At 44.7% G+C, this 122,659-nt stretch overlaps 1 protein-coding gene across 2 annotated transcripts; it reads right to left on the bottom strand.

The window, feature by feature from the left end:
* Positions 1–59,834: 59,834 nt before the first annotated feature.
* Positions 59,835–122,183, bottom strand: PGM1 (phosphoglucomutase 1). Of its 2 annotated transcripts, none has more exons than XM_069480093.1 (11): positions 121,705–122,183; positions 89,050–89,212; positions 88,551–88,697; positions 86,957–87,082; positions 83,922–84,112; positions 82,466–82,620; positions 79,728–79,843; positions 71,121–71,256; positions 67,481–67,664; positions 64,622–64,756; positions 59,835–60,475 (listed from the first exon to the last, which is right to left on the bottom strand). In XM_069480093.1, the coding sequence occupies exons 1-11, from the start codon at positions 121,948–121,950 to the stop codon at positions 60,386–60,388; spliced, it is 1,689 nt and encodes a 562-aa protein (XP_069336194.1). In that variant the 5' UTR covers positions 121,951–122,183; the 3' UTR covers positions 59,835–60,385. The 2 variants fall into 2 exon arrangements, with proteins under 2 accessions (XP_069336194.1, XP_069336193.1); XM_069480092.1 differs by lacking the exon at positions 121,705–122,183 and adding an exon at positions 94,777–95,326.
* Positions 122,184–122,659: the final 476 nt, after the last annotated feature.

Genomic DNA, 122,659 nt, shown 5'->3' with positions numbered 1-122,659 from the left:
GCCAAACTGAACCTCTCCCCATGCCCCTAACACACATCCCATGGTGACATTTTTGTGTCACATAGCCCATACTTGAAGACCATCCTCAGATACCTTTCAAACTGGGTGGAAATTCATCCAGCTATTTTCACATGTTGTAGGGCCAAAAACACAGAGAGAAACAATCCTGTTTCTATAGCTGCCGGTGGTGACGGATAATGAGCCCATAGACGTGTGAGAATATCAGGCCGGCTCAAAGGCATGGCTGGTGGCAGACAGTACCTGGCACACTGCAAGCCTTCGGCAAATGCTATTATCATAAAAGACCCATAGCACAAAAGTGTACAAACCCCGCCATTATCGCTATCAAAAACAAGTGAGGAGGCTGGGCGAGGTGGCTCACGCCTGTAATCCTAGCACTCTAGGAGGCCGATGTGCAAGGATCGCTTGAGGTCAGGAGTTCGAGATCAGCCTGAGCAAGAGCGAGACGCCATCTCTACTAAAAATAGAAATAAATTAGCTGGACAACTAAAAATATATATAGAAAAAATTAGCCGGGCATGGTGGCGCATGCCTGTAGTCCCAGCTACTCAGGAGGCTGAGGCAGTAGGATTGCTTGAGGCCAGGAGTCTGAGGTTGCTGTGAGCGAGGCTGACGCCACGGCACTCTAGTCCAGGCAATAGAGTGAGACTCTGTCTCCCATAAAACACACACACACACACACACACACACACACGAGTGAGGAAACAAATGTCAAGCAAAAAGACTGTTGAAAAATACACCAAAATGTCAATAATAGTTACATTTGGGCACAGGTATTCTTTTCCTTTCTTCTTTTCAATATTTTCTCATTTTTCCTCTAATGAACAAGTATGTTGATCATGAAAACAGCACAGGGTATTATTAAATTTTGAAAGATATATTTAAGAAGCTCTACTTTGTCTACTCTCAGCCTTTACAATTCCAGTCCTTTTCAGACCTCTGAAATGTTATGAGACAAAGGACTTGAGGAAGATTTTGTGAAAAGTGACAGGGAGCCATCTCTGGCAATAAAGCTGATCCCCTTTCTTTCCTTCTTTTTCTTTTCTTTCTTTCTTCCTTTTCTTTCTTTCTTTTTTCTGGGGGAGGGGCCTAGTGGGGCTAAATCAATGATTTGCAGCTGTGAGAAGTACCACATTTATGTCTTTAATTATTTTTTCCTACCAAAAATTCCTATTGCCAAAGCTGCCCATACAAAATAAAAACATATTGACATTTAGCAGTTTGTTATTGTTTTTTTAAGCAAAACAAAAATAAATTTATCCTAAAAGCAACCAGACTGTGTGGTTCTATTTTTTTTTTTAAAGTTCCCTTTTTACACCAGCAGATTTAGTTAGCCAGAAACTGCTAGAATTTTCTTTGTAGAATCCAAGTAACATAAAGGCATTGACCTCAGTTAAACTCCTGACCACCCCAACTAGTGAATAAAGTAAACAGAAATCTCACAACTAAAGTTTGATTTTTATGCCCCAGCTGTGAGACAGGATGTGAATATTTTAAAACAAACAAACCAACAACAAAATGCAACCACTGCCACCAACTCCCGTGCACCAGGGTGTGGCCCCAGTTCCTCAGAGCAGCACGAGTCCTTCCTTCCCAAAGTGCTCCTGCAGCAAATCCCTGCTGAAACGTGACTCCCAGCTGCGTGACTGGTCGAGCTGAGCTGGAGCTCCCCGGCATTCAGGTGTGTGTGCGGAGGGACTTAGCACGGGTTGGTGTGGCTGTTGACGATGGGGACTGAGGAGAACATTACTGTGTGGCAGGCACAATCCGGATATTTTGCAGTGAAAGGAGGAGGGACGGGAGTTAAAATGATGGAGCACCCACCCATGGTCAGATCCTCTTGCCTATTTTATCTCATTTCACCTGTGCAACAGCCGTGTGAGGTAAGCAGTAGTGTTCCCATTTTACAGATAAGGACACTGAGGCCTCAAGAAGCAAAGTGACTTAAAAGAGAGTCACCTAATAAGTTAGTGGCAGAGCCAGAAATAAAATCCAGATCCCCATGGCAATTGCCCAATAAGGATGAAATGGGAATTCTCCAGTGTGGAGGATGCATTCCAGGAATCTCCTATATTAGGAATTCTCAGACCTGTTCTTTACCCAGAAGTTCAAGTGCCTCAACCTGACCCTGTGATGAAGAAGGTTTCTGAGTAGTTTAAGAAAAGGTGGAGTTATTTTTTAAATGACACTTCTGCTGACCAGTGCGCCTTATGTCAGCCTGTCACCATAGCAACCATACCTTCCTGTGGAGTTGGTGACCAGGTCTCAGGAGATGAAGAGGGTGATTCTATCTTGTCTCTGAATCTCGTCACCTGATAGCACAGGAGCCAGCTCTTCTGGCCTAATCCTCAAATGGCCACAGCTCCCTCGGCAGGCTTTATTTTAGCCTGGAGGGTTATGGGGTTAGAAGATAAAGGGTAAATATTTTAGGACCAACTCCTCATAAAAGAACAGGGAGGGCTGGGAGAGGGTTTCCCCCAATCTAATCTGTTCCTGGGTGGACGACAGTCAATCTTTAGGACTGTGCCAGTTCACAGGAAAAGGACTAACTGGTTTAGGCAAACTTCATCAAGTTCTCAATGCAGTGTTATAATCAGGAAAAAAAAATGCTTTTGGTAAAAGTATATGTCATGAGGAGATTTTTTTCATAATTAATGGTACACTGTAAGGCACTCGAATGATGTGTCTATCCTAAAGCCTCTTGTCAAAACCTTGCCTCTCTAGAATCTTGGCACGATTTTAGACCAGGCACTAATTAATTTAGGGGGGCCTGTGTTCACTTGGAATAGAGAGAGATTTCATTCTTTTTGAAGAAAAAGGAAAGAGGATACATTTTACATCTAAAAATAGATGTAAAATGTATCCTCCCTCAACAGACCTTGGTTCCCACAGCTGAACTGCTGATTCTATAGGCAGGTCTCTGCTTCATATGAAAATGACCCCTTAAATTTGGTTTTAATTTCCTTTTGGTCATAATTACCTGTGATTATAATAATCTTATTACCACAATACAAAACTCCAGAGGATAGAGAAAATATAAAAATCACCACTAATCCTATCACCAACCAATAACAACATTTTAGAGGTTTTTTTTTTCTTTCCAGTTTTTTCCCTCGGTATGAGCTTCATTCATCCATTTGACAAATATTTATTGAGCAACTACTACATCTAAGATGCTGTGCTCTTTTCCCTTGTTGTGGTCACTGTGGTAGACACAGTCTTCTCCCTCATTTTCACTGACTATTATAGACAGCTTATATTTCTAGCACTAGAAAAGACAAAGACAACAAGAAAACATTCAAAATTAAACTCCATCCTCGAAGCCTGAAGCGATGCCCCAAGAGCCCCTTGGAATATCCTCTCGGTGGGAAATAACGCAGGGCCTGAGGCCTGGTTGCTTCGTGTTCATTTGTGCCCCCATAGAGTGGGATGTTTTAGCTGCTTGCAGAACAGTGCTGGTCACTCATCTCTGGGCAGGCCCCCGGCCCCAGTCACACACGGCCCTCGCAGGGAAGGGGAAGCGTCCTCATCCGATAGGAGCAGGCCTCTCCTCTCCACACGACTCGCACCTTTTCTCACCTCTGCTGCCCTGAGGCCTGGGCAGCCTGGAGGCCTCATATGCTTTGTCACAGGAAAGAGCACAAAATCTCTAGATAGTCTGTTCTGCCCTTGAAGCCCTCGGAAGGCACAAGATGGCAGCCCCCAGCCTGGAGCGTCACCTGTGACAGTCAGCCTGGAGCGCCACTCCCTCGAGTGCCCGGCCCCCTGCCCGGCCCACACTGGGATGTAAATGCAAATGTTTCTGGGAATCTGACGACCAGGCTGGGCTTCCCTGTGTCTGCACCCCACCGGCGGGAGCACCAACACTCTCCTCTCCTCCTGCCTGCCACCAGGCCTCACTGCTCCCCCCAGCTCAGGGGCCCGAGCTGCTCCCCTCACAGGCTCATCGCTGCCCCCACCTAAGCCACCTGGGGGACTTGACCTGATAGAAAACGGAGACACGCTGGGCCCAGGGGACCCTTCGAGGAGTTTTCTGACTGCAAGGACCCCGAGGAAGACTGCAGCAATCGCCTCCTTCACCATTTCTTATTCCTCACAATTGCTTGTTCTTGGAGTGAGTAGCACAAGTGAGGACTGAAAAGATAATCCCAGTAATAATAATAACAGTCCAATTCCTTGATGACAACAGTGAGCCAGGAACAGCACTAGGTCCCTTTTTCTTATCATTTAATCGTTGGAACAAATTGGTTGTCACCTCATTTTATATGAGAAAGTTCAGGCTTAGAGAGGTTATGAGACATGTGCAAGGTCGTATGGCTACTGAGACGAGGAGGTGACACTTGTGCCCAGGAAGTCTCTCTCCAGAGCAGGGTTCCCAGCCACCATCCTGTACCACCTCCTGTGCCGCTTACTTGGTACCTGCTGCATGCTGGGCCCTTTGTACGGGTTTCTCTAATCCCAAACCACCCTGTGACAGAGGCAGTATTTCACAGGAGTAAGTAACCTTCTGGAGTCAAATGGACTTAACCTAAAATCTTTTCAGTTCGATTAAGACAACCACTTCTGGTTTGGTACCCCCATCTGCGCCTTAAGGAGCCATATTGCAAAGAACATGGATTTTAGGGTGGGAGAGGCCTGTATTAAAACCCCAGCTCTTCCACATAGCAGCTTTGTGACCTCAAGTCTCAGTTTCTTCATATACAAAATGGAGGTAAATAAAGTCTACCTCCATCATAGAGTCTTGGGGAATGGTGTTAGTTAAGTGAGATAATGTAAGTAAAGCACAACACCTGGATCAGTATCCCCAAAGTGGCAATAATTCTTAGTAATAAATAATAAGTGTGAGAACCATGACACACACTCCAGGCTTCCTGGCTGCAAATGCCAGAACCTTTTCCACTCTGCCAGGAACACTGCACTTCTGGGGCCATGACAAATGTCCCAATGATATAATCAGGGCTCCTACTTCAGTGACAAAAAAAAATCTCATGTTTTTTTGAAACACTTTTTGCTTTCATAGGGCGTGCCTGCAGTGCTGGGAACTGTGGACCTTTTCTAACTTTTCATAAAGGAGAAATTTCTTTGTAGCCTCCTTGTCACAACTTTGCTGCAAAAGTTCAATAAGTTGGGCTCATAAGGGGTTAGAAGCAAATTTAGTGATATTTCATCCAATACCTCTCTTTCGACAAGGGAAACAACGTGCTATTACGGTTTTGCTCCCTGTCAATCTGTTACTTTGAATACTTTCAATCGTACTGCCTAGTCAAAAAGTGAGGATGATAATATACCTATTCAACTTACCTAAATGATATACTTCCTATGTTAAAGAACAAATTATTCAATAATACTTGTTAAAGCACAGTGAGAGTTTATTCAGGATCACTGTGATAGGTATACGGAGTGCTGTAATGGGATTTTGCAGGGGGAGAGAAATCGGGCTCAACCCCGAATACAGCATGGGCAAGGGGGAATTCACAGCCATGCAGCCCGCTGGGGGTCAGTGACGAAAAATTACTAACAGGTGACACCAGGAGTGAGGGTGATTCTGGCTAAACTGACCTAACAGGAGTGTTGCTGAAGACAGACCAGGGGGATCAGATGTCCCCTGGGGGATGGTCCAGGATGAGGAACCTGATCTGGAGGTTGGGGGGCTCTTGCTAAAATGACTGAGCAGGGTTCTTGCTAAAACTGGATTGTATAAGTAAGTGCACAGATGGGCCTAAGAAAAGGTTCAGCAGCATGACTAAAGTTGCTCAAGCAAAGAATTTTTGTCACCTAGTACTCTCCTCTTTCTGTTCGTCAATTTCCACAAACAAAAATAAAAGACCATTTCTTCTGTGGTGGTACCACAGGAGGAAAGCAAACTGGTTGATCCAGAACATAAATCCCAGGGATATTTGTATTAAGAAAAGAAGTATAGCTAGGCATGGTGGCTCACGCCGGTAATCCCAGCACTTTGGGAGGCGAGGTGGGAGGACCACTTGAGGCCGGGAGTTTGAGGCTAGTCTGGGCAATATAGCAAGACTCCCATCTCTACAAAAAAAAAAAAAATTTTTTTTTTAATTAGTTTGGCATGGTGGCACATGCCTATAGTCCCAACTATTCAGGAGGCTGAGGCGGGAGGAACATTTGTGCCCAGGAGCTCGAGGTTTCAGTGAGCTATGATCATGCCACTGCACTCCAGCCTGGGCAACAGAGCAAGACCCTGTCTCTGGGGAAAAAAACAATGTAAAATTTTCAAAAGTTTTGGCATGGTAGCAGCATTTTGAATCATGGATGGTGGCAATGGCAAAAACAACTTTTTCCCCATTCCATCTGACCCTGCTTATGAATAAGGTTGGTTTTACAAGCTCCTAATTGTAATACAAAGAGTATGGAGCCTGGAATCAGTAAACCTGCCTCTGAAATTCAGTCCTGTCAACCACCAGCTCTTTGACTCTGGAGTTCATTGAATGTTCTGAGCCTTAGTCTTCCTATCTGTAAAAAGGGGGGAAATAACACCCCACTGTTAATGCTGTTGTGAGGACCAAATAAAATAATGGACATGAAGGCACGTTGAAAACCCTGGATAGCTACAGAGACGCAAGATGCTATTGTGGATCATAGTAATTAAAATCTAAGTTGTCATTGTTAGCCGTAATACTAACAGTAACCTCAAGTCACATTTACTTCCTGGCAAAAAGCACTTTCCAGAATGACATCCAGCCTTGGTCTGTGGTTATAGAGTTTACTGGTAAATACTTGTGCATGGGTGGCAAGGAACGTCCCCAGATGCATCTAAACCGACAGTCACACCAGAGAGTCATCATTTCAGGGTCTGATTCCTTCTCTCTGAAAAACAGGAAAAGGGTTTTAAGAAATGGCACACACTTGGCGTGTTTGAAGGGTGCCAAGGAAGCCAGTGTGGTGAGCAGAGTGAGCCAGGGAAGAGGTGGGAGGAAGTAAGATGAGAGATGCAGGGAAAGCAAAGGGCCGGCCAGGTCATTGACAAGAACTTGGTTTTTCCTCCAAGAGGGAAGGGAAGCCACCAGGGGCTTTGAGCAAAGACTGAGATGATCTCACTCAAGTTTTGAGCAGATCATTTTGGGGCAAGAGTGGAATCAGGGAAGCCATGGTCCTGACACGGGACGTGGTGGCTTGGACCAGGGCGTTAGCAGTGCAGACGGTGAGACGTGACTGAGCTCTGGATACGCACGGGGTGTAGGACAGAGTGGTGTCAGGATCATTCAAGACTGTGGCCTGAGCCACTGGAGAGGAGATAGTGGAGCGGGTCTCAGGGAGACCAGGAGTTCTGCTTGCAGCTTTGTTTTGCTATTAAAATATCTGAAAGAATTATGCTTTTGAGCTATATTAGTATGTTTTTCTGTGATTTTTTTCAAGGCATATATAATACCTATTATACTTTTCAAAGCAGTTTCTCCTCTATTATCTCCTTTGGTCCTTAAAGCAACTTTAAGGTTGCTGCTACTAACCCGGCTGTGTCAGAGTTTGAGCAGAGAAGCAGGTTCACTACGCCTGCTATAGAAGAAGGGATGTATCATAGGAATTAGACCTTATGCAATTGTGTTGGCTGCTGCAGAAGTTTCTGTGTCGAGTGTTGTGACTAAAGTTGATAAAGGTCAGCCAGGCTGGACGTCAGGAAGGAAGCCTGGACATACAGTGACAGAGAACAAGGACAAATTGGAATCCATGTGGAAACTATGGAACCCGGGAAGATAAACTGGAACCCGTGCCTGTCTCCCACCTTCTCCACTCCCAGTGCCGTGGAGAACCTGCAGGAGAAGCTGCGCCCTTTGCATGCAACCGTACACACCTGGCCCAGGACTCGAAAAAGCCGAAGGATCTAGTAGGAGCTGAAGGAGCTGTGGCCTGGGGTCAGCCCCATACCAGGCTGAGTGAGCACATCGGCGACAGTGTGTGCCTGCTACCACTGTGCCTGCCGCCGCGGCTTCACATCCACTTTCCAAATGTGTCACAGATTTGTCTTGTGGCCAACTCCAAAATCAGATGCACAAGGGAAGGGAATTCTGAGAAACATGACTCCCGCTTAGCTGAGTTGACATGGTTTATGAAGCCAACGTACCCACTTTACAGATGAAGAAAATGAAGATCCCGAGAAGTGAAGTGACTCACCCGATGCCTTGCTGACACTGTAGCAGACTTCTTGTTAGAACTCAGTTTTGCTGACTCCTAGCCTAGTGGCTTTAGTTAACATTTTTGAAAGATAGCTATGTGCCTGCCAGACACTGAGCCATCTCATCCACAAAAACACCATGAAGTAGGTATTATTATACCCAGTGTACAGATGAAGAAATTGAGCTCAAAAAGATGAAATCAGTGAAGCCACATAACTCAGCTATGGAAAGGTAAAACTGACGTTCAAATGCAGGTCGGTCAGACCCCAAGCCCCACACTCCTAACTTCCAGGTGTGGGCTCTCTCTCCACTACCCCCTGTCCCACAGTCTCCCAGAGTGGGGTGTCAGAAGATGGTTCACATTAAGAGAGGCCCTGGCGCCCCTGTTTCCCTCCTGTTAGTCTGTGGTGCTGGCCTGGGGCCAGTTCCCTCCCCTGCGGGGACAGTGTAAACGCGGTGGAAAATGCTTCGGTGAGCGCGATTAGACCTTCTGCTGAAGGGAGCGTGTATTCCAAACGCCACAGGGCAGAATGCAGCAGAGCACAGGCCCAGACCTGGAAGGAGCCCACCAGCTCTGGGCCGCGGGAAAGAAAAGGATAAAAGTCAAGCAAGTGCCTCCCTTGATGCTGGGAATTTCTCCTGCTTGCCAAGAGACCAGAATACGGGGCTGGAGCAGCGTGACTGAGTGGGGCTTAAGGGGACCTGTGGCTTTCAGAATGAAACCTAAGAGCTGTGACTTCAGTTATCAAACAACTCGACATTCATCTAATTCTCTTAATAGTAATCATAGTTGTAATAATAGCTATTATTGCTTATTACAGTTGATTGCTTATTACTGGTTGCCAGGCACTAAACATTTCACATTAGTTAATTCAGTTAATCCTCACAACAAGCATATACAGCGGGAAGTATTATTGTCCTTATTTTACATACAGGGAAATGAAGGCACAGAAAGGTTAGGTAACATGCCCACGGTCACCTCAGGCTCCAGAGTCTAACCTCTCCCCCCTTATCTTAATCTGCCTCTCAGCAACCCTGGGAGGGAAGGAGGGAGGTGGGAAGGGTAGCGGGATTATGGTGCCTCTTTTGCAGATGAGGAAACTGAGGCTCGGAATGGCTGAGTAAGTCCCCTAACACCTCCCTGCCAAGCCCAGATTGAAAGGCTCAGCTACTGAACTGCAAAGCTCATGCTCCTTCCACTCGGCCACTCTGCCCTGTTAAACTAGCGCACATCCAGGACTTGAAACCAAGTCTTCTGTAATAAATAATATCTAGCTCCAGCCCAAGCACAGTTGCCTAAGGTTTGCTAGAAAGACTTACTGCTTTGAATACCCAAGTGGGCAATTTGACTACCGGGGTCAGCCCAGAGGCCAAAGCCACCTGCTTGCTGAACAGAACGGTCCTCTCACATTCTCAGTCAGGAAAGGACCAGCATTGGCCTTCCCTCCTTGGAAATGTTGCCTTACACCCTGGAACCTGAAGGACAAACACAGCCTGATTCTCGGAGATTAGGCAACCCCAGCTCTAGTCTATGGCCATAACCGTGGCCGCCTCCGTGTTCAGCCCCTCAGAGGCAATGGTATCATCACCAGTGCACCCAGCGTCGGTTCATTAGGCGTCCCCTCCACGTGCACACTCGAGGAAGGGTTCATACATAAGGGAGCTTGCACACAGTTCCTGCCTTCGGTGACTTTATTGAGTAGCTGGGAAGACTTCAGTTCCCCTCCCTCACCTCCCCCCACCCCCATATCCCTAAATAATGCCAAGAAACAGCCACAGGAACCAGTGGAAGGTAGTAGGAAAATGACTGATAAAAGTTTCTTTCACCCTTCACTCAGTTAATAACTATACATCGAGTTTCTCTTATTTGTCAGGAACTGTGCTACGCACTTTGATGTGAATCACATTTAATCTTCCTTACACCCCTGTATCTACCTTGTACGGTAGATATTAATATCCTTATTTTACAGATAAGGAAACTGAGGCACACAAGGGAAAATGACTTGTTCGAGATCATCCTACAAGACACTGTGAATAATTCTAGAACTCAGATCTTCTGACTTCTAGTTCAGTGTTCTTTTAATCACATGATGCTAGAAAGGGAATTATAAGATTCTTTATTAAAATACATGAGCGGGCCACGTACCATGGCTCACACCTGTAATCCTAGCACTCTAGGATGCTGAGGCGGGAGGATTGCTTCAGCTCAGGAGTTCGAGACCAGCCTGAGCAAGAGCGAGACTGTCTCTACAAAAAATAGGAAGAAATTAGCCAGGTGTGGTGGCACATGCCCTAGTCCCAGCTACTCAGGAGGCTGAGGCAGAAGGATCGCTTGAGCCCAAGAGTTGGAGGTTGCAGTGAGCTATGATGATGCCACTGCACTCTAGTCCAGGTGACAAAGGGAGATCCTGTCTCAAAACAAACAAACAACAACAACAACAACAAAAATGAGCAATACAAAGATATAAAAAGGAAGAAGACAGGCAGATCAGTGGAGAAGTGAAAGTTTTTTACCTGCCACTGGAAGGCAGCTGTGACAAAGACAGCTGGCTGTCCAAAAAAGGTTCATGTGCCCCTTCCACAGTGGAGAGATGTTGCTGGGAAGGGACGGGCAGGCCAGGGTCTCCCTTTCCCCTTGCATCTCGGTGTGGCTGTGTGACTTGTTGTCACCAATGGAATGTGAACAGAAGGGGTGCCTGTCACCTCCGGGCCAGAGTGTTCCAGAAGTGCTGTGCCTTCTCTCCTCTCACATTCCCTGCCACTGGTAGAAAGCAGACGGTCCTTCCAACAGCGGATCCCTGCACCCCTGCTTGGAGAAGAGCAGCTTTGCAAATAGACACACACGTTTGGATTTGATGTGAGCAAGAAATGAACGTCTACTCTGTTGAACCATTATACATTTGGGGGGGTTGTTACAGCATCTAGAGTTACCTTAACTAAATATAGTAGATGAGGCCAAAGTGCCAAAATCTGGGTTGCTGTGGCCCATAATTCCTTCCACCTCACAGTCAGTCCGTCAGCCAGAAAGGTGCAGAACCTCTCGGTTACCCAGCCTACAGGAAAAGCCCTTGGTCAGAGGTGAGGCCCTCACTAGGCTGGGGACACCGCAGGGGCTGAGACCTGTCTCGGTGCTTTCTGCATCCCGCTCCTAGCGCAGCGCCTGGCTTGCAGTGGACTCTCAGTACCTGCTTGCATGGGCTACCCCAGTTAGCTCTCCACCACCCAAACACATGAGCAACTGCAAGACTGAAACTCGGTGGGAAATGCCCTGAGACCGCAAACACAGGGAAGGTTTCTAAAATGTCTAGGAAGGAATCGGAACTAAGCCTTGGGCCTTTCCCAGCCAGGGAGACCAGACTACCACGGTGGCAGATGGCAATAGGGAAGTATTTTGGACATAAGTGATATTACACTTATAATACATTTAATAACAAAACAAAAGAAGAAATCTCTTAATAAAACACCCTTGTGAAGGCCCCACCAGGGAAGGTTTGCTATGTGATGGACTGAAGCGTTGTGATCCCTGTCCTAATCCATGACCATCCCTTATATTCCCAAGGGATTTTTCCGGTTAGGAAGTTTTATGGAGAGGGCCTTGAAATACCCTGAGGGAGAGTTTATGGTAAATATTTTAACAGGGTACGGTAGCCAAAATATGATACTTGATGTAGAAAGAAACCCAGATGGTGACTGAGATGTCAGGAAATGCAATTTTGTATTTTGTCTGGGGAAAAGTTTTTCCCTGAATTCCAGAACCTATAGTGATCTGGCCTCACAGATAGTGTGATGTGAAGCCTCCACACAAAAGGATCTTTCCAGCCACTAGGGAGGGCCACCTGGACCACTGCATGTGGGACCACTCAGCGACTGGACTAGCTCCCTCTAAGTCCCAGCTGAATTCAGTGCTTTGGCTAAGAAAGAAATCCATTCATTTGAAATGCATTGGCTGATAAACACTCCTAAAATGATGAAAGGCTGTACTAGAAGACAAGAGCTCTGCAGATATCGTTCCCCTCTGGGCCCACTGTGCACTGTCCCTCCTGACTCCAGACCCAACATGCCTCCCACCACATCGCTGCTGCCTAGGGAAAAGGGAACGACATTTCTCCTTAAATTATGCACAGTGCCTCTACATCAGGATTTCCCTTTGCTGAACGGGTAGAGCTAAAATACCCATAATTTAAAGAATCAGGAGATGCCATATGTACATGATCTCTCGAAGACCCGTTGGCCCCTTGCTTTGGAGCCTAGTTAATTCAGCTGCCGCCATCACCACCAAAGGCAATAACAGAGATTTCTGTTATGTTGCCTCTGTCCTTATGAGCACAGTCCTAACTGTTCTGTAACCTTCTTTTACGATGAGGTGCCTGAAATACAACACTCTCAGCAGTTTAGAGTATGAAACTGATTTTAACACATTATGATACATTTGGGGATTCCAGCCCCATGGAAACAGGTCAGATGCAGGTACTGAGCTTTGCTGTAGAATTCAGCTAGCAGAGTTGGACACATAAAACTGCCTTTACATTCCAACCTGTTATACCTCTAAGCCCAGCTTGACTATTTCCCCAAGCCCCAGTGCTTGGGAGTGCCAAGCTCATTCTGGCTGGAAACCAAATACTGTAGCCTTAGTTCAGACCAAAACTGTCTGCTCCAGAACCCCTTGACATGCCTGTGTCACCTGCTTCCCTTCCTGGGTCCCTGCAAATTCCTCTGTCTCTAGGCTGGCCATGCTTGCTCTTCATCCAGTCCCCCTCTCAAGAGCTTTTTTTCTCTTTTTTCTATCTTTTCCCTGTAGTATAATTATTTTTTAATTTGTATACTCCTTGGGCATTTAAAACTGCCTATTTATGACAAAAAGCATCATCCGCAATCCTACCACTTGTTCCCATCCTTGTTCATTTACAGACACAAGCACTATAGTTGTATAATCACATCACGGATATAATTTTGTTGGTTGTTATATTCCTTTATGTCTGGGATGGCAAATGGGTCTCATCTCTTGTCCTGACTCTGGTCAATCTATCTGAGATCCTGAGTTGAGAAAGAACCTAACTCAGCAGGTAAGTATGCTGAAAGCAATTAGTGATTTCTGCACAGGTTATCATCATAGGGGGAAGGTAGCGAGGGAGAATACAGACGCACCTGCTTTACTGTTAATATATTGTTAATGCTTGCAGTAGATTGTCTGAAAACACGGCCTCCAAAAATTCCTCCCAGCTCTGGACAGGCATGCAGGTCCAGTCTGTTTCCCCTCCCCTTGAGTCTGGGCTGTCTTTTTGATTGGCTTTGACCAATAGAATGCAGTAAAATGATACGGTGACTTCCAGTCCTTAAGAGACCTTGCAACCTTTGTTCCCTCCTTTGAGATCCCGCTACCATGTAAAGAAGTTCAAGATAGACTAGATGAGAGACCTGTAGAATAGGAGAGAAAAAGAGGCCCAGTCAGCCCCAGAAGTTCCAGCCACCCCACTGAGGTACCAGATGTGGGAATGAGGCCACCTTGGGTATTCAGCCCACGCCAGACTCCTCGCTGAATGCATCCACGCAAGTGACCTAGTCAATAACACATGCGCCAGAAGAACTGTTCCACAAAGCCCATCCAATCTGCAGAATCATAAGACATAATAAAATACAGTTTTAAGCCATAACTTGAGGGTATTCTGTTATACAGCAATAGATGACACATATAACACTTTTGTCTTAATAGCTGATTTTCCTAATTTCCACTTTGGACCATCAAGTCACCTATTATATATATCTTCCTTGACCCTTCTCCAAGCAAATGGAAACTGCAGTCTCTCTTTTTTGTCCCCTCTGACTCCCTACTTCTCATTGTACGTATTTATGTATACGTCTATCTCCCCTACTGGATGGTGGACTGCTGGAGGCCACTGCCTGGGTTTTATTCATGTATGTATCACCAACTCTATAAGAAGTGTCTGGCTTAGTGGTAAGAGCTCCATAAACATTTGATGAATGAATGAATGACTAAATGAGTGAACTGACCGTGGCACTGCGTCTTCCCTCTGCCTGCAATACTGCCTCCCCTCCCCCACCCATGTACTGGCATGTCTCTCTCACTTCATCAAGTCCCTTATCAGCAAAGACTTCCTCTACCGCCATATCCAAAATAGCAACTTCCTCTATCCCTCTCTATCCTTTTACTCCCTTTTATTTTCCTTTATAGCACATGTAACCATCTGAGAGTTTATTTACCTATTTGTTGTTTGTCTCTTCCTTATTGATTACAGCGATCCCCAACCTTTTTGGCACCAGGAACCATTTTCATGGAAGACAATTTTTCCATGGACTGGGGGTTGGGGTGGGGAGATAGTTTCAGGATGATTCAAGTGCATTACATTTCTTGTGTACTTTATTTCTATTATTATTACATTGTAATATATAATGAAATAATTATACAACTCACCATAGGTTGGGGACCCCTGCATAGAACATAAGTTCATGATGTCAGGGACTTTTTTTATTCACTTCTGTGTCCCAGTACCTAGAGCAATGCTTGCCACCTATAAGGTGCTCAACAAATATTCACTGGATGAATAAATAAGGCAATATATGTTTCATAACAAGAGGAACAAATTCTGGTAATTTTCTCACTTTTAATGTGAGCAGTCTTACATTTCGACCCTTATGGTAGGCATGATTAGAATGCACCAATGTCCAGCTCTTCCTCCCTTCCTGGGCACACTGAAAACTATTCCTCCCGGCAATCTTGCGGCCAGGTGTGCCACGTGACTAGGTCTGGCCAAGGGGCTGCAAGGGGAAGTGCTAGGTGGCACTCCTGGGCTGAAGCACAGCCGAGAGGACGTGGCTCTCCACGAGCTCTCCCCTTGCCTTGCGTTCAGATGATGGAGACACCAAATCAAAAGAGTCTGGGGTTGCTGAGCCCCTGTATGGAGAACAGCTGTCCTGGAGAGTCGCCCATAACCACAGGGGACTTTGCATGAGTCAGAAATAAACTTTTGTTAAGTTAAGCCACGGAGGTTTTAGAGTGGGCTGTTACTGAAACACAGCCTAGTCCAACCTGATTTAAAAAAAAAGGCTATTTGGGTTAAATTCTTTACATTTGAGAAACACAAGAGGCAAAGTCAGAGGAGAGAGAGAAAGAACACTAATTTACAATTTCAAAGTACAAAAGTGTCCACCCTGAGCTCAGCATGGTGCCAGGGCCAGAGCCAGGCCCTGAGGAAATACAATAGGATTTTGCATGGTTATATTATAGTTATACTATGTACATCGTATTCAGGGCATTCCTTAGATCACTCTCTGTTTCCTTTCTATCTCTGTGGGAAAATGAGGCAGAGCTGGGAGATACATGTACAGGGGGATGTGGACATTCCCTCCTATCCAGCCAGGGCACCAAACCTCTTGAGCCTCAGTTTCCTCATCCTTAGAACTGGATGATCCTGTCACCTTTCCAGATTTGGAGTGCCTTACATACAACAGACAATAAATGGTGAGTTTTCTGGTATGCTGCCTCTCTCACTGAATGTTATATCACACATACATTTCCAAGAATTGGCCTGGTGCATACAATTGTCATTTGCAATAGCTATAGAGTACTCCATTCTGATAATGTGTCCTAATTTGCTCTGCCATTTCCCCAAGATTGGGAATTTGGATGGTTTCCAGTTTTCCTTTCTTATGAATCGAACTGCTGTGAACATCTTTAGACAGATGAATTTTTTCCTCCTGAAGTTATTTCCTTCGAGAAAATTCCCAGAAGTGGAATTACTGGGTCAAAGAGTAGGAACAGCTTTGTAGCCCTTGTTATTTATTGCCAGATGAATTCTCATTTTCTAAGAAGGCTGTCAGCTGGAGAGCCCGGCATATGGGGTGGATACTGTGGCAGTTTCCGTATGCCACTGCTGTCTCAGCCGCAAGCCCTACTAGAAACCGGCCTCTCTTTCCCACAATGGGCATTAAGTGGTAGAAAATAAGAACTAAATAGAGAAGAAAGATAAAGACCTAGAATGTGTAGGGATACAGAGCTGGGAGAGTGAAGATTGATAAAGCTGTCTGCATTTAGGGATTAGGCTCTGGTATGACTAAGCACTTTGGTCTAGGAGTAAATGATGCTGGGAGAAAAACCTTGAAATAAGTTAATATTTATTGCTTTTATTCTACATGCATTTATGAGCACTTACCTAACATGTGCCAAGCACTAACCTTTTTATGGTGTCTGAGTCTGTCGCCCATCCCTCTTTGTAGGGTAAGGAAGACCAGGGGACTAAAGGCTGGCCCTGCCTAGGGTCTTCTCTTTGGCTAAGGTCCAAGTTACTGGAAGAGAGAGATCTTGCTTAAAACACTGAGAAAGCAAAATTGGGGGTATGAGTAGAGCCCCAAACTAGAGGCAGATAATAAAACTGTGGTGTGGAACACAAATCAAGGACTGCCCTGAGATGAGCAGATGAGAACGTCAGGACAAGAGTGATGGAAGTGCTGTGGGATAAGGGGGAGACCTGGAAGGAGGTGGTAAACCAAGGCAATTTCCTAAAAGCTTTTTACTTTGCTGTTCAAATCTCCCATGTCCTTGCCAATATTGTTTCCTGCTTGTTCTATCCATAACCAAGAAAGCTGTATTAAAATACTGAAGGATTTGCTGATGATTCTTTGTAGATTGAACCATTTCTGTTTATATATTTTGAAACTGTGCTGTTTGACATATGTCAGGTTTTGATTATTAGGTTCTAACAAATTGAACCTCTTAGCATTATGCAGTGAATCTCTTTTTCTTTATTAATGCTTTCCCCCCCCAAAGTCTGTTTTGTTTTGTATTGCTTTAACTAACCTGCTTTCTTTTAGTTACTATTTCCATGGCATATTTTTTCTCACCTTTGACATTCAAACTTTCTGTGTTCCTGTGTTTTATGCTCTTATAGGAAGCACATAGCTAGCTTCTGTTTTTACAGAGTCTGAAAATTTTTGTGTTTTGACAGAACAGCTTCATCCATTTTCACTTATTTTAATTACTGACTCGTTTGGATTTATTTCTGCTCTCTTATTTCTACTTATCCTTCCTATTCATACTGCCTTTCCTGTTTTACACCCATCCTTCCTATATTCTTTGGATTGACAGCAATTTTTCTCATTTTCGTCCCAATTCTCCCCCTACATGTTTGGAATTAATTAATTAAATGCTCTATGTCAATTCTTTTAAACAAAGTTTAAATAGTAATCTTTTCCTCAAAAACTACCATGTCCTTAGAATGCCTTAAATCTGATCACACTCTTCCAAACATATGTGCTATTTGTCCATATTTAGTTCTAAATCCCTTGCTCCCAACAGACATTATCATCATTTTAGAAATTAAATGTTTTCTTAGTTTTCTCTAAAAATTGACCAAAATACTTACTCACCATATCCCCTTGCATACTCCATCCATTTTACCTGAAGCATATTCTTTAAAATTTTCTTTATTAAGTGTCTGCCATTAGTAAACTTTCTGGGTTTTTATTTTTCTGAAAATGTTTATATTTTGCCCTTATTCCTGACTGCTGGTTTTCCTGGGCATGGGATTCTAGGTTATTTTATTTTTGGTACATTAAAAATATCATTTCAGCATTTTCTGGCTTCAATATTTTCTCTAGAAAAGTCAGCCATCAGACAAATTGCTGATCTTTGAGGAAAGTTCTGTCTTTTCTTTGTGACTTACCCTCTCTCTTTCTCCCTATCTCCAAATATCTTTTTTTTTTTTTTTTTTTTTTTTTTTGGAGACAGTCTCGCTCTATTGCCCAGGCTAGAGTGCCATGGCATCAGCCCAGCTTACAGCAACCTCAAACTCCCAGGCTCAGGCAATCCTTCTGCCTCAGCCTCCCAAGTAGCTGGGACTACAGGCATGCGCCACCATGCCCAGCTAATTTTTTCTATATGTTTTTAGCTATCCATATAATTTCTTTCTATTTTTAGTAGAGATGGGGGGGGTCTCACTCTTGCTCAGGCTGGTCTCGAACTCCTGACCTTGAGCAATCCTCTCGCCTCGGCCTCCCAGAGTGCTAGGATTACAGGCGTGAGCCACTGTGCCCAGCCTCCCTATCTCCAAATATCTTTTTTGATTTTCTGAAGTTTTGCCATTATTTGTCTAGGTATCTATAAATTTTTTTTGTCTATCCAGCTTGTTGTTTTGGAGCTGGGGATTGGTTTGGCTGCACGCCTGACCTCTGGAAAACAGACTGCGCACAAGATGAGCATGCAGAAAGCTCACTGAGGAGGCTCGTGGAACCAGGATCAGTGGAGGAAGTAAAGGAATAGGATTGGGCACAGGGTGAAGCTGGGCTATGATACAGTCACAAAAAAAAGCCCTCAAGCCCTCATCCCATCCTGCTGGGAGTTCTGGCTTAAGAATTATCCTGAACTGGGGCAACGGGGCTGAGCCTTTATAACCCCACAGCGACGACTCATCAGGCTGAGGGCTGCCCTTGAGAAAGCTGTGTGGCACCAGGCAAGGCAACACTCCTCAGCCGAGGGCAATCCGGGCGTGCTCTGAGCTGTACGCTGTCAATTGGCAACACTCTTAGTAGCTGGGGGAATGAGCGCTTCGGTCCTGGGGGCTGGGGCACCACAGCGTCCACTGCAGTTCAGCCCTCATGCCGCTCAGATCCGTGTGTTTGGTATTTGTCCTAAAAGCAGATCTTTGGGGATTCTAGTCGACCTCTTTTTCTAGAGACATTTTAAATAGGAAAGTTAATGGTATAAGCTGCTATGTTGCCTGCTACACCTGGTCTCAAGCACAAAACAGACACTCAGCATCTCCTTCCTCTACTATCCAGTCCCCTCGGTCTCAGCTACCATCTGTGCAGGTGTAGACAGCTTACCTGATGGGGTGACGGCGACTCTCATCTCTGAGGGACCTGAACGCCTGGTCACCCTGCCCTTCTCAGGCAATGACTGCTGCACTTATCTATTTACCATCAAAACTGGGCAAAGAAGTACCAAGAAACACTCAAGTGGATCATCCCGGTGCCAGACATACCCTTCCCTGCCCCCACTGTGTGACACCAGCTCTACCTCTTCCTGATGGCCAGGATCAGTCGCCCCTGCCAGGAGCTTGAAGTGACTGGAGAGCAAGATGTAGCTTAAAAATCGAGAGCTAACAGCTCTAAATGTGCAGAGACCAGAGTTGTAGAGATGAAGCACAAATGCCCCAGCTGAGCCATTGAGAATGGTGGGTAAGGGGGCTACTTCCACGTAAACCCCTTGGTTCCCAGACCTGCATATTTAACCTACGGGGGGCACTGTGCCATCTCCATAGCTTTCTGCAGATTGGACTTTTCTGACTTGCCACTTATTATGATAATTGCACCTACATCACTTCTGACAGTTAAATGCTGCAACCTAGCCTCTGTTTGGGTGATCTTTTCATCGCTAGTGTGATTAGGAGCCCAAATCTAGCGTCAGCTCTGGTCTGCAGAGAACAGGCATCTCAGAGCTTCTCAATGATGATGGTCATCCGCTTGTCCGTGTGTGCTTATTGCTTTTGCAAATTGACCATCTTGGGAGCCTAACTGTGGAACATGGTCTTCTGGTGGACTTACTAGACTTACGCAGTTTGTGGATTCTAGTATGCACACTTCTGTGAGCCATTTGATCTCTCCTTTCAATATCTTCCATACCAATTATGCTATTTCAACTTCCCTTACTGTGAGTTATGGCCCTCTCCAAGGCCTTCTAAGGGTCATCCTGGGAGAGTGTTAGCACTGCCCCCCAGGGTCCTAGGCAGGGAGAGTGCTGCCATATCTATAAACTCTCTCACACAGTTTTATAATCTGCGCCCACCAATCCAGGACTCTGAGAATCCAGTTCCACACATACCCTCCCAGCTTCTATACCTGTTGGCTGTCTGGATCTTACAGCTCCTCTGAGATCGTTCCTTTCTTCCCTTTACAGGCCCAGCACTTTCCCAGCTAGGAGGTGTTGTGATTTAATCCTACTTTTCTGTCTGGTGGCCAAGAGGGAGGTAAAGAGGGGATGGCATATGTTATCGTGCAAGGAAGGCAAAGACCTCTGCCTTGTCTACAAGCAAGGGGGAGGCACCAGCCTTTAGCAGGAAGTGGTGGCTACTTCTGCTGGCCCAGAGGCTTCAGGGGGACCAGGATGCTTAATATTTTCAAGTGCCTCAACCCAGATGTCCTCCTGCCATAACAGAGTTTCTTTCCTTCCCAGTCAGGACTCAACCTTGGTGGAATCGCCCTGCCTGGGTCCAGGAGCTCTGCTACTCTTATAATTAAATCCTGGGCCTCACCCACAGCCCTTTTTTATTCCAGGCTTCAGGAGATGAGAATCTCCTTATATGCTGCTGATCATACCCTCAGCCTTTCGTTATCTTTCTCAAAAGCATCAATCCCCCTCAGCTACACCCATCCAATTTCATTCTCTTTATTACCCAAACACCTGACCCATCACTGTACTCCTGCACCTGTGTGCCTTTCCAGTTTACCATGGTGGAAATTTTAACAACTGACTGCTACCTTGTGCCAGGAGCCATCTGTGTTCCAGCTATCACCAGTGATGGCTTTCTTATTGCCAGCTCAAAATGCAGCTCAGAAATTTCCTGTTAACCTCTACATTCTTGGATATTCTAAGAATCAACTGCGGCAGGTCAGATTTCCTGGGAGGCAGACTCTGAAACGGACATTCGCATATAGGAAACGTATTGGGGAGCGCTCCTGGAATAGATCCCTTGACAGACAGGAAGGAACAGAATTGGGCAGAGGGAGAAGTTGGTATGTGGAAGCAAAGTCTCAGCTAATCCCAGATGGAGCTCTGGAGCTTGGATGGACCTGCAGAGCGACCCTGCCTGGGGGCCGGGGGCTCTGGCTCCAATGTGAGGAAATGGAGCCACAGCCTAAGTGGTATGGACAAGATTTCTTTAAATAAAGAGACTTTTTAGCCTAAAGGGATGGAACTAAAGGAAAGGGGGTTTTTCAGCCCTCAGGAAGTCCATGGCCTGGCCCTGGGTAGGACGCAAGGAAGGTAATAAACAAGAGGGACATGCACCCCCAATCTTTGCTGAGAACTGGGGACACAATGAGCGAAGCAGCCCTGAAAATGACGCACCATTCAAAACACAGTCCTCAGTGTGAGTGCAGATGTGTGCATTTAAAAGATGCTTGTTAAACGACCGTGAGAATGAAGAGGTAAAGAGATATGCCTGTCACTCACACAGGCAGGGAGATCTTGCAGGGAGCCAGACCTGGAGGAGAATCTATGCTTTGCAAAAATCTGCAATTAGAAAAATCTGTTGAACTTATTTGCCCAGTATTTCCCAAACTTCTATGACCCTGAGACTTTAAATTTTTCTGGAATGCCTACTGACGTGTCTCAGAACATTCCTCAAAACACAGTTTGGGAAATGATAAGCCCAGGAAGAACCTCAGGACTTTAATCAATCTCCTAATGGCCAATTTATAACCGGGACAAAAACGGAATGAAATAGGAGGGTGATTAAAAATTTGATTATTCAACAATGTTTCAGTTTGGACAACATTTACAGGGCATCTTCTATGCAGTAGACCCTGTTCTGGGCCCTCAGGGCACAGAGGGCAAAGACAAAGGCCCTGGTCTGTGAGTGAACAGTCTCGTACTGAGCAGCAGGTTCCTTGGCAGGGAGAGAGATGTGGGGTGACTGGCACAGAGCCTGTGCTTGCCCAGACATGCCCTGGACACCTCCCCTTCCTGGGATGGCCCTGCGGAAGGAGGAAGGCAGGAGACGGGCTAGGAGAGACCCGAGATTGCAGGGGTAGGCCAGGACTCAGGGTAAGGATTTACCTGAATCGATTCCTGCCATTCCTGGTCATGTAACCTTTGCCCAGGCCAGTCTTAATTTCTCTGAGCTTCTGTCCCCTTTGTAAAATAAGGCTGGTAATCATCCACACCTCACAGAGTGTCTGTGAGGATCAAACAGGAGATGTGAAGAAATTACGCCAACTGTAACGCACACACATAGAGGGATCTTATGACTTACTTATTCCTTCACGAAGTACATTTCAAAGAAAGCTAAACAAACTCCCCCAAACTTTCCACTCTCAGGGCTATTTTTATTTTGTGATTTTCCAAGCCTCAAAATGAAATTGAAATAAAAAAAAAACTTCAGCGGCTGCTTTTTATATGGTAGTTTATAAGAGTCAGGATGAAATAGAAATCATGATAGCACCAGGCCTCAAGTTTACATTCTCAGAGGGAGGCCGAGAGCTGGGAGCGCTGATGACTTTAGGGAGGGCAGCTGAAATCACCAACGCCAGCCTGGCTCGAACTAGCCTGTGTAGTTTTAAGTGGTCTAATCAGCCCTGCTTTTCACAAACACAAATAAATAAAAATTGACATTACATCGGGCAACAATATGGCGTGCCCCGTGCAATTAGAACCAGCTGAGTTTATGCACCCCACGGTTTACAGAGAAGGCAGCCATGCACTGCGCTCTGGGGACAGATGTCTATGCGGCTTCTTAACGCACATGTTCCAGAGCAGCGGTGCCCAACCCTTCAGGGGTGTGTGCAGAGTTCTTGCAGATGGCTCGGGAGAGCCTCCTGCTACCACAGCCGTATCAATAGACTGGCTAAATACTGGCTCCCGCATAGAGGTGGGCACAAGTTTCAAGCGTGCTTTCATCTACAGGAGGCTTTGGTCTTTTGGTATTTTCTCAATTAACAGATACTAAAAGCACAATGCCTGTGATAGGAGGGTGAAGTGTTTTGCATAAAAGGAAAGGTTCTCCTGCTCAGAGGGGTTGGATCCCATTGTTCTGATGTGACAAAAGCCCCAGAGTATATAGACATCAAGTTTGAGAATGCCTTTGCCTTTCCCAAACAACAGGGGTTTGATAAAACACAGGAGCCAAGCCCTGTTCTGGAAGTTCCAAAGCCTGGACCTGCTCTTGGAGTCAAAAGATTCTTCTGCACCATAATTTCTCTTACCCAGTCACCCAGTCACTGGTTTCCAGCCTCAGCTCCCTCCAGGAGTCCGGGACTCTGCAGTGGGAGTGTATTTCTAAAATACAAATGTGAATGTGACCCTCTCAAGCTCCAGTAACTCCCCACTGCCAAGGGCACAAAGCCTAAACTCCTTCAAGAGATACCACTCGAAGAAGCTCTAGGCACAAGCTGGCCCAGCCTCCTTCCTCTCTGACCTGGTGTCCGGGCCCCTCCCTCCCCCCTGCTCTGCAGCCGCCTTCTGTGACACATCCACCCGGCGCCATCCCAGCCTCTGCACTTGCACACATGGGCGCCCTGAGCCCAGAACTCTTGCTCCCTCCTCACCTTCACCTGAGGAACTTCAGCTCTCCCAGGAGCTCCCTCAGAGCTGGGTTTCCATGCCATTTGCCTTGGAAAGATTTGCCAGAATTTTCCCCTTGAGACTGAGGCTGGAGGTAGTTAGCCTCCCAGTGGATACAGCTGCCTGTAATTGTGTCACCGGTGCATGGAATCCTGCTGATTCCTTAATCATCTCTCCATCTTCGGACTGGAAGCCTCACGAGGGCTGGGCTGGGCTTTGTTCGCTCGTGTGTCCATCTGGAAGGAGCTCAATGACTGTGTTTGGCGAGTGTCTTTCCCATTGTGTGGTTTGATGAGTGAAGTTTCTAGACAGAGGAGTCTCTCAGCGCTTCCCCCCACATCACCCCACATAGGCAACCACTTATTCCAGAAGCCCAGGTTGTCCTCAGCACAGGTACCAGCTCTTGTTTAAGAAGAGAGCAAAAGCCCTTAGAAGGTTCTGTCATTGGTTATAAGCTCTTCGAAAGAGAGATGTTTGGATTGAGGGTAAAAACAAAGACAGAACAGAGTTGAGTCAACGGGAAAGACAGAAGAAGAAAGAGACAGCAAAAGCACCTGCAGCCTCCTCCCCGCGCCCCTCTCTCACAGCTGACCAGGAAACTCCCTACTCTCTCAGATCAGGTCTGTCTTAGAGTCATAGGATGCCAAGGGGTCCAGAGAGAGCAGGGGGTTGCCCAAATTTGCCCAACAAGAGGCGTGCAGAGCACACGAGAGCCGAGGTCTCTGATACCGAGTCACTTCCTCTTTTCAGAACCCCATGGTACTTAGGCCTGTGTGTACACTTCCCTGGAGAGATTGTGCCAAATCCAGGAGTAGCATGTGTGCCCTTAAGCCAGAGACGGCCTCAGTAAATACATATTGCTTCTTGGCTTGCAAAGCAAATATTTACTCAAAACCCACATAGCACGGTACATAAGTTCCTGACAGCCCTGGGCAGTTTCTAACTCACTTATTGCTTATTTTTAATTTGTTTTTTAGTGTATATATTTTCTGCATTAGACCTGGAATAAACAGAGTTCGGAGTAGAGGCTGGGTGAACTAAAAAGTGGTTTGTACTAAAAAAAAAACCCCTAGTCTCTGCCCATTACCTCTAAATTCCAATTTCTGACAAGGCCATGAGCAAAATGAATCAAGCTTGAATGGGATCAGTGCTCCACTGAAGGGCAGCCGTTAAGGCAACACAATATCCCGTCCTTTGGGAAATGGGCTGAAGAATTAAGGAGATACAAGTGGCTCACAGCACATGTATAATATCGAGACTCAGGATATCTGGGCTCTGGTCATGACCTTGTCTCTAACTACTTGGTAAACCTGGACAAGTCACTTAGCCTCTCTGAACTTTGGTTCCCTCATCTGTGTAATGTGATTAATGATAGCTTTCCACCTAATTCACTATATATTGACAACAGACCACATTAAAGGACAAGTCCAATATCTATTTATCAAAGGCCTACTAGGGATCCGGCTGGTCTAGGAACTGAGCAGATGCCAGTGAACAAAAGGAAAATCTGTCTTCATGGAGCTTGCATTCCAGGGGGGACAGACAGACAATAAACAAGAAATAAGTAGTAATAGGTCTGATGCTAAGTTCTAAGAAGAAAAGTCACCATGATAAGGGAATGGAAGGCCAGTGGGTGCCATTTTATAAAGGGTGGTCAATGAGACGCTCTCTGATAAGGTGAGTCCAGAAGGAAGGGAGGGAAGAAGGTCCCAGGCAGGAAGAAGAATGGAACGAAGGCTCTAGGTGTTCATGCTTGGAGTATTCAATAGAAAGACCAGGTGACTGGAGCAGAGAGAGAGAGTAGAGAGGGATAGAAGGTGGGTCAAGGAGGAAGGATGGGGTTCCCAAAATGTAACATGCACGAGCAGCCCTGGAGGTGTGGGGAAAGGTGGTCTAAAGGTCATAAACACTAGCCTGGAGTCTTGTGTGTCGAAAGGGCTCCCTAGACTACAATAAACACCATCCCAACTTGACTCAAGAATGTAGAATGCTCCCTGGTTGACCATGAACACGTTCCCACCCACATTGGCTCAGCTTGTGTAAATTACATGGTGGAAGTTGTGCCTGACTTTTAGCCCTTCTTTAGGTCAAGCTGCTGTATTTTAGAATATTTCATTTGCAAAACTGGAAATTAACTTGGACATTGTTGGATAAACATGAGGGACAGGACATCCCAGCCAAGACTGCCTTTATTTGTGAGCAGGCTTCAGTCTTTTTTTTTTTTCTTTTTGAGACAGGGTCTTGCTCTGTCCCCTGGGCTAGAGTACAGTGATGCAATGATGGCTCACTGCAACCTCAAACTCCTGGGCTCAAATGATCCTCCCACCTCAGCCTCCCCAGTAGCTGGTACTACAGGCACATGCTATGACCCGCCCCCCCACCCCCCGGCTGTTTTTTTTTTTTTTTTGTAGAGATGGAGTCTCACTATGTTGCCCCACTGGTCTCGAACTCCTGGCCTTAAGTGGTCCTCCTGCCTTGGCCTCCCAAAGTACTAGGATTATAGACATGAGCCACCGTGACCAGTCAGGCTTTGGTTCTTTATGTGAAGTCCAACAGAGGTTCCCAGCCTTGATCTGTCCATGCCAGAACCTTGCCTGCCTGTACTATACAATTTCCAAGAATAGGTATGTTGGGCCTGGGTCTCGATCATAGCCTGGGAATGGCTGGAACCCCTGCCAGGGAGGCTGGAGCCATCAGCAGGCCCACACCGGGCCAGGGCAGCAGGGCAGGAGCTCATGTCTCATGAACAGGCTGGTCAGGGTCAGTACCATTGAGGTGATGCTATAGGCCTGTCCAGGGCTCCACTATGACCAGGAAGCACTGAGTAGGGCTTGTGAGGATGGAATTGAACATGTATATTAAGCACCTACTGCTTTCTTGGCAGTGGGTTAGATTTTTTTCATGTACAATCTCATTCAATCCTCACTAACCTGCAAAATAGTGTTACTGCTCTATAGAAGAGGAAACTGAGGCCCAGAGAGGCCGAATGAGTTTCCCAAGGCTACGCACCTATTACGTGATAACTGGGGGATTAGAATTCACTGACACCAAAGCCTGAGCCTGACTGTTGCTTTGAAATGAGTTACTTTATCATGAGACAGGACACAGTCCTATGTGGAGCTGGGCAGCTGAGGCAAGTCACCCTCTTTGTCATCTCAGGAGTCTGGAGAGATGGCCAGATTCTCCAGACAGATGTGGGGTTCAGGCAGGGAGGTTCGTGTTCCCTGAGGGCTCCAGTGATCTGGTCCTTTGAAGGGGATGCCCATCTCCTCACCTTTGGAGCTCTCATCCTTACAGGCCCAGCTGCTTTTTGCCGTCTGGGCAAGGCTGCTGGCACTGGGGCATCCAACCCCCTCCCATCTGCCCAGCACCCTGCTGCCCAGTGTGGCTTCTGCTGTCCGCGCCAGGCCGAGTGAGTCAGAGAGGTCAGCTTAGCCCCCGCGTCTCCACGAGTCCGAAACGCTGACTTGTTTTACAACTGTCTGCCTCTGCTTCCTTCTTCCTTCTTGGGCTTGTTGGCACTCGCTCATTCGCAGGCACCCTTGCTCATGCAATATCATCTGCAAATATGGGAATCTCTGCACCAGTCCCATGCTGTTGATAGCTCTGGAGTTGTTTATAAAAATATCCCTGGCATTCCCTGCCCGACACAGTTCCGTGTCATGCTCCACTTGCCTGCGAGCTTTGCCAGCCTGATAAGCAGCCTTTATTTGCCTTTTAGGAAAGTTATGACTCACATCACCAGCTTCCCTTCCCTTCCTAGAGTTCATGTTATCCGTAAAAGGGGCCGTTATATGGATAAGATTAATCCCAGTCCTGAGTTTTAAACATTCTCTCTAGGACACGGTTGAATCAGTGGTAGCTTGAAGCCAATTAGTTTGGTTAGGAACTAATGAACTTAACTGGGGACTGGTTAGCTCAGTCAGTGACTTGTCCATTCATTTGGGGACTGGCTCGTTAAGCAAGGAGCTGAACAGCTCAGGTAGGATCTGGTTAGTAAAATCATGAGCTGGTTGTCTCATATTTGGATTGGAAATTGCAGTTGGTTAATGTACTTGCTGGCTGATTAGCTCGACCTGTTACAGCACTGGGCTTTCAAAGAAAGACCCTGATCTTTATCTCCCTGAGAGCAAGTCGGCATCCCTCTGCCAGGATCACTAACCACAGACTTCAGGCCTTTCCCCAGGTAACAAACATACAGGTGCAGAGAGTATGAATGGATCCCTGCAGCACATCAGCGTTGCAGGAAGAACAGCTCTAAGCATAAGCCCAACCTTTAGTCATATCTAAGACATGAAGTCTACGTCATCTTTGAACCTTAAGCAGTGTACTTGTAGAGAGAATAGTGGTAAGGAGCAAATGAGATCATGTTTATGTATGTACTTACTCAGTGATGTTTGTGAAACATGCACTGTACTCCAGACATTATGCTAGGCACCGAGGATGCAGACAGGACAGCATTGAGCACACTGTTGCATGATACTTCCTAATGTCCGTTGCAGACAGCAGTGGTCACATGACTGGGGTTTGGCCAATACAACATGGGCAAAGGTGATGTGCAGCACCTCCAGGAATGACCTATAGAATCTGCCACACAATCCTCCATAGTCTTTCTGTTTTCCTATGTTTGTCAATGGTCCAGAAAAGAACTTTGAGATCCTACAGGAAGAGGGAGCCATGAAAAGGATGGATACCGGGTCCCTCATCACTGCATGGAGTAGAGGCCCCTCTCGACCTTTTGCTGTTTGGACTTGAAGTGAAGAGAAATAAATTTTCATTACTGTAAACTATTAAAACTAGAGGATTGCTTATTGCAGCATTTAACAGGTCCTGACCAATATACTGCTTTTCACCTTTTGTTCACTGCACTCTGAGCAGAATTTGCCTCTTTCTGTTCCAAAAAAGGCCATCCAGAGAGTCCTTCTACTTTCTACTGCTACATCCTTGACTGGTCTATGTGTCTTCACCCTTCCTTTCTGCATCCCCACCACCCACCAGGATGAATCCATCTACCTTGGTCCTTAGTCTCATCCCCATCGGTTTATATCTGGAGTCTGTTGAGTGTCCTCCAACTAAAAAAATACATTCAAGGCCGGGCATGGTAGCTCATGCCTGTAATCCTAGAGCACTCTGGGAGGCCGAGGCAGGAGGATTTCTCAAGGCCAGGAGTTCAAGACCAGCCTGAGTAAGAGCGAGACCCCATCTCTACTAAAAATAGAAAGAAATTAGCTGGACAGCTAAAAATATATAGAAAAAATTAGCCGGGCATGGTGGCACATGCCTGTAATCCCAACTACTCAGGAGGCTGAGGCAGAAGGATTGCTTGAGCCCAGGAGTCTGAGGTTGCTGTGAGCTAGGCTGATGCCACGGCATTCTAGCCTGGGCAACAGAGTGAGACTCTATCTCAAAAAAAAAAAAAAGAAAAAGAAAAAAAATACATTCACTCTCCTCTCTCCTTAAATAAAGGAGAATCCCATTCAGGAGTTGGGTAGTTGAGGCAAGTCATCCTCCGTGTCATCCCAGGAGTCTGGAGATATGGCCAGATTCTCCAGACAGATTTGAGGTTCAGGCAGGGGCCCATGATCTGCCAGAGCTCCATTGATCCGGTCCTCTGAAGGGGATGCCTAGCACCTTAAGTAAAGTATGTGGGAAGGTGTTTATCTATCTTGAAGCCCTCTAAAGCAACTGCTCTGTTTGTCTCTGACCCTTCATATCTTAGTCTGTTCGGGCTGCTGTAACTAAATACCATAAGCTGAGTAGCCTATAAATAAGAAAAATGCATTTCTCTTAGTTCTGGAGGCTGCAAAGTCCAAGATTAAGGCAGATCCAGTGTCTGGTGAGGGCCCAATTTTTGGCTTATACACAACACCTTCTTGCTGTGGCCTCACATGGTGGATGGGGCAAAGGGTTTCTCATGGGCTTCTTTTATAAGCGCACTAATCCCATTCATGAGGGCTCAACCCTCATGACCTAATCACCCCCCAAATGTCCCACCTCCCAGTACCATCACCTTGGGTTGAGGATTTCAACGTAAATTTGGCAGCCACAGAAACACTCAGACCACAGCACTTCACAACCTGATTTCTGATGCATATAGGCCAGAGTTACTGCTTCTACCTTTTCACTCATCGACTCCTTAACCCACAGCAACCTGGCTTCCTCTCCCATTGCTGTCATGATACTTTTCATTCAAAGGTCACTAATGATCTTTAACTGTGAAGTCCAGAGGACTTTTTTCAGTTCTCATCCAGCTTAATCTTTCAAAAGCATTTGACACTTGGCCAACTCTCCTCTAACTCACTCTTGCTCAACGTTTTCAGCCCTTCTCTCTCCTGGGTCTTTTTGTTGACTCTAAATGGAGGAGTGTCCCCATGTTCTGTTCTCAGCCAACTCTTTTCTCTCTAAATTCTTTTTCTTGGCAAATAGTGCTGTTACTATTTCTAATAACAATAACTAACATGTATTGAAAATATATATGTAAGACAGGTGCCAAGCATATCACACCAGCCCTAATAAGAACGATATAAGATTAGCAGTGTTATGACCTTATGCTAAAGATGAGAAAGTCCAGGCAAAAAGCAGCAGGAAGTAACTTGGGCATGGCCACACCACTGTCAAGGGGTGGAACAAGACAAGGCCAGTGCATTTGAGGAAGGTTCCCCCTTCCTTTGGGCAGATGCAGCCCCATTTCAGAGTGCTTCACTAGGCACGCAGAGGGAGCATTTAGACCCACTTACCCCCCTAACCAAGCCCCCTCATCCAGATCACAAAGTACAGGTGTGTACAAGGTACTCATGGAGCCAGAATTCAAACCCCGGCCTCTCCAACTCCAGAGATGCCACATCCTACCAATCTCCTATGCTTCCACCTCGCAGCATGTTGTGAGGATTAAAACTAAACAGATCACGGATGTATAGCACTTGGCTCAGAGTTTGGCATGTAAGAAGTACATGACATAAAGTAGTCACTGTTATTGTCATTATTACTCATATCACCATTCTCATCCACTTCCAAAGCTTCAACAAACTCATTCATCAAATATTTAATTATCTCCCATGAGCCAAGCAGTATGCTAGGTGTGAGGTTTCAAAGATGAATGAAACACTGTGCCTGCCTCGTTGAATTGAAAACCTAGCAGGAGAGAAAGCCACACAAACAATGAACTGAAATTAAAGTACAGTGGCAGAGCTGGTACAAAGTGCTGTGTGAGCACAAAGGAGAGAGCGTTATGCCCGTGTGCGGTAGGGACAGGAACCAAGGCAGGTTTGGTGACAGCTTCAGAAAGGAAAGGGCATTTTAAAAGAGTCTGGATCATTAGATGTGGGCCAATCTGGATCACTCAGAGAGTCATGCAGGGAAACCGCATGAACAAAAGCAGAGACATGAGGAAGTACATGGTATATGTGGCCTGGAATACGCATTTGGCAGTGGGAAGTCATTGGAAGTATCGAAGCAGGGGTGGGACATGATCAGCTCTTGGTTTAAGAAAAAAAAGTCCTTGCAAATAGGACAGTGCTTTGCACACAGTAGGTGCTTAGTAAATGTTTGATGGATGAATAGATGGATGGAAGAATGAAAGAATGGAGGAACAAATGAATGACTTGAAAGAAACCTCGCCTCCTGGTGTAGACTTGTACGTAGTGTTAGCACTGAAAGAATCCCTGACAAGGAATCATTCCTGTCCGACCCTACTGACCCAGAGAAGGAAGTGGCTTGTCGAAGTAATTGGTCTCATGGCCCAGACACATTTTGGCTGCCATGTGACCATCCTTGAGTCTAATAGCATTTCTAAGTTTCTGGTTTGATCAGGTGCTCCATTCAGGGATTCTGTTTTCTCTTGAACACGGCTTTCATAGTTCCACCTCCATGCCTTGTTTCTACGTCTGGGAGCCTACCAGAAAGCCTGCTTCTGTATTCTTTCCAAAGACTATCTCCATCCTTCAAGCCTCTTTTCCTCCAGGAAGCCTCCCCTGACTACCTAGCATAAAGTGGTCTTCTCTTCCACTAACAGTAGTTCTTGAATACTTACTATGTGCCAAGCACTGTGCTTGGCAATTTAGGGCCTTCATGGTACTTAATCCGTACAAGAGCCCAGTGAAATATGGGCTATGTTATCCCCAGAGTACAGAAGGGGAATTAAGGCACCATCAATATAAGAGTTAATCGTGCACCAGACAGTGGGCTAAATACTTTTTCCTGGATTAGCTAGATTATCCTCACTACAACCCCATCAAGTAGGTACTGTTCCTAAAATTTCCACTTGACTGATAAGAGAACTGAGGGTCAGAGTGGTGAACTTGTTCAAATCCCCATAGAGATTAGGTGCTGCATTCAGGATCACGCCCAGCATTCTGTCTCCAGAGCCCCACTGTCCTCCCAGTGAGGGTGATGATTTGCCAGGTCATCCCCCACCACAGGTAGAACCAAGTACCAGCTGGCCTGAAAACACACACTTCACACTCTGTTCTAGACAGTCTTCCATTGCCAGACTGTCCATCTAAACCACTCACTTGGCTCATTTGCTTGTCATTAAATAGCATATTTAATCCCAGTTTTTTCTTCTCTAGCTGGATTGTGATTTCCTTCTGCACAGAGAAGGTGCCTTCAAGATCTCAGTATCCCTCAGGACTCCAACAAAGTGTCAGCAACACATGGGTGCTTATGCACTATTGATTAATTGGTTGATTAATGAGACAACTCAACCATAGAAATAATCTTGCATTTTCTTGAGGATGGAGATGTTTGTACAAACCAGCAGCCCAAAGTGACATTGCAGAAGCAGTGATTGCAGATCCTATCTACTTTTCATACCTTATAAAGTAGATTCCAGAATAAAAATGTCATGTGCTCAAGTGAAAAAAATTGAAATTCGTATTTCTCTTGAAGATAAGTTGTCTTCTTTGAACGCCCCGTAGAACACCACCACGTAGTTGCTCTATAAAGACTTTTAATCAATTGGTCTATAAAGACACATTATATCTTAACAAGGAATATTTTTGTTAGGTTTTTGGTCCCCTCGACTTTTGTCATTATAGCCTAAATCCCGTTGATTTTACACTGGACCTGATTTCTTTATGTGAATTTCCTCATTCCCTAACATAAGGACCTACTCCCTGAGAACAGATTGTAAAGTTTTGAAACAGCTTTCTACAAGGAAAAAAAAATAAGATTTTACTGCCAGACTATTTTTCCAGCTCCTACACAGAGACACAGAGGTTAGATGTTGCCTGTTGGTTTCCCTCACCCAGGACCAGCTTTAACCCATCATGTTGTCGCCCCCTACTGGTGACAAATGGAAGGTGATTTGCTCTGTAAGGGTAGGGCTGAAGGACTTTTTTTGGCCTCAAAAACGTTCAAATGACTTTGTGGCTAAGAACATTTTGTTTTCAATAGTAAATCTGCCAGCCAGAGGCAGACATGTTTTACTCACCTAAATAAAAAGCTTTCTGCAATTCTCAGAGCCCTCCAGGACCAACTGTGCCATAACTCTTACTTTCATTGTGTCGTATTCGTACCCTGCAATTCCATTCTGTCGGAGCTCCTGAGGAATTCTGTTTTGTTCAGCTTCATTTCCTCTGCCTCTAGCACAGGTCTCGAGCCATAGTAGGTACTCAATAAATGTTCGTTGAATCCATGTATGTGTAAATAAACAAAATCGTGAAAGGAAGGGAAAAAGGAAAGGAAGGAAGGGAGGGAAGTTTTCTATGTGTTTCTCAGGTCATGGCAAACTACAGAGAGCCACATTTGGTTTACAGGATCGTTTAGTAATCAACAAGTGCTTTGCAACTGTCACCAGCAGATTCTAAAATCAGGGTAAAACCTTTTTTTTTTTTTCTTTTTCCCTTTTTCCTGTAGCTGAGCAGAATTGAAAGGCTGACATTGTTTAAATTGAGGTCATTAGGCTCTCAGACTCTCAAGCTGTACTTTTCACTTTTTCTTCAAGGTTCTCAGTAATTGCAGGGCAGCTGAGATGTTTTACTTTTCTAGAAGACAGAATCAAGGAAAGTAGCCATGCACGGCTGGGGTGGACATTTGCAGGTTGGGCTATCCAGCACCAATCTCCCTTCCCACTAGGAGAACGCCTGCTGTGGGCAGCTTGAGAGGGACAGTACACTGCCTCTGTCACCTGGTCTCCTGGCAGCCCTGGACCTAGCGTGTGACCCAAGATGAGTCAATCAAACACTCTTGCCCTAGACCTTGACTCGTAATGGGACTGTGAAAAGTGAAAGGTCATTAAAATTTCTTTATGGTAGCAGTTTGCAGGGGGGTTTGGGGGGCAGGGAGGTACAGGCCAGGGGTAGCGTTGGCTGGACTAGCCATGCCTGTACCAGGAGGCAGCGTCCCAGGCGCAGCTCCCTCTGGACAATGGGGGTTTGGCTTCCAGCACCTTGGCCCTCTGAAGCTGCCTTGGCTCTCTAGCCTCTATTCCAAGCATGGTTCTCCAGAGTTTCTGGAAATTCTGTGAGCCCACACCGTCTTCCAATCAATTCCTCTCTTGACTTAATTAAACCAAAGCCAGTTTCTGTTACTTGCGTCTGAAAAAATGTTAACTAATACAATAGTGATCAAGGGGAAAGAGAAGTCAAAAAAGAAAGGAAAAGAGAAAGAGAAGGAAAGAAGAAAGGGAGGGAGGGAGAGAAGAAGGAAGGCAGGGAGAGAGAGAAAGAGGAAGGAAGGAAGAACAAGGAAAAGATCCTGGAGTCTTCTGGTTGGCAAATGTGTGCCTGGCATGTGCTCAATGCATAGTAAGCACTCAAAGTTGGATCAAAGAAAAGTCCTTTTAAAAAAATTGATATAGTATAGGATGCTTGTTTGGTAGACCCCTTACCTGATCCCCATCTCAGCTCCAGGGCCCCTCTAAGGGATCAGATAAACCCAAATCACCTCCTCAAAGTGTGTGGTCCATAGACCAGCAGGAACCACTTGGAAACGTGCAGAAACGCAGAATCTCAGATGCGCCCCAGACTTACTGAATCTGTGCCTTGATGAGGACCCCAGTGATTCTTGTGCACATTACTCTTTCAGAAACACCATCTATGAGACCCTGACAAACTTACTTACCCTCTCATGTCTCAGATTTTTCATCTGTACAATGAGAATAAAAAGAAGACCTAACCCATGTATAGGGTAGAAGCATATGAAATTGTCTATATCAAACCATTTTGACCTATTCTATGGTCCAACCTAATACTTGCTTTTAGGATTAAACCAGATTCTCCATACAAAGTGCCTACCACAGTGCCTGGTACAAAGATAAGATCAGTAAATCTGTCCCTAGCCTAGGTTCTAGCAGAACTTCTTCGATTCAAGTTTCACATGCTCAGGACATTGGAAGCAAACTCCAACAATTCTTGGATAGAAGGGGAGAAGGTGACGAGTTCATTGACATAGGAAGAATATAAATGATTCATTCAGTTCAACATTATTTCTCATGTATCTGCTCTGTGCCAGATGCTGGGGATCCTGAGGATGACCCACCAGACCAGAGCCTCCGGGAGAGAACGTCAGCCATGTATTTGGCACTGTTACTTGTAACCACCCTGCAGAGTCACGTACATCCGTTCTCTCATTTCATTCTCATGAAGCCTTGAGATGGGAATTAGCTCCAGGTGTAGATGAGAGAACTAAGGCTGATAGTTTAGCAAATGTCCAAGGCCAGCAGCTAGTAGATGATGAGACTGGATTTAGAATTCAGACAAGGTTATCTAATCAGTGTGCCCAACTTCCAACATATGTCAACATGGTGGATTGGAAGCTTCCCAGAGCCACAGGGTTTGAGGGTCTTCTTACCCTCCCTCCTTGCCTCTTCTGGCCCAACCCACATCGCATCTCTTGGGACATTCAACTCTAATTTGACAAAATATCACCTCCCACACCAAATGGCTTGGATCCTAAATGAGGGATTACTTTTAACAATGGGCCTAAGATGCAAACACAGTATGAGTCTGGCAGCATTTCCTGGACACCTGCAGAAAGCATTCTGGACTTTGGTGGGTATCTTGCCTCTCCAGCTTCAGCTGGTTTGAGAATTTTCAAGTCCTTTCTCCATCACAATGGAGTCCCAAGACCCCAAGTCAAAGTTGTCTTACAGTTGCCTCCAAAAGCCTGGGGCATGGAGAAATCGTTGCAGTTGGGTGCCCTGCCATGGCACGTTGCTCCCATGGGTTACCTCTTCAGCCTTTGCTATAGCCATTCACGCAGCTGTGGATTCATTGATCTAGTAGAAACATACAGTGTCTGCTGTGGCCAGACACTGTGCTAGGGACTTGTAATACTGCAGGGTGGCAGACGCTGCTATGTTCCCTCAGCCCTCTTCACTTCAGGGTGAACTGGCCCAACAGATCAGTATCTGTATTTCTTTGCCTTAGGGCCTTTTTTTTTTTTTTTTTTTATGGCAGAACCTGCTCTACCCACGTACAAGGCAGAACAGACAAGTCCTAGAATTAACTCTCCCTAGGGCAGCCCTCTACTAATTTTTTTTTTTACTTTTTTTTTTAATGAGACAGAGTATCACTCTGTCACCTGGGCTGGAGTGGCGTGACATCAGCCTAGCTCACAGCAACCTCAAACTCCTGGGCTCAAGCAATCCTCCTGCCTCAGCCTCCTGAGTAACTAGCACTACAGGAGCACACCACTATACCCGGCTACTTTTTTCTATATTTAGTAGAGACAAGGTCTCGCTCTTGCTCAGGCTGGTCTCGAACTCCTGAACTCAAGGGATCCTCCAGTCTCCGCCTCCTAGAGTGCTAGGATTATAGGTGTGAGCCGCTGCACCAGGCCTCTACTGATTATTTGTGTATGGCAGGGGGTGAGGTATAAGTACTCCAGCTTCCTAGATCCTCAGGCAGGTGAACTCTAAGACAGGTATTTTGCATTTTACATGAGTTCCCAGAGTTTCCCCACTGGGGTTAAGCTCCAGTTTCCCACAATGGTAAGTTGATTAAAAACGCATTCCTCATTGGTTGCCTTCTCCTTCCTGTCTCACCTCCTTACTCCCCCTATAGAAGTTGCCTGAGGTCACTTCCTAAACAAGCCATCTGCACTTGAATCTGAGTCTTGGAGTCTGTCTCTGAGGAAGCTCCAATCAAGGCAAAGGAGTACAAAGCTCACATCCCTGCCCTCAGGGGCACACCCAGGTGGCAATCACTTGCCGTGTTTTCAAATCATTATTCTCTAATTATTTATTCAACAGTTATTAAGTGGGACTTCGGATTTCCTATGGGTAAATATCATGAATGAATACTGATTTCCTATGAATACATACTATTTACAGAAACAACCTAATTACTAGCTCTTGTCTCCTGGCTGAAGCAGAATCAATGTACAGAAAAATTTGACAATATCTCTACGCCTTCTGGAGTTCTGGTTCTCTCTTCAGTTTTCCTTGCTAAATTCCTGAAGTGGACTTCTTAAGGAGGCACTTTAAAAGGTTTGCATTTTTTTATGATGCATATTTTATTTATTTATTTTTATAGAGTTAGGAAGTACAAGTGCAGTTTTGTTACACAGATATATTATGTAATGGTGAAGTCTGGACGTTTTGTGTAAACATCACCCAAATGGTATACATTCTACCAATTAGGTAACTTCTCATCCCTTACCGGGTCCCATTCTTGTGCCTTTCCAAGTCTCCACTGTCTATTATTCCACGCTCTATGTTCATGTGGACACATTATTTAAGTCCAACATGTGAGAACATGCAATAATTGACTTTCTGTTTCTGAGTTATTTCACAGAAGATAATTGTTCCAGTTCCAACCACATTGCTGCAAAATACATTATTGCATCCTTTATTATGACTAATATTCCATGGTGTGTGTGTGTGTGTGTGTGTGTGTGTTTATGTGTATATACATACACACTATTAATATATTTTCTTTATCCAAGCATCCATCTGAAGTCAGGTAACGTGATGGCTTCAGCTTTGTTCTTTTTGCTTAGGATTGCTTTGGATATTCAAATTGTTTTTTGCTTTCCTATGAATTTTAGGATTGTTTTTTCTAATTCTGTGAAAAATGACATTGGTATTTTGATAGGAATTGCATTGAATCTATACATTGCTTTGGACAGTATGGTCACTTTAGTGATACTGATTCTTCCAATCCATGAGCATCAAAAGTTTTTCTATTTGTTTGGGTCATCTACAATTTATTTCATCAATGTTTTATAGTTTTTCTTGTAGAGATCTTTTACCTCCTTGGTTAAATGTACTCCTAGAGGTTGTTTAGTTTTGTTTTGTTTTGTAGCTATTGTAAATGGGATTGAATTCTTGATTTGGTTCTCAACTCAGTCATTATTGGGGTATAGAAATGCTACTTATTTTTGTACATGGATTTTGTACAGTGAAATTTTACTGAATTCATTTATCAAATCTAGGAGTACTTTAGAGGAGTCTTTGGAATTTTCTAGGTATATGATCATATCATTAGCAAAAAGAGATCATTTGACTTCCTCTTTTCCAATTTGGATGCCTTTTCATTTCCTTCTCTTGCCTGATGGCTCTGGCTAGAACTTCGAGTACTATGTTGAATAGCAGTGGTTAGAGTATGCGTCCTTGTCTTGTTCCAGTTCTTAGGGGGAATACTTTCAACTTTTCCCTATTATGATGTTGGCTATGAGTTTGTCATATACAGCTTTTATTATTTTGAGATATGTCCCTTCTATGACTAGTTTGCTAAGGGTTTTTATTATAAAGAGATACTGAATTTTATCAAATGCTTTTTTTGCATCTATTGAAATGATCATATGATTTTTAATTCTTTTTAAGTGGTGAATCACATTTATTGATTTGCATATGTTGGACCATCCTTGCATCCTTGGAATAAAATAAAAGGCTTTTAAAATTAAATGATAAAATAAGTCCTAAGTTCCCAGCAAATAGCACTAACCATGCATTCATTCTATGGTTTTTCAGACCTTTAGCAGATTATGAGTTTCATAAAAACTCAACAGAGATTGGCTTGGGCTAGCAAGTGTTTTTCATTCCCACTGACAGATGCCATCTCCCTTGGTAGGAGAAGGACCAAGTCATGTTTTGCCAATTTAATCCAGTGAGGTCTTCGTCCCTGCATAACTCAGCATCCTATCTGGCTACTTTCTGGCTGCCCCTGAACGCACATCCACCTGCCCTCTTGGGGCTCTGTCTAGACTGCCTTCCTGTCTGCACCCTTCATTCTGGCATTAAGAGATCCTGGTGGACAAGAGCTCTGGGGTTTCAGGGCCAGATGTCAAGGTGAGTCTTGCACATGATTCAGATTTAGGACATGACTTCTGCAGCTGTCTTCCTCTTCTGTAGCTGTCCAGCTGACCCTTATCCCTTCCCCAGACCCTGGATGGGAGAATACTGCTGCCAGAACAATATGGCAAGAGTCCCAATGATGGAGAGAACCCCAGGACCAGGGCAGTCTCGCTAGGGTCTCAGAGCAAACAGGTATGTGGAAGCCCCAGCCTGCATGGGAAATTCAGGAACCTCCTGCCCAGCCTCCTGACTCCTTTTCTTCTTGACAATTGAGGGAAGTAATTGAAACACAAAATCAAATTTGACCTGACAATGATTTAGGGGGCATCTACTATGTACCTAGCATATGAATCCCCATGCAAAGAGAAAAATGCTTAGGATTCATAAGATGTGGTCTATGCATCTGAAGAATTTATAGGCTTTTTACCAGAGAAATGATTTATACACAATAAATGATTAATAGCCTGAATCTGAGTCCGTTGTAATACAAACCACTGGTCCAATTTTTTGGAGAAGGAAGGAACAATAGGGAGAGGAGAGGAAATAACTTTTATTAAGCATCTACCACCTGCCACATATTTTACATTCAATTTCTCATTTATTGTAATTTTCCAAACACCTTTAAGACAGATATTATCATTATTACTATTCTCATTATTATTATTATTATTTCCATTTTACCAGTGAGGAAACCAGAGACTGAGAGAGAACAACCTGGTTACCCAGCTATTGAGGGAGCAGAGCTGGGATTTGAAGCCAAATCTGTCAAATTCTAAGTCTTGAGTTCTTACTATTACACCCAATCCAGAGTTAGACTGAACTTATTTGGGTTAATGTAGTGAGAGAAGACTTCAAGAAAGATGAGGAATTTGAACTAGATGTGAACTACGTCCATAATATTTGGATGAGCAGAGAAGACACGTGAAGTCATTCTGAGTGTGGGAAATGATATGAAAGGTGATGTGCCATGGGAATGGAAATGTGAGTAGGGCCTGGTGCTTGGAAGATGGTAGGATAGATGGATGGATGAATGGATGGACAGATGGGCGGATGGTGGATAGATGCATGGAGGAATGGATGGATGGTGCCACTGCATATATGGCATAATAAGCACTTATAAAACATGAATACAAAAATGGGAGTGAAGTTTTAAAAGTGTATCAATATCTCAACTTGAAAACCAATGTTGTTCCTAAAATGTGTCAGTTCCTAGAATTGGTAGACATTTTGCCAGGAGTGTTTACTTGCCTTTAGAGATAAGATTGTGTAGTAGTTAAGATCAAAGACTTTGATTTAAATTTGTACTTCACCATTTCCTAGCTGTGTGACTTTGAGCAAGTTTCTTAACCTCTCTGGGCCTTAGTTTCTTCATCTGTATTATAGGCATACTATTTTACAACATTTTTCAAGGGGATAAATGAACCAATGAATGTAAAGCTCTTAACATAGTGCCTAGCACTGAATAAATGATAAGTAGACCAATCTTGGCAACATAGCAAGACCGTGTCTCTACAAAAACTTAAAAAACTATCCAGGTACAGTGGTTTGCACCTGTAGTCCTAGCTACTCATGAGGCTGAGGTGGGCGAATTGCTTGAGCCCAGGAGTTCGAGGTTGCAGTGAGCTATGATGTGCCACTAGCTATGATATGCCACTGCAGCCCAGGTGACAGAGTGAGATCCAGTCTCCAATAAATAAATAAATAAATAGTAAGTACATTTTAAAAATAAATCTGAAGCCTTTTTGTGGCCAACAGTCTACCTAATAAGCATGACCTATCATTCGTTAAAACCATTTTCGGGGAGACAGACATCGTTTAAAGTGTGCAAATTAAAGCTTAGAGCCACCTGGACTCTAAAATCCAAAAGAGTTCAGCAGAACAAGCACTTCAATTCAGGGACTTTGAAGATAGAGTCATTTTGAAATCCGAACGCACCCATTGTTTATTTACATGGTAAATCACTGGACAGTGAAAGATTCACCTCTCCACATGGACCCCTCAGGCTGCAGTCACTGCAGCTAGATCATGGCCACAGTGTGATGCCAGAATCTAGGCAGGGGACAGGACGAGGCTAGGGGCAGATCCAGGCTTAAATTTGGGGACTTTCATCCAGGAAAACAAGAAATTATACCATGATTGTACATTTTACAAAAGCATATGACCACATGAACACATCACCAGGGCCTTTCCCAGAGCCTTGTAAGGGGCCAGTGCAAGAGCAGGACCCTAAAGCTTAGGCTTCACTAGTCTTGTGCCTCTGGTCACAGGAGGTGGCCCCTGCCTCGAAACAGGACTGTTTTTGCTCTCAATAAATACAGTCAGGTCTTGCATAGAGACCACAGAACCTCAGTACTGACATATACTTCAGAGAGCATCTATCTAGCTCATTCAGTTTATATGCAGGGAGAATGAAAAGTGAAGTGTTTTGGTCAAGGTCACACAGACTGGAATAATCAGAGCCTAATAGGCAAACGAGTTCCATGAGAGAAAAAGCACCTTGGAAATTTTAAGTATGCAAACCCAAGTTATCCATTTGTAAATAGACATTATCCATACAAATGAGAACCTATTTTTGAAAAAAAGAAAATGGAACAGCATAACAAAAACATATAAATCTATAAGCTATTCAAGCAGTTGAGAATAACTTTTAATAATGTTTTCCAAGTACATGGCAGGGAATGCTTCTTAAATTGCTTTGAAATTGTCTACCACAATTGAATCACTCATGCATCCAAAAACGATTAAGCATTATCTTATCCCCTGAAAGCAGAGCCCGGGACAAAGATTTGGACGCAGGTAGTTTACTTGGGAGGTGAGCCAGAAAGCAGGAGGGAGGAGGCGGGCGAGGAAGACAGAGGAGGAGGAGCAGCCAATAGGGGGTGTGAGCTAGTCACGACCACGGTTCACTTCTGCGGCAGACTCCCCGAGGAATGGTGCAGAATGCACCTCAGAACGGTTCCTCTGGAAGACAGGAGGCTTTTTATCCATCAACTCCCACCTCCCATTTGTTGAAGGTTGTCCCAGGGGTCCCCCACCTCCCTCCCCTTCCCTTTTCAAAAGCCCTAAGAGAAGCTTAGCGAGGAGCAGCGCAGAACCATCCGCCGCAGCTGCAGCTGCAGCCGGACGTGGGCTAAGGGGCTATGGCGGGGCCCCCAAGGGCGCTCGCTACAGGTATCACCCACGGATCGGGGGCCAGTGTCTGTCTAACCCTCTGTTTTTAAACGAGGCCGATCCATCCACATGGTCCTAAGAGCCATGAACATACATCTCCCAGCCACGTATTAGTCATTCAACAAATGCCTGTCGTGTCCCCACCATGGCCCTGGTATTGTTTTAGAAACTGGACGTAGCATGGTGAGCAAGACGGACTTTGTCTCTCTCTCAGGAAGTTTATGTATACGCTTGTGAGGGGGAGACGATAAATAAAGACATGAACAAACAAAAGCACAGTGAAGTTGTTTGCGAGTGACAGGCACTGCACATGCTGACGATTGCAGCGTGGGACAGTGACACTGATGGAGTGGCTACGAGGAGGCGATCTGAATGTCAAGGAGACAGTCAAGAGGATATTGGCAGGGGGGCCGGGGGATGGAGGGGTTTCCAGAGGAAAAAAACAGCTAGTGCAAGGAGTCCGTCAACAAGGAGCTGGCGGTGTATGAGGACCCGGCAAAAGGCTGGGGTGGCCCGAGCGCCGTCAGAGGAGCTTGAAGAAGTCATCAGGAGTGTGTCCCGCAGGGCTTATGAGCCTGGCCTAGATGTTTGGGTTTTTATTCTAAGTGTGTTGTGAAGCCCTTAGAGAGTTTTAACAGGGGCGTGATGTGTTGTGGGTTTGTTTTTGAGAGCTCACTCTGGCTGCCGTGTGGAGGACGGGAGGGAGGCAGGCAGGGGAGCCACTGCTATAATCTGCATGGGAGGTGGCGCTGCCTCGGATCATGGTGGCACCGGTAGAGAGTTTTGGGATATGTTTCTCAGGTCGAGTTGACAGCACTCTCAGATGCGTTGGACAGAAAGAACTGAAGGATAACTCCTAGATTTTTGGCTTGAGCCTCTGCTTGCCCGGAGGTTATTTATTGAGATGGAGAATACCAGATGACCAGGTCTATTAGTCTGGGTTCTTCAGAGAAACAGAACACACACACACACATATATATATGTCTATATGCATATGTGTATGTAGAGATTTACTATAGGGAATTGGCTCATGTGATTTGGAGGCTGAGAAGGCCAACATCTGCAGTTGGCAAGCTGGAGACCAAGGAGTTCCAAAGCTGTAGTTCCAGTCCAAACCAGAGAACCCCAAGAGGCCACGGTGTAAGTTCTAGTCCAAGTCCAAGTCCAAGCAAGAGGAGTCCAATATCCCAGCTCAAAGACAGTCAGATGGGGAAAAAGAATTCTCTATTCTTTTATTCTAGTCAAGCCTTCAACAGATTGGATGAGACCAACCCACACTAGAAAGGGCAGTCTACTCAGTTCACAGATTCAAATGTTAACTTCATCCAGAAACACCCTCATAGACACACCCAGAAATAATCTGGGCACTCCTGGCCCAGTTAAGTTGACACATAAAATTAACCATTGCATCAGGGAAAAAGAATAAGATGACCATGATAGTACAGGAGATAAAGATTTCTGTTTAAGCCACATTAATCTGAGATGCCTAAAAGACAGCCAGGTAAATGACAAATGGCCAGTGGGGTACAGAAGCTTGGCATTCTGGGGAGAGCCAAGGCTGGCAATCTAAGTTTGGCACTTGTTGATTTAGAGATGGCTTTGAAGACAAGGGACTGGATGATGCCCCTAGTTAGAGAAGAGGGGTCCATGACAGAAACCTGGAGCACTCCAATCTCCTCCATGTGTGTTAGTTTTCCAGGGCTGTTGTAACAAATATCAAAAACAGGGTGGCTTAGAACAAAAGGTATTTATTGTCTCACAGTTCTGGATGCTGGAAGTGTGAGATTAAGGTGTTGGAAAGGTTGGTTCCTTCTGAGGGCTGTGAGGGAGAATCTGTCCCCACCTGTCACCTAGCTCCTGGTGGTTGGCTGGTGCTCCTTGGTGTTCCTTGGCTTGTAGATGCAGTACCCCAATCTCTGCCTGCACTTCCATGTGGTGTTCTCCTTGTGTGCCTGTCTCTGTGTCCAAATTTCCCCTCTTTATGAGGGTCCCAATTATATTGGACTAGGACCCACCCTAATGACCTCATTTTAACTTGATTACTTCTCTAAAAATGCTATTTCCAAATAATATCACATTCTGAGGTACTTCAACATCTTTTTAGGGGGACACCATTCACCCCATGATACCATGCTTACCCTACCTCCTCTTCTCTTTGCCTTGGATTTACAATCATTCCGGTCCATTTCTGCCCAGATCCTGACCCCACCTACTTCTGTTCAGGGCACCCATTGAGAGACTTTTTGCAGTTTGATCCTTGGATAACTCTAAGAAGTCTGGCTCTGCCCTTCTGCTGGTGATTTACAAATCACTTCTGGTGATTGTGGTGAGAATCTTGTGCCTAACTCGGACTTCTAGGATGTAAAACTTGACATCAATTCACCTGGGCTTCCCAAGTTCCCATGAGAAGGGCATGACACCCAAGCACCAAGTATACCTAATTTGCTCTCAGAGGGTTAGCAACCCACTCAGGGTCAGCAAACACAATCATCAATAGTAAATAAGACAAGGTTTGCATGGATGGTCTAATTGTCTCCTGAGATAATGAAGAAATAATGAATATTTGGACACAATGGAACTTTAAGAATAGCAGCGAGGGTGAGTTCTCATGGTTGCTCTGCCACTAATTCACTGGGTGGCCCTGATATAACCCACTTCCTCCTCTCGAACACTCTTGCTTCATCTATAAAATGCAAAGGGGCCGTTCCAGTTCTAGCCACCTGTGATTATAAGGTGACCATGGAAGCTCCAGCCGTAGGTGATGGGAAATGGGTGCAGGCAGAGAGGTTGGAAGCAGAGCCCCTGCTGGGAGACAGGAGAGGGAGTGGGCCCGAGGGTGGGGGAGGGCAGTGGAAATCGGAAGGACTCCTTGTGCCCTCAGGCATCCACTTAGATGCTATAGGAACATGCACACAAGAAGCACTTTTTGAGCTCTGTTCTTGAGGAGCTCTTAGATCCCTTTGTGCTGGGCTGGGAAACAGGAGCATCTCTTCCCTGAGGCTGAACATCTTGTAGTTTCCCTGGTGCACTGTGCTCTTCTTACTTCCTGGTATTTCATAGCCCCTCCCTCTGCCTGGAACTCTTTTTCTACTTCTCTTAACAGTTCTGGGGGTTCCAGGTAAAATCCAGGACACCCAGTTAAATTTAAATTTACAATAAATAATAAATACATTTTTAGTCCATGTATGTCCTATGCATTATTTGGGATGTACTTATACTAAAAAAAATTTGTTATTTATCTGAAATTCAAATATAATTGGACATTCTATATTTTTCTTTGTGAAATGTGGAAATCCTATTCTGACCTTGCTAACTCTTGTTTTGCCCTAGACCCCGCCAGCTATCACCTCCTTCACACCTTTCTTGATAGCCTCATTTCCCCTTCCTTGAGGCCAGAAGAGATGCCCTTTCTCGAGCTTCCATAGCCATTCATTCCTGCCTCTTTCACTGGACTATAATTGTATTTCTTTCTCCCTCAACAAACTGAAACTCCTGAAGGACAGACACCTGTTCACAATCGCATCCCCACCTGGCACACAAATATTTAGGGAAGGAAGGAAAGAAGGGAGAAAGGGAGAGAGGGAGGGAGGGAGGAAGGAAGGAAGGAATAGTTAATTTCTCGATGACCTTTGAGAAAGGATGACCTAGAAAAAATGGACATGACCTTGTCCAGTGACCTGTGTACATTCCACATGATCCCAAACACAGCAATGGGCATACAGTAGCCATTTAATAATTGCTTATTAATTCATCCTGCCAGTTATCAGAATGCCTCAATCTCCACATGAGACCAAGAATTAAAATTCCCAAAAAAGAAAGTTTTGCAGATCCTCCTGCAGGGACTCAGCCATTCTGATCCTCCTCTTGGCAGAGTCTTGCAGCAGCGTTTGGGGAAATGAGTCATGGAAGACTTTGCAATCAGGTCCAGCAGAGGGCCTGGGGCCAAAACCAAAGAGGAGTGTCCTAAATCTCCTTAACAAGAGTGGCCTGACATGAGTGTCAGGAGATGGGGTCTCTGGAACCAAGGGTGCCAGAAAGCCAGAAAGACAAGTCAGGGGGTGGGTATACATGAGTGCAGGGAAGGTGGCCTGAGTGATACTGGAGACCGCCCAGGGGGCCTACAAGAGCTGTGGGTGATACAATAGCTGGATAAGCTGGAAGCATTAAAGTCCCAGGGAAGAGTCAGGCTTGGCTCCGGGCAGTGCTGAAGAGTAGCTTCTCCATTCTTCCCCCGTGGTTCCTCTCTCCCCGTTAGTGATCTTGTCCTTTCCCTGCCAGATTCCTCTTATTCCCTGCTGCAGCTTCTTCTGGAGGAAGGAAGCCACTCGGGGCCCTCATTTAGTGACTGAGGTGCTAGGCCTTGTGTGGCCATTTGCCTGCCAACTCTTAGATCCACTCCCCACCCCCTCCTGTCCTCCTGAGTCTTGGTGAGTCGTCCCTGCAAATATTTCTCAGGCTTCTCTGTCCACAGGACTCTGGCTAGGGGACATGGAGGGCAAGGACTGGGGAGAGAATGCTGTGAGTGTGGTGGACAATGGGGTTACCAGATGTGGTTCAGCTCAAATGCCTCGAAGTTTTTAACCAAAATGATAGGAACCCAGTTCTGAGGCAGCGTGTATGAAATAAAGGTGAAAGCAATAGTTCACAGAGCTCACTCTTCTTAGGAATAACCAGAAACTTAGAGGAGGGTCAGTGCCCTAGTTAAGCATGGCATTCTCTTCCCCATGTCATGCTTATGTTAAGTTGTGGGGCTGGGGCTGTTTGGGCAAAAGAAAAACTGGTCCTTCTTTTCTAATATAGTTTTCCAAATGTACAACACTTGTGTTCGTGTCATTCAAAAATTGGGTGGCTTAGTGACCCCTGTCTGCTTGGTGAGCTAACGGGTCTACAGACCTTACTTTGGTTATACGCTAGTCTAGAGCCGGGCTTCTCAGACATTCATACCTTCAAATTACCTGGGAACCAGTGGGTCCTGGGGGGTGGCCTGAGATTCTGCATTTCTAGCAAGCTCCCAGGTGATACCGTGGTGCTAATCTGAGCACAGGACTTTGAGCAGCAAGGCCCTAGAGCAGACTCGGATGTTTCTAGGGGAGCCTTGAAAAATAACCTGGGGAAACAGTGGGTACAGCTACATTCATTGGGTTTCTTTATGTTGAGGACTTCTCAGGACTTCTTGCCTACACATGTGTCTTGTGACGCTAGACAGGATCAATCATGTGTAGTGGTTCCCAGGTTTATTTAACCACAGATCTTTGTTCCCACATATCTCAAAGACTAGGCTTTTGGGAACCCAATGCTTACCCCTTGCTCTCAGCCCAAGACTCCAGGGAGAATTTTTAACAATAGGAAGGAGCAGGATACAGTGTTCTTGGCTTCAGAGCTGGATTCTCCCTTCAGGCAAATACTTAAGTCAGAGAGATTAGCAGCTCTGGAGACTACAGGGTGTGTATAATGTAGTGGTTGGAATAACACAAACCTTGGTTTGAATCCCTGCTCCCCAGCTCACTAACTGTGTGACCTTGAGCCAGCCATCTTCTCTAAACCTTGGTTGGCTAACATATAAAATGGGGATACTAGTATGCACCTATCTTGTAGGGTTATGGTGAGAAATAAATGAGTTAAATGCATGTAGAGGACTCTGCGCATTGCCTAGTACATAGTCAATGCCCAATGGAAGCTCTTATTATTACAATGATGCGAAAATGTCACAACATTTCATATGCACCCCATTTTTTACTCCAGTTTTTGATTTCAGGAGAGAGGGAGAAGGAGATGAGGAGAGAGAAAGAGAAAGCGCAAACATTCTGGCTTGGAAGGGAACTTAGGCTTTGAAGCTGACAAGTATAATTTGTCTTGAGACTGCCAAGCTCTCGGGTTGAGCCTTCATATTGGAAAAAAGAGACAGGCGAGATTAATCTGGGGCCTTCATTACTTACTCCATCTGGCCTGGCTTGGCACGGCCCCTTCCCTCTACAAACCGATTACTCCTTCAAAAGCCTCAGCAGAGTGGTCTCTAATGGGCTCTGACATGGCAGGAATGGGGCTCACACAGCACAGAGATAAGGGCCCCAGCACCAGCGCCAAAATGCTTCCAGCGCTACGGCCCAGATACTCCACTGCAGAAGAAAGAAATGAACTGAGAAGGAGCCAAGGCCCCTGGGCCAGGGGGAACGTCAGGATTCCCAGGAGCACCTGGTTCCTCCCCACGGTGGGGGGCAGCGGGAGCCAGGCTCACATGGATGGGAACAGTGACATGCATTATGCTGCTAGGGTGAGTTCCAGTGACCAGGGGCACTTTTAAACCCGGCTTTACAGTCACACTGAGGACAGGAAGGTGCTTGAAGAAGGTTGTTGTTTTCGGACATTTGCTAGTAAAATCCTACTGAGGAGTCTTTCTCACCCGCTGCCCCCAAACACATGTGGCCCAGTGGAGGAGGGGAGAGAGGGGGAGGGGGAGAGGGAAGGGAACTGATGTTTACTAAGCACCTACTATACGCCAGGCTCCGTGCCAGGTGGTCTCCACACTGTTGGCTTAATCACTCAGCACAAGCCTGAGAAGTATATTATTGTATTTTTTACTGAGAAAAGCTAAGAGGTTTGTCTTGGGTCATACGGTAAGTGACAGAGCCAGGCTTTGAACAGAGGACCCTCCACCTGCGGCTCCGCGTTGGTAGTTGTGCTAGTGCACACTCACAGTGAGTAGCAGCCCCAGGATTTGAGAGAGAAATCATATGTAAGGAGAATCTTCCACAGCACCAGAAGATACCAACTCTGTGGCCTGGGTCTTCTCTCCTAGGAGATCGTAAAGTTTAAAGGCTGAGAGGGAGCCTGTGAGCCACCCTTGGAAAGATAGAGTTCCGGAACAGAGGACCAAACCAGATCCGTGGACTGGGAAGGGGAAGGGACTGTTTATCTTGGATTGGGGGACTGCCGGTCTCCGGAACAAAGGCGCTGCTTCTGAGCTGCTTTGAACGCACACAGCTCTTTCGAACAGCTGGCCCTGGAACTTGGCTTCCATGGCTTGAGGGGTCAACGTCCAGCCCCATAGCTTCCAAGGTCTCAGAGAAGCAAGTCTGGGAGCCTTGATGAGGCAGAGACTGTACAACACTGCCATCTCCTGGGAGCAAGGTCCACTCTGGCCTGTTCAGACAGAAATCCGGCTCAGAATACCTGACTACATCACACGTTAGGCTCTCGCCTGCTCCAGGGAGGCCTCTGTGGTCACATTGTGAATCAGGGCTGCCAGTGTTTGTTTATTAGTTAACAAAACCCCTGGAGATAGAAGGCACAGGCTTCTGAGTCAAATGTTCAATCATTCATTTTTTTTTTTTTTCATTTGACAAGTGTTTGCTGAGTACCTGTTTTGTGCCAGGCACTGTGCTAGGCACCAAGTACACAATGATGATCAAGACAAATGATCCCTCACTTCATGCAGCCTGTAGTCCAGTGGTGAAAATGCACTGTAAACAAGGAACTGTCTCATTGTTCACAAAGAATGTGTTTGTTATTACTGTGATGAATGCTTAGACAGAAAAGCGCAGGTGCTGTAGGGGGCGTGGAGGGACTCTGGCCTAGCCAGGCAGTCAGGGGAGCCCTCCCTAAAGACTTAACCTATTAATATATGCAGACACCTGAAGGAGATGTAGGAATTAGACAAGAAAAACATGTGTGAAGGCCCGGAGACAAGAAGGAGCCTGGCACACGTGAAGAACTGAAATAAGTTCTGTATTGACAGATCACTGAGAAAGAGGAAGAGTGGTGTGAGGTAAGGGAGGAGAAATAGGCAGGGACTAGATCACACAGGGCCATCCTTGCCTTAGAGTGTCATGTGCAGGAGCTGGCGCTCTGTTGCTCAAGTCTCTTTTTGTTGCATGTAACAAAGACCTAATGCAAACTTGTTTAAGTAAAAAGGCAATTTATCTGTTCATAGCACTGAAGCTCCAGGTATGCCTGCATCCAGGAGCTCAAACAATATCATCAAGACTTTCTTTTCTACTAATTAATTGTCTCTGCTTGTTTCTGCGTTTCTTATGAGTTGGCCTCATTCTCTCCTGCACTTACAGGTTCTGTCAATCTGGTAGGAAAATAGTCACTGATATTTTCCAGGCCTATATCCTTACAACCTATGATCCAAAAGGAAGAGAAAATTACCCCTCTACCTCCAATTTGGAAAAAAAAAGTCACGGAAAGACTGACTGGTCTAGCTTAAGTCACATGCCTACCCACTGGACCAATCGCTACGTCCACAGGCATGTGGTACAATGATTAGCCCACCGGGGCCATGACCCTACCTCTGTAGTCAGACTGCAGGCAGAGAGAGAAGGAAGAAGGGGGAGATATTTATAACCCCAGGGCCATGTGGAACACAAGAGGAGTTTCCCCCAAGGAAAAGGAGTGTGGGTTGTAGAAGAGAAATGGGAAAGATGGTGGGATCTACAAAAACATTGACAAAAGAATAGAAAACTATAAGAAACCACTGAAGGGCTCCAAGTGAAAAACAATATAAGATTTATTTTTTAAAAAAAGATCACACTGGCTATGGTAAGTCTGGAATGAAGGGGAAAAGAGTGGAAGAAAAAGGACTTCAGATTAAAAAACAAACTGAAACACCCCACAACTACAGGAAAATATAAAAACTCCTCATGGGCCAAAGACAAGGAAGAAACCAGAAAAACAAGGTTAAGTGAGTACCTGAAGCTGTGGCTCCCTTGGAAAGTTCTTCCCATCTCAGGTAACCAAGAGACTTAGATTTTAAGTCACATGGGGAAAGGAGACAGGTGTTGGGCCTAAATGAGATGGGTATTAGATCTGAGAACCTTCCTTCCCACTACCCAAACCCCTACAGCTGAGCACGTCCGCAAATGAAGAAATAATGGACCACGAGGAAAAAAAAAAAAGCACCCGTCTCCATGGAGAGATAAAGAGGAAACATCTGTGTCTTGGCCTGGGCTCCGGGAGGGAAAAAAGCCATCCCCTTTGAGACTTCATAAACATGAATATTCTCATGATTTGGGAGTTAAAATTTATTCTACTTGCATGGTCCTCAAATCCCTAAGCTGATAAATTAACTTAAAAAGGATTCCAGACTAGTTACCCCTTTGAGGTATCTCAGAGAAACAGATGAACAACTTCTCTGGAGAGAGACCCTCAGCCTTAGTTAGAATGCAGAGTTCCCACAGAAACATCCCACGGGGCACTTGCTCACAATGCCATGCTGGTGTCTTCCACCATCTCTTCACTTCTAACTGGCCACCAGCCACTGGGGCGTTCCCGACCTAACGTGCTTCTGTCCACCCTAGTTTCTGTGCTCATGATCCCTCTTCCTATTTCTCTGGCTTAGACCTTCTGCCTCCCTCTCAGCCTATTTTGGGGTCCCCCGCTTTACGTATGAGGCCTCTGGCTGTGCCCTAGTGACAACTTTTCTTCACTGCTCAGGCCCAGCCTGGCTTTGGGCTCACATGCCCTGGCAGGACCCCACATAGGCAGTGGCCCTGTCCGTTTGCCCTGGGCCTGCACGTGGGGCCCACAGGGAGGGAACAGGGGCTTAAGAGCAGGCTGTGGGTCTTCAGCCCAGTCTGTGGCGTCTCATGGAGGTGGCGTGGGCTCGTCCTCACACCAGAGCCCCTTCTCCTACTCGCTCACAGGCCCACGCTGGGCAAGTGCTCCACAGTCGGTGTGGGACGTCTCTCCTGACCTCCGCCCACCCGAGTGGAGGAGTGCGTTCTCACCGTGCGCCCGGAACCCGAATTCCTTCTCACACCACGGCCTGTGGCGGTGAGGCGGCAACACTGAATGCTGGCACTGAGTTCTGAGGTGGAAATCAAATAACTATCTGACTTAGAAAAACAGATCCAACACAGCAGTCTTTGTGAGAAGAGAAAAGCTCTGGGCAGGCCAGAAACGCTGTTGGCAGCTCTGCCCTGCCCTACAGCGGGGAGGACGTGGCTGCTTGCTTTCCTGAGAGACAAAGGCAGGGCCCTGACAGCCACTGCCAGGGCAGGATTCTCTGCCTGAGCCCTGACAGGCCAGGCTAGGCCCGCGCCCTTCCCAAGCAGCCCTGAGGGCATTGAGGGGGGTGGTGATGAGCCCCAAGAGCTCACACCTGGGGGTGTGCTTAGCTCACAGCACAGAGAGAAAGGCTGGCTCAGGCCCTGGGCTGTGTGCCCTGCACAGATGCCTTCACCCCTCCGTCCCACAGCTCTTGATGCACCCAGACCTCCACCCCACTGCCCGGTGCAGGGAATTGCCATTTGGGGTTTAATTACCTTTGTTCTTGGTTATCCTGTGGCCCCTAATGTAGCAATGGCTGGCACATTGTAGGGGCTCAATAAATACCTGTGAATGCATTGTAGACTTCCATTTTCTCACCGTACACAGAAGAGATTGAACTCTATCTCTAAAGGGCATGCTTTTGCATACAATTTAGAAGTACAGGGGATAGCAGTTCAAAGTCTGGGTCCTGTACCCATTAGATGGGACTTGTAGCAAATTATTTAACCTCCCTGTGTTTCCTATCTGTAAAATGGGGATTTTACAGTACTTATCTCATGAGGGTGTGTGTGATGAGGATATAGTGAGTACACCTTTGCAAAGCACTTAGCACCATGCCAGGCCCACACTGAGCTCTCAGCAAACCTCAGACTCTCTATTTAGTGTCTACATACATTTGCTACTCAATTGCTCATTCAGTCCTTCATTTAATAAACAGTGAATTCATAGCACTGTGAAGAAAAAGATGATCGGAACAGTCTTCATGCTGGAGAAGCTCATAATTTAGGGGCTTTGTGTTATAATAAGAGCTCTACAGATACAAAAGAGCACATGTCATGCAATTCCATTTACATGAAATGTCCAGAAGAAGAAAATCCTGTTGTGACATTGTATCTTCCAAAGATGGCTCCAATAGCCCCATCTCACATACTGTTCTGCAATATGACCTTTCCAACACTCCCTTGAATCTGGGCTGGCCTGAGTGAGTTGGTGGTAACCATTTGGATATGGCTGGAGTGATGGCCTGACCTCCAAAGGTAGGAAAGGAAAATACAGCTTCCACTGGACTCTCTTGGCACATTTGCTCTTGGGAGGCTCTCTTGGAAGCTAGCACCATGCTGTGAAGGAACCTTCAGAAGATTCCAGCCCCAGCCTTTCCTGTCATTCTCAGCTGGTCCAGTCTGCCCAGGTGCTATGGTCTGAATGTGTGTCCCCCTGAATTTCGTATGTTAAAATCCCAATCCCCAAGGTGATGGTATTAGGAGGTGGAGCTTTGGGAAAGTGGGTAGGTCATGAAGGCAGAGCCCCCATGAGTGGGACTAGTGCTCTTAACAAAGAGCCCTGAGAGAGCCCCTCACCCCTCGCTCATGTGAGGACACAGCATGACAGCACCGCTGCGGCCAGCAAGTGGGCCCCACCACCCACTGAATCTGCCTCGTGTCAACAGAAAAAAAGCCAAACTCTGTAAAATAATTTTAAAGAGATTTATTCTGAGCCAAATTTGAGGACCATGACCCGAAGCCACTCCCAAGAGGCCTTGAGCAGGTGGACTCGCTGTGGCTGGGTCATAGTTTGGTTTTATGCATTTCAGGGAGACAGGGGTTACAGGTAAAGGCATAAATCAATACGTGGGGGGCATACATTGGTTTGGCCCTAAAAAGTGGGCCATCTTGAAGTGGGGGAGGCTTACAGGTTATAGGTGGGTTTAAAAATTCTTTGTCTTGTAATTGGTTAAAGACAGGAAGCTTTGTCTAAAGGCTTGGAATGTTTTAACATAGTTGCTGTTTATCAGAGATAAACCACCTGACATATATTTGTTGTGTAAATTGAGGACCTGTAGGTTTGCCTCAAATACCCGTAGGCCTGTTAATGGGTTACAAAGGATGTCCCCAAGACGGGGGTGGGGGAGGTGATAAGGTATGTCTGATGTCTGACCTCCTTCCTCCTGGCAGGCAATTTAGTTTTAGGATATTCCTTTGGCCACGAGAGGGTCCATTTAGTCAACCAGTGGAGGGGAGAGGGTGAGCCTTAAAATTTTATTTTAGTTCACACTTGGTATGGGACTTCCCAGCCTTCAGAACTGTGAGAAATAAATTTCTGTTGTATAAGTTACCCAGTTTAGGATGTTTTGTTATAGCAGCTCAAACAGACTAAGACAGAAAATTGGTACTGAGAAGTGGGGGCACTACTGTAACAAACACCTAAAATATGGAAGTGGCTTTGGAAGTGCGTAATGAGTGGAAGCTGAAGGAGTTTTGAGATGTGTGCTAGAAAAGGCCTACATTCCGTGAATGACCTGTAAAAGGTGATTCTGATGAGGGTGCAGAAGAGGAGAGCTGTGAAGAGCCTCAGATATCTCAGAGAATCCCTAAGTGGCTGCGATCAGAGTGTCAAAGGCCATTCAGGTGAGTTCTCAGACAGAAATGAGGCACGTTAGGGGACAATGGAGGAAAGATCACCCTTGTCATAAAGTGACAAAGAACCTGGCTGAAATGTGTCTGTGTGGAAGGTGGAACTTGTGAGCGATGAAATCAGATATTCAACTGAAGAAATTCTAAGCAAGGTGTTGAATGTGCTGCTTGGCTTCCCGTGCGTGCTTATAGTAAAATGTGAGAAGAAAACTTAAAGTTAACAAACTTGGTAATCAAAAGGGAAGCAGAACTTAAACATTTAGAACATTTAGAAAATTCTCAGCCTACCCATATTGGGAAACATGAGAAAGCTTGTTTGGGAGAGAACACGAAGGGTGTGGCTAAATTTGATAAGATGATTAGTTTGGATGGGCCGTCTCAACCTAAGCTAGGAGCTATTCATCAGGACAGTGGGGAGATTAGGCTGCCATCTAAACAGAAGCCAGGACCTACTGTCCAATACAGGAGAAGAATGACCCTGAAGGCATCTTGGAGATCACTGGGGATGCCTCTGTCATCACAGGCTCAGAATGCAAGGGAGCAGAGCAGTTTCAAGGCTCTGCTCCTTGAATACCTGTGTTGAGCTCCTTGGCTACCCCAGGTTCAGTTCCAATGGGTCCAGGTGCATAGTGGGTCTTGGTGGCTGCACCTCCAGAGGGCACAGATAGTAAAACCTTGGCAGCATCCAGAAGGTACCATCTCCACCAGCACATAGACTTCACGAGTTATCAGGGCATGGTTACCTCCCTCAAGATTTGCAGGGATGTAACTGCCTAAAGCCTTAGCTGTGTGATTCAGGTAGAGGCCTGCTGTGAGGGCTGGGTCACTTCATACAGTCCCCACTAGGGCAATGCCTAATGGAGCTGCCCCTGAGCCCTCAGACTAGTAGAGCCTCCTATGTGTGATTCCAGCCTAGGAGAGCTACAAGGCACCTGGCTACAACCCATGAGGGCTGCAGCATAGGCTGCACCAGCAAAGCCGTGGAGGTAGGGCCATCTGGAACATGGAGGGCCCAACGCCTGCCCCAGTGGGTCCAGAAGGTGGGATATAAACCAAAGAAGTTTATTCTCAAGACTTAAGATTTAATGTTGTTGGACTTGTTGGGTTTCAGATCTGGGACCTATTACCACTTTTATCCTATTTCTCCTGTTTGTAATGGAAATGCCTAGCCCACTATTGTATTTTGGAAGCACATAACATGTTTGATTTCACAGGTTCGCAGCTGGAGAGCAATTTGCCTCAGGATGAACTGTACCTTGCATCTCACCCAAGTCTGATTTAGATGATATTCAATGTTTAGAAAAGACTCTGGACTTTTGAGTAGATGCCAAAAAGAATTAAGAATTTTGAGGCTACTGGGATTGAATGAGTGTTACTTTTTATATGAGGACGGGAAGTTTGGGGGCTTGGGGCAGAATGATATGATCTGAATGTTTGTGTCTTCCCAAAATTCTTGTTGAAACCCTTATCACCAAGGTGATGGAATTAGGAGGTGGGGGCCTTTGGGGTGATTAGATCATGAAGGTGGTGCCCTTATAAATGATGCCTGAGAAAGACTTCTTGCCCCTTCCACTATGGGCGGGACACAGAGAGGAGGTGCCTTCAATGAGCCAGAAATTGGGCCCTCGCTAGACACTGTATCTGCCAGTACCTTGATCTTGGACTTCCCAGCCTCCAGAGTGGTGACAAATCAATTCCTGTTGTTTATAAGCCACCCAGTTTATGGTATTTTGTTGTAGCGGCCCCAGCAGACTAAGATACCAGGTAAGACTCTAGACATTGCAGAGCAGAGACAAGCTACTATTTCCACTGTGCCCCATTTGATTCCCTGACCTACAGAATCTGTGAGCATAATAAAATCATGCAAAAGTTTAATACCAATAAATTTTGGGGTGCTTTGTTATACAGCAAAGGTTAACCAGAAACTCTTAAAATTTTCCTTTTTTTTTGAGATAAGTTTTCACTATGTTGCCTAGGTTGGTCTCAAACTCCTGGGCTCAAGTGATCCTCCCATCTCAGCGTCCCCAGTAGCTGGAACTACAGGAGTTCACCATTATACCCAGCTAAAATTTTCACTTCTTTATCTGGAATAATAATAATGTGCAAAAATGAAGTCAGAAACCAGTACAGACAGAGCTGCTATGAAATAACGCTGTTAGGAAGAGCAAATAGATTGCTACTCTTAACTAGCCTTTCTGTTAATTGGAGAGTTGTACTCAACCCAGTGAATCACAGAAGACGTGCTTTTGGGAAAATAGTTATTAGCCCACAGCCACAAATCCAACTTACTGGATCTAAGCAGAGCTTTCATATTTGGTGAAAACCAAACTGAAGGCCTCAAAAGTTTCCGTAGGACAACCAGACATGAGACATGCTCCTGCTGACAGTGACCTCACTTCTTTTGTGTAATGACACACCAACTTGTGGAAATCCTTCTTGTTCTGACGGGAACCAAGATGAGCTTCTCAGCCTTCCAGAAGGCACACACTGTGGGCTCCGCCAGCATGAGCCCCAGAGCCAGGGGACCCGCTTTTCCCATCATGGGTTCCTTTCCATGAATCTGCGCAGAGGGGGCCTTGGGGCTTGGGCTGGCTTTGCTGATTCTACTCAAAGAAAAATAACCCATTTCTGTATCCAGCAGAACTCTTCCCCAACTATACCCCTAATTAAGTTTTATAGCAATGGGAGATAAAATGCTTTTTAACATTAAATTAAAAGTTTTATTCGGAGTGATCATGATCACAACTCCCACCTGTTGCCAGTACCCCTCTCCCCACCCCTCTCTCCTGGGCGCTTTCTCACTTTTAGCCTCTATGGCTATTTGAAAGAGGTCTTGGTTAGCCAGTTACTAGCCATGTAAGTTGGTCGAGTCACTTGTCACCTGTAAAATCAAGATAATCCTACTTCACAGGTCACAGAGACCACAGCATAAGGAAACACTCTGCCATGTAACCAGTGGTTTCATTCACTCATGCATTAAACATTTAACGAGGTTTTTGCCATGTGTCAGACATGGGCCTAGATCCTGGGTAAACACTGGTGAAAAAAGCAGTCCCTGCCCTCTAGGAGTTCCCAGGGTGGTAGCAGAAATGAAATGTAAACAGGTTATCAACAGAAGGTATGTAAGTGTCAGGAAGGGGGAAACAGGATGCTGTGGGAACACTAGAAAAAGCTCCCAAACCAGACATTGGAGGCTCAGAAAAAGCTCCTCAGAGGCTTGGACGTTTGAGACCTGGGGAACAGGCAGGAGCTGGGGGATCGCAGTGGAGGGGAAAGCTGGTTCAGGTGGGGAGAAGAGCGGGTGCAAGGCTGGGTAGCACAACAGCAGGGTGTTCCCAGGGAACTGCAGTGGTTCCCTGTGGCTGAAGGATGCATGTGAGGCAGCGAGTAGAGGGAGAGGAACTGGTAGGGGAAGTGACAGGCAGGTCACGTGGGCCTTGTGGGCATTTGAAAGAGCACTTAGCTGGTGATGTGGAGAATGGATCAGAGTGGGCAAGAGTGAGGGCCAGAAGGCCATGAGGCGGCCCTGCCAAAACCCACGGAGACACAGCGACCCCTGCAACAAGGCTATTCTACTCTTGGATCCACCCCCCTCTGCTTGGGGGGCAGGGCTCAGAACACAGAAATGTGCAGGGTGTGTGTGTTTTCTGGAGGATTCTTGCACAGCAAAGCCAGCTTCTGTCTAGTGAGTCGAAGAAGAAATGCAGAAGAAAGCAGCATGGGTGAACCCAGGGGCAGGGGACCCAGTCCTCAGAGCCTGGACTCAAAGGGCCAGGAGGTGACACTCCGCAGCGCCACAGTAAGCTCGGCCTCTGCTTTCCTTCCCTAGCAGGCAGGGCCCAGCCCCTGGAAGCCTGGCCATTTTCTGGGTCTGGGGAACATCCCTGAACAGGAAACTGCTTCTCCAAGATAATAGCTGAATGTCAAGACGGAGGCAAAAGTGAAATTTCAGAGTTGGGCCCCAAATAGTTCCAAACCAATTTTCTCACTGCAATCCTCACCACACCCCGAAGAAAACAAGCCTGACTCACAGACCACATCAATCCTGGGAGGCGGGGAGGCCTGGCTGCGCGCTGCTGGGGGGGTGCATGTGTTGGGACACATTTGCCTGGAAGCCACAGGGGGGAAAGGGTGGCCCTCACCCACACCCACTTCCACTGCCCGTTGGCTCCAGCCACCTCCCTCTTCCTCCCCTGAGCATGTAGCTCCCAAGCTGGGGCCGGTGAGGTTAGGGGAAGCAGCTGAGTTATGATCAGGGATGAGGAGGAAATTTTTGAAGCCATCCCAGGGGCCATAGAACTGGGAGTGTCTGCCGCTGATTCAGCATAGGAGGAGGCAGAAGAGGGCCAGGGAAGGTGAACAAGGATCGCTGAGTGGGGAAGGGGTGCAGAGCTGGGTTGAGTTTCTGGAATAGTCCACATGGCAAGGTGACCTTGGGAAGTGCCTTGCAAACTATAAAATATATTGCAAATATTCGTGTTGCAGTTTTTGTTTTTTCTGTATGTACAGTACTTTAAAATCTAGAAACAATATCTTAAACATATTCCTAGTTTCCACTTATCTGACAACCTACCATGAACTAGATATCCTGTGCTCAATGCTTTACACAGGTCTACTCAACAACTCCATAACGTTAGAACTATTTTCATCTCCATTTTAAAGATGAAGGGAATGATAGTCAAAGGTCACTCAAGGTCTTAAATGAGATTCAGACTGGGGTCTGTTGGTTCCCAAGTCGATGTTTTTAACTACAATGTTACACTTGTGGATTAAATATAAGTGTTCTGAGACCAACAAGATGCCAGTGGGCTCAGATTTCCAGCCAAATGCCAGTAATCCTGCTCCATCCAGGATCCTGAGAGTTCTGCCTCCGTTCCTTCTGTAGGCATCAAGGCACCTCAGCATTGCAAATGCTTTGCTATGCAAGATCTCCCGAAAATCATCTTCCTTTCCCTTGCTCCAAGTTAACCACAGCAAGCTTAACTTGTCTACCTTGGAAGGATCAGAGCACAGTTGACCCTGTTAAGATTTAAAATTACAGGCCGGGCGCGGTGGCTCGCGCCTGTAATCCTAGCACTCTGGGAGGCCGAGGTGGGCGGATTGTTTGAGCTCAGGAGTTCGAGACCAGCCTGAGCAAGAGCGAGACCCCATCTCTACTAAAAATAGAAAGAAATTATATGGACAGCTAAAAATATATATAGAAAAAATTAGCTGGGCATGGTGGTGCATGCCTGTAGTCCCAGCTACTCGGGAGGCTGAGACAGGAGGATCGCTTGAGCTCAGGAGTTTGAGGTTGCTGTGAGCTAGGCTGACGCCACAGCACTCACTCTAGCCTGGGCAACAGAGTGAGACTCTGTCTCAAAAAAAAAAAAAAAAAAGATTTAAAATTACAGTTCTTGAGTCTAAGGATTTTCAACCTAGCCGAGATACTATTTTGTTTTCTGGCTAGGACATCAAAACAAAATATAATAACCCCCTCCTCAAATAAAAAAAAAAAAATGTTTTCTTTCTGAAATTAAAAAAGAAAAAAACGCACCTTGTAGTTAAGGAAAAAAAAAAAAAGACCACACATAATAGTATCTTATTTTGCTTTAATATCCCAAAATATCTGTATGAATGGGACTATCCTGCCAAACAAGACAGAAATCCGTAGACAAGTACGTCTCACTGAGGAAAGAACTAATTGGACAGAAGGCACCAGAAATTGCATTTTGTTGGGTTACATGTAAACAGTAGATGGGGGGTGGAGATTTGCCAAGAAGAAAGGAATCTGCACTGTCATTCCACTGGCACATCCTAAGGAGGAGAAACGGCCTCGCCTGCCCGCCTTCCATTGTAGTGTAAACAGCGCCCGATGCTAAGGAGACAAACACCCACACAGCAGCAGTGCAGAAGGGCATGGAAAGGAACTGACATTAGCATAAGCCCCCGGCTCCTCTTTCTGTCTTTCCCAAGGGCATCTCAATTAGCAGTGTCTTACATATGCACCATTTGTCAACAACGGGTTACTGGAAAAATCAAATCCTAAAAAGCCTGGCAAACACACTGTGTTTCTGTCCACGCTCTTCGATCAGATGACTTGGACGGGTCCTGGGGTGGAGAGACGTACTGCGTCTGGCCTGTCTTCCTAGGTGATGACGGTGGGTGCCGTGCGGCCCGTCCTTTCCTGGAGTTGAGATACTTTCAGAGCAATGGAAATAAGAGGGGCCAGCATGACCTGAGGGGGACACAAAGAGAAGCACATTTTCCATCACTTTCTCTAAACACAGATCCTTAGCTCCAGCCTCATGCGTCTGGCTGCCTACTCCCAGGTCTCCTTACTCTACAAGCCTGAAAACAAACATATGTTCTTTCTCCTCAGTTCCAGCAGTTTTGCTTTTAGTGAATCAACTGCACAGTCTTCCATGTACAGCGAACTGAGTTGTTTTTGACGCCTTCCTCTGCGCATGCCCCGTGTCCAATCCATCGGCAAGCCTAAGTGCCTTTTCCCTTCTCACTGTCTCACACCGGCCCGTTTCCCTCGGTCCTACTGCCACGACCTTGCCGAGCCAGTGCTCCCTCTCTCACCTGGGCCCCCACACCCACGTTTGCATCCTCCAGTTGGATTCCCACACTGTACCTGAGGAGATCTTTCAAAATGTGGCAACTCCCCCCCACCAATATCTACCCTCTCACTTAACGAAAAGACAAGAATTCTCCTGCTTAAATAAATTTTTTTTTTTTTTTTTTTTTTTGAGACAGAGTCTCACTCTGTTGCCCGGGCTAGAGTGAGTGCCGTGGCGTCAGCCTAGCTCACAGCAACCTCAAACTCCTGGGCTTAAGCGATCCTACTGCCTCAGCCTCCCGAGTAGCTGGGACTACAGGCATGTGCCACTATGCCCGGCTAATTTTTTCTATATAGATTTTTAGTTGTCCATATAATGTCTTTCTATTTTTAGTAGAGACGGGGTCTCGCTCAGGCTGGTCTCGAACTCCTGACCTTGAGCAATCCACCCGCCTCGGCCTCCCAGAGTGCTAGGATTACAGGCGTGAGCCACCGCGCCCGGCTAAATATTTTTAATATTAAAAAAAAAACCCTACTCGTCTAGTTGAACTGTCCATTTTATAGATAAGAAAATTGATACCCAAAGAGGTGAAGTGATTTAACCAAATGACTCAATGGCAGAGCCAAGATAGGGATAGTACATTTTCTACTGCCAATTGGTGTTTTCTCTTATCTAAATCTCCACCAAAGAACGCATTATACCTGGATGAGGTGAATAGACTCTCGTGCTAAGCCCGCCGCGTTCCCCTTAGGGCTTGGACAGTCCCCAGGAGGGGCTGAGGCTGTGGCCCAGCACCTACAGATAGGGGCCGGAGTCTGTTCCCTTCAGTGCCATCCCACCATGTCCTTAGGACTGCGGCGCAGAAGCAGCACCTTTAGTTCATTCTTTGTATCTACCATGTGCCGGCATTTATCTTGAGGATAAAAAGACAACACACTTTCCTTCTTCCTTTCCTCTTGCTCTGTTATTCTAAGTGTCTACAATGCAGACCTCATTGCCTTTGGTTATGTTTGAGGGGTGCCTACAACACAAGAGGGTTCTGGCAATGATTGAAACTGGAGCCCAGAGACTGGAAAAAAATGTAAAAGTGATGCATTCTCTCCTCCTTTTTGTAATAAAATCAACTATACCATTCAGATGAGCTACCTAGAGTGGTCAAATTCATAGACACAGGAAGTGGAATGGTAGTATCAGGGGCTGAGGAGAGGGGGAAATGGGGAGTTGCTATTCAATGGGTATAGAGTTTTAGTTTTGCAAAAAAAAAAAAAAATGTGGACAATGTGAATATATATAACACTTAAAAATGGTTATGATGGTAAATTTTATGTTACATGTTTTTTAGAATTTTTTTTAAAAAAAGAACTATAAGAGCTGCATATTCTCAAAAGTCAATCCTATGTTCCAGCCACAGTATTTAAGCATTTTGCATTATTGTCTCCCTAAATCCCTACAGCAACTTTATGGAATAGGTATTATTCTGCCATTTGACAGACAAGGAAACCAAGACTCATAAAATTGAAATGACTTACCCAGTGACACACAGTTATTAAGTGGCAGGAACAGAATTTAAAACAAGATCTCTCTCACTCCAAAACCTATGCTCAAAACCTTTATGCCAGGGGGTCCCAAATAATTTTCATAGGATTTTAATTAGATGTTAGAAGAAAAAAGGCTTTGTGGAAAAATAAGCATGGCAAAGGCTATTGACTTTATTTTACTTTTAATTTTTTATAAAAATTGTTTATATTTAAGGTATATAATATGATATTTTGATATACATATGCTTAGTGAACTAATTATTGCGGTCAAGCTAATTAACATAACATGAATCTTATCACATAGTTACCTTTTTTGTTCTGGTGGTAGTACTGGGAACACTTAAGATCTGCTCTCTCAGCAAATTTCAAGTAAACAATATGGTATTATTAATTATAGCCCCATGTTGTACATCTAGAACTTCATCCTACGTGAGTAAAATTTTGTACCCTTTGACCAACATCTCCCCATTTCCTGCCCCCACCAGCCCCTGGTAACTACCCTTCTACTCTGTTCCTATGAGTTCAACTTTTTTTAGATTCCACATATGTGAGATCATGCAGTATTTATCTTTCTGTGTCTGGCTTATTTCACTTAGCATAATGTCCTCCAGGTTCATCTACGTTGTTGCAAATGGCAGGATTTCCTTTTTTTCTTTAAAGGCAGAATAATTTCCCATTGTGAGATATGCAGATCTCGATCTCGATCTCTCTCTCTCTCTCTCTCTCCCCACCGCATCCCTCTCTCTATATATATACATACCACGATTTCTTTGAGGTCGGTACCCTATCTTGGCTATTGTGAATAGTGCTTCAATGAATATGAGAGTGAAGGTATTTCTACAAGATACTGATTTCAATTTCTATGGATACAATACCCAGAAGAGGGATGGCTGGATCATATGGTAGTCCTATTTTTAATTTTTTGAGAAACCTCCATACTGTTTTCCAAAATGGCTACACCAATTTACATTCCTACCAACAGTGTACAAGTGTTCCCTTTTCTCCACATTCTTGTCAACACTTTTTATCTTTCATCTTTTTGATAATAGCCACCCTACCAGGTATGAGGTAGTATCTCATTATGGGTTTTTTTTGTTTTTGTTTTTTTTTTTGATACAGAGTCTCACTTTGTTGCCTGGGCTAGAGTGCTGTGGCATCAGCCTAGCTCACAGCAACCTCAAACTCCTGGGCTCAAGCAATCCTCCTGCCTCAGCCTCCCAAGTAGCTGGGACTACAGGCATGTGCCACCATGCCCGGCTACTTTTTTCTATATATTTTTAGTTGTCCAGCTAATTTCTTTCTATTTTTAGTAGAGACAGGGTCTTGCTCTTGCTCAGGCTGGTCTCGAACTCCCGAGAGCCACTCCCCGAGCCACCGCGCCCGGCCTCATTATGGTTTTGATCCACATTTCCCTGATGATTAGTGATGGTGCGCACCTTGTCATACACCTGTTGGCCATTTGTCTTTCTTCTTTGGAGAAATGTCGATTCAGGTCCTTTGGCAAAAGCTATTTAAATGGGTGTCTTTCCTGCAAGTTTTCTTGGAGCCTTTAGGGTGCAGTGTGTGTTACGAATCACCTGGCAGGGGCTAATGTGCCACAACACTTCCTCAACTCTTTCTGGCTATGGAGCTCTGTTTGGGAGCTTCCATCAAGACGAGTGTTGTGAGGAGCCCACTTGGGGAAGCTTTGTCCTGAACGTCACTGCCTCCCCTTGGCTCCTCCCTTTTGATGGTTGTCCTCCAAGTTCTCTGTCCCATCCAAGGCTCCAGAGTCCCTCCCCTCACTGGCATATTTCTGGAGGCTCTTTGTGGGTGTCTGGGGAACCCAACCTACAAGGCTGCAAGTCTGCAGACTTTTCTGTGAAGACACATGAAACTGCCTCTCCCCGCCCCCACCAAATCTAGAACCAGTTTGTATTCCGCCTGAGCAGGTGATCAGACCAGAACACCAGAAGAGGGACTGATTTAAAGATTAGTTATCCTGAATCTGCCATCAATTAACTGTTGCTTAACCTTTCTGTGCCTCAGTTTCCTTATCTGTAATAGGGAGAATAATAGAGCCTACCTCATTTGAGAATTAAATGATTATATTCATGCAAGGGGCTTAGAACAGAGCTGGGAAAATAGTCAATGACATACTGAAAGAGATATGGAGGAAAGAGTGCAGCTGGTACCCTGTTAGCTCATCTGATAAATGGGTACTGAAAACACAGGCTCAGTGGAACCACTATCATTCCTTCAGACAGAAGACCTAATCAGGGCACGGGGCTTGGGCATTACCTGGGGGTCCTGGTTGATCTTGGCAACGTCCTTCTCATAGCTATCGATGTACAGTCGAATCGTGGCCCCTGCGCTCCCAGTGCCACTCAGTCGGAAGATGATGCGAGAACCATCTGCAAAAATGAGCCGCAAGCCCTGGAAAGGATAAGCAGAGAATTCTTTCCCCCACATGCTGGAAGGGAGATTGAAGGCTGGCAAATTATGAGGGGTCCACTGGGGAGCTAATTTCATCCATACTTGATCAATTGGAGGATTAGGTCCTTGATAAATGGCAGCAATTGAACCTCATAAGTCAGCCTCCTGTCAGCCTCTCTGCATCTGGACCATGGGTGCTTGGCCAAGGTAGGAGGAGCATTTCTAGGGGTGTGGGGAGACCTGATCTCCGTGATGCCGGATGACATGAGGGCTTCCCTCCCCTCCCGGCTTCCCTGTGATTTATGGACTAGCCATTCTAGTTTGAAGCTTAATAAGTAAGGAAAGGCACTAGATACAGAAATTCCACCCCCAGATCAGCAGGGAAACATGGACAGAAGGGGCTGAAACCAGAGCAGAAGAGGTTTCAGGCAGGTAAGAGGAAAGACTCTTTACAAAACCCCAATAGAGAGCCTGGAAAAGAGAACAGGAGGCCGGAGGCCCCGAATGGCAGAGACCGGCTCTTGCAGACCTCATCCCTGATGACTCGCAGTGGGGTCCAAGTGCAGTGCCAATCCACCCTTCTCTCTGTTGCCCTGCCCTGCCCCTCCCTGGCAGTATCTTTGGTCCTCAGTCACCTTCTTACTTTGGAAGAAAGGCTGGAGACTCTTGGGTAGATATTCCCCGACCTGAGGGAAGAAGGATGGGCCAGACAGTTGCCTGAGGACCCTTCAGTCTTTATGAGTCTATTCATTCTTCCGCGAAAAGAAGAACTTTGCATGATGCCAAAGACTGACCAGAGGAAAGATACTACTCCTCGCCTGCTGTCTGTCCAGTGTTTATTGTGATAATCATTAGTGCTCATTAGTGAGGACAGCTCATGAGATACACAGCATACATGCCCCGGTTGGTCACCATGGAGAGGATATAGTTCACTTCCACTTACCATTTCCTGCTTTCTAGAAACATACCAGGGTTGGTCTCCTTCCCCTACAGCTTCAACTTGAAGCTTCTAAATTCTTTTCACTTGATTGCAGGTGCTTTATCTGTTTTGGAACATTTTCCTTCCCACCTGGTTGTCCATCTAACTGCTCAGGTTTTCTGGTGACAGAAAGTGGAGCAGCTGCCTTCTTTACAGCACACGGAGAGCAGCCCTGTCCTATGCTGCCACCTCCCACAGGCATCTCTGCCCTCTCCTCTCTCCTAGCAGGGGCTGGAGGCATGTGGAGTTGGGGCTGGCTGTTCCTGAACCTCCCATCTCCCTGAAGGCTTAACCAAGCAAACTTAGGCTCTACTCTCCCATCCCTCAGCCCCAGCCTCTCCTTTTCTACACCCCTGTCCTCCCCCAGATCTCCCTTGTTCTAACTAGCTCAGACATACTTTACGATCTTCCACACTGGACCCAAAGTCCTCAGAGTTGGCAGATGGGCACAAGGATGATAAACCACTCATGCTAGGGTTTGGGGACGGGACACTCCAGGCACGGGGGGCACGGTGGCCAGGCTCCACCCACCCGTTCACTACCCCTTCTCCGAGAGAAACTTTCAACAAATTACACAGCCCATCCCTTCCCAACCCTGTCGGGTGCCTTCAGAAGGACCAGGCCGAAAATCTGGGTCTGCCAGGAAAAAGCAAACTTGGAAGCTGTAACAGAATCTTCATCCCACTCTTTACTATCTCTGTTTCTAAATTATCAGAGATGAGTCCATTCTGTGACAACATCTAGCAACAGAACCAGAGGTGAGAGGACCCTGGGCCCCCGAGTGTTCCTAAGAAGCTGGGAGAAGGCCCGACTCAGCTTACAGCGTTAGGTACCTGGCACATAGTGAGGGAAACACTAACAATTCCGTCTACACCTAGGGATGGTCCAGGTTCTAAACTGGAGCAGGTGACTGGCCACTGCCAGGGAGGGACAGGGGAGGGGAACAGAGAAGAGGGTGGGTTGGCACTGCACTTGGACCCCAGAGCGAGTCGTCAGGGATGAGCAGGAGGTTGGCCACTGAGTCCTGCTTGGTAGGTCTGCAAAGAGCCAGTGTCTCGGACGCACTGCTGCGTCAGGTGGGCTGCAGGTGATGTGCCGTGGATGATAACAGTTAACGTTTCTAAGTCTGGGAATGCCTCATTTACAGGGTGTCTCAAAAGTCTCCATACAAAGGAAAAAATCTTATTAAATTTTATAATGAATATTTTATAAATAAGGGTACATTTAGCTATAATTTCCCATTTTCCCTATGTATGGTGACTTTTGGAACACCCTGTGTTTTTCTCTTCTTTCTTTAGAAATCAGAACATAAGAAAAAAATGTATATGATAATGCCACTCTCCCACTATCATGCTGCTATAATCTCCTGAGAGAAAAGAGAAGAGTGGATATCTAAGGCCACAGTTCTCCACCCTTTTTAGATTCTGGGGCTCCTTTCTGCATGCACTCGCAACACGTCATCTTGCGTACAACAATTCCAGAGGGTGAGAAAATCACGTGGAGTCTCGGCTAAGATGCCCAGGATAAGGGCATGGGGGATTGATAGAACCAGGGCACAAACCACTGTCCTACGAGTGCATGTGAGAGTCACATGTACCTCAGTGTAAAACCAGTTGGGAACAGCTACCCTCAACAAACAGGGCAGCAGAGGAAAAACGACCAACAGGCCTTTTGCCTTTTTCCCTCAAGACTTCAGAGATGAGCTCTGAGGCCTCTCTCCCAAATACACTGAAATCTGTTCCTACCTGATTTCTTGAAATGCTTCCATCCACTGGATCACTGTACTCAAAGTTATCAGCCTTCTCCACAGTGTATACTTTGTCACTCACTGAGAACTGTTTCCCCACAAAGGAGCGATCAAACATCAGAGCCTCCAAATCCTTCATCATTTTGTTTGCGCTCTCCGCGTCCACCTCCTCGTAATCATACCTGGAAGAAGTCACGGAGTTGAGGCCCACGGGCTAACTTCAGATCATACCCAGGTATGTCAATCAGCACTTTCTTCATCGTTTCTTTGGCCTTCCCCCAAAACCATCTAACTTCAGAAGAAGCTGGCAAAAAAATATGGGCCTGTCAGTCACTGAGGACGGAACAGGCCAGGGATGAAAGGAAGGGCTTGGAGGATTTCAGGGAAGGGTTATGAGCTTCTGAATAAGCAGGAAACACCTATCTTGGCATTTCTACAGAATAAAGCTCTAAGATGCTTCAAAGGCTTTTGAGAGATACTATCTAACATTTAATCACAACATCCTGAGGAGGTAGAATCAAAAGCAATGTTATCTCTAGAGAACTCTACATAAAGGAGCACATAACCGAGCCACTTCTCTTCGAGATTCCATGAGCTTCTTTGGGGTGAATGCTGGGACTGCACCCAGTCTGGGGCCTGCCTGAGGCTGCTGAGAGTTTGACTAAGGAGAGTTCCAGTCTCCACAGGAGATTCCTAAAGCAAAGCCAAGTTTTCACTAGCCAGATGAAGCAGCCAAACACGAACTCTACATCTGAGCCGCCTCCCTTCTTTCAGGGAGCATGCATTCTGGTCCAAAGTGCTGCGGATTCCTCCTGACAGAGGCGGCCCGGCGTGCAAGCAAAAGGGCCAAGGGGAAAAAAAAGTGCATCGCAAACGAAATTCTATGACAATTATTTTTCTTTCAAGAATTCTCCTTGACTTCTTTGTTAATGATGTTAAAGATGCTTACAGGTGGCTTTTCTTGACCTAGTGGCACACACCCTCTTGAGAAAGTTATTTTTTAGAGGCTCAAGAGAGCAGAGTCTATATTTATTTGCAATAGTGAAGCAAATACGATACGTGCAAGACGACACCTCCGAGACATGAGAACTACTGAGGAATTAAGGCCAACCTAGTCTGGCTCCAAGATTCTATGAATCAAGAACAAAATAGTCCTCTTAATCTCGAAGTCAGCTCTTTCCCCCAGTTAAAATGATAAACAGCAAGAAATTACAACCAGGTGTTTGTGCTTTATATCTGTGACCTTTGAGTATTCAGGGGTAATGTTTTATAAATCCTAGGCACAGAGGGGTGTAATGGAAAGAGTCTGGGCTTTGCATTCAGACAGAATGAGCTATGAGTTATGGTTATTAATTGTGTGACTATAGGCCTGTTGTCCCATCTCTCAGAATCTCAATTGCCTTATCAATAACCATCTTGAGGCTGACGTTAGATAAGGTATGCAAAAGTGCCTAGCACTTTTCTGCAATAAACGGAGAGTACAATGGAGTCATAACTCATCATAAATGCAGATTCTAATGACTTGATTTGTAATACTTGGTTATTTGATAATTAATAAAAATATGTTAAAATAGTTTTTATATGGAGCTGTTCAACTGATTCAAGAGTGACTCTTTCTCTGAACAACCCCTCCTAACCTTATTCCTAACTCCACTCTGGCTACTACTGTTCACCTGTTAGCTCATTCATTTATCTATTCAAAACATAATTATGCAGTTTCTACAATGACTTAGGTGTTTGCAGCACAAAATCTACAATGACTTAGGTGTTTGCGGCACAAAACCAGACATGGTCCTGTTTTTGTGACACTCTAGAGAGTTCATGACTGCGATTCTGAATTCCCAGGTTTTTCTGTCTATTAGAGAGTAGAGATTTTTGCCTTGGATCCCAGGGCTACTGTGTGGTACCAGCTGGCAGTTATTACTTATGCCTTCCACAAAAGAGTAACTTGAGGGAGGAAGAGATCAATGAATTTGTCCAAAGTTAATAAAAGGATTCTGATTGAAGAGCCCACGTTGTTAAGGTTGAATTCTTTCTTGACTATCCAGAGATCATGGACTATAAAACCTGGAATATATTTTTAAAATTCTCCAGTCTAGCCAGGTGTGGTGACTCATGCCTGTAATCCCAACACTTTGGGGAGGTCGAGGCAGGAGGATTGCTTGAGCCCAGGAGTTCAAGACCAGCCTGAGCAACATAGTGAATGAGACCCCATCTCTACAAAAAATAGCTGGCCATAGTGGTGCATACCTGTAGTCCCACCTACTCGAGAGGCTGAGGCAGGAGGATCGCTTGAGCCCAGGAGTTTGAGGTTGCAGTGAGCTATGATGATGCCACTATACTCTAGCCTGGGTGACAGAGAGAGACCCTGTCTCAAAAAAAAAAAAAGTAAATTCTCTAGTCTAACGTACCCATTTTATAGGAACAGCAACCGGAAGAGGTACAGAGAAATTACACCCATTCATTTCTTTTTTTTTTTTTTTTTTTGAGACAGAGTCTCACTCTGTTGCCTGGGCTAGAGTGCCGTGGCATCAGCCTAGCTCATAGCAACCTCAAACTCCTGGGCTCAAGCAATCCTTCTGCCTCAGCTTCCCAAGTAGCTGAGACTACAGGCATGCGCCAGCATGCCTGGCTAATTTTTTCTACATATTTTTAGTTGTCCATATAATTTCTTTCTATTTTTAGTATAGACGGGGTCTCACTCTTGCTCAGGCTGGTCTCGAACTCCTGACCTCGAGCAATCCTCCCACCTTGGCCTCCCAGAGTGCTAGGATTACAGGTGTGAGCCACCGCACCCGGCCCCATTCATTTCTTATAGGCAAACAATTTAACTAATGTTCTTTTTATCATATTTCCTTTCCACAATTGGAATACTGAGGTCCAGGAAAAATTCTGTTAGATTTTTACACTTACTGAGAGAAAGGCGAATTGGACTTAGTGAAAAGCACTACTGTCAACAAATTTGTAATGCTTTTTCAAAATAGAAATATGTATGGTAAAGAATTATTATTAAATGTTCCGAATATTTTGTTCACTGCTGAAGCCCCAGTACCCAGCAGGAAGTAGGTATACAGTAAATATTTCCTGAATCAATTAATGAAGTAGTGACAAACATACAGCCTTTGGGGCCCTATTTTAATGAGTCAGTAAAGTTGATCTGGACTAAACATAATTATTTCCATAATTTAAGAAGTTAGGAAACATGATTTCATATTTCATTTAGTCCTCTCAATAGCTAGACTGTTATTCCCATTTCTACAGATGAGAAAACTGAGTACAGAGAGAGATTAAATGACTCCCCAGTCAAGTAAGGGGAAGAAATAAAATTCTAATCCACTTCTCTGAATCTAAATCCAATGTTAGGATCAAGTTCACCCAATGGGTACATTTAAAAATGCTTATAAAACATTTATTCTTTTGATAATGTTAGCTAAATTTTTAGGCCTAATTCTTCATGGCTGACATAAAAGTTGGCTTCATTTTGACCCTGACTGAATTATTTTAAAAATCTCCACTTGATAGAGGCTGGATGAACTAGGGTTTTATTATCACTTAGGACAAGAGAGGCTGTGTATGCACGAGAATTCTCTCCCCAGAATCCCCCACACTACCTCATAGCCAGGCAGGCTGGGGCTTACCTGGTGAAGAAATTCCGGCCATATTTTTGCCAGTGATCTTTGAGGATGTCCTCCACACTCTGCTTGCGGTTGGCCAGGATGGAGAGCCAGGCGAGGACGGCCCACAGCCCATCCTTCTCACGGATGTGGTCAGAACCTGGGGAGGGGAGAGCCGGCTGCTGTGAGAAATGGGATTTCTCCAAATACTTGAGAATAAACTCAACAGCAAGCAAGCAGATGCCACTGGAAAAGTCAGAAAACTCAACTGAGGACTGGAGTGAAAGAATCACTTATTGAAGGAAGCAACACAATATTGAAAAGAAGTTGATGCTTCCCAAAGTAAGTTAGGAATTTAAGGCCAATATCAATAAAAATGTCTGTGAGATGATAAGGTGGAACTTGATGTATCAATTATATATTAACGTGAAGAAAAAAATCAAAATAAATAAACAGCAGAAGAATATGACCAGTATAAAATGTCAATAATTAAAGTAGTCTGGTAGCTTAATGGAACAAAAGAGAACACCTAGAAAGAGACCCAAGCACATATGAGGCTTTAGTGTGTGATAAAGGTGTCACTTTATGGCTGTGTAAAAAGAATGGATTAATTTTTAAATGGTGTTTGGATAACTGGCTAAACAATTGGGGAAAAGCACCATAAGAAAAAGAATTTCACACCTAATGAGTGTGGTGCACACTGTCTGGGGGATGGACATGCTAGAAGCTTTGACTTGGGCAGGGCAAAGGCAATATATGTAACCTAAACATTTGTATCCCCATTATATGCTGAAATATAAAAAAAATAAAAAAAAAAAAGAATTTCAATTGAATTAAAAATTCAAATGGAAAAACTGAAAACCTTTAAATACTAGATGATATGTGTGTGTGTGTGTGTGTGTGTGTGTATGTATATGTGTATATATATATCTCTTAGGGTGATAAATACATGTAAATATAGTATTCATAAAGGAAAACAATTGATGTATTTGTCTACTTAAAAATTAGCATATCTATACAGCAAAACTACCATAGATAAAATTAAAAGCCTATTGAAAAACTTCTAAAAATAAACACATTTACAACTGTAAGGTAGATGTTTAATATATTCAACATGGAAAAAATTCTTATGTACTAAGAAAAAAGCAAAACCTCAGTAGAAAGACAGGCCAAGGATATTAATAGGCAATTTGCCAAAAAAAAAAAAAAAAAGTTAACCAATTAACATAATAAAAAGCTGTCACTATTTTTAAGAGAAATTAAAGTTAAAACCACAATGAAGAAACTGCCACTTGCTTGACAGATATGGCCAGGGATTTAATAATTAGAACACCCAGTATCAGGGAGGTATAAGGGAAACTGTATTCCAACATAGTGCTGGTGGGAGTGTACACTGGCACACTTTTGGAAAGCAATTTAGCAAAAAATGTCAAAGCTTTAAAAACGCACCTACTCATGGATCCAGCAACTTCAACCAAAGACATTATTATTTAACCAACTAGGATTGGTTAAAGAAACTATGACCTCCTGCTAAGGTCTGGGCTAAAATCTTCACCAAAATTTAAAAATTGGTTCCTTCCAATATGCTTATATGCATGGAGACCCTTTTCCAAGAGCCTGGAACAGAACTCCCACTTTTTGCCTTTAAACTCCTTATTTGGAAAAAAAAGCAGACTATATTGAGCCCTATTTTCTGATTTCTGAATAGGACTCTGTACAATCCTTCTATAATCATGCTTGGCATATTGTCAAAACTTGAATTCTTTATGTGCCTCCTGCCCTGGTTCCCACTGGTTCTTACTCGTCTTGGAATTGTCAGAAAATCTAGCACAATGCTGGCTATGTAGGAGGCATGTGCTAAGTTTTTCCCTTCCCTTCTTCATCCTTTCACACCCAGCTCAAATGTCCTCTCCTCTTTGAGACTAGCTCCCTGCTTCCCTGGGCAGTTACGAGCTCCTTTCTCTTTTCCTAGAGCAACCGCACAGAACATCTGGGGTGGCGCCATCCTCCTGGTAGGGTCTTTCTCCCTACTGCCCACGCACTGTTTGGAGGCATCTCTTACTTATCCTTATAACCAAGTCTAGTGACTTGCATAGCACAGGAATATGGTAAATAACTAATTACGAAGAGTGCGTGAATGAATGAGTCAACTAATGAACCTACTCCAACATTTTCTCTTTCTATTTTGGGTTCATAAAAATATACAACTTTTTCTTTCAGAACGTTTTTCTCTTCAATGGGATACCACTTTTAGAAGTAACAGTCCTTAAAATGTGGATGCTGGCAAAACTAGAAGTAGTGGGCAATATTTTTAGTGCTTTATATAACAAATTTTAGAAATGTTTACCTAATTTTATTATCTATAGGCTTTTATTTGCCTTTACTGCTATTTTAAGGAAGGAAAAGTTAGCTCTCTGCTTCTTACGGCTTTTGTAAATGATATGTTTTGGCAACAGTTCATCCTGAGAAGCGAGATTCTGGCAGCTCCCCTAATATATTGGGAATTCATGACAGCAGTATACGGCCCAGAATTATTTGTCCATGCTCCAGTTTTTTTCCTTCCTTTTTTTTTTTCCCTTGAACTTTTTTCTTTTTTCTTTCTTTTTTGGCAAGACTGAACGCATAGGAGGCAATGTTCCTTTGTGCTTTTCCTGCTCTAAATGAAGAACTTGTTTTTTTCTTTTATATGGAAATGAAAATAAAATCTAAAAGCCTGACCCAACTCTGACCAAGTTACTTGGAGATAACTAAATCATACATGTAATATTAGAAATGAAGTATCTATCCTGGGTAACATAAACAGATATCCTAGACCTATTCCACTTGTATGACCCTCAGTCCCTCTGGATGTTTTGATTAATCTCACTAAATTACCTTGGGTGTACCAAAACTCTAGGTGATTTGATTAATATTCAGGAAGGCTGGATAAATTTCATTTTCTTCTGCATTCTGATGAATAATGGCATATTTCCAGTGAAAAAAGGCACTGGAGCGTGTACGTGTTTCTAAAGCTACCAACTTGTACAGTTGTGGCTTATTAGGAAATGCTTGCTAACTTAGCAATCAGAAAGCCTGAATTTGCGGCTCTGTTACTTACAAGCTGCTTGAATTTGGATAAGTTACTTAATTTTTCTGAGCCTCAGTTTATTCAACTGTAAAATGGAGATAATGCTAACTAACCTCTTTCACACAACTGTGAGAAATCGCTATGATAAAGCAAGTGGGGCTATTTTATAAACTGTTAAGCACTATATAAATGCAAGATGCCATTATGAATAAAGGGAAAAACAAAGAGCATATTTTACAGAAAACTCTTTTCCACTGAGCTTATAAAGCTTTCAAAAATAATGCTCCTTAACTGTACATATTAGGGAAGAAAATGGAAGAATATAACCCAATATGCTCTTTCCTCTGGGCACTGGGATTACAGAGCTTTTTCTTCCGTTCTTATTTAATTCTCCAATATATGGGAATTCATGACAGCAGGCTACAGCTTGCAATTATTTCTATAATGAATATGAATTACTTCTATGTTTTAATTGTTAAAAAGTAAAAGAAGCCGAGCTCGCTTAACCGTGAGAAGGGAAAACACCGCGAGCGCACCTAGGCTAGCCTCAGCTGACGCAGGGCAGGGGCGGGCTTTGCACTGGGTCTCCTTACACTTGCTTGGCTCGGGGACCGAGTGCGTGCATGGGAATTCTGCCCTTTCAGCATCTCCCAACACCTGTCACTTTGTTTTGGCCTAATCAGCACCTTGTGATAAGCGAAAACTCGGCTCGGTCAGGGCATACTCTGGGTCTCAGCCAAGAAAAATGTCAACCCTTGCTGCAGGAGCCAAGAGCTAACGGTTGAGGGATCACACTTACCAGGGTGGGCATTTCAGGAGCTGCCGGGTTTCTGCCCCTGCCAGGCCACGGGTCTGAGGATGGGGATGTGGCAGCTGACAAACAGCTACATGGAGTTCTCTGAAAGTACCAGTGTCTGGCTGGCTGTCTCTCTCTGTCATTTCTCTCTCTCCTGCAGCCCCCTGAACAGACTGCTCCCTCTGCCTGCGGGGTCCCACCCCACACACCCCCACCAGCCTGGCTGGCATCTCCTGAAGTTACTTTCATCTTCGTCCTTATCCAGGACACCCTCCTTGCCCCCCTGTGCTTCTACCCTTCCCTTGGTCACACCCCACCCTACACTATGAGTTGTACCCACCGCCACCCCGGGGGCTGACCCACAGTCAGCTCTCAGTAAGGGTTTGACAAAGAAAGGCCAGGCCCCGGCTGACTGGCTGGGAGGCTCCGCAGAGCCCTGTCCTCCCGGCCTTCCACTGCACAAATAACTTCACACGGAAAGGAAGGCGAGCTCCTCAGGAAGCCTTTTCCAGACCACTCCAGCCCCCAGGGGGCTGTCCCCAGAAGTCCCAGACACTCCACTTAGCAATGACTCCTGTGCTGCCTCGTGACTGCCCCTGGAACTCTGTTCCCTCTCTGTGAGGCGCTTTTGGAGGGAGGTAGTAAGTGCCTGACAGGTAGGAACTGTGTCCTCACACAAACTTCACGTTACATCCAACAAATGTGAATCAGTGCCTGCATGTTCCAAGCACATGAGAGAACACCAAGATGTGTAAGGCATGTCCCCTGCCCTCACAGATGAGCACAGACAGGTGAGGGAGACAGACGTGCAGGTAACAGTTCAATGGAGTTAGTTATAATTAGGGCACAAGCCTAGTTCTACCGGGGTATTCTGTCCGGGATATCCCTAGAGATGGGATGCTGCAACCTTCCCCTGGGGGCTTTACCTGCAGGGAAATTGACTCAAGAGCTATGCAAGTTAGAATGGGCAGAAAACAAGATAGAAAATCTGCTTCCTTCTGCCTCAGAACCAGGTTAGGCACCCTGAGTATAAAGCTCCCGAACTACCCCGCACTTCACCTTCTATCACTTCGCACATTTGTAATTACCTGGCCAGGGTCTGACCTCCTTCCCCAGATGGAAACTCACGGAGCATTCCATGAGGAGGTCATGCTCGCCACTGTGTCTCCAGAGCCTAAACCAGCATCCAGGATACAGTCAAAGTTCAATAAACATTTTAGGATCAAATGGATGCAAAGAAGTATAAGCATGAAGGACTTTTCATAAGAAATCAAGATTAAAAGAAATCTGCAAAGCATGAATGCTGTGTATTTTCAAGTTAGCACTCCTGTATGATACGCTATCACTAGAAACTTTTAAAGATGGGACAGGGAAAACATATTGCTCACCTCTGGACCTGACCAGACCATAATTTACTGGCATATCTCCAAGTGATACCAGGTTCATCTTCAACCTGGCTTCCTACCCCTCTTTCCCAAGCCCCATATTTTTCTGAGGAAGAGTTTCAAAAGCAGTGACAGTCTGTATTATTCAGTGATTTTACTTTCAATGTCCTGACAAGTCCAAGTTGGGATAGAACTGACACTCTGCCCTCTGTCATTGTGTATAAACGTGTACCTCATTATCCACAGTTAGGAGGAAAAAACAGCTTTGCACCATGAAAGCAACCAAAACAACAGATTCCTCCTGGCTAGTTCTGGTCCCCATTTCTGACTTCCTAACGACAAACACGTTTATCCCTTGTGTTTGTAATGCTGACGTCTGAAGAAATGTTCTAGCCTCTGTGGTTATGATAATCAGGTGAGAAACTTGCTGTATCTCCACCATGAACAGAAGAATGTATACTTGGTAATATTACGGGCTTATTCTTCAAATGTTTATTTTACTTGGTGAGCCAGTTCTTCTGAAGTCTGACTCCTTTTTGCACCTCTTTGCAATTAACTTTTGTAGAAGCTCGTTTCCTCTCACGAAGACCTTGGGGTCCCCAACCCTGGACTGAGAAGTGGGAATAATGCTGAGTTCTCACAAGAATCCCAGGCTGCTGCAAGAGGTGAGGTGTGGCTTCTCCGCTGAGGTGGATGTTTAAGCAGCAAAGCACTGACTGGTCACTTACAGTTGCAGCATCATATAGGAAATTACATCAAACGACTTTTAAAGTTCTTTCCAACAGGAGGATTCTGTTTGTCTAAATAGAAGGTGACAAGTGAATAGTGTTCTTTCATTCATTCAACAAATGTTTACTGAGCACCTGTTCTATGCTGGGCTCTATGGGAGGCTCTCGGGACACAATCTGTCCTCATGGACCTTACAGTCTAGTGCAGCCAACAGACATTAATCAAATAATCATAAATAACTGTAAAATCACAACTGCAACAAATGCCACAAAAGAGAGGTCCGTGCTTCCTTGTAAGCTAATACTCAGGGGATTTAACCCACTCTGAAAGGTCAAGGAGGCTTTCTTGAGAAATTGCCTCTACTATTGCCTGGAAAAATACAGAAATAAAGTGCCCTGCACTCAATTAAGCTATAGAATGCAAATATTTCAAAGCTCACAGAATCACTAACATCCATCCTGAGAAACTCTCTAAAGGAACTGTTGCAAACGTTCACTAGTGAGGGACAGGGTAGGTGGAAATTAACTCCCTTCTAAATAAGGAGAGCAGTAGTTCAGTTAAGTAAGTTCAGCTGCACTTGTTCACAATGGTGGAGACCCATGGCTATGCAGCCTGGTTTTTTAAAATGTTTATCTCAGAAATATAACACAACAATTTTCTTTCTTTCAGAGAGAGAAAGAACTTGTGGATTATTCTCATGATACATTCTCTCTTTGGATATAAACTATATCAAAGGGAAGATAAAACCATGGTTGGCACTAGGTGTTTGTTGAATGGGTTAGTAAATAAGAGCAATGTTAGCAAGGAATAGTCTAAAGTCTAATGCTTTGGTTCAAAGAAATCAATTCCACAAATATAACGTGGGGGACTTGGCAAATGCTTCCAGGTAAAAACTTTAAGGGTTTAATTATCCACAGCCTTACATAAACAGTATTATGAAACTTCCTAAAAGCTAACGTAGTGAAAGTTATACAAAGTACTGTGCCCAGATCACTACAAATACTCATCCCACCCTACTCTTCACTTGCCAGGCCGAGCCGGGATGATGTGGGCTCATTCTAGGCACCGCCTGCCAAGAGGGGCGCGAGTGAACCTGGAAGCATCTAGAGGCTGCTGCTGGCTCTATAAACATGAAATGAGGGGCGACTGGAAGACCCAAGGATGGGTGGCCTGGAGAAGGACGGACCTGAGAGCTGCTTCTGTCTAGTATTATATTTGAAGGCCTGTCATGTAAGAGAGGAGCAGCCTGTGCCATCCTGTCACCAGGCCTGTTCCCAGCCAGTCAGCACCAGGGACTCCTGCTTGGCTCTGGGGCTCTGATCCCTCCTACTCAGTGCTTCCCACAGGGGTCTGTGGGACAAGATGTTACTGTATGTACTATTAAAAAAAAAAAAAAGATATTGTGGTTAACTATGCTTGGGCAAAACTTTACTGACAGTATTCCTTAGAATAAAATGTTTTGGAACCTTCAAATGCTACTATCATTGTGAATACCCGAGATAGAGAGGCATACTCCACGTTTCCCAATCTTCGTGGACTCCCAGAACCCTCTCCTGGAACTAGTACCTTCCACATACCACACACTCTGGGAAACCCGATTCAAGACTTTTCTCTTTTCACCAGGCTCAGCATTGATGTAGGGACATAAGGGCAGGGCAGGAAACCAAAGGTTTTGACATAGTGCCTGCCTTCAAAGACATTTTCATCTGTAAAGAAGAATGACTGATACTAAGCCTGGACTAGAATGCTTGGTTTTGATCTTCTCTTCTTTGCTAAAGGGGGACAGTGGAGTACTAAAGGGCCAAGAAGATCAGTCCTTTTACTTCAAAATATTGGGTAGAGAGAACAGGAGGAGAAGCAATATGGCCACTTAAGCACCTTGCAATCTGGCTGGAGACCAAGACATGGGATAGAGCCACACACCTGAACAGATGTTTAGATAAGAGAGACGGATGTAGGTGGAATGAGGTCGTAGGGAGGGTCACGAAGAAGGTGGGAGTTCAGGTCAGTATTTGGACAGGCAGAGAGGAGGAAGGAGAGCACAGAGAGTGGGGTCTAAGGGTCCTGGGTGATCCCCCGAGCATACTGTACTGCAATTACACATACACCCTCATGCACAAGGATGTAGTTTTAATTTCTTGATCAACTAGCAACTTAGTTCCACCCTCATGGTCTTCCTTCATTTAACCTTCATAAATCATAACTTGTATAGAAAAACTGGGTCTAGGAAAGAGAAAGATTTAAAACCATGTTGAAACCTCCTCTTAAACAAAAACGAAAAACACGCTCCCTCCATCCTATTTCTTCCCAGAAATGAAAACATTTATAAAGGTTTCCTTGACCACTGAGGGAAGAAAAATATGTTTATCACTCTGTTTAATCCCTACAGACTCAATGACCATGCCGCCAGGGAGGCCCCCAAACTTCCTGTCTCCGTAGATGTGATCCTCTCAAAGTAAAATTAGCCCTCCTAGCTGAATGCGCTTGCTGCTTTTCAAATGTGTACACTTCATCAGAGTTGTTATAAATAAATTGTGTCTTGATTTAGGACACATCAGCTACTGTTGCTATTTCAGTGCTACCTTAGCAGTCTAAGCTTTCACTGGAAGTAGCAGTTACAGGGAGGAAAATGCTAGCACAGGAGTGTGACTTACCAGTCCCGAAGCTCTCCTCCCCACAAAGGGACAGTTTACTGGCATCCATCAAATTCCCAAAAAACTTCCAGCCAGTTGGGGTCTCATACAAAGCGATCTTTGTAGCATTAGCCACCCTTCAAAGGCATGAAATCAAAGTTACATCACAGCAGGACTGTTAGCGTAGCCATGTGAGGATGGAAAAGAGCAACTGTTATTGTGATCAAGGGTCCCATTTAGCATTGCTCAGAGGGATACATAATTCTAAGATTGGTGGAAAATCATAAGAGAAAACTTGTGCACAATGGGCTATTATATGTGGATTCAGAGGAGGGGGAAGAAGAGGAAGAAGAAAGAATTAATTCAAAACACTGAGTTTAATATTTTAGAAGAAACAACGGTAGTAAAATCTGCAGGGCTGTTTTGTAGGCTATTTAAAACCATGTGTTTTGGACATAGACTGCATCTGTAACCATTCTATAATGAACAAAGGAATGATGTGAGATTTGCTTCCAGAATGCTTGCCTTATTCCTAGTGAAGCAAGGTCAGGGTTTCCTAATATATGAGGAAAATCATAATTTTGAAAACCATGAAAGTACAATAAACTTTTACTTGGATAATGAGGTATTTCAGATGAATTTCTACATAGGGATTATCATTTTTTCCAAAAGTTGGAATTAATCTGTTCCTGGATGACACAGAAGGTATCATAGCTCATAGCTTCAGATGTAGGAGCTGGAGGCAGCGAGTTTGAATTCTAGCTCTAACTTGGCTGTGGGGTCTTGGACAAGATTGTTAACTTCTCTGACTTTCAGTTTCCTCCTCTTTAAAATGAGGATTGCTGTGAAGATTGAGATGGTGAATGTAAGAACACTATATAAACTATGAGCCACCGTATGAATATTAGTTATTACTTTCTTGCTAGCTGAAGAAAAGTCAGCACTGATTCTGTGACCAGCTCCCCTCCAGCAGGAAACTACTGCATGGCCCCACGCATGGGAGCAAAGGCTCCGGGTTCAAATTCTGACTCAGCCATTTACTAGCTGGGTGACCTTGGGCAAGTTACTTCTTTGTCCTTTTGTTTTCCCACCAGTAAAATGGGGTTGCCGAGGCAGGAGGATCACTTGAAGCCAGGAGTTCAAGATCAGAGTGAGGAAGAGCGAGACCCTGTCTCTACAAAAGATCAGAAAAATTAGCTGGGTGTGGTGGTGCACACCTGTAGTCCCAGCTACTTGGGAGGCTGAAGCAAGAGGATCACTCGAGCCCAGGAGTTTGAGGTTGCCATAAGCTATGATGATGCCACTGCATTCTAGCCCAGGCAACGGAGTGAGACCCTGTCTCCAAATAACTAACTAAATTAACTAACATAATTAACTAATTAATTAAAATAAAATAAAATGGGGTTATATATAGCCTTTACCTCATGAGGTTGGTCTGAGAATTAAATGACTTAAAACACATAAAAGATTTAGTGTCTAGGACAAGGTAATGTTCAATAAATATTAGCTATTCCTATAAGAGGCTAGATACATGAGTCTACTTTCTTCCCTGGCCTTGACCTTTTACTCATGAATTCACTCTTTTTTTTTCTTTTGAGAAAGAGTCTTGCTATGTTGCCCAGGCTAGAGTGCCATGGCATCAGCCTAGCTCACAGCAACTTCAAACTTCTGGGCTCAAACAATCCTCCTGCCTCAGCCTCCCAAGTAGCTGGGACTACAGGCGCATGCCACAATGTCTGGCTAATTTTTCTATTTTTAGTAGAGATGGGGGTCTCACTCTTACTCAAGCTGGTCCTGAGCCCCTGACCTGAAGCAATCCTCTCGCCTCAGCCTCCCAGAGTGCTAGGTTTACAGGCATGAGCCACCGTGCCCAGCCTAACTCATTCTTTCTTTACCTTTCATTTAGCAAACATTTCCTGGGCATCTGGCATGTTCTAATTAATATTTCTGCTAGTCCTCATTTGTTACTTATTATTTTTAGTTTTCAAGTTTTTAGATGTGATCTCATAAGCCACCTTAAAGCCTTTGTATAATGAAGTGATACATTATAAATAGACAAATATACAAACAAGAAAATCTGAGATATCAACTGTATATTGTCACTGGTTTCTAGCTCATAAAAACTGAATGTAATTTTTTTTTACCTATTTGAACTTTCTGTTTTAGATTTTGCATAAATGAACATTCACTGTGCTTGTGTGTACATGGGTGATGCAGTTCTGTTGAAACTCCAAAATTACTTCAATCTGCTCTTTCACCCAAACTCTGGGCATACTGCTAAAGCAAAGTGATCCTCTAGAAAGATGTCTTGAGTACAGTGGAAGTGCTATCCATTCATTTATTCATTAACATTCATTCATTGTTTAAAAAATGATGTGTGTGTGTGTGTGTGTGTGTTTGTCCTGCTATGTGCCAGGCACACCAGGGTGGAGCAGAGCCTAGGATGGTGAAGAAGACAATCCTCTCTCTGCAGAAGTACACAGCCCAGCAGGGCAGCCAGTCAAAGCACACAGGCTATCAGAACACAGTGTGGCAAGTGCCAGGAGGGAGAAAGTCCAGGGTGCTGAGAGAGCTTAGAGTGGGGCATCTAATCCAGAAAAAATCCCACCCATTCCCTCATATAAGAAGCACTTAGTGCACACACTGTACGCCAGATGCCTACGCTGGAAGGGAAAGACAAGTGCACCAGGCACAGGGAAGGGCACAGTGAGGACCAGGACAATCCAAGACAGGAGGGCCAAGGAAATGGAGAGACCTACCGGTCTAGGGCGCCACTTGTGGGCATGCTGCGTGCAAAGCCGCGGACCCCGGTTTGCTGGAAGTACGGAATGCTGAAGATGTTGGCAGCAATGACAGCCACAGAGTCTGAAGGGTTCACGAAGAACCCGTGCTTGCCCAGAATCATGTTTCGATCCTATGGGGGAAGGAAGATTCAAAGGAAGAACTTTTAATCGGACTACAAGAAATCAAACTATCTTCCATGGGGGTTTTATAAAATTTAAAACTATAAAATTAAAAATTGATACATTTACTTATACTGGGTTTTGAACACTGGATTTTATTTTTAATGGGTTTATACAGTACCGCTGGGCCAAAGAGTTAAAACTGTTTTCAATTAAAGTGCAAATACAAACTCCTTTTGAGCCAAATACTCTGTTCTCCCTCCAGAGGCCGGCTAACGTTAACCTCCTAGACCTTTTCCAAACTCTGGAACCAATCACCTCTCTCCCAGGGGAGAGGAGAACACAATGAGAGAGGAAACGTTGGCTGTTTACACAGTTTGGTAGGTCTACTAGGCATCCTTTTGAGGAACAAAGGCAGACTTCTTCAAGGAAAGGCTTCTAAATCCTGGCCTCGCCATTGGGTACTGGACCCAGCAAAATATGCTGCCACTCTCACTGGTTCCTTGGTGCCTGGTACACAGTCGCACTCAAGTAACTGGGAATATGGAGGGAAAAACCTCCCAACATGCACCATATCACAAAGATGCGTTGTGAAATGATGTCTGCTAGGAATCCCTTTAATTTCTGATAAGGGAAAAATGATTCTTCAGGAAACAGTGGATTCTAGCTGATGGTAAAGAACAATAGATAGCAACAAGAAAAATATTTTTTTCAACTAAGTAAACGTGTACAGCGCCTACTACCTGTGAGACACCAGGGAGACAACCTAAGACATGTCTCTTCATTGTCTGTTACAGAGTCACCAATGTAAATAAAACAGTTTATTTACAAACATTTTAATTGTAGAGAAGGAATAAAATGTTAATTCTCTCAATATCATCTTCTTACAGAATATAAAATTATAGTTTCAACATTCAGCTAATGTGAATGAATGGGTACATTATAAGACCAAAACCTTTCCCAGAGATTAAATAAGTAGCCAGTTGCCGGTTGAGAGCAGAAACCTTCTTTAGGGCAGGGATGTAGAACGCAACCAGCTCAGGAAGGACCAGTCATTATAGCACACCTGCAACCTGCCACTCTTAGCAAATATGGATACTCGAAATTAAACACATGGGTTACATGGGTTACATTTCAGTGACTCTTCTATCTGTTCAAGACGGTCTTTTAGTAATTTAGTTCTGACCTCGGGTACAATGAGAGACCCTTGACAGTTGCTCGCAGGACCTGGTAGAAGCAGCCCCCCTTCGTCCCCATCTGCAAGATCAGGCCTGGCCTGCATCAGACTTCACTTAAACGCACTTGTACCCACCCCATCTCCATCGAAGGCAGCCCCAAAATCATGCTCTCCTGACTTCATGGTCTCCACCAGGTCGGCTGCGTAGGTGAGGTTGGGGTCAGGGTGGTGGCCTCCAAAGTCCTCCAGAGGAACGCAGTTAACTGCTGAGTTTGCAGGGGCGCCGAGTTCCTCACAGAGGATCTTCTTTACATATGGTCCCACAACTAGGGAAAGCACAAAGTGAAAGTATGTGGGGAATCGGAAAATAAAACTTGTTAAAGTATGTGAGGATGGGGGGTGAGGTGGATGCATTCCGGGGAGAAGAAAGGCATGAGCAACAAGGAGAACGCACGAACTGTATTCAGGGGCTAGTGAAGAGTAAGTCTGACTGGGGAAGAAGTTTCTATAAAAGGGAGCAATGAGAGATTAGGTTGAGAAGGTGGGGCCAGTCGAGAGGGAAGAGAGAGGGAAGGGAAGGGAACTAACCATTATGAAGGCCTACTGTATACCTGTGCCAGGTGCTTCTCAACCGTTTCCTCATTCGGTCCTTCAGAAGAACCCACAAGGTGGGACGGCTCAGTGCTTAAGAGCCTAGACCCTGGAATCACAGTGTCTCAGGTTCAAATCCCACCTCTGCCAATGACTGGCTGTACAATTTTGGGAAAGTTATTTAATCTCTCTGTGCCTCAGTCTCTCCCATCTGCAAGATGAGGATCATAACAGTAACCACCTAACAGGGTTGATGTGAAGATTAAATGAGTTAATAGACAGGAAGCATTGACAACGGTACCTGGCACGTGTGTTACAAATGTTTACATTATGATTATAACCTCCAATTTATAGATAAGAAAACTGATGTCCTGAGGTAAGAAATTTGCCCAAACTTACACAGCTAGTAGGAGGGGGGGTTGGGAATTCAGAGCTCCCATCTTTCTACGATGTCAAGCTTTCTGAAAAACTGGTCAAAAAATGCAAACAAACAAAAACCAATAACAACGACAAGTGACAGGAGAAACCAGTCACATATGTTTACAGTGACATTTTGTATACCAAGAACATGCATCTCTAAGATGCAGAGGATGAGTTTTCATCAAGGAAGGTACTAACCCCAACACAATGCATGCCAGAGGTCAGAACAGGGCAGAGTAAGTGTTCCCTATTTGGGGCCACATGTTAAGCAGGTTATTGACACTCCACAGAATGAGGTCAAGGCAGCCAGGGCTGTGAGGGATACAGAAATGGAGGCATTAGAGGAACAACTGAAAGACCTGGAAAAAAGAATTCTATTTCCTGACCAGCTTCTCTTGCCCAATATCCCCAACAAGCCCCATTTCCAGCCAGCCCAGGCTTTGCCTCATTCTCCTAATGTGGCTTCTGTTTTTAAACCTTCACATCTTTGAGACAGCCATCGACTCTGCTGGGAATAACCATTGCTTGATTTCCATCACCCTAGATCTTCTTTCATAAAAGCTGAGTGTTATGAAAAACTGCCATTTCTTCCAGGAAAACTTTCTTGATACCTCTAGTCAAACTATGCCTTTTTCTAACCCCAAAGACAATACTTGAGATTCTAACTCTCATTTTGTTGGCCTGGCAGTGGTTAGTTTTTTACCTCATGTCCCCAAATGTTCCCCAAACTCTTAGAAGGAAGTCATCTGCCAACTCCCTGCCTAGTCCCCAAGCATGCATGTAGCAGGTTCTCAATACATGTCTGTTGACTGGCTTAAAATGACAGGATAGCTTTCTCTGAATAAGGAAGTAGACCCATTCTGTGGGACTCCAGAGGGCCAGCCAGGATCCTAGGGGAGAAGTTCCAGGGATGGAAAATTTCAGCCCACTAGGAGAAGATTTTCTAATCATGGTTTGCAGTGTAACAGGAGGCCCCAAACAGCATCACTAAGAGGGTCCAAGCACTAGGCAGAAAGTCTTCCCCAGCCAGGCAGATTCTCCACACCAGGGAGAGTCCTTGCCCCTCAAAGGTTCTAATATTCTAAATTATTACAAAACTTATAGACCAGTGGTTCCCAACCTTTTTGGCACCAGGGACTGGTTTCATGGAAGACAATTTTTCCATGGACCGGGGTGGTGGGAAGATGGTTTCAGGATGATTCAAGCGCATTACATTTATTGTGCTGTCAAACCTCTCTGCTAATGATAATCTGTATTTGCAGCCACTCCCCAGCGCTAGCATTACCCGCCTCAGCTCCACCTCTAATCAGGCATTAGATTCTCATAAAGAGCTAGCATCCTAGATCCCTCGCATGCGCAGTTTACAGTAGGGTTTGTGCTCCTATGAGAATTTAACGCCACCGCTGATCTGACAGGAGGAGAAGCTTAGGCAGTGAAGCGAGTGATGGGGAGCAGCTATAAATATAGATGAAGCTTCACCCCACTCGCCTACCACTTACCTCCTGCTGTGTGGCCAGGTTCCTAACAGGCCATGGACCCAGTACAGGTTGTGGCCCAGGGGTTGGGGACCACAGATATGGACGATCTAAGTGCTCAGGAATTCTCCTATTCCTCCATGGCCCTGGTTCACAATGATGGCTGCCGTCTCTACTGACCTGACCACACAACCCACAGAGAAGGAGATACACAGCCTGTTTTTCCTGAATTTAGTTCTCAGCTTGCTTTTTCCCCTCTTCTAAGAAAAAGAGCAAGTAAGGGCAGGTGAGTTTGGGTTCAGGACTCAGGGGCATGTTCACCACATCAAGCAAATACGTTTCTCCCTCAGAAATACACTGGGGTGTGCAGAAGAATGAGCGGTATCTTCCGAGTGGGAGGGAGAGCCCACAACAACAGTTGCATGTTACTCAAAACCTGATGCTTAATGTGGAAACACTGACCTTCACGCTAGCTTACCATGAGGAATGGCGCTACTATTTTTGATACATACAATTAGATTTTTATCTGTGTGAATACTGCTTGGAAAAGGTTGCAAAATAACTCTGTTTAAAAACTGTCAGAGAGAGACTTGAGCAGAGGCTTGTTAAAGCATCATGATACACATAATAGAGAGCAACCTCCCATCTTTGAGAGAGGGGACTCTTAGAGAAATGACTCCATACCTCCATGCATGGCATCTATACGGATCTTTAGCCGGTTTGGACCAGAAAGTAGCTCTTTCAGGGCATTGAAATCAAAGATGTTTCTCAGCATCGCAGCATAAGCTTCCACCGAATCCACAATTTCCACTGTGAGAACAAGCAACGTTAAGAGGTGGAAGGATTAAACACATTTAGAAATATCATACTCTGAAATGATTATATTGCTATAAACCTGCAATAGCTTTTCTAAAAGGACAATTAAGGAGCAGCTTCAATAAACCAGAGCTATTAAATATCTTATTCAATACCAACAATTTTCCTGAGAAGTAAATGTTGTTAGTCTTACTTTATAAATGAGGAAGCCTAAGGTCTGAAAGGGTAAGCACTTGCCCACACAGCCAGATGGGGCACACAGGGCTTTTCAACGGAGGTGGCATAAATTCTGCTAGGCAGCCACACTGCTTCCCTAGCCATCTCCGTAAGAGGTGCATTTTGGCGTTGCAGATGATGGAAAACATCATGCCTACTTTTCCTCCTCTTCTTTTCCAGGTCCATTGTCATCCAGACTTAATGGTAAAAAGTTGAAAACAAAATTTTTGAATGAATCACTTTTCACATATACTGCTTAAGAAATAAAACAAATATAAGAACTTAGTATTGTTGTTGTTCTTGTTGGATTGTCATGGGTTCTGAATATTTTCAAGACATTAAAATTTTAAGAAACTCTCTACTGGTGTTTTCTGAACCCCAAGAACATCTTTGAGATGTACCAGAGTACCACTTTATCTTTATTAGGATGAATTGTCAGCTCTCGATGGGTAGGTTCAAACCAAAAATGCGTTACATAAAGTTGCAGTCCAGAAGAAAAGAATGCATATTAGGGCAAAGTCAAAAGGCAAGTCCATTGTCAATCATCTCATCCTCATTATTCATATGAATAACTGTATAAACATTTATTCCATCAATTATTGCAATACCTTCGCATTCAACAACAAAAGGTTAACCACAGCTGCCCCTACAGGGAGTTTCAATTTAGCCCCCAAACTTGGTCTGATTGATTTTACTCAATCAGGGCAAAAAAAAAAAAAAATGAAAGTCCAGGCTTGGGAGTCATTCACACCTGAGTTTAAATCCTGGTTTTACCATTCACTGACTGTGACCTTGAGCATGTTGCTTAATGTCTCTCTACCTTCATTTCCTCATGTGTAAATAATGAATACTGACAGTGCTGCTCTCACAGGTCTACTGTGAGAATAAAATGGAATAATGCATGTGAAGAGTCCAGCACATAACAAGAGGTCAGTAAAAGTTAACTATGAGTGCAATCTTACAGGTCTTCTACTAAAGGCCATTTGTTTTATAGATTTGGAAACTGAGGCCCAGAGAATTGGAAATGACTTACCCAATGTCATGCAGCTGATCACTGTCAGGGCTCAGAAAGCCCATGTCACTAGGCTCCCAAACCTAACTCCAGACTTGTTAATTGATTAATGCTTGCAAAGCCCAGTGACCACAATCTTTCCATAGCTGAAGGCCCGCTATATCAACACCTCGAAAGGAAAGTTGCTCAAGTTGGAAACAGGAGTGGGCAGGAAGAGGAGGAAAGTAAACATGCCTGTGAAGGGTTTGAACTTGTTTTCCAAGTCAAACTGCTGCTTTCCCAGAACACCAAGGTCTACTTTCAGGTCAGGGCAAATTGCATATTCTTCAATTGTCTTGCTGATTTGGAAAATTTTATCAGTTATTGCTTCTGGAGCAGGACCTGGAAATCAAACAGCAAACAGTAGGTCACTTTGTGCAGCTCAGATGAAAACACAAAGAATCCAAAGTTCATCAGTTCCCCTTCACCAGCACATGTACCATGTCATCATTCAGGCAGCAGAGCATCAGGACTTTTTCTAAAGGGAAATATGTTAGTGATGATTTGCACATGGCTCTTCAAATCCAGGTACAGCAGAATGAGAATCATTTCACTGTCACCAAAATGAAGAAATAAAGCAAACAGCCCTCCTGCTAAAGGATCAGAACCAGAACCCTGGCTTCCCAAGGCTTCAGGTGTTGGTTTATCCTACTGAATACAAAATTGCCTGTCTTCAAAATGACACCAAACTTACCTCCATTAGAAATATTGAATTTGATGCCAAAGTCTCCATTGGGCCCTCCTGGGTTGTGGCTGGCTGTCAGAATGATCCCACCAATGGCTTTGATTTTTCTGATGATGCAGGATACAGCAGGGGTGGAGAGGATTCCATTCTGTCCAATAACTAAGCGGCCAATCTAGGAGAAGAAACCCAGAGCCCACACTTTAACATCAATAAATCTAGAGCCATTGCACAGAAACACCAGAACAACAGGCAGACGTACAAAGAAATATTCTACTGGACGAGAAAAGATTTTCTTTAATGAACATTTACAGCTTGAATGTCTCCACCATATTATTGAATCAGCATTGTGGAACGAAGCCATTCCTTCAGATAGTTTTTGGGACTTTGTAGTTCGAGAAGAGTGTGTGTTTCAGGGGTGCTGTAAGGCTCTGGCAAGAAAACAGCATCTTCCAGACGGAGCCTTTCCAGAGCAGGTTCGTAATTTGGATACATTGAAAGATCATGAGAAAGCCCACATTTTTATCCAATTCAATCACACTTTCAATCCGCAATGGGAGAGAGGATATAAGTTTAGCTAGTTAAAGGGATTCTATACAAAGAGAAGGCTTTTGTAAAGTAAAATTTCTGAAAAGTAAAATGGGCAAACTTTATATCAGGGACATTATAAAATGCATCTTGTAAATTTATCTTTCTGGTCATCTTGGGTTTTTCATATAGTGGGTTTTCTCAAAGCAAGACACACCTACCCATGTTAGGGTGTACCTGGGTTACCTCCCAGACCTAAGACAAGAATGCTGGGAGTCGTTATATTACTGACTAAACCACCTACATGAAAGGACTGCAGGTGGGACTTTTGCTTCATTCTTAACTCTTCCCATCTCTCTCACAGATGGTATCAGCACAGCTCCTAAACCTTTTTGCGCTAAAATGACAGTAATTTATATCTGTTTCACCATGACCCAAGTTGGAAAATAAAGCAAACATCCTGACAGTTCCTCTGACATACTTGAAGATGTGACTTGCTACATATAATAAAAAAGACTTATAAAATGGGGAGTTTTTCTGAGACTCAGCATTGCCACCCTCCCATAAGTCACTGAAAACCACCAACCCCTCCCAGGAAGCAGGGGTTCATCTCAGTCACCTCTTGGCTCTCATGTCTATCTCCGAACAATTTTCATTGCAGCTGCCCTAATGTATTTGTTTTGTCCTGCCTTCCCCAAGAAATGGTAACCACCAGAGTAGGTGCTGTAAGTAGGCTCCTTTTTAGACTAGAGGAACCTGCAGATGGTGCGGGATCAATCCTGATGCTTATTAATGAGCCGCAGAGTGCTTTTTATATCCCACAGCACTTTCAATCCATTCTCCCATTGGCTCCTCCCAAGTCCCACTGCATACATGAGGAAGCTGGGGTCCAGAGTGATCACAATCCTGCCCATTCATTCATTCTGGCACCCAATGAACAGCAATAATAAGCACTGATGGAAAGGTGCTACAGCAGACACTGGGACGGATGACATGACAAGGTCACACAGCACATTAGTGGCCATACGTGGGGAAGGTACTGAAATCTCCTGACTCAATACAGTGGGAATGGTGACGTCTCACCCTTCCAGATGTTGCCAGGTGTGGTTGTGATGAGAATAAAAGCCTATGTTTGGGCAGTTTCACAATTTCCATAGTGGGGACTTAGGGGTGTTAATCACCCAGAGTGGCTTCTGGAGTTATCTGGAAATTGTATTTGCACATCAAGCCCACCAACTTTTACTTAGAATGTGTATGTATTTAGTGTTAAAGGAGAGGCTGACAAACATTAAGCAACACCACCCAAGTCACCCCTTAATTCTACTGTTCCTTACGGTAAGATCTGCTGTCAGCAATGGTTCCAGGTTGAGACAATTATACCAGGGCTAAAGGTAAGAAGGAAAGTCGAGAGATAGAAGCAGTAAATCCATGGTAGCTTCTCTCTCTTGAGCCCAAAAAGAGGTACATTTGACCAAAACCTTCCTCTTCCAGAGCAAACTCTTTCTTGTGAATCACCTTAAGAATATTACTCCTCAACCTGACATAGGGGAGATACTGCTCTATTACCCTTCTTCCCTCAAAAATGTCTGGACCACGGCAACAGCTCCTAATTCAATCTCCCCCGCCTCTCTCCCACCTGAACCTCCCTTGCTCTACCCCAGCTGAATCCATCCTATGTACTCAGGCCCACCTAGTTCATCTTTCTAAACCATAATTCTGTGCCCTTATTCTACTCAAAAACCTTCCCTATACCATATGATCTAGAAATTCCACTTCTAGATATATACCTAAAGAATTGAAAGCAGGATTCAAACAGACACTTACACACCGATGTTCATAGCAGTACTACTCACAAAAGCCAAAAGGGGGAAGCAAATCAAATGTGCATCATCAGGTGAATAGGTAAACAAAAGGTTGTACATACATACACTGGAATATTATTCAGCCTTAAAGAAGAGGGAAATCTGGGCATGTGCTACAACCCGAATGAACCTTAAGGACACTATACTAACTGAAATAAGCCAGTTATGAAAAGACAAATACTGCATGATTCCACCTACATGGAATCTAAGGCATCTAAAGTAGTCAAAATCACGAAACAGAAAGTACAATGGTGGTTGCCAGGGGCTCAGAGGAGGGACAAATGGGGGAATTGTTGTTCAGTGGGTATAGAGTTTCGGTTTGGCAAGATGAAAAATTTCTAGAGATACGTTGCACAACAATGTGAATATACTTAACACTGCTGAAATGTGCGCTTAAAAGTGGTTAGGATGGTAAATTTTATTATGTGTTTTTATCACGATTAATTCTTTTTTAAAAATTGTTTACTATTCAAAGATGACATTGCTATCTACAGATATGGATGTGATTGGAAGCACATATACAGGATAGATGTTTTTAACTTAAAAAAAGAGGAATGAAATTCTGACACATGCTACAATGTGGATAAACCTTGAAAACATTATGCTTAGTGAAATAAGCCAGATGCAAAAGGACAAGTATTGTACGATTCTCCTTACACGCGGTACCTAGACTAGGCAAATTCATAGAGACAGGGAGGAGATTAGAGGTTACCACGGCTGGACGGAGGGGGAATGGGAGGGATTATTTAATGGGTCAGAGTTTCTGTTTGGGGTGATAAAGTTGTGGAGATGGATAGTGGTGATGATTGTACAACACAGTGAATGTAATTAATGTCATTGAACCACACACTGAAAGTGGTTAAAATGATAAATTTGATGTTATGTGTATTTTACCTTCCCTGGCTCTCGAGTTAGAGATAACACCGTGAGCCTGGCGCTTAGAGTCGATGATCAAACGGCCTCTCCTGTCTGCCCTCCCCTCCCACTACTTCCTTCCTTATAACTCAGGTCTTGCCACCAAAATGGGTACCTCATTGCTCCCCAAACATTTAATAGGCAAACATGGCAGGGAACAAACTTTAAAATTTTCCTTTTAATTGAAAATAGGGCTTGGTGTTTTCTTATGTTTCATTAAAAAAAAAAAAAAAAACCCAAGTTCCATTTTCTTTGTCCTGCTAGGCATACACACCGGTTCTGCTCTCATCTCTAAACTTACCTCTAAGTTTAGAGCTCTGGGGACCAAATGAGATATCAATAATCTAAATGGGACCCACAATATCTCATTTTGTGCATTAAAATGTCCTGTAAAAGCAGATAGCTCCATGCAAATAAGAACAAAGAGAAACTTCTTAAGAAGGCAAATTATATTCTATAATACATAAATGCACCAGATAAAAGTACGCTAAAGAGAAAAAAGTGAAATGATCTCTATTTAGCAGAGTGGGCTGAAAAGTCCTCCAAGAATTGCCTCATGGGTGGAGTGGAGGTGAGGCAGGAACACTGACTTTTGCCAAAATCTGTGTCACTAATTATCCTTCCTTTAGATTTCCTCCCTGCAGTCATATGTACACTCAAAGGGATGTTGAAGTAGTCAGAATTTAAGATATGTTAGAAAAGGAAGAAATCAAATTCTTTAGAATTTCATAGGTTTTTATCAGATTAAAGGGTTTTATCCGTCTACTAAATGTTTTAAGTACTTCAGTTGGACAGCATGGCTGTTTTAAATGCAACACTATTTTTAATAAGGAATGTCCTTGAAAAGACTTAAAAATACTGCTTGGGCTGCCACAGCTCTAACAAATAGGCAGCCACCATACTCAGTCAATTATCATCATTTAAATGTATTATTTAGCAAACCTTCACACAGTAAATCTGAGAAAATCGATGAGGTCTGCCTGAATTACACATTCCTACCACCTCTTCCACATCCTTCGGCTCCACACAAGAATGAAATGAAGCCAAATCTATCACAGCAAAGGGGACAGTGTGCCAGATCCAGTCAACAGTCCAGATACATGCAGAGAAATAATGTTCCATCGTTCCCTCTCAAAAGATTAAAAGCATCCTAATACCATTCCCTTTGCAGCTCTCCTCAAAGATAAAATTTATAGCATGTCACATTTTATCTTAAAAATGTGTATGCTTCATAATAATTTCATGTTTGAGTGCTTTATCAGCAATTTTTACATGAGAGGCATTCAGATTCTGAAACTGCACATCAAAGGAAAACTCATTATAAACAAGAGGATCTACAAACATTTTTACATTTAGGTGGCGGTGTGTTTTGTTTTGTTTTAATCTGGTTTTTACAAACACACCTGCTTGGCATAGTATTAAAAGAGACTGAAAATAAATGCCCAACACATTTGGTTGTAACACTAAATTTTATGTTGTCAGAATCACAATCTCTTCCAGAAAAGAAATATAATAGATTTGTAAAATTTGTGGATACTGAAGGACTGGATGCTTCAAATTATTGCTAAGTATTATCTAAAACACTAAAAACATATTTTTGATCCTGCAGAGGAATTGGCAGAGCAAAAACAGCAATGTCCTGATGCCCACCTTCCTGTAAATCAGTAGGCTGTGCAAATTGTTAGATTATCAAGATCAATGCTTTCTGGTGCAATATCCCTTCTCATTTGCTTAATCCGGCCAACACAGTTGTTCACGATGCAGAGCTTTACCAGAGCCTCCTTATATTATATTCTTACAGGAGTTATTATCTCTACCCTGATGCACAAATTCACCATGCACAGGGCTTCTTTGTGTCCAAGGTCATTATAAGCAGGTGCCCCTGTAACAGGTCCTCTTGGAAGGCTCACACCTAACATTTTCCAAGCCCCTCCCAGCATTTCTGCATGACTACCAGGATCCATAAACAACAGCATGCCCTGGCTTTTGTTTTCCTGTTTGACAAGTGACTGAACTTCAACAAGGAAGCCATTGAAAGAAAACAAAATCCTCCTCTCTCCACCATTCATTAGAGCCCTCTTACATAGGATAGGGTGCCCCTTGAAGCTAGTTAGAATGTAGATAAAACAGCTTAAGGCTGAGAGTATGCTTTAAATGTCTAAAAAGCAACAGGTACTTCTGCAAGCACAAGAATAGCATACAACACATAAGAAGCTGAACTTATTATACATTCTAATATCCCAGTGTGACTACTATAATTATTAGAGTATTTTCACAACTCAACAATCTCCTAAGTCACAATGAAACTTAAAACTGGATGTTAGTAGAATTGAGGTGTATACCACATACAAATCTTTGCATGTTTGTATATTTCTGCAAAATTAAGGGATTATCTGGAGAGCCAGAAATGTAATAATACTTATCATATACCAACCCCATTGGCAGCTGCCATCTGCACTATCGTTTCTATTGCCGATTTATTAAAATAGCGCCCATCTCCACCAACCACCAGTGATGATCCCTGGCGATCTTTTAGGTCTATGGAAAAGAATATACTCTGGATGAAATTCTCCAGATAGCATGGCTTTTCCTCAAAATAATAGGTTCTCTTCCTTAGTCCACTCGTTCCTGGTTTCTGATCGTGGTAGGGAGCCGTGGCAAAAGTCAACAGAGGGAGAGGACCTTCTTCCATTTTTCTGTATGTCCCAGACATCCATTCTTCAAAATCACTCATCTTTCACTTCCACCACTTGGCTCAGTGAGGGTGTTCAGAAAGCAGTCAAGGGTCCCCCAAAATAGTCTGTCCAACCTGCAGTTGCAACGGTGTCTGTCGTCTGAGGAATTAAAATCGAGGTTCTGCCTGGACGATCACTCTCAATGAGAAAGCCTGGCTAATTCCTTGTTGTTGTTGTCCCTTGTGAAAAAGTTAAGGCTCACACACCCACCCACACCCACCCACAAAGCAGATCTTCAAAGTTGTTTTGATGAGGACACTTCTGCCCACTTAACCAAGTCAAATACCCTTCAATTATTTTTGCCTCATTTCCCCATTAGGGTAGAGATAGCTCCAACAGTGCTGCATGCAGCAGTCTTCAGTAACGAACACCAGGTGGCTGCCAGACTCCACTCTCAGAGCTCAGGCAAAGACGGAGCAACTGCAGTCCCAGGAAGCAGGTTGGCGAATAAGACACCCTGGTGTGGCTCTCACTGCTCCCACCACCCCTTAAACCGGAGCCTCTCTGGGCATTTGTCTCTGAGGCCATCTGCAGCTAAAGTTGCTCCATGCCATCTAGCCAGTTAAAGGTCAATCTTAAAATGGAAGTGAGGGATCTCAGTTACCCCTGGTTTTCTTACATCACCGTCACTTTGATACCCAAGGGATTTTCTACTTCCCACGTGCAATCCCAGTTAGAAAAAAAAAAATCATCTAACAGACAGATTCATTGGCCACCAAAGATTTAACAACATAGTATTCACTTCTAGAAGAATAGATATCTTTAAACATGCCCTGGATTAACAACAGCTTGGTCATTCCTTTGAATTTACTAACACGTGGGGATGAGGATGCACCAAATCCTCGAAACCGTAGGCAGAATGGGGGCAGGGGCATGTATGTTTTTCTGAGTGCATGAGGTTGGATCAAGCTATTATTTAGAAAAATAAAATGAACATAAGATTAACTTTTCAAATTTTCCCAGTTTTAAATGTTCTTCACTTTTAAGAAAATGTCTTTAGAGAAGCAGTTTAAGTCCTTTGCATTTGAAGAACCTAAGATGTTAAAAAACATTTTACCTGAATAAATTTAATATCCAATCCCATTTGATCCCTGAGGTTTTATTAATAATCTATTAAAATACACACATGTGTGTTGTTTATCTGGTTCAGAAGTTGCCAATTAACAAGCTCCATTGTCAAGGTTTCGGTGAACTTGTTAAAGATGCTTAAAAAGTAAACCAGGGCCGGGCGCGGTGGCTCACGTCTGTAATCCTAGCACTCTGGGAGGCCGAGGCGGGTGGATTGTTTGAGCTCAGGAGTTCAAGACCAGCCTGAGCAAGAGCGAGACCCCGTCTCTACTAAAAATAGAAAGAAATTATCTGGTCAACTAAAATATATATAAAGAAAAAATTAGCCGGGCATGGTGGCGCATGCCTGTAGTCCCAGGTACTCGGGAGGCTGAGGCAGTAGGATCGTTTAAGCCCAGGAGTTTGAGGTTGCTGTGAGCTAGGCTGATGCCACGGCACTCACTCTAGCCCGGGCAACAAAGCGAGACCCTGTCTCAAAAAAAAAAAAAAAAAAGTAAACCAGGACTAATCATGCCCCGTCTTTGTGGAGTCTGACATGCACTGAGTCAAAGTTTCCAAGGGAAAAGGGAATCATCCCTTGGGAATCAAGATCTGAGTCTTTTTCTACTGACTTGTCAAACAAGGTCCGGACATAGACAGGCACTGGGAACAGCCGATGACCCTCTCTGTTAGGCAAGAACGCTTCGTGTTCAGGGGTTGATTTGCACAAGACCAGCAGAGCTAACAGGCCTGTGAGTGGAAAGTAGGCCACTGGCAAGGGTCCCCTTCAAATGACAAATGGAGCTGGCTGATGTGCACGGAATATCTCAAGACATAACATTAAAACACTTCACAAGACACATTTATTAAGTAGAAAACCAGCTGGCTAAAAGACAACTACTTTCTATAGCTTGTTTTGGCTCATAATTAGTTTTTAAAGTAAAATTCTTTAGAAATTAATTTAAAAAGCAAGCTTGCTTTATTAACAACTAATATACCCACTGTTTTTTAACTTACTACAAAATGCATTTTTAAAATTCTGTGCCAAGTTTTCTCTGGTTTTATGTGGGCTTGCAAATTAGGCTGGCATATGCGTCTTGACATATCCAATAATAGATCCAGATTTATGAAATATCATTTCAATAATGTCTTCATTGGAATAACAGAGCAACCAGCCACGTAATTGGGAGTTTTCTTAATGAGATCTTGAAATCCCAGGGTAAATTCAGGGGCACCTGGGCATGAGGGGTCTCCAGTGTCCCCAACCGGAGCCTCTCTGCCCACCCAACACACCACATTCCAGCATGTTCTCTGCCGGCAGTCTGCCACTCTCACAGTGAAACTCTTTCTGAAGCTGGGACTATGAGAGTAACATTTTAAGCAACCACATGTGCTGGGCATGATGTTTGTCAATGTGCAAAGCTAAACTAAAAGGACACAATCCTTACCCTAGAAAAGCTTCTATTCTAAAAACGGGCCTGAGTCATAATTTTATGAACACTATAGAACTCAAAACCCCATATAAAAATATTACCAGAAGCAGCAATGTTAGATGGACTGTGAAGTATGGGAGAAAAGAAGAGGCATTAAAAACATTAAGCTTCCTAAGACGCTCAGACTAAGTGGGGCAGCTATTAAGAAACTCATTTGTTTGAGCTCTCCAGCAAAGGTTGAACTTCATCTTCAGAAAGGTTCCTGCCGAGCATAGCGAACCCAATTTGGCCTAATGAATTCGCCCGCATTGCCAGTACTCCTTCACAATGACACAAATTACATTTAAACCATATGGGGGATTTAAAGATTACTCCCTCCAGACAAGGAACTTTCATACTGGTCTTGGGTCCAATCAATTTCACGATGGCAGAGTTATGAACCCCTTCGCTCCCAGCCTCGCAAAGACTCCAGCTCCTGTTCTCATCGGCAATGGTACCTACCTAGTCAAACACAGCAGAAGCCACAGGCTTGCCAATCCTTTATTTATTCCATCTTTCTTTCTTTCCACCAACAAGTATTTCTTGGGCAGCTAACTAGTATGTCCTAGGCCCCCTACAAGGGCTGGACCCAGGGCCTGAGCAGGTTCATCTCTTCATATCAAGAATTCTATTTGGTTTTTTTTTTAGCAAATTCCATAGCATTGGGCATAAGGGACGGACCTGCTAAGCCATTTCTAGGCACAAGCACTAGAAAGCAAGCTGCTAATTTGGCTAAAAGCAGCAGAGTTATCCTCAGACCCCCGGCCCAAGGCCCTCCAGTAGTGATGGCTGCAGAGGCCTGCCCCACAGTGCTTGAAGTGTTTGTCCCCAGGGGTGGGGAACACAAGCTGGGAAACAGTCATTCATTCCTCCAACCAGCAATAGCTAAGCAGGTAGTAAATGCCCAGGCTAGGCGCTGTGCTACAATGGAAAGAGCACAGGTTCAGGAGGCAGACACAATTAGGGCTCAAATCTTTGCCTCTAAAATGTAGGGGAGGTGTAATCTTGAGCAAGTTACTTAGCCGATCTGAGCCTGTAAAATGGGGAGAGCTCTCACGGTTGTTCGGAGTATTGAAAACAGGTACCGAGTGAAAACACCTGGTACTATGTCTGGCATACAGCAGAGTATCAATAAATGTTACCTCCCTCACCCCTCTGAGCCTCAATTTCCTCATCTCTAAAGTGGGGTGACACCTGCCTCACCAGATGTTTGTGAAGATCACCTCACTGAAAAGCCTTTGTGAACTGGAAAATGATGTAAATATATGAATCATTACTTTTTCACATTCTGAGTGAGGGCAGGGGTAGAAACACAGGAGATGGGCCTTTGTTCTCATGAAGTTCACAGCACAAAGGAGCATCACGGCTTGGTGGCCTTGGTGCTGTCCTGCAGGTGTATTTACAGAGCTGTGGCTCTTGAGAGGTTGCAGTGACAGGGATGAGACAGAAGAAATAGTTGGGGCAGGACTATAGGGTCTCACGAATCATGCTAAAGTTTATTTTGTAGGCACTGGGGAGCTACAGAGATTTTTAAGCAGGAAGAACATAAATCAGTATATTTTGGGAAAGCTGATTAGCTAGAAATGGTGCCTTGAATGGCTTGGAGAATAAAAGACTGGAAAAAGATTAATCAAGGTTTGCAAAAAGGATTCCCTCCTCACAGGGGTGGGTTTGAGGATGCTGGTCAACATGATCCCATTCGGCACTGTGCCCCTGCCAGCCTGCTACACACAACTTCAACTCGAGTCCCTGGGCCAGCTGGAGCACTGTTGCTTTTTTCTCTTCTACCATGAAGATACTCCCTGAACAGCCTCTCTTTCCTCTGATGACTTCTCCTCATAGGGCCTTCTACTAGTTCCCCTTCTTCCCTGAGAACTGTCCCCAACCCCACTCCACAAGAGTGGACTCCTGGGCCACGTTTCTACTAGAGGACCCTGACTCCAGGCCATGATCACCTGGGCTGGACACCTGACCAAAGCTGTACCACTCATGGCTTCTCTCCTTGGAGCCTAGACTTGGCACTCAAAAGTATACTAGCCAGATTCCGTTAGCCCTTGAACTAGAAAGTTGGGCTGCTATGGGGTAAGGACGATCGTGTCATGAGAATTTCCAGAGGACTGTTGCTGACAGCCAGACGATACATAAAACATGTGAGAGCTAGGCAGGGTCCAACTCTGGGTCAGCAACATCTTACATCTCTAAGAGGTGTGGCCTGGATGTATGGGAAGAATCAGAAAAGAATTCAGAATAGAATCAAGCAGAAAATAGGTTAGATGAATCTTCTCAAGTAGGCGGGGGTTGCAGCTGCATCAGACCTGAGAACTAGGGAACACGGGCTATGAACACACACATAGCCACTTGAGACACCCCATTGGCACCGGGATTCTGGGCCGGGGTGGTTCCACATCCGGAGCCCTGGCCAGCCTGCACCTCATCCAGCCGGCAATGTCACCCTGATTCAACTGGAAAGGTAACTCCTAATCACTTGGGACGAGAGAATGATTTGTTAAATCATTTTAAAACATAGATTTAGAATTAAGTATGGAGATGAAGAAGGATATCTCACAGTATATAGATAATAAATCAAACTTTTTGGCATAAGTTTGGGGAAAATCTAGGTATATTTGGTATTTTAAGTACATTTAAGAGATGTGGGATATTAGCTTATCTAAAGACTAGCCTTGTGATTCTAGTTTATAATGTGCAGCTGAGTAACTTATCTAGACTTGGGATTTTAAGTTTAAAGAAGTAAGAGAATTTTATCAAAATCATAAACATTAGTGGAACAGTCAAGGCAACTTGGACTGCATTCTATTTATAAGTTAAGTCATTAGATGCAGACAGTATACTGTAGTATTTAAGGGAATGGACTGTCAGGCCAGCCTGCTAGGGTCTGAATCCCTGCTCTGTGGGTCACTGTGTGACCTTGGACAAGTCATTCAACCTCTTTGTGCTTCCATTTCCTCATCTGTAAAGATGGGACAAGGACAGTTTCCCCGTCTCACTTGTAGTTGTGACTGCATGAAGTAACACACAGACAGCTCTGAAACCAGGGCTTGTGTAGTATGCCCCAAGCAGGTGGCTGCTGTTACATTATATGAGAACTTCAATACTTTAAAAGTTTTGCTTATTAGACAAAGAATTTTAAAAGGACATAAAACATTTGATGTATAAATTTGAAATATTTATAAGAGTTTGAATATATGAATTTGCAAATAAAATCACTACAAAAAACTCAACTTCTATGGCCACGTGGGCCAGCAGAGCGAGAGGGAAATGGAGCAGATGTGCAGAGACAGACACGGGAGACCAGAATAACTGCCCAGGCCGGCTCAGGGAGGCCCAACCGGCCCCCTGCCCAGGCTGCCAGGAGACGCCCCTCTAAGCTCACAGTCCTGGGGCTGCGGTCCTCAGGGGACCTCACTGGAGTCTGACTGGCCTTCTGTTACTTGTGACCCCTCGCATCTCTTCACAGTGTTGCCCTGGGCTCGGGAGGGCCTGGGTCCTTTTTGCCAGCTCTGACTCAGGCTCCACCTGCCGTCCCATACAGGCAAGAAGAGGAAGAGAGGAAACTACCCCCCTTATTGCCCTCTGAAGACGGAAGGGAGACAGGTAGAGTACCACACTGGCTGGTGGCCTTGGGCAAGGTACTTAAGCTCTTCAGGCCTCCATTTTCTCACCTTGAAAATCGGGATTGAAAATAGTACCTCCTGCATGGTTTGGTATCTAAAGATGTGATGTGTTACTAAATGTAAAGAGCTCAGCGCTGGCTGGTTCTGGTGCTTTGTGGGCCCTGGGTGAGTGCTGGCTTTCAGTACTGCCCCGAATCTGAAAACACGCAGCTGTGTTCCATATGCAGCCACTGAGGCAGGCCGTCGTCCACATGTGTTTTGGTAGAGTTAGGAAATGCTCTTTAAAGAAAAGGAAAAGTTACATCAAAGTATGAAGAAGACTCAAGGCCAGAAGAACTACAAGGGCCAGATGGCTTAGAGCCGTACAGAATCCCAGGTCCAAAAAGCCTCCTGAACTAGATTTTGAAATAAAAACACACAAACCAGCTGCCTCGGAGAGTGTGCATTCTTCAGCATGCATCGGTCAGTGACCCGTCTGCTCACCCACCCATCTATCCAATATTTACTATATAAATTGGTCTACTGCACTCATTTCATCAGGCACAGTGCACCATGGGAAGATGACAAAGACTCAAGGTGCCAAGAAATTTCTGGTCTAGAAAGAGATATAGATAAGTCAACAAATCATTAAAAAATAGAGTTAAAAAAGTGTTCATCTGGGAGCTCACAAGGGAGCAATGAGCAGTCGGTGAGGGAGAGGGAAGCCATGGAAGGCATTCCCCACCTCCAGAAATGCCCTTCTTTTTTTTTTTAATTTTTAATTTTTTTTTATTTTTTGAGATAGTCTCACTCTGTTGCCCAGGCTAGAGTGCCATGGCGTCAGCCTAGCTCACAGCAACCTCAAACTCCTGGGCTCAAGCTATCCTCCTGCCTCAGCCTCCCTAGTAGCTTGGACTACAGGTATGTGCCACCATTCCTGGCTAATTTTTTCTACACATTTTTAGTTGTCCAGTTAATTTCTTTCTATTTTTAGTAGAGATGGGGTCTCGCTCTTGCTCAGGCTGGTCTCGAACTCCTGAGCTGAAACGATCCACCCGCCTCGGCCTCCCAGAGTGCTCAGAAATGCCCTTCTTAATCCACATGGACAAGTCTCAAAACAATCTCCCCAACCTGAAGACACATTCTGATCTATAAAAACAGCATTTTATATGGTTCATATCAAATTTTCCTATGTATCTCACCTATCTTATTTCCTTTTTGGAGCATTCTCAAGAAAATTTTCATTTAAACGCCCTAAGAATCTTCCTTTGGACCTAACAGAAGAATTTCCCATACATACCTCTTACCAGGAGTAAAGTATTAAAAGCCCTTGGCAAAAAGAGGACCAGTTAAAAGAATGGCTCTATCTTCACATCATTCATGGTTGTATGTTTCCCTCTTGTGGTGGAAAATGGAAAAACAAGCAAGATTTATGGCAGCCTCACAAGGGATCATGCCTCACTGACCCCAACCCAGGGCTGCTGCCCTCCACAGCCCTAGGGACGCCCTTCCACCAAGATTCCAATGGGAACTGCGCCGCCCCCCTGCCCCCCGTAAGCCCTGTGTCAGGCAGCGGTTGGCCCTCCATCCAATACACAACATGTGATGGGATTCCTGGGCTTTTAAGAGGAGAAGAGAAATGGTTATTCTCAGTCCGTCTCATCATTAAGATCTTTGTCAGTTACATGGTCTGACCAAACTAGGATGTCCAGCTGTAAAGGCAGTGAATGAAGGTGGGGACATCACTTTCTAGGGGGTCCCTGTCAGCCAGAGTTTCTGTAAAATGGAGATGCTGAAACCTGCCTTAGAGGGTTCTGAAAGGAAACACAGAAGGACACATAAAGTGCTCATCACAATGCCTGGCAAACACTGGCCACTCAATAAATGTTACCCAAACTACCAAAAGTAGAAAGAGGTATTGGTAAGGGATGATCACATCCTTCTAACACATCCCCTGATCTCCAAACAGGTGAGTGCAGGCAGGAGCGAACTGATGTGATGGTTTGGTCTGTGCGATAAATACCGATTAAACACCCGCAGAGGGTCTGAAGGTGGATCAGCACCGTCCCTGCTTTGAGTACAGAGGGTTCCGGAGCGAGACAGGCCTGGGTCTGAATCCAGGCTTTGCCTGCATCTTCCAGCTGCGTATGGCCTTTTGGGCCTCAGTTTTGTTACTTATAACATAGGGACAATGACACCTGCCTTGAAAGTTGTTATCTATAGCAGAAAATAAACAGGTCACAATATGCCAGGCACTGTTTCAAGTGCATTAAAAGCATTAACTCATTTAATCTTCATAAAAACCTTGTAAGACTAACAATATTATTCTCAGCCCCTATCTTAGGGATGAGGAAACTGGGAGATACAGAGATTGTCATCTGTCCAAGGTCAAAGTGCTGACAAATCGTGGAGATGGGTTTTGAACCCAGGCAGTCTGTCTCCAGAGCCCACACTCTTAACTATCATACTATGTTTCCTCTTAAGGTAATATGCAGCTATGTGAACGGCAAATACTCAATAAACAAAAGCTTTTAAAACAGTAATCTAAAGAAAGGTAGACATTTGTGGGAATTAATTCCTGGGATGAGGCTGGGCATGGTGGCTTATGCCTGTAATTCTAGCACTCTGGGAGCCCGAGGCGGGAGCATCGCAGGAGGTCAGGAGTTCGAGACCAGCCTGAGCAAAAGTGAAACCCTGTCTCTACTAAAAAATAGAAAAATTAGCCAGTGCAGTGGAGCATGTCTATAGTCCCAGCTACTTGGGAGGCTGACATAGGAGGACCACTTGAACCCAGAGTTTGAGATTGCTGTGAGCTTTGAAGATGCTGCTGCACTCTAGCTGGGGCAACAAAAGCAAGACTCTAAAAAAAAAAAAAAAAAAAAAAAAAAAAAAAAAAAAATTCCCAGCATGAGCAGTGGCTCGAGAGGGCAGCAGCAAGGCGCTCTCTCTTGGCCTTCAGGCTTCTTTGAGAGTGAGGCTTTAGGAAAATAAAAGGTTGGACCCCAACATAGAAAGTTTAGGAACCTCTATATGATAGCTCTAGATCGCTCTATTAAAAATGTCTGCCTTGAGGATTCAGCACAGTCAAAATCCATGTTTGAAATCCAAGTCTTGATACTTTTTAGTGTCTTGGAGATCTTGGGCAAATCACTTAACCTCTATATCTTCACCTGTAAAATAGGGGTCTAAATACCAACCTCTTAAGAGTTGTTGAAGATTACATGGGATCATGTAAAGTGCTTAGCACAGTGACTACCATTGCATGTAGGTTTTCATGCAGGCTTAGTAACAACCCAGCCATGCAGGTGTTCTCACTATTCCCACTTTACAGATGAGGAAATTGAGACTAGAGAAGTTAGGTGACTTGCTTAAGGTCTCACAACCAATACATTGGGAAGGCAGGCTTCAACCCAGTTTTAATGCCAAAGCTCATGTTTCTTATCATTGGGCTACATGGCTCCTTTGGATGATCAAGTTGTTTGAACTTGGAGAAAATTAAGAGGAAATAGATTCAGGTGACTCCCAAAGGGATATCAACCAAGTGCAAAGTATATGAGCTTTGGTGCCTGAACAACCCACCTGCACTTGGCGGGCAGAGCACAGGTGTTATGGTTCAATTGTGCACCACCCCCTCAAAAAAAAAAAAGTTACATCGAAGTCCTAACCCCAGGTACCTGTGAATGTGACCTTATATGGAAATAGAGTCTTTGCAGATGTAATCAAGTCAGGACGAGGTCATAGTAGATTAGGGTAGGCCCTAAATCCAATGGCTGGTGTCTACATAAGGGGAGGAAGAGCTGGGGACAGAGACACAGACACATAGGGAAGAATGCCACGTGGAGACAGAGGGAGAGATTGGAGTTACGTTGTACCAAGGATTGAACGCCACTTAAACAGAAGCCAGAAAAGGCAAGGAAGGATTATTTCCTAGAGCCTTCAGAGGGAGCACCGCCTGCTGTCCCCTTGATTTCAGACTTCTAAGCCTCCAGAAGTGTGAGAGAATAAATACCTGTTGTTTTAAGCCATGTAGTTTGTAGTACTTTGTTATGACAGAAGGCAGCCCAGGAGACTAAGACCCACCCCTGTCCGCCATGCTGTTTCTTTGCGAGAGTGTTTGAGTTTTATCACTAAGTAACACAGTGTGTGCCGTGGCTCAGTATGTACAAAAAAGCTTCCTCCCTGGCTCTGTGGTGAGGAGGGAGGCTGCATCTTGGTCATTTTCAACCCCAGTACCTGGAATGGGGTTGGGCATGTAATAGACAGTCAATAAATGTCTGGATGACTAAACCGTTGAAGTGAGGATGTCAAACGGCCTCTGTGACTAGGGTTTCTGAGCACGGAGGTGAGTTTTTCCAGGCAGTGGTCAGTAGTGGCTTCCCTTCCTGTGACCAACCTCAACTAGAAAATTACTCCCCCCATCACAGACGACTTCCCAAAGCACAAGGCATCTGCAACAGAGGGCACTGCGCCTGAGAACTGGTGTTGTAGGAAGTTTCTATGGCACACAGACTTGTGCAATAACAGTCGGGAACAGAGGTAGAAATTGCAATGGTGAAGGAAGTGTAGCTGGTTAGCCTGTGTGGTTGAGGCTGAAAGCTTGGACTGCCTCCAAAATAATTGCAGGCAGAGAGACGCAGGAGAGGCCTTCGTGGCCCTCCTCATTGTGAGGTAGAAAAGTGACTCGTGAGAGTCAGAGCAAGATGGAGACCAATGCAAACAAGAGAAAAACCGGGTCACAGCAGACCCCATAGCCCAGCCCCTTGCCCATATCAGAGTGAGAGTTGTAGGAAATGACACAATCACACTGTAGGTTTTATTTGTTTTGGGTAATTTTTTGTGTCTGTAAATGTGCACTTTACCTTAATGAATGAACTGTAGATCATTCATTTTACGTATAGATTTGGATCGGTCAACCCAAGTTAGAAGGCTTGCCCTAACACTACCAGGTCACAAGCACACAGTGTTACAAGTCACATAAACTGCTGGTAAAGGATAGAGTTGTAGCAAACTGATAGAGCCTTAATATGTCACCTGACAAATACTGTGACCCAGTCCCCCTTACAAATATAGTTTTTTAGATTTGCTAACCTATGTCTCCAAGATTGTCCCTTCTCACAGGGTCATGAGATAATTCCCAGATGGGGTAAGACCTGCATATAAAAGAAAGCCTCAGGGGTGAAGGACCTGAGTGATGGTAACCAAGTCACTGGCAGCCTCCCTCTTCCCTTCCTGCAATGCCAGAGTTAGCACAAGCCCTATTTCACAGTCTAAGGCTGTGGTCTTACTTTCCACAAGGGCCTCCTTTGTTTTGCATGTGCTGCTCTCTCTGCATAGAATTTCTTCCCCATTCCTCCATGTCCCCACTTTTGCCTGGCTTCCTTTTCATCATCCTTCAGCACTTGGCTCAGACATACCTCCCCTGAGAAGCTTCCTCTGCCCACCGTGTGCTCCCCTCCCTGGGGCTCCCGATACACTGTAACGAGGCACTTCTTGCACTACGTTGTAACGCCCACGCGCAGAGACCGTCTTATGCACTTCTGCGTGCCCCAAATGCATAGCACAGTATTGAGTCATGAGAAAGTGCTCAGTAAATGTTTGAGGGATGGAAAGCACCCCCCAAATACTGTTCCGGAGAGGTTTCTGGAAGAAGCGGACTCAACCAACTATTTACCAGAACAACTATCCTACCACCTTAAGGCATTCAAGCACTAAACACTGTGACCAGTACTTAAGCTACTTAGGGACAATTTTCCTTACTTTTGTGCATCTTTTGTTTGTTTGTTTTGAGACAGGATCTCGCTCTGTCACCCAGGCTAGAGTGCAGTGGGGTGATCACAGCTCACTGCAATCTCCCAACTCCTGGGCTCAAGCTCCTGAGTAGCTGGGGCTACAGGTGCACACCACCATGCCTGGCTGATTTTTAAATTTTTTGTAAAGGCAGGGTCTTGCTCTTGCTCAGGTTAGTCTTGAACTCCTGACCTCAAGCGATCCTCCTGCCTCAGCCTCCCAAAGTGCTGGGATTACAGGCGTGAGCCACCATGCCCAGCAATGCTCTTTTGAGACAAAATAGCTGGGTACCAGGCTGATGAATGAAAATCTAAAATTATGTAGGACAGGCCCCCTCCCCTCAGGCCCTACACATGGAACACTGACTCTCTGTAAGAAAGTCATTTCTGTCCTGAAATTTATAGGCTAACAGGTGTGGAGGATCTTGATAGGTAACTGGCAAACCTGGGAAGAGGAGTGAAACTGTGAGGGAGGTGCCTGGCTGGGGGACTATGAGCAAGGAGAAGTTTAAAGTGTCTGCATTTCCCATCAAAACCCCCAACTGCCCAGGGCAGCACATATTATAACAGCGCATATGGCATTAACTATGCAGGGTGACTTCCTATGCGTTATCTTATTATTTCCTAAACACACTTTGCTGACGTATTATTTCAGTTTCACAAATGAGCAAAGAAAGGGTTCAATTTGCCCAAGATTAAACAGCTAATAAATACCATGCCCAGGAATCAAACTCAGATCTGACACCAAAGATTAGATATACTGCAACAAAATTCAAACATAAAAGATGTGATTTTGATATCCCACTAAGATCCTCAGAATGGCATGATGTCTGTACTCTTTTTTTTATTATTCTTTAGCACATCTGAGTTTTGGACTTTGAGGAGATGCTAAATAAAATTGCATGTAGAGATTTGGTTTTGGCAGGAAGCTTAAATTAGACCAGTGGGGAGATTTTCCCAAAGCAATTGTGGAATTTCAAAAACAGTCATAATAATTCATATTTGGGTTGCACCTCAGAGTTCTCAAAGCCTTTGTATGTGCATTATTTCATTCAATTCTCATAAAATTCTCTGATACAACAAATATTGAAATTAATCCCATTTTACTGGTGAGAAAACTGAACTTTAGATAAATTAAGCAGAATACATGACATTGCACAGTAAATTGTAAAACTGAGATTTGAACCAAAGTCTTCACTATGAACGAAAGTTATTTGGTAAAATTCAGGGAGCCACCCCGTAGCTTGTGTTCCATTTGGCAGAATCCATCATAAGTTGAAAATGTCATCAGTTGAAAATGCACTTAATAAACCTAACCTACTGAACACCATAGCTTAGCCTAGCCTACCTTAAACATGCTCAGAACCCTTACTTAGCCCACAGCTGGGCAAAATCATCTACCACAAAGCCTATTTTATAATGAAGTGTTGAATAGCTCGTGTAATTGATTGACTACAGCACCCTGTAGAACAGCGTTGGTTGTTTGTCCTTGTAACTGCATGGCTGACTGGGATCTGACACTTACCGCTCAGCACCACAGGAGAGTATCCTATGGCATATCGCTAGCCCCAGAAAAGATCAAAATTCAAAATTCAAACTTTGGTTTCCACTGAACATGTATCGCTTTCGCGCCATTGTAAAGTCGAAAAATCGTTAAGTCAATCCATCATAAGTCAGGAACCATCTGCTCTAGTATTCACACCACATTTTTGTAATTACCCATGGATGTGCCTGTCTCCTCCACTAGCATGAGCATCCTGAGGACAAGGACTTTTGTTTTATTCATCTTTGTACCCCCAACTACCTCGCACAGTGCCTGACACAGAGTGTTCAACAATCCTTGTCAAATGAACAAATCCATGGGTCCCCGGAGGTTTACGGCAATGCCAGCATACATATCTTGCAGCTTCTCATCTGCAGCAACACATTGGCCTGGGCCAGGCAACAGTTCCACAGATCCGTCCTGAAATATCCATCCTGAGCTATCCACTGCTAGCGCATGACTCAAACCAGGTGAAGGGCTCAGATCAGCTGACAGCAATCGTGAGCCTACCGCTGCCTGACAGATCAAAGCCAAGGCATAACGTATGGACAGAGGCAGGTCAGGACATCCAACAGTGAGGGTGGTGGCAGACCAGAAGACCCTCCCCTTGGCCCATCTCCTTGTCCCCTCCCTCTGCCCTCCAATGTATTTGGAATAATCATAACAATCATTAGAATAATCAGAATCTTCTGTTTACGAAACACTTACAATGTCAGACACTACAATAAGTGCTTCACAAATTTTATTTCATCCTCACACAAACCTTTCAAGGCAGATATTATTATTACTGTTCTGTTTTTTGTTTTTGTTTTTTTTTTTTGAGACAGGGTCTCACTATGTTGCCTAAACTGGTCTCAAACTCCTGGCCTCAAGCAATCCTCCTGATCAGCCTCCCAAAGTGCTAGGATCACAGGCGTGAGCCACTGTACCTGGCCCTATTATTCTTTTTAATACCACATCTACACACAGAGGAACTGGCCACGGTGAACTGTGGGATAAGTGTTTTCTTCATGGATCTGACCACAAACAGGTTGGAGCCAACTCTGTAGCGCAGCCCAGAGAGGAAGCTGGACTTTCACGACCAAGGCCAATCTCCTACACTTATTTCCCTTTGCTTCATTTTAAAATCTTCCTTTAAAATATATTTCATCTTGCTCCACAGTATGCATTTTTCAAAATCCCCATGGAGGCAGTATAACAGTTTTATTGCTAAATCAAAAGGCCTTTCCCTGTCCCCATCTGATCATGCCATCCCAGATCCATTTTCTGGCCTCTGCAATCAGGGGACGATCTTTCAGAGTCGAAGTGGGCACTGGCTTAATGTTTGGGTTTCTGGTTTCGTGGCTTAGAGCTCATAGGACTCTCTTCCGAGGTGAGGGCCATTGTGGATGGTTGAGTTTTAAGAAACCTTCCCATTTTGTACAGCTCCTAACTGCCTAACCAAAGCAGGTTTGGATGTTCCCCAGGATGGAAGAGCCCTGTATCCCCAGGCCACTGCGGTAGACTGCAGAAAGAAAGCAGAACGCCAGACCCTCCCTCAGCGTGAACTGTCTTCTAAGATCTCTCTACCAGACAGTATGCTCCAATGGTATAAAATAAGGCAACTCATTTTAAACAGTTATGCCAGAGTACGTTCATCTCCTTCAAAACAATCACCTTGGGACTCAACATATTTATTCAAACAATGCTGACATCACCCTAATTCTTTCTGGGAAACTGTCTTTACTGGCTGTGGCACTTTTCTTTGAAAGTCCTCAGTCACAACAGATTTTATCCTTTGAGAATAGATTTGAACTTTGGAAAAAGACAAAAATTGGCTGGAGCCATGTCTAATGAATAAAGTGGGTGATCAAATCTTGTTACATCGTTTTAGGTGAAGAATGAGGCATGACTATAAAATAATGTGACTGGTTTTCCCGGGTGACCCATAAACCGACTGGCTGAAAAATAATTCCCATGGAGGAGTTTCAAAATGCTCTGAGCACTAGACGCATCACTGGAGTAAGCGTAGGGTTCCCAGAGTGGCGATTTGGCAGGGTACAATACTAATTTGAATATATAAGTTCAAATATGTTTGTAAAAAAAAGAAATCTGATTGCTTACACTCATGAAAATGAAGAAAGTATTCTCCTGGAGAAATTTCTCCTCCTTTTTTTGACAGCCTGGTCTGCTTCGGACAGGGAGTCTGCTGAGAAAAATAGACTCGTCCCCTGCAGAGAAGCCTTCACCAGCCACGTGACCCTCCCACGCACACTCTTCAGTCCAGGCTGGCCCTAAGCTCCCATGGCCATCTCTTTTCCCTAACGTTATTCCTATTGTAAAATCCAACGGTAACTGTCTGCTTTTTATTTATCAATCTTCCCCATTCCATTGGAGGCTCCTTGAGAATGAGGACATCTTTAACTCTGTCTCTCCAATGCTCAGGGCGGTGCACACAGAGCAGTGGGACACTAATTCCACTGCTCTTGACACAAACCCTTACCTTTGCTGCTCATGCTCCTGGGGTTCCACTTGCTAATTATAACTTCCCCTGCCTGGCAACCAAAACTGGACATTGGGTCCATGCAAAATTCACCCACGCAAATGCATAGAGACTGTTAGACTAATGGTTGCTTAAGGCTGAAGGAGCAGGCGAGCAAGGGAGACTGACTGCTAAGGTATTAGATTTCTTTTAGGATCATGGAAATATTCTGAAGTTAGATGGTGGCGATGGCTGCACAACCCTGTGAATACACTAAGCAATACTGAATGGGCAAATTCACTTTAAATGGATAAATAGCATGGTATGTGAATTATATCTCAATAAAGGTAGTTTATTTAAAAAGTCCCCCACAATGGAAATATTTGTGCCTTGGTTCCTTTCTAAGGTGGAAGTTGGGCTAACTGACAGTCAAGGTCTCTTCCAAAAATCTATTTACATATATAAAATTAAGTTTTGTCTTCTTTATATAACCCTACCACTTGAAAATGACTGAGTGATTTTCACCAAATTTGGAAGGAATGCTCAGCATAGTGTAAGCTGCTGGTTGTTCGCTAACATCAATTCTCGCCTTCCTTTAGTTTGTCAAATCCCGAATGTTTAGCTTGACACATAGCACCCAGAACAAAATTATATTTCCCAGCCTTCCTTGCTGCTAGAGGTGGCCTTAGGTAAGCTTTGGCCAGTGGGACATGAGTGACACAGACACGTGCGCTCTGAGGAAGGTGTGCCTCCCTTCCTCTTTCTCCCCGTGCTGTTGGCTGGAATGAAGGTGGTGGTGGCCATGTCGGACCATGCAGATAAGGGCAACACCCTAGGGAAGGCCGAGCAACAGAGAAAAGGAACCACGGTCCCCTTGCATAATGGAGCCACACACCAGCCTCGCACTGCCCACACCCAGTCAAGGAAAGAAAGGGTTCTATTAATACTACTATAAATTTTATTTCAAGTACCTTATTTTGGAACTCCATTACAGCAGCCAACTGATAAGAAAGGTTGGTATTCTATACCAAAACAGAATCCAAAACATGTGGGACTGGCATGCTTTTTTATTTTTTTTGGCACGGCAAAATTGTTACCTCTAGTGGCAGACCACTGGCCAACCAAACCCAAAGCTCAAGGCAAATGGTTGGCAGAATTTATAACATGAGTGCTCGTCTACTATTTGTTGCCACACTGAAGACAGGAGCTCAGGCAAGGACTGGCCATCCTATAGGCAGAAATGAAGGAGGTTATGGCTTGCTAAGAGACGTTTTCTTTGACTGTGTCCTCCAAACGATGCTGCCCAAGTCCAGGAATTTGTGGCATTGCAGAGCTGAGATGGAAACTATCTGTACACCCAAGCTAAAGTACATCAACCAGCAGGCTTAGCAGAAATGGCTCTGTCTCCAGTCTTTCCCAGGATTCTCTGTCAGACAGCAGGAACCAGCCCACCAGCCAAGATCAGATTAAGGAGATCACCTTCTTATCCAGCCTCTTTTCCTATTGTCTCAAGGTGGCCATGAGTAATGAAGAAATCAGGGAAGGGACAGAGCATAGAGGCCAATAAATATAAGTCAAAGTTTTCAGGCTCCAAAACTATCTAGACGAAGGCTGAGCAAGGAGCTCGCACTTGTCATCCCAGCACTTTGGGAAGCCAAGGTGGGAGGATCACTTGAGGCCAGGAGTTTGAGATTAATCTGGGCAACATAGCAAGACCCCATCTCTAAAAAAAAAAAAAAAACAACAAAATAGCCAGGAGTGGTGGTGTGCACCTGTAGCCCCAACTACTTGGGAGGCTAAGGCAGGAGGATCGCTGGAGCTCAGGAGTTTGAGGTTACGGTGAGCCATGATTAGACCACTGCACTTAGCTTGGACGACAGAGTAAGATCCCATTTCTAAGAAAAAACAAAAAGCAAAAAAAAAACAAAAAACCCCAAAACTATCTAGATGAGAACTTTCGCTGTGGTTACCAGCACATGGAACTGATCAGAATGAGCCAGAAGCCTAAGCATGACAGGGAACTGTATAGTGAAAGAAACCACAAGCCTGGCCTGCAAAAGCAATACCTGCCTCTTACCCTGCCCCTCAACTTGCACCCAACTTTCATCAGCAGGAAGAAGGTTGTAAAAGCTGTGCAGCCCCCAAAAAGGGCTTTCAGGGACAACTCTCCAATGTCCACTGCTAAGTGAGCAAGAGGAAAGAGAGTTCCTCTCTGAAGGCAGAACCAGGGCTCCCTGTGGACCTACTCCGTTGCCAGGGCAGGGAGTCTGTGTTCCCAGCCAGCACAAGGTGAACACTACTCTGGCTGGTGACTGCTCTACATATATAACTATATATAACCATAACTCCCTCTCTATATAGTTATATACCTACATATACAGTTAGTTGGAAGAAAGGGCTGATAATTTCTCTTTAAATTTACTGAATGTTGAACCCCAGGGAGTCACACATGGGCCTGATGGAGAGAACCCTGCATCTCCCAGAACTCATGGACACTGAGTACTGCCTGGGTACCTGGCAGAAATCTGGGGTGCCTCCCCTGGGGAGGAGCGAAGTGTTTTATGGGGGGGAAGAACAGCGGGTGTGGTGATCTGCATGGCCAACGAGGTGGGGCATGGCGCAGATTTCTAGTTTTCTTTCCCTCTCTTAAGGTAACAGAACCACCCATTTTCAGCTGACCACATACCTTCCAATACAAAATCTACATTTTTCAGCCCTTCTTGCAGGTAAATGTGGCCTGTATGATAGATCTAAACAATGGATTGTGAGCAGGAGTGAGTTGTATGATTCCCAGATTGTAAAAAGAAAAAGCTCTTTGCCCTGTCTTTCTCCCACGCCTGCTGGCTGAGATGTGGATGCCGTGGTGTGGAGCCTCTGCGACCAGGGGGGCAGGTGCAACACCTTCAAGTTGGCCGAGCAACAAGACGGAAGGAGGCTGGGCCCCAACACCATGGCCCCACCACACTAGTCTTGGCCTGTTTACACCAAAAGAGAGAAAAACTTCATATTGCTTAATTCACTATTGTTTTGAGTCTCTGTTACTACAGTCGAATCTATATAATTCTACAAATCATTTGACTTAAAATATAGGTGACATGGTATACATCGAATTTCGCTTTGGGAGGCACCTCAAAGTATCTTCTTCCAGAGCAACCAGAACTGAGCTACCATGTCGAACCAAGCCTTGCTGGAGAAATCTAACAGAGAGTTCAAACATAAGCCAGGTAGGAAGCCACATGGGCATCATGCTCCAAGCCGCAGGTGTTATGATTAAGATGCTTCCCTTATGTGCACCCTGAGGAGCAGCAGGAGTTTGCAGGGCGGTCGCAGCACACGGGTATTTAGCTCGCACAAATTTAACAAGTATATAACTGCCAGGGAAATGAACACAAAAAGAATGAGATTTAAATAGCGTGGCCAATTCTGCCACCATTTCATTCAAGGACCACATGCCCTTGCTCAGTCTTAGTCTTCCCAGGCCTCTCAAAGTTATGACCATCTTGCTGTGCTGTTATTCTGGCATTTAAAGACATACATATTGTTATGCATGTTGTTCTCCGATGTGGTACTTTCCTACTGAATTTTAAGGATGATTCTGCCTAAAGTTTCATCTTCCACTTGAACCCTAGAACTCCCCCATGATAAAATGTGACTTCCCCGTATTAACTGGAGGATAGTTAATGACTTACTTGCCCCATTGACCCCGGGAGGCCATCTGGTCCTAGGATTATATTTTACTGGTTCAGTTTTCACTTTTTATGTGGATCGTCAAAGGAAGAAAAACAGTTGTGCCTCGATGTGGATTTTCCCTCTTCTTTTACTTTGTGATTCTGTAAGCCGGTTTTGATTCAATAGTAAGAGAAGTGGCTTTGATCCAAGTAGCAAGATCGGCACACCTCCTCACTTCAGATGCTGTTTCCTGCTTAAAACCTCACCCACACTGGCACTGCTCTCAGCCACTCTCATTGGGAACCCGGGATGTGGGACACGGTCCAACATCTCTCACGTTCTAGGAACAGCCGGGACGGTTCCCAGTTTCTTTTCCTGATTTTGTAACCTGGGACACCTGAACGGTTTGTTGTAGAGAGGAAATGAGGCAATACATGCAGGAATGTCTGGTAAAATACAAAACATGAAGTGTATTCTTAGTGCAGTTGCTTCTTGTAGAGTATGAAATGGAAATACAGAGTTTGGGGACAGGATAGGGGGAGTCTCCACTTTAACATGCCAAGCTCTCTCACCTCTGGTTCTGCCTGGTGCATTCTTCTCTCCTCTTCACCTTCAGGTCTGGGTTGTCACTTCCCTGCTCCCTCTGTCTGAACCAGGCGCACGTCTTTTCTGCTCTCGCGGCCTGCCTTGCTCACCCCCATCATAGTGCTGACTGGAGCTTCTAGCAGTTGTGTTTGCTTGTCTGCAACCCACCAGCCTCCAACACAAACCTTCTCGACCTTGAGTCCCGAGCCAATGAGGACTGGGCCTGTCTTGTTCCCTGCTGCACCCCAAGAGACAGTATAGTTTAACTGATAAGCTTACTTTGAGCTCCCCACCAGGGTTTATGACCCCCACCCTGGTTGATTTGGCCTCCAAATGGCTACTATACCATGCTGATTAAACCCTCTGGACTCAAACAATGAAGCAGCCATTTCAATTCACTCTTGAGCAACAGAGGTGCTTGTGAGCATATTGGAGTATAGTATAGGGAACCAATATTTGGTGAGGACTTTTGTCACTTACTCCATAACTTTGCTATGTGGTGACCTGGGAGGAAAATACTCCTTGGGCTGAATCAATTGTGCTTAAAGCAGCCAAGAACAAATTCATGTATAAGCTGCCAAAATAAGCAATGGGGATATATATGTATAGGAAAACAAAATCTTACCCTCACTTCATGCCACTGACAACAGCTTTTTAAAAAAGAAACCAACAGCCTGAGCAAGAGCAAGACCCCATCTCTACTAAATATAGAAAGAAATTTGCAGGACAACTTAAAATATATAGAAAAAATTAGCCAGACATGGTGGCACATGTCTGTAGTCCCAGCTACTCAGGAGGCTGAGGCAGAAGGATCTCTTGAGCCCAGGAGTTTGAGGTTGCTGTGAGCTAGGCTGATGCCACGGCACTCTGGCCCGGGCAACAGAGCGAGACTGTGTCTCAAAAAAAAAAAAAAAAAAGAAAAGAAAAGAAACCAAACTGAAATCTGGGAAGATTCCAGTAAAGTATAGATGGTTACATCAACCCAGCACGGTACAGCTTGGTATTTGCCAAAAACATTCTGTTTAGAGGCCTCTTGCAAACTCACAGGACTCATTTGCATATTAAAAGCTCTGAAAGTCCTACTTAACATTGCCCAGTCCAGTTTCCCCAAGCTATCAACTAGGATAGAATAATAATCTCCAGAACTACTTGAGATATACTTATTTATGGAAAAGATCAACTGGATGAAATATCAGAAGACTGGAGTCCTTAGTTCCAGCTCCACTAGCAGGCTGGACAAGTCAACCAAATCTGCCTACCACCTGTCTACTGCATTTCATCTTTTCAGAAACACTCTGGGGTACTCATAAAGAGGAAAAAGAAAAGAAAATGTTTCTAATGTTAAAAAATAATTTTCAAGGTGTTTTTGATTCATGATTAAATCTTTATTAGCATTCCCCACTGTGTTTCTTCAGGGCTGTCTTTACTCCTTGGAGACTCAGCTCAGTGGTGATGGGGGAAGGTATGGGAAGGGGGATTTCCAACAGCCGAAGTTTAAGAAAAAACAAAACCCAGCTTATATCCATCTGCACATCCCAAGGCTAAGGCATACCCTTCTCACTTTTCCAAACAACCCTTTTTGTGATTTCTTTCTTCTTTGAGGACCCCAGTTGAGAAAAGTCTCCAAATTCTCCCAACCGAAGCCCTTGGTAAGCCCTCTTACTTACGTAAAAACACACCCAGGAGCCATTGCAAAAAGGTGGATCCCAACTGTGAGCACAGCTTCCTGGATATGTCTCTGTGGACTTCAAGGGAATTTAGGGGACAATAAATGGATCAATTCAAACTTTCCTGCTTCACTTTCTTAGACGTATAACTCACTCAAAACATTCTCCTGAAAGAAAGTTCTTCTAAAGTCTGAACAAGTCCAGACTACATACACCACTGTGACATAAAAATTATTTTGATTCTCAATAATGCAAAAACAAACACCACATCTCCTCTCTAATAATTTGGAACTAATAGATGAGCACACACAGGCACAGAGAGAAATAAAAGTCATTGGAAATTGAGAAGGGAGCAGGGAGAGAAGAGGAGGGGTAAAAACCTACTTGTCAGGTACAGTGAACGCTATTCGAGTGATGAGCACACTAATATCCCTGACTCACACATTGTAAAAGCTATCTATGTACCCAAAACATTTGTATCCCCTTAATATTTTTAAATAAATTTAAACAAAGAAAAAATACAACAAAAATTATTTTGAGCTGAAGGCATTTGAAAATAGGCTTTTCACTAAACTCCCTTTTCTGCCTTAAAAGCAGAGCATGCCAAAAGAACTCAATTGTCATAAAGTCCCTCCCCAGGAGTTTCACAACTGACTCTTCGTACCACACCTAAATAGACTCTGTCACAAAACGATCATATCTCCCATCTATTCTCTTAAACCCATTTACCGTTCCTAAAAGTCATGTTTTCCAGCAAGTGCTCTTCTCCCCTCTCCCTTCCCCTATTAAGATGGTATAGGCCGGGCGTGGTGGCTCACACCTGTAATCCTAGCACTCTAGGAGGCCGAGGCGGGAGGATCGCTCAAGGTCAGGAGTCCGAGACCAGCCTGAGTAAGAGCGAGACCCCGTCTCTACTAAAAATAGAAAGAAATTATCTAGACAACTAAAAATACATATAGAAAGAATTAGCTGGGCATGGTGGCACATGTCTGTAGTCCCAGCTACTCGGGAGGCTGAGGCAGGAGGATTGCTTGAACCCAGGAGTTTGAGGTTGCTGTGAGCTAGACTGACGCCACAGCACTCACTCTAGCCCGGGTAACAGAGCGAGACTCTGTCTCAAAAAAAAAAAAAAAAAAAAAAAAAAAAAAGATGGTATAAAGCCCCAAATTCTAACTGTCTCCTGTCACATTTTTCTGTGAACTCCCACATGTATGAATAAAGATGTCTTTTTTGTTGTGAACCTGTCTTTCGCAGTTTAATTCACAGGCCCTCAATATATAACCCAAGAGGGTAGACAAAAAGTTTTTCCTACACTACAAAGTCCAAGAAAGAAAAAAATTTATTGTTAAATACTTTATCAATGCAAATTATACCTCTTATTATGCTAAGATAAACTTATAATACAATAATGCTTGTAATATACTATATGTAAAACTTCATGCTATATTGGGAGCTTTTGTATAATAAAAATTTCTACTACCTTTGTTTCACTTGGAGCATCAGGTTGGATTAACTTACTGTCCTAATATCAGTAGAACACTGATAATACAAGTGTCACTCCAACAGTTTCGAGGTGAAAAGCAGCTGCCAGGTACCTTTAAATATGTTTTCATCTAATCCTCACAACAGCCTCTCTGGGTATGTATTATCATTCCTAATTTTTACAGATGGGGAAAAAAGGATCAGAAATTAAATAACTTTCCCAGGAGAAGAGTCCCCAACTCCCCTGATTTTTATTCATTCTGCCTAGAATTCCTCCCACCCAACAAATTCATCTTGGGAACTCAAAACTCATTCTTTAAGACTTCATCCTTCTATGAAGCCTTTCTCACCTCATCTTCTCCTTCCAAGTATAATCCTCCATGCTCTTGTTCCTAAAATATCTCCCACATACCTCCAACGTAACACCTAACACGTTGTGCTGTCTGCTTATTTCTTTTTAAGGTTATCATGAGCATCTTCTTTTAAGAGACAGGGTCTGGCTATGTTGCCCAGGCTGGAGTGCAGTGTACCTATTCACAGGTACAGCCTTGAACTCCTGGCCTCAAGTGATCTTCCCGCCACAGTCTCCTGAGTTGCTGGGACCACAGGAGCACTGCCCAGCTGTTTGCTTATTCTACTCAATCTCCCCTGCTAGACTGTGTCTTTCCTGTGGGCAAGACAGGAAAGCACAATCTCTTTTGTATTTTGTATCTCAAGCACAATGTCTAATACAAATCAAGCACATAATAAATGTTTGATGAGAATAAATTTATTGGTCACCAACCATATGCTGGAATAGAAAAGTGACTCACAATTCAGAGCAACTGAACAAAGATTCATTGAATGCTACATTGTTCTAGGTATTGCAGACATAGGTAAAACACAGACCTTGTCTTAAAGAAGCTTACTCTCTAGTGGGGGACTGTGACATGTAAACAGATAATTTCACCTGAATTTGATTAAGCTACTCTAGAGGCATCTACAGGAGAGGAGCACTTACTTAACAGGCAAAGGAGAGTGGCAGGGATGGAGTGTCGGGGGAAGCTACCTGAACTGAATCACACCAGAGGAGGAGTAGCATATTTAAATCCCTGGTAATTTAACAATAAAAGAGAGAGAATAAAATCAGGAAGCAGTAAGCTGAGAACAGAAACCCAAGGAACAGCTGGGGTGTAGGTAGGGCAGGCAGTCCATGAAGGAACTTTCAAAAGCTGTGAGTAGAATCAGGAGAGAGAGATCGAGGCAAGGGAGCAAGAAATTTAAAAAAGCAAAATCAGCAGTGCCAAATTCAACAGAAAGATCAAATAAGATAAGGCCTAACGTGTGTTCCGTGGACTTAGCAACCAGAAAGTCACCAGTAACTTTGGCAAGAATGATTTTGGCAGAGTGGTGGAGGGGGCAGAGGCCAGATTGCAGTGAGGTGGTGAGTGAATAGTAGGTGAGGATAAGACATGGCGAATGCAGGGAACTTTTACCAGGTTGGCTAAAGAGAGAAGAGCAACAGAGTAGTAGCTAAAGGATAATGAAATTTCAAGAACTTTTTTTTTTTTAGTCTTAACTAATTCTTTCCTTCACACCCCACATTACTCCCAATGGACAAATTTGGACCCCTAAGACTCCCACTATAGTGTAAACTCCTTAAAGATGAGTCTTGTGTCTGAATCCTTTTATCCCACACATTTCTCTGTACGTGGGATATGCTCAGGATCTGCTGAATGAATGAAATGTGAATTCAGCACAGGTGGTAACAGGGAGATGAAGGAATCTAAGGGGATACAGCTATTGTTTGTTCTTTTATGGGAATTTATGCTTGTCTGAAAACTCAGAAGCACAGAGAAGACAAATCCAAACAATCTTCCCTCACTGATGCTTATAAATGTTTGACCCAGGGAGGCAGATGTAAATAGGACCCAGTTTAGATTTTGGAAACTGGAATATAGATCTTTAGATTCAAGTGTCCCTTCATTCTCAGAAGCCGTGCAAGTTCTTGGGATTGGCAGGTCTATATTGGATTCTCAGTGCTATCATGACAGTTCTTGGAAATTATTTAACCTGCCTAAGCTTCATTGTTCTTGTTGGCAACTTAAAGACACCCATATTAGCATCCACCTTACAGGGGCTGCAGGAGGTAAATGAGATCCCACAAGTGAAGTGCTTATCATGGTGCTTGGCAAAATGTCATTCAACATGTTAATAAAAGAAGGTAAAGAAAGTACTACTAAAGTGAATAAAAATATCCATTTTAGGGAATGAGTTCCAGAAGAGTTGGGTGTAAGTCATGTTATTTTAAATATGGAAAGAAAACTTGCTCCTTAGAAGAACTTCTTAGAAATGTTTTATAAAAGTGAATAAATAATTAGCCCCAAGTTACCAATTTTATAAATCCACATTTTCATGTATCAGATTTACTGAAAAGCCTATTTTAAAGTTTCACCTATCCGAGTGGATCTGCCCAATTAAGTTCGTTAACGTTCCTTAGTGGGGAAGGAGAGGGCGGAACCAAGGTGTTGCATCAATTTCCTGGCTTACCACGACAGCTTACGTAAGAGCGCCCTTGGGTATGCTGTTTCTGTTCTAATGGGAACTCAGCTCCAGCCCCCTCGGGGGAACAGATCCAGAACACCACAGATTGTTCAAAAGCCTGTGACCCAGCAAGCGGACCACGCAAGGACAGGAGCTCTCTACCAACGCAAAGTAGTGGGTAGGGAGAGAGATTTGGCACCTGCCTGCTCAGATCTGCTGGCCTGACGCCCCGAGGGGGTGGATGCTCTCGCCACCCTTGCCCTAAAGCGCCGGGCTCCGAGCCAGCGGGAAGCGCCAATCCCAGACGAGAATAGCAGGCAAGCGGCGGGATGCGGGGGGGTTCTGAGCAAGGTGAGGCCGTCTAAGCTTTCCTGGTTAAGGCGACTGCACTCCGCGCTGCAACAGTATCTTCAGAGGCAGCAAAGGTTAATGTAAATGTCAGAGGCCTCGGGAGGGGAGGGAAGCAGGGGAGAGGCGACAGAGGGGAGGGGCGAAAGGAGGAGAGTCGGGCGGGCCTCCCAAGGTCAAGCCCGGCTCCCGCGCCTCCCCGCCCCCTGGGAGTCAGGCGAGCAGCTCAGCCGGGCCCCGTGGCCACTTCCCCCCACACGGCGACCTCCGTCGGGCCTCCAGGCCAGAAGAGCGAGCGCAGAGGAGCGGGAGGTGGAGACTGGGACAGCCACGCACGGAAGTGGCGGGGCCCGGAGCTAGGCAGGCCGACACGGGCCGCACGTCGCGCACGCGCCAGGGGCGCACGCTGCGGAGGAGCCGGCGCGTCCCTTACCCCGTTGGCGGCGGCGATGCGGGCGATGAGCTGGATGGCCTCCTTCATGTAGAACCTGCCGTCCCCGCCCACCACCAGGGTGGCCTCCTGCCGCAGCGCCGGCTCCACCGTGGAGATGATACTCTGGACGAAATTCTCCGCGTAGTTGGCGCTGCTCTGGAACACCTTCACCCGCTTCCGCAGCCCGCTCGTGCCCGGCTTCTGGTCCGGGTACGCCTGGGTCTTAACAGTCACGATCTTCACCATGGTGGCGACTGGCTGCCTGGGGCCGAAGCGGACACTGCTGGCGGCGGGCGGCCACGGCTAGGGCTGCAGCTGCTCTGGGGTGAGGGCGCGGCGGGTGGGGGCTATGCCGCTCTCTTGGCCGCCGCGCTTGGCCCTCCTCCTTAAAGGGACTGGGGACCGGGTCCTCCCTCCGCCGCCGGCCCACCTCCCGGCTGGTGCAGCCGGGAGGGGAAAGGGGAGCGCCCTCACTAGGCCTCCCGTGAAATGGGTGGAGCCTCTCAGACTTACCCTCCCCCTGGTAAACCAATTCACTATAAAAAGAAGTCTGCAACTCCTCCCCTAAAGGTAGGGGCAGAGCTTGGGATAGAGAGCTGGTCATAGGGCAAGGACGTGAGGCAGGGTGGGATTTCCTGTGAGTTGGCTAGTGTAGCATGTGTAAATAACTTTCTGGTAAACCTGTTGGGAGGGACTGAAGTGCCAGCCTCAGCTAGATTTCATGATTTCATGACTCCTATTCTTTCTAATTCTCTCCCCAAATGTAGGGACATTTGAGTTAGGAAAAGGAATCGACTCCAAAGATCTAACTCGTTGCTTTCCATGTTTCCTGCTGCACCACACACTTTACTTCCATCGGTGAGGGTGGGTTTACAAATAGCTATGATTTATTAAATGTAGTGTTTCTAAACCTCACTGAAGTACAGGCTTTATTTTTCCCGTTTTTATGCTTACA

The sequence above is a fragment of the Eulemur rufifrons genome, chromosome 8, assembly GCF_041146395.1.
Source record: "Eulemur rufifrons isolate Redbay chromosome 8, OSU_ERuf_1, whole genome shotgun sequence".
Lineage (NCBI taxonomy): Eukaryota > Metazoa > Chordata > Mammalia > Primates > Lemuridae > Eulemur > Eulemur rufifrons.
The sequence above is the reverse complement of the archived record's forward strand: the minus strand, read 5'-3'. Positions and strand labels throughout refer to the sequence as shown.

Excerpts from the sequence above, each read along its gene's own strand:
- PGM1 (XM_069480092.1), bottom strand. The coding sequence starts at position 95,076 with ATGAGTGATTTTGAAGAATGGATGTCTGGGACATACAGAAAAATGGAA. Across the intron at positions 82,621-83,921 it reads CTGCCTTCGATGGAGATGGG|GATCGAAACATGATTCTGGG; the intron begins GTGGGTACAAGT and ends CTTCCCCCATAG. Across the intron at positions 64,757-67,480 it reads GAAGCATTTCAAGAAATCAG|GGCTTGCGGCTCATTTTTGC; the intron begins GTAGGAACAGAT and ends TATCCTTTCCAG.